This window comes from Hippopotamus amphibius, chromosome 15 (assembly GCF_030028045.1).
Source record: "Hippopotamus amphibius kiboko isolate mHipAmp2 chromosome 15, mHipAmp2.hap2, whole genome shotgun sequence".
Taxonomy (NCBI): domain Eukaryota; kingdom Metazoa; phylum Chordata; class Mammalia; order Artiodactyla; family Hippopotamidae; genus Hippopotamus; species Hippopotamus amphibius.
Window position 1 is genome coordinate 6,959,114 of NC_080200.1, and position 102,683 is coordinate 7,061,796.

Consider the following 102,683-nt stretch of genomic DNA (forward strand, 5'->3'; position numbering starts at 1 on the left):
GGTATATACCTGAGAGTAGAATTGCTGGGTCATGTGGTAACTCTTAGTTTAATTTTTCGAAGAACCACCAAACTGTTTTCCACTTTACATTCCCACCAGTAATGCAAGAGGGTTTCAGTTTCTCCACATTCTCACCAATATTTGTTATTTTCCTTTTTTTAATTTAATTGCCAGTGAAGTAGTAGATGCGAAGGATTATCTCATTGTGGTTTTGATTTGCATTTCCCTAACGACCAATGCCGTTACACGTCCTTTCATGTGCTTACTGGCCATTTGTATCCTTTCTTTGGAGAAATGTCTGTTCAAGTTCTTCAACCAGTTTTGAACTTTTGTTGTTGTTGCCAAGTTGTAAGAGTTCATTGTATACTCTGGATACGAATCCCTTATCAGGTATATGATGTGCAAATATTTTCTCACTTTCTGTAGGTTGTCTTTTTGCTTTCTTGAAAGTTTTTTTTTTTTAATTACTTATTTATTTATTGGCTGCATTGGGTCTTCGTGGTTGCACGCAGGCTTTCTCTAGTTGTGGTGAGTGGGGGGCTACTCTTTGTTGCAGTGTGCCAGCTTCTCATTGTGGTGGCTTCTCTTGTTGTGGAGCACAGGCTCTAGATACATGCAGGCTTCAGTAGTCGTGGCACATGGGCTCAGTAGTTGTGGCTCGCAGGCCCTAGAGTGCGAGGGTTTTAGTAGTTGTGGCACATGGGCTTAGTTGCTCCGAGGCATATGGGATCTTCCTGGACCAGGGATGGAACCAGTGTCCCTTGCATTGGCAGGCAGATTATTAACCACTGCACCACCAGGGAAGTCCTAATAGTGTTTTTTTTTTTTGATGCACAAAAGTTCTCAATTTTGATGAAGTTCAATTAATCTATTTTGCCTGCATTGATATTTGCGCTTTTCATGTCATATACATGAAATTGTTGCCAAATTCAACATCATGATTTCTCATACTTTTATAAAGATTTCTCCCTATGTTTTCTTCTAAGAGTTTTATAGTTTTAACTCTTAACTTTAGGTCTTTAATCTCACGAGAGGTTCTTGAGCAAGAAAAGTTCAGGGAAGACTTGCTAAGCATTATCTTGACTTGAAAGCACAGGTCATGTGTGAAATAGACTGGAGGTTTAGCCAACCACAAGGCAAAGTGTGAGTCAGATCTGGATCCCAGGTCATATTAATAGAAATATCTCGTGGAGAACTTAGGAGGTGATGTTAGTACAAATCGAAGTCAAGAGATATCTGGGTGGGTAGAGGAACTGGGTGTGGTTGACATGTTGGCAGTCTGTGAAACAACAAACAGGATGGCCCAGGTAGGGGGAGTGAGGAGTTAAGGGAGGAGATAGAGCAGGAGCCATCAGGGATGGAGGAGGTGAGCTGGAGAGGTTGCATAAGGGCCCAAGAGAGCTGTAAGTCTCAACCAGGAGTGTTCTGGGACTCAGCAACAAGAAGGGCAAGGAGAATGAACAGGACAAGAGGGGGGCCCTAGCCATTCGCCTGGTACTCAACCAGTCAAGGGAGCAGGGTCCCCTCAGGGACAGACTTCATGGCTGGATGAGAGGATAGGAGGGAGGAAGTGAATGTGCAGAGTATAGACAGCCTTTCCTTTCCTATGCAGCTATTATTTTTCTACTGCATAGTGTTTCTTTTTTACTGACTCTTTCCCTGCTTTCATGAAAAAAATAAAGTATAATTTACATATAGTAAAATCCAATTTTCGTATACAATTCTGATTTTCGGCAAATGCATACCGTCGTGCAACCACCACCTCAATCAGGATACAGAATATGACCCGATCCCCAGCCTCTGGAAACCACTGATCTGTTCTCTGTTACTACCGTTTGCCTTTCCCAGAATATTGTACACATGGAATCATATACTAATGTAGCCTTTTGTGACTGGCATCTTTCACTTAGCATAACGTTTTCGATGTTCATGTGTAGTGTGTATCCGTATTTTATTTATTTTTATAATAATAAATAATATTGAATAATATTCCATTGTATGTACACAGCACATTTTGTTTATTCATCCACGGGTGGGGACTGGGTTGTTTCCGCCTTTGGCTGTTGTGAATAAGGCTGCTGTCAACATTCCTGTACAAATATTTGCTTTAATACCTGTGTTCAATTCTTTTTGGTGTAATTGCTGGGTCATATGGAAACTCTACGTTTAATATTCTGAGGAACCACCAAACTGTTTTCCAAGCAGCTGCACCATTTAACATTTCCAGTGGCAATGTAAATGAGTGTTACCATGTCTCCACGTTCTTGTCAGCATTTGTAATTATCTGACTTTTTTTTAAAAGTAATCAATTTATGAATTAATTTTATTGGCTGTGTTGGGTCTTTTTTGCCGTGCGCGGGCTTTCTTTTTAGTTGCAGTGAGTGGGGGCTATTCTTCCTTGTGGTGCGCGGGCTCCTCATTGCTGTGGCTTCTCTTGTTGTGGAGCACGGGCTCTAGGTGCGTGGGCTTCAGTAGTTGCAGCACGTGGGCTCAGTAGTTGTGGCTCACAGGCTCTAAAGCGCAGGCTCAATAGTTGTGGCACACGGGCTTAGTGGCTCCGCGGCATGTGGGATCTTCCTGGAGCAGGGATCGAACGCATGTCCCCTGCACTGGCAGGCGGATTTTCAACCACTGTGCCACCTAGGAAGCCCCTATCCGACTTTTTGATTCTAGCCATCCCAATGGGTATGACGTGATAATATCATTGTGATTTTGATTTGTGTTTCCTTAATGACTAGGGACATTGAGCATCTTTTCTTTTCTATTCTTTTCTTTTTTAGAAATGAGAGGTGATTTATTTTTATTTTTATTTTTTTAATAATTTTTTGGGGGAGCTGTATTGGGTTTTTGTTGCTGCGTGTGGGCTTTCATGCAGCGGGGACTACTCTTCCTTGAGGTGTGCAGGCTTCTCATTGTGGTGACTTCCCTTGTTGTGGAGTACAGGTTCTAGGTGCATGGGCTTCTGTAGTTTGGTGTGTGGGCTCAGCAGCTGTGGTACACAGGCTTAGTTGCTCCCTGGCATGTGGGATCTTTCTGGACCAGAAATGGAACCTGTGTCTCCCGCACTGGCAGGCGGATTCTTAACCACTGCGCCACCAGGGAAGTCCTGTGATTGCTTTTTCATCCCCATATCCCCAACACGGGTCTAAGATACACTAAGAATTTAACAAGTGCTCCTTCAAGGAATGAAGGGCTCCAGGGGATGGGGCAAGGGGACCAGTGGAGGCACCTAGGTGCTCCTGTACAAGGTCTCTAAAAAGTCAGAAGTAGGTTTGGGGGTTCCTGAGCTGAGCCCAGCAGGCTGGGGTTCCTCTGGCTTAAACCAGGTTCTCTAGATGGATTCGAAAGCTCAGCTCTGCGCCATGCCCGCTACTTCTGCCTGGATGGACTGGCAGACAGGCTTGACTTTCTGCAAAGTCTCCTCTGACCCCGCAGGATCCAGTGAGGCTCAGGGGCGCGTATGGTGCGTGGGGAGGTGGCTGCAACTCCGGGTCCACACCTACCCTTCTTCCTGGGCAGCATTTCGCGGGCCGAGGCCCAGGAGCACCTGAGCTGGCGGGCAAGATCGGCGCGCCCTCCTGGCTGCGCCAGTCCTGCGCTCGTGGGGCGACTAGATGCTTTCAGACGGCACCATGTGTGCTCCCACCTCTTCCGGGTCGAGCACCAGAGCTACGACACCCGGCACCTGGCACCTGGCACCCGGCACGTGGACAGATGCCTGCACTCTGAGCAGGCCGTGGGCGTGATGCGTGTGCCACTGGTGGAAGCTGCAGGGCGGGACGCGGGGTGGGTGGGGGCGAGACCAGGGAGGGTCCGGGAGCGGCCGAAAGGCAGAAGAGGCCCTGGGGGCTGAAGGGATCTAGCTAGGAGTACCAGGGTGTCTTCGCCAGCGGGTGCCAGGCTTGACCAGGTGCATTGCCCTTGGACTAGAGATGATTGGGTGGGTCCGGAGGGAGGGTCCTGGGCTGGAATGGGGAGGGGCCATGGGAGGTTGGGGGCCACAGTTCACCCTGCTTGTGGCTGGGGGGCGGGGCCCTAGCTGGGGATGGGGCCTGGGAGAAGGCCTAGGAGGCGGGTCTCCAAGGTGGAAAGTCTTCTTCTGAAGACTCAGTGATACCTCGGTGCTGACACTGTATTCGCCCTGGAAGGTGACGTTGCACTTGGGGTTGGGAGGGGGCAGAGCTTGGACCTGAGGAGAAGGCCCAGGAGATGGGAAGGGGGGTTGTATGGCCTCACCCTTGGCCACACCAGCAACTCTCCCGGGTCTTCCTTCCCCAGGGCAAGGCACTGGACCTGGCCACCATCAGCCCGGATCCTAGGTGGGTGGCCCGGAGCGGCCCACGCATGGACGCCCTGGTACCACAGCTGCCTGATGCCCTAGGAGGCTGAGCACAAATTCTCCAGGGTGCACACCGAAGGCTGTTCCCCGCCTGGGGTGTTGGAGCCTGGGGCCTTGAGCAGGTGAGTGCTGTGGACCAGGAGTCTGGAGACGGAGGGTGGGCCTAGGTGAGGGGTGTGCCAGTGGGAAAGCGCACTGTGGATGCTCCTGGCTGCAAGAGGTAGCATGCATTTAAAAATGTATACGAGTTAGCCGTTGTGTACATTTGTGGGTGTGCACAAGAGCGTGTTTAGGGAAAAGGAGCGCAGTGACTAGGAAGCCTGGGAATTCAACTGCCTGGGTTCAAATCCAGATTCTAAGGACTGTGGGCCTTGGGTGTGGACAGGACAGGCCTCCATGTCCCTCTTTCACTGGGGATTATTCATTCTGCATATACTTACCGAATACCCACTGTGTGCTAGGCACTGTCCTAGGCACGTCAGGGCACAGCAGTGATAAACACAGACATAAATCCCTGCTCTGGTGGGCCAGGCTGACAATAAAGATGAAGAAATAAAACTATGCAACCTGCCAGAGGGTGTTAAGTACTGTGTCTGTGCATGTGGGGAGAGGGGTGACATTTGGGTAAAGAATGGAAGGAGGTGAGGCGTGAGCTGTGCGGTGCTTCAGTGGGGAGAGCCTCTTTGGCAGAGGGAGGGGCATGTGCAAAGGCCCTGAGGCACGAATTTACTTGGTGAGTTCGTGTGGTTGGAACGGAATGAGCGAGGGGGAGAGTGGGAGGAGGTGAGGGCAGGGAGAGGACGGGGCAGGTTGTGCTGGGCTTTATGGGCAAGGGGGGCAGGGAGGGCTTGGGCTTTCACCCTGGAAGTGTGTTGAAGCAATTCCCCTGTCTGCCATGGGGATGGTGATAGCATTGATCCCAAGGATTTGTTATAAGAATTATATGAATTAGTAAGTGTAAAGTGACAGTACAGGGTCTGATGCATACTGCACGTGCATGGAATATTAGGCTATTATTATACGTGGTGGACATGTGGGTCTTGGGGTGTGTCCACGCTGCAACTGAGCCGGGTGGCTCTTAGTGGGTTTGTTGTTGTGAAAGAATCTCTCTAAAGCTATTAAAAAAACCCTGCTGGGTGTTTGAAAGCCCTGCTGGGGTTATTGCTCTCTGGCTGGGACAGGCTCTTTTGTATAACAGCTGTTATCCAGATGTCAGCTGGGGTTACTCAGGCCTCGGAGCTTTGGCGCCTGCCTCACTCCCACGACCTGCGGGAAGCCCAGCGCCCTCCCCGAGATGTCTGCAAATTCCCAGGGCCTGTGTTCTCATGCTTGCTTCTTGGCCTGAGTTCCTGCCCACTGAACTCTTGCTCTTACCCACCTTCCTGGGGCGAACCCTTTGGGGGAACCCCTTCTGTTTTCTTGATTTCCCCCAGACCACCCACACGTGGTCTCTGCATACTTACCTGATTGCCTGTGGGTGCCTCCTCCGCCCCCAAGATGTGAGGCTCTCCCAAAGATCCTGCCATCCCAAAGGCTTTCATATTGTTTGAGTTTCCATAAGATGTTGTTTGACAAAAATTCCACTGCCCAAAGGAAAAGTTTGCACACTTCTTGCACCACATAGCAAAGTTTATGACCAGCTTAGAGTGAACTGGGGCTGTCATGCAAAGAGGGATTCTGCTCAGGACACCCAAGGCCAGTGGCTGGGAACAGCTGTAGTTGCTTTTGATGTCAGGCTGGCATGCATATTTGGAAGCAGGTAGGAGGACCAGAGCTGGCTGCAGGAAGTCAAGTCAGGGGCAGATAGGAGCTGGCACAGAATGGAGAGGACGCTGGGGGGTGAGCATAGGTAGGGCTTGGAGGTTAAAGCTGTAGCAACAGAACTTTGCGTGGGGCTGGGTGAAAGCAAACCGCACCCCCCCCCGCCCCCGGGCAGGTTGTGACACGTGGGACAAGCCCAGACGTGGTCTAGTTCCAAGACAAGGGTGCACGGTGTGTTAGAATGAGGCATTCCACTCAAGCCTGGAATTAAGACCAGGGTCATACTTAACCTTGACCGCAGTTTAGTACTGCTGTGAAATGGACCAAATTGTCTCTGAGACTGTTCTTTGTAAGGTTTGTTTGGTTTCTGCACAATTTTTATTTTTGGCTGTGCCTCACAGCATGTGGGATCTTAGTTCCCTGACCAGGGATAGAACCCGTGTCCCCTGCATTGGAATCACACAGTCTTAACCACTGGACTGCCAGGGAAGTCCCTGCACAATTGTAATTGTAGCATTTGGTATCAACTTGAAAAGGAACTTGACTCCTGGAATAAGAATTCAAGAGGATATTATACAGTGTTTCTTAACCTCTACTGGATCACAGACTCATTTGGAAATCTAACTGAATTTAAAGACCACCTGCAGCCCACTGCCCCCAACTCCCCCCTCCCCCAAATATATTTACCCCAGAGATTTTTTCAGACAGTTATATGGTAGCATGGTTATTCATTCCAGGTTAGGAATCTTTGGTTTTAGTTTGGTTCTCTCATTTTGTAGGAGATGAAACAGAGGCATAAGAGCACAGGGCCTTGCTCAGGGTTACACAATCAGTGGTAGAGCTGGGTGTCAGTCCAGCATAGTAATTAATTGTAGAGTCTGCCTGGATGCAAACCCTGGCTCCATCCCTTATAAGCAAGAGATGTAATCTCCCCATGCCTTGGTTTCCTCATCTGCAAAATCAAGATAATGTTTGCAAGGTAAAGATAATGGTGGTTTTTTGTTTGTTTGTTTTTGCTTTTGTCTTTTTTTAGTGGAGACACAAATTTACTTCTGGCTTAAGTGGAAGTTTGAGCCAGATAAAGAATTCCTACCACCTAGTGGTTATAGGGTGGATAAAGTAGAATTCCTGGCACTGAAACTTACATGGTGACCACACCAATGTCTTTGTGTGGTTATTGTTAGTTAGTGGCTGCACTTTCAGGAGCTTGTGTGTCTCCTTCCAAAGAGAGTGTATTTCAACATTGTATCAGTTAGCCTTTGCTGTGTAACAAAGTACCCTAACATATAGTGACTGAAAACAATGGTCATTTATTAACTCTGATTCTGTGGGTTGGAGATTTGGGCTGAGTTAAGCTGAATGATTCTTCTGTTGGTCTTGCTTGGAGTCACTCGTGGGACTGCAGTTAGCTGGCGGGCTGGCTGAGGCCAAACGCCAGATGATCTTGGAGGGCTCCATGCATGTGTCTGGTAGTCACAGGCTGTTGGCTAGGGTGCCTTGGTTCCCCTCCATGTGGTCTCTCCAGCAGGCTAGCTTGAATTCATTCTCACGGTAGTTGCAGATTTGCCAGGACAAGCAGAGAGTGTGCTAGCACTTCTTAAGCTTCCCCTTGTGTCATATTTGCTAAAGTTTCATCAGCCAAATAAGTCACATGGTCAAATACGGATTCAGAAGGAAGAGAAAGAGAACCCACATCTTGATGGGGGAGCTACCAAATACTGTGGCTATTTCCCCCTTCAATATCCCACACACGTTTGTTGGTGAGTGATTGGGCACTGAGTTGTGAGTTTAAAACTTAAAGGATTTGATGCTAAGAAATGTTTTCACTTCTCAAAAGAAGAGAACTTAGAGACCAGAACCTCCAGGCTAGCTCATCAGTCTAGTTATGGAAATTGACCTTCTTATGGTACATGTCTCTGCCTTACCTGTCTGCACTCACCCCAACACGCCCCATCATTCTATCTCTCTACCTCTCACCTGCCTTATGGGCTAAGCAGACTAGTGTGGGCTAGTTTGGGAACGATATAGCTTTTCCCTGTATTGTTTTCAATAGAACGTGCTGTTCAGGGATGGAGGGGTGGTCATGGCCACCCTCTTGTCCCCTGCTATGGTGGTCTAGGGACTGTTTCTTTGTTCGTTGGCTTAGGAAAGGGCCCACTGGCAAGGTGGGCTCACATTTGTCTTATCTACCACTTGCCTTGGAACACTGCCTGGCATGTGGCTGACACTCGGTAAGTGAATATCCTTGGGCAGCATGCAAGCCCCATCTAAGGGTTTTCACTTCTGAGGGTGTCCACTTGTGTGCCATCCCAGTGGCTATTTCCTGTTGCCCGCCATCCTCCAACCCTTCTCTGTAACTCTGCATGTGACCCCTGTGTAGCTGTCGGTCAGCCACGCACAATGTCCACAGGCTCCCCTAGGATGAGCTGTACACGTGCCTCCATTGGAAATCTTCACTTAATGCTAGACTTCACCCTTGCACCAAAACCAAACTATTTTTTAAAAAATTTATATTTATTTGGCTGCGCTGGGTCTTAGTTACAGCATGCGGGATTTAAAAAAAAATTTTTTTTAATTAAAAAAATTTTATTTATTGATTGATTGATTGCATGCGGGCCCTTAGTTGCAGCATGCAGGATGTAGTTCTCTGACCAGGGATTGAACCCGGGCCCCCTGCATTGGGAGAAAGGAGTCTTAACCACTGGACCACCAGGGAAGTCCCCAAACCAAACTATTTTGTGAGCTATGTCAACTAGTTTTACTGTGGGCTGTTAGTGTGTAAGTGTCTGACTCTAAGTTGGTTCGTGTGTGTTTTCTCTGCACTAGGGCACCATCTTTGAGGGGTTTCATTCACAGCAGAAACACGGTGGATTTGTCTATTTATTTTGACTACTTTGCAGCAGAGGGCAGTCAAGGGTCTCACTCTGTCAAAGTCAGTCCATTGTGATGACTTTGAAGTGGACTGTGATGACAGGGTGACTTGTTCTAATTTGCATGCAGGTACCCTGTGAGCTAGCCATGGACCTGTACTTACCTGTGTGGTGTCCATGTGGATGTGGCAGCCAGTATAATGCCTGCCTAACCCAAAGCTGTGCACGTCCTAATCCTTGGAACCTTGAGTATGTTCCCTACGTATTCATGGCAAAAGAAATTCTGCAGATGTGATGAAAGTTACTGATTTTGAGATGGGGAGGTGGTCCTGGATTATCTGGGTAGGCTCACGCTAATCACATGCAAACTTAAAAAATCAGGGAACCCTTTCTAGCTGGGTCTGAAGTGAAATGGAAGAAGAAGAGGGGAGATTTGAAGGGTGCGAAAGACTTGATCTGCTGTTTCAGGCTTTGAAGATGGGGGGAGGGGACCATGAGCCAAGGAATGCAGGTAACTCTAGATTCTGGGAGTAGCTCTCAACTGACAGTCAGCAAGGAAACGGTGAACTCAGTCCTACAACCACAAGGAAGTAAAATCTGCCAATAACCTGAATAAGCAAGGAAACAGATCCTCCCCAGGAATCTCCAGAAAGGAATACAGCCTGTGGATGCCTTGTTATTTGGTGAGCCCTATATGGGGCTTCTGACCTCTGGAACTGTAAGATAATAAATTAGTGTTGTTTAAGCTGAAAAGTTTGTAGTAATTTATTATGACTCTCAGAGGAAATGAATACAGTGTGGAAATGACTCTCTCCCTTTCCCCAAGAGAATGGTTTCAAGTCCACCTGTTGAAGGCATTATGTCCCTCTGTGAGTGGCTGAGGCTTCATCATGAATGGCCAGGTGTCCGGCTGCGGATGGAGAGTGACCACCATGGACAACTGAGGGTTTGCCTGTGAGCACTGTCATTTCACTGTTCCCCACTTCCTCCCACCTGTTACCTGGAGTTCTGGAGGTTGGGTGGGATATGCGCTGCCTCCTCCAACCCCTGCTGTTCTCCACGAAGCTTTGGTGTGTGGATTGTACAGGTGTGTTTGGGAAACTGAGGCCTAGAAAGGCGGGGGGGGGCACCACAGGAGGTGGTACATGTGGCTGCAATGGTGACACTCCTCCTTTGCCCCTCCACTCCTAGACTGAGGCCCCAGAAAGAGCAGGGCGTGCATGAGCTCTCCCCGATCTGCGGGAAAACCTCATGAGCCAAGTGGGCTCATTCTGCTTTCCTGAGGGGCTGAGTTTGATGCTCTCCCATCAGCCTTGTGCTTGGGGGGTGGTGCGGGGGGACGCTGTGCTGCAGGGCTCAGGGTCCCGGGGAGGAAAGGAGACCCTGCCTTGTATTCCTAGGCAGTACAGGCTTTCCCAGTGTTGGTGCCTTGGCCAGTTCAGGTGAGTGTGTGTGTGTGTGTGTTGGGGGAGCTATGGAGGGCAGGGGGCAGGAGAACCTGTCCCTCACAACCCTCCCTGTCCCTCTTGCCTCCCCCAGGGCTGCTCCTCTCACACCCCCAGCCCATCTGTCTACATGGGTCAGGTGGGCATCCCAGAGGTGGGGGGCTTGAGGGTGGAGCCACATGGGTGGGAGATGAATCCTGACCCCAGCGGGGACTGGGATGGAGGAGAGAGGTCTTCTGTGGAACTGAGGAGGGTCCCATCCAGCACTGTCCCTCGAAAGAATGTGGGTCTCTCTCTATATGTATAACTGAATCACTTTGCTGTATACCTGAAACTAACATAACATTGTAAGTCTGCTATATTTCAATAAAAGTTAAAAAAAAAATAAAGGATGTGGGTCTCATGGGACGCTGCTGAGACCCTGCTGACCTCATCACCTTTAGGCTCAGAGATGGATGGATGCCCTCAGCTCAGGTAGAGACCCCACCCCTGAGCCAGGTGAGCTGGTGAGGTGTGGTGGGGCTCCTGCAAGGCTGGGAGTGGGGTCCCTGGGTATCGAGGCTGAAGAGAAGAGATGGGGGCCAGGCCAGTCCCAGAGGGGTTGACGTTTTTCCCCTGCGTGCACGCCATGCCTGCAGGTGGATGCACAGGTGCGTGGACGCACAGGTGCATGCCTGCCTGTGTACACACACATCTGGATAAATGGCACCTGGCCAAGAACCCCTGGCCATCCATGGTGGACCCTCAGCCATGCACTTATTGAGCACCTACTGTGTGCCAGTCACTTTTCAAGCCCACCACATGGGTAAGCTCATCGATTGCAATGATTATCTCCACTTTCCAAATGGAGAAGTTGAGGAGGACAAGAAACCTGCTTTAGGCTCTACCTGCTGAACAAGGGTGGAGTTGGGATCTGATCCCAGGCAGCTGGGGCTGCTGTAGACACTGGGGACACAGAGGGGACCCGTCCTTGCCCACCAGGGGATGATGTTATAATGGCAGAGACAGACATTACACAAGTCAATCAGTCAGTAACGAGATGGGAGGTAGTGATAAGTACCCTGAATTTACACAAAGCAGGAAGGAGAGAAGGTGAATTGCGGAGGGGGTGTGGTCATTCAGGCTTGCGGTCAGAGGAGGCCTTTCTTTCCTTTTTTAAAAATTTATTTATTTATTGGCAACATTAGGTCTTCATTGCTGCACATGGGCTGTCTCCAGTTGCAGAGAGCAGGGGCTACTCTTTATTGCAGTGCGCGGGCTCCTCATTGCCGTGGCTTCTCTTGCTGCGGAGCACAGGCTTTAGGCATGTGGGCTTCAGTAGTTGTGGCATATGGGCTCAATAGTTGTGGCTCACGGGCTCTAAAGTGCAGACTCAATAGTTGTGGTGCACAGGTTTAGTTGCTCCAGGACATGTGGAATCTTCCTGGAGCAGGGATCGAACCCATGTCCCCTGCATTGGCAGGTGGATTCTCAACCACTGCTCCACCAGGGAAGTCCCCCCGCTTTTTTTTTTTTTAATTTTATTTATTTATTTATTATTTTTTTGGGGGTACACCAAGTTCAATCATCTGTTTTTATACACATATCCCCGTATTCCCTCCCTCCCTTGACTCCCCCCCCACCCTCCCTCCCCTTTTTTTAAGATTTTTTTTTGATGTGGACCATTTTTAAAGTCTTTATTGTTTTTCTTTAAATTTATTTATTTATTTATTTATTTGCTGCATTGGGTCTTTATTGCTGCACAGGGGCTTTCTCTAGTTTCGGGGAGCAGGGGCTACTCTTCATTGCGGTGCTCAGTCTTCTCATTGTGGTGGCTTCTCTTGTTGTGGAGCACAGGCTCTAAATGCTCGGGCTTCAGTAGTTGTGGCTTGCGGGCTCTAGAGCACAGGCTCAGTAGTTGTGGTGCACAGGCTTAGTTGCTTCGTGGCATGTGGGATCTTCCTGGACCAGGGATCCAATCCGTGTCCCCTGCATTGGCAGGAAGATTTTTTTTAAGTTAATTAGTTAATTAATTTTTGGCTGCTTTGGGTCTTCGCTGCTGCATGAGGGCTTTCTCTAGTTGTGGAGAGTGGGGGCTAGTCTTTGATGTAGTGCTTGGGCTTCTCATTGCAGTGGCTTCTGGTTGTGGAGCACAGGCTCTAGTTGCACAGGCTTCAGTAGTTGTGGCATGCGGGCTCAATAGTTGTGGCACACGGGCTTAGTTGCTCCTCGGCATGTGGACCTTCCTGGACCAGGGATTGAACGTGTGTTGCCAGGTGGATTCTTAACCACTGCGCCACCAGGGAAGCCCTAAAGTCTTTGCTGAATTTGTTACAATACTGCTCTGTTTTGTGCGTTTTGGTTTTTTGGCGGAAGGCATGTGGGATCTTAGCTCCCTGACCAGGGATTGAACCCTCACCTCCTGCATCGGAAAGCAAAGTCTTAACCTCTGGACCACCAGACAAGTCCCAGAAGAGGGCTTTCTGAGGAGGCGGCTTTGAGGAGAGACCTGAAGGAGATGACGGAGGGAGTCGTGCTTACATCTGGGGGAAGAGTGTTTCAGGCAGAGGGAACAGCCTGTGCGAAGGCCCTGAGGCAAGGTTGCCTGGTGTGTTGGAGGAACAATCAGGAGGCTCCTATGGCTGGAGCATAGTGACCAAGGCCGACAGAGGGAGGAGGTGAGGGCTGGGAGAGAACAGGAGCAGGTCGTGCATGGCCTCAGGGGCCTCGGGGAAGACTTGGGCTTTTAATTTTGAGGGAGATGGGAGCCCTGGAGAACTGTGGGCAGGGAAAGGGCGGGACCTGACTCGGGCGCTCACAGGTGCCCTCTGGTGGCTGTTTTGGGGAGGGCATACTGTGGGGGAGAGGGCAGGAGCCGACTTGGGCGCTCGCAGGCGCCCTCTGGTGACTCTTTTGGGGAGGACAGATTGGGGAATGAGGGAGGAATCCCAGGAACCAGGGTGGAGGTGACTGTGTGGGTCTAGGTGAGCGATGCTGGGGCTGGACAGGGTGGAGGCAGCACAGGTGGGGACAAGTGGGTTTATTCTGGCTAGATTTTGAAGCAGAGCTGCCAGGACTGGGTGTGGGGTTTAGGAAGAGGAGCTGAGGGACACTCTCGGGCTTCTGATGAGTAGACATAAGAACAGATTTGTCTTGGACTGAGCTGGCTAAGACAACAGCGGTCCTGTTACCTTTGAGATGTTCATGAAACCCCCACAGAGGCCAGCGAGGATGCAAAGAGGATGCAGCCAGAGTTATCGACCTGGGAATCATGGCATATGGGTGATTTTTTGTTTGTTTGTTTCAGCTTGATTTGAATATCTCCTTGGTGAAGTTTCTCTCCTTCCCTTTTTTTTTTTTTTCAATTTAAATCTTTTGGCCATGCCCCACAGCATGTGGGATCTTAGTTCTTGGACCAGGGATCAAGTCCCTCTCTCATTCCTTTAAATGTGCAAATGTTTCAAAGCTATAAAGTGTCTAGATAGCCAATGCATTTAGTTTTTTTTTTTTTTAACATCAAAAATAACATCTGCCAACAATTGTTAACAATGATATAGTCTGGGACTGCCCTGGTGGTTCAGTGGTAAAGAATCTGCCTTCCAATGCAGGGGACGTAAGTTCGATCCCTGGTTGGGGAACTAAGATCCCACATGCCAGGGGATCAACTAAGCCCACACACCACAACTACTGAGCCCTGTGCCTCAACTAGAGAGCCCACTTGCCGCAAACTACAGAGCCCAAGAGCTCTGGAGCCGGCACGCCACAACTAGAAAGAGAAAACCCGCATGCCACAACTAGAGAGACGCCCGTGAGCTGCAACTAAGACCTGACGCAGCCAAAAAATAATAAATAAATACAATAAAAAAAAATCCAATGAAATAGTCATAACAGTTGTGTTTCTTGAGAAGTTCAATTTTAGTTGCTAACAAAACAAAAGGGAAGAGTTTATACCAAATATTATTGATGTTGGAAAGACCCTCACCTTAGACACGAAATAGTTTAAATATCTGAATGTTGTCCTTCTCTTATTGTCATTGCTAATGAAAGAAGTCCCTGAAATGGCATATGATTTTGTAAAGTCTTGGGCTAAAACACAATGAATTTTTTTTTGAGGTCCATTATCTTTATTTATTTTTTTAAAGAACTTTTATTGAGATACAGTTAACATACAATAAACTGCATATGTTTAGAGTGTACAATTTGGTATTTTTTTTGTATTAACAATGCATATATGGCAATCCCAATCTCCCAATTCATTCTCCCCCAACCCTCCCCACTTTCCCCACTTGGTGTCCATATGTTTGTTCTCTACATCTGTGTTTCTATTTCTGCCTTGCAAACCGGTTGATTTGTACCATTTTTCTATATTCCGCATATATGTGTTAATATACAATATTTGCTTTTCTCTTTCTGACTCACTTCACTCTGTATGACAGTCTCTAGGTCCATCCATGTCTCTACAAATGTCCCAGTTTCATTGCTTTTTACAGCTGAGTAATATTCCATTATACATACATACCACATCTTTTTTATCCATTCATCTGTTGATGGACATTTAGGTTGCTTTTGTAAATAGCTGTTGTAAATAGTGCTGCAATGAACATTGGAGTGCATGTGTCTTTTTGAATTATGGTAAAATACAATGAATTTTTAAGTTGTACCCATAGCAATTGACCATAAGATTGCATCTTGTCCATCAGAGTAAATGCTATTCAGAAATCTCACCTTTTTCTCCAAAAGAGACCTGGCATTGTGCTGCATTTCCCAATATTTTAGTTGGGCTTCTTCACACTAGGCAAGTAGGTGATTCTGGGAGTATGAAATTATTTTTATTTAAACTTTGCTTTGTTTTTGGATGGCTGGTTCAAAGTTTATTTAACCAATCAGCTATTATTACACATTTATGTTTGCTTTTCCCTGAGGTTAATCCTTACTCATTCTCCCCCACCCCCAACTTTACTGAGACATAATTGACATATAACACTGGGTAGGTTTAAGGTGTACAAGGTGTTGATTTGATACACTTACATATTGCAAAATGATCACCACCACAGTATTAGCCAACCCCTCTGTTCTGTCACATAGTTACCTTTTTTTTTTTTTTTTTTTGTGGTGAGAACATTGAGGATTCACTCTCTGAGCAACTTTCAACTATATAATACCATATTATTAACTATAATTCCCATACTGTACATTAGGTCCCCAGAAAGTATTCATTTTCTAACTGGAAGTTTGTACCCTCTGACTGATGGCATACAAGTGATATTTAAAGCCATGAGGTGGGTGAAATCAACCATAACTTTCCTGTTTTGTTTTTCTCCTTAGCACTCATCACCAGCTCACGTATGATATATAATTTCCATATTCACCTTGTTTATTTTCCGTCCCATCTTCGAGGGCAGAGATTTTTGGCCTGTTTTGTTCCCAGATGTGTTCCCAGCTTTCAAAACAGTGTCTGCACTCTGCTGTCCTCCCTGGCTGGAGGTGATGGAGGAAGACCCCGGGGAGGATAAGTCTTTCAGACTCACACAGGCTGTGTAGCCTGGTCTTGTGCTGGTATCGTGGGGTCCCTCTGGAGCTGGAGGGGGGTGTTGTTTACTCTGAGGAAACCTCTTCCTCTGGTCACTGAAGGAAGAAGACTTCAGGAGTCCCCAGGCAACAAGTCCTAAATAGTCAAAATAAACTCAGCCTCTCTCTTGTCAGCACTGCTTCATCTATCCCTGGGGCAGGATGCTGAGGATGGAAGCTGGGAAAGTGTGGGTGAGGAGGGGGGAGGGATGTCAATGAGAAGAAATGTCTAAAAGTGACCCCTGGGAGGGTAAGGCAGGTTCCCCACTTCTTTGCTCTGGAATCAAATCGGTGTAGCACTTGGGGGCGTGGGGCAGAGTGGGGAAACTGAGGCAAAGTGGTCACTCTCCGTACATCTGGCACAGAACCCAACAGCCCAGTTGAAGCGGAGCTAGGACCCTGCATTTCTCATTTTTCAAAATAAAATTTTTAATTTGTTATCTATTTTATACGAGGGTGAGTCAAAAATTATCGGCACTCCAATTATTATTAAAACTTCCGTTGGCTGCACCGTCTTATCAGTGCTTTCCATTCAAGGCCACTGTCTCCCCAGTCACTGCTGTGCAGGTGTGAACGTGTTACATCAGTTCCTTTGCAACTGCGGTGCGAGCAAAAATGGATGCCCCACTTGTGATCTGCACAAAAGAAGAGCAGCATGCAGTGATTCGTTTTTTGTGGTCTGAGGATGTATCTGGTGCCCTTATTTATCAAAAACTTTGTGTGCGGTGTGGAGAAAGTGTTTTGTCATGAAGAGGTGTGTATGAATGGACAGAGAAGTTCAAGGAAGGTTGCACAAGTGTTAGCCATCAAGAAGGAGCCAGGGGACTACCTAGGTGGAGCAGTGGTTAAGAATCTGCCTGCCAATGCAGGGGACATGGGTTCAGTCCCTGCCCCAGGAAGATACCACATGTTGTGGAGCAACTAAGCTCATGCACCACAACTATTGAGCCTGCTCTCTAGAGCCCGTGAGCCATAACTGTTGAGCCCATGTGCTGCAACTATTGAAGCCCATGTGCCAAGAGCCTGTGCTCCGCACCACAATGAAGAGTAGCCCCTGCTTACGGCAACTAGAGAAAGCCCGTGTGCAGCAGCAAAGAAAGAACACAGCTAATAAAAAAAAAATTTTATAAAAAAAAAAAAAAAAGAAAAAAAGAGCCAGATTCACTTCTGATGAAGAAGTAAAGACAGTGGTGTATTCGTGGCTTGCAGTTCAGCCTACATTTTAAAATGAGGGAATATGAAAGCTTGTTGACAGATGGACAAAGTATATTGAAAAGCAAGGAGATTATGTCGAAAAATGATGTATTTGTCTTTTCTAAAAGTTAATTAAGTAAATTCTACAGCCAGAGTGCTGATAATTTTTTAAGAACTTTTGAGATATTGACATACAATAAACTGCATATATTTAAAGTGTACAATTTGATTTTTTTTCTTATTACTAATGTATAGATGGCAATCCCAATCTCCCAGTTCATCCCTCCCCAACCTCCCCCCTCGACCCTGCTTTCCCCACTTGATGTCCATATGTTTGTTCTCTACATCTGTGTCTCTATTTCTGCCTTGCAAACCAGTTCATCTGTACTGTTTTTCTAGATTCCACATATATGCATTAATATACAATATTTGTTTTTCTCTTTCTGAGTTACTTGACTCTGTATGACAGTCTCTCGGTCCACCCACGTCTCTACAAATGACCCAACTTTGTTCCTTTTTATGGCTGAGTAATATTCCATTGTATATATGTACCACATCTTCTTTATCTATTCAACTGTCGATGGACGTTTAGGTTGCTTCCATGACCTGGCTATTGTAAATAGTGCTGCAATGAGCATTGGGACCCTGCATTTCTTTTCTGACCATGCTCCCCCTATCATCAGCTGTGAATGGGTCCAGCGCCAGCTCCCAGCCACTACCTCATCTTTTTGGGCACAGGGATTGGCTTAGGAGTGGGCATGTAGCCATTCAGAGCCAATGAGAGGCAGGGAGACTTGATGAGGATTCTGGGAAGCATATTTTCCTTTTTTTTTTCTTTCTTTGGGGCAACTAGAAGAGATCCCAAATCTGGCCCTGTGTGGTGTGGTTTGAGGATGGGAGAAATGGCAGTAGCTGTTTTGTGGACCACCAGGGTGGGACTGGAGCTTTAGCTGCTGTGCGGAGCCAGAATATAAAGCCCAGGCAGCCTGTGATGGCAAAAGGAAGACTTGGTGATATCATCAGAGCACCTGGATCAAACCATACCTGAAGCTGTCAGGCTCTCAGTTATGTGAACCCATATTTATTGTGACAGTGAAGATAATGATATGTAACATTATGCAGCCCTTACTACCTGCCAGATCCTTATTCTAACCACTTGTCATGTGTTAACCTATTTAATTCTCCCTGTGGGATAGGTATTATTATCCCTATTGCACAGATGAGGAAACTGAGGCACAGAGAGGTAAAGCAATTTGTCATTGGCCACACAACTTGTGTGGGCTGAGCTATGATGCCTGGACCCCTCATCCTGTGTGCCTCCTGCTTCTGTTGTTTACACTCAAAGGAGCTCTAATTCCTTGCGGTACCAGAGGCTGCAGAACAGGAGGAAGGAAATTAGAGTCACTCCTCCCTTACTAGAATATTTAGTGGCTCCCTATGACCCCACATCCTGCAGCCCCTGCTGTCATCTCCCACCTTATCTCCCCACTACGGTCCCCACCTCACTCAGCTCCAGCCCCACGGACTACCTCTCTGTTCCTCTAACTCACCAAACTTATTCCTGCCTCAGGGTCGTTGCCACTGCTGTTCCCTCTAACTAAAATGCCCTTCCTCCACTCCTCCTGGTTAAACTTCCGTGTTCCCAGGGAAGTGGTCCTTGACGCCCTTCCTCTTGACCCCAGCCCACACTAATACATCAAGTACACACACCCTACAGAGAGTCAGCCTGGGTTCAAATCCAGTTCCATCACTTCCTTGCTGTGTCACCTTGGGCCATGACCTTCATCCCTGTGCCTTAGTCTTGTCATCTGTAAAATGGGGTGATAATAGTGCCTGCTCCACAGGTTTGGGTAAGGATTAAAGGAGGTTATTATGTGTAAAGTGATTAGAACAGTGCTGGACACGTAGTAGTCACTCAGACAGCTAGTAGTAGTAGTAGTAGTAATAATAATAATAATAATAACTTTCTATGACCACTTGAAGATTTTATTGTGTTTATTAAAACAGTGAAGAATTGCAAACTATGAGTTACTATATTTTTTTGTTGCTAAGTGTAAACGTTAGCTCATCCATGAACTACAGTGCTGAATTTGAATAATAGCTTTAAAATGGAAACGTTTTACTTATTTAATTTTATTTTTTCAGCTTTATGGAGGTATAATCGACAAATTAAATTGTAAGATTTAAAGCACATGAAACCTGGGAATTCCTTGGTGGTCCAGTGGTTAGGACTCCGCACTTCCATTGCAGGGGGTACGGGTTCGATCCTTGGTCGGGGAACTAAGATCCCACAAGCCGTTCAGCGTAGGCAAACAAACAAAAACCAAACCAAACCAAACCAAACAAAAAAAACCCCCGAAACCCAAATAAAGTATATAAAACCTTCTTTTTATATTGTTCCTTGTTTTAACAGTAAAGAATGAATCAAGAAAATAAAAGGGTACATCGATGTACGACTTCATGGCCTCCCAAATTGTAGTGTTTGCAGATATTTCAGTTTTATTAACATTCATGTAGCTACTGGACAATTATTTACATAAACTATTAATCAAATTTTCACTGTCTACATTTCTTTTATGGCCATTATTATTATTTGGTTCATTACATGATTATTACTTAAAGTGAATTTATTATATAGGAAGGAGGAATTTAAAAAATATTTTAAATAAAATAGATAAACAACCAGGACCCACTGTACAGCTTGGGAAACTATACTCAATATTTTGTAATTACCTACATGGGAAAATAATCTTAAAAAGAATGTACATGTCTGGGGACTTCCCTGGTGGTGCAGTGGTTAAGAATCTGCCTGCTAATGCAGGGGACATGTGTTTGATCCCTGGTCCGGGAAGATCCCACATGCTGTGGAGCAACTAAGCCCGCAAGCCACAACTACTGAGCCAGAGTACTTAGAGCCCATGCTCTTCAAGAAGAGAAGCCACCACAATGAGAAGCCCCCGCACAGCAATAAAGAGTAGCCCCCGCTCGCCACAACTAGGGAAAGCCTGCACACAGCAATGAAGACCCAACATAGCAAAAAAATATATATATATATATATATGTATATATAACAATCTGCTGTACATCGGAAACACACAACATTGTAAATTTACTATACTTCAGTAAAAATAAATAAATAAATCAACCACCAAATCATCAGATGTGTATCTGGCTTATAACATTATAAAAGTATTCATAACTGTGAAAAAAATATTTTAATACACCAGGAAGGCCGCAGGGCTTGCCATAAATGCTGAAGGAACCCACGAAGGAGAGTGCAGTTCCACACGGCGCCCACCAGGCGCCGCTGTTCCCAAATCAAGGCCTGCTCAATCCCACCGCTCAGCGATTCTTCCTCAAATCAGGCCAGGGTTTGGGCCCCAACACAGGATGCGGAAGGAGCCTCTGGCTCTTCCTCACCTCGAGGTCCCCGTCCTGCCCCTGCAGTCTGTTTATCCGCCTCTCGGGGCCATGTGTGGGATCCTTCCTACCAGCAGCTCTACCCACATCCCTCCTCCCTCCAGGGTTCCCTGAATGTAAATACACGTGCAGATCGTTACCTCTGAGCCTTTGCATTGCTGTTCCCTCGGCCTGGGATGCTTTCCATTCCGTTTACCCATGTCCACCCAGAAAACTCATCCTGTCAAGATTTAGACCCACTTTCTCTTGGTGGTCTGTGCCTCAGTTCCTCCGATGGGCAGGTTGGGTAGAGAAAATATGCCCAGAGCGAGGAATCACAAGATCTGCAAAGCAGTGGGGAGCCACAGAAGGTGTTTGAGCGGGAGAGTGTCCTCGCACGTAAGGAGAGAAAGGGCCCTCTTCCTTTTGCCCCTTGATCTATCTAGAAGCGTCTTTTTTTTTTTTTTTTTTTTTTTTTTTGGCACATGGGCTTAGTTGCTCTGCGGCATGTGGGATCTTCCTGGAGCTGGGATCGAACCTGTGACCTCTGCATTGGCAGGCGGATTCTTAACCACTGCGCCACCTAGGAAGCCCCTAGAAGCGTCTTTTTAAGGTGATTTTGTTTTTTGTTTTTAATGTGGATTCTTTTTTAAAGTCTTTATTGAATTTGTTACAAACTGCCTCTATTTTTTTTTTTAATGTTTTGATTTTTTTTGCCAGAAGGCATGTGGGATCTTAGCTTCCCCACCAGGGATGGAAACCGCACCCCCTGCATTGGAAGGCAAAGTTTTAACCACTGGACTGCCAGGGAAGTCCCTAGAAGAGTCTTAAGGGGCTGGAATGAGAGGCTGAGCTTTGGCCAGCCCAGATCCTCTCCTCCTTGGGTCCCCAGTGGCTAGATCAGCGAGTCCCCCTCCCTGTGTTCCCTCCTGGTGGAGCTGTTTGCTCCCTGGTGGACATTCCCCCCCCCCCCCCGCCCCCTCCAGCCTGAGCCAACCCACAGCACCTGTTCCCTGGTCAGACACCAGGTGGGAGGAGGAGGAGGGGCACAGGCCTGCAGGGAAAGCCACGAACTACAGATGGGGGCTGGGGTGTCACCTCTACGGAAGCGCTGGTGACTCCACCGCGGAGGAGTTTGAGGCCCCACGCGGCTGATGTGGCTCACGCACGACTCGCTGGGGACACAGCGACCCGGAGGTGAGCCTTGCAGGCAGGGAGAGGCCCAGCCAGGCTGGTCAACATCCAGGGGCGGGGGGCGCCTCGGGAACCCGCACCAGACCACCTCCCCCTGCCTATCTCAGCCCCTTTCTTAGCAATGTCCCTTCCCTCTCGAGCACTGTCTCTGAGTCTTTTCCCGCCCCTTAATAGCAATCCCACCCTGGTGCTAGCACTTTCTGTGTCTCTCTCCCTGTCTTAGCTCTCTCCCTCTGGGTCTCTGGCTCTGAGGGTCTGTGGCTCTTTGGGTTTCTCTCTGAGTGACCCCAACCTGCGTGTCTCTCTGTCTGCCACGGTCCCAGCTGCCCCATCCAATCCCCACTCTCTGGCCGGTGGGGGAGGGGAAGGACAGGCTTCTCCCGCATCCGAGGGTCCCCTTCCTCTCCCTTCTTAGTTTCTGCCTCCTCTGACAATGTTGCCCTGAGGGGCATCAATGGGTAGGGTGTTGCCCTGAAGAAGGGGCCTGGAGGGCTGCCTGGAGGAGGTAGCATCCAGAGCCAGTCCCCATGGTGCCGGGTGTGGGAGCATCAGGCTTCAGACATACTGACATTCATTTTGGGGGCCCTCCTGCAGCCACCTTCTCCCAGAAGCCCACCTTTCTCCTCACTGCTTGCCCTTTCGCCCATCACGGGGCTCCCCGCCTCCCGTCATGTGTCTCTGCTCCTTCTATAGGTGTTACTCCCACACCCAGCCCCTGTCCCCCTTGTGGTGCAGCTGCTGGTGGCTGATGTCCGGCTAGCTGTCGCCGGTCAGTACTAATGGGATGAAAAACACAGGCTCCACGCACATCCAAGAAGGACCCAAGAACGTTGGTCCTTAAGGGAGACTGTAGCCCTCCGTGGATGTGGGCGGGGGTGGGGTGGGGTGGGCTGGGACTGGGTGGGAGATTGAGGTCTCAGAAGATGCTGCTTCAGGGACCAGGGAGGGTCTGCTGTTGGGTGGTCTTCTAGGGGTCTGGCTGTAGGGGAGGGCCAGGTTTGTTTCTCGGGAGTCCAACTGCGTTCTGGGATCCGGTGGTGAAGCGGCTCCAGCTACTGTGTAGACCTGTGGGTGTTTGTGCTCAGGGTCATATGTTGTGGGGTCTGACTAGATAATAACTGTGGGGGGGCCAGTTGTAAGGATTTGGGGGTTGTTGGGGTCTGGCTTGTCGGCGGTGAGGTTCCAACGGCCGTGGAGGGTGAGCAGGACGTGCGGATCTCAGGCTATTGTTGGCTGGAGTCTGTGCGTGTGGGGTTGTAGTTCGTGGGCTGGTGGCCATGAGCTCTCTCTCTCTCGCTCTGCCTGCCTCTCTCCTTCCCTCTCTGCCCTTCCTGCTTCCTCTGTCCATCTCTTTCTCTCCCTCTCCCCCTCTTTCTCTGTCCCACCGTAGTCCACGCTCATCCACATGTTTATTGAGCAATTAGTTTGTGGCTGCCATCTGGCCTCAGCAGGTGCCTGGGGGGGGGGCCCCTGGTGGGCACTGATGGCAGAGTTACTTGTTCATTTGGAGCAAATGGGCTGGAGGATTGTGTCTCAGAGACCCTCCTCTGCCTCGGGGCAGGCCTTGGTCCCTAAACTTCATCCATCTCCAGAACTCTTTTCATCTTGTAAAAGTCCTCTTCCCCAGCCCCTGTACCCGCCATCTACTTTCTGTCACTGTGAATCCGACTCCTCTAGGGACCTCCTAAAAGTGGGATCATACAGTATTTGTCCTTTTGTGTCTGGCTTCGTTCATGTCCTCCGGTTTCATCAGTGGTGTAGCAGGTGTCAGAATCTCCTTCCTTTTTAAGGCTGAATACTGTTCCATTGGATGGAGGGACCACATTTCATTTATCCACTCACCTGTTGATGAACATTTGGGTTGCTTCCACTTTTTAGCTATTGTGAATGATGCTACTATCAGCATGGTGTACAACTATCTTTTCAAGACCTTGCTTTCGATTCTGTTGGGTATATACCCAGAAGTGGAATTGCTGGGTGATGTGGTAATTCTACGTTCAATTTTTTGAGGAACCGCCAGACTGTTCTCCACAATGGCTGCACCATTTTACATTCCCACCAACAACGTACAAGGATTCCAGTTACTCCACATCCTCACCAACACCTGTTCTTTTCTGTTTTTTGATAGTAGCTCTCTGAATGGGTATGAAGTGGTATCTCATTGTGTTTTTTTTTTTTTTAATTTTACTGGAGTATAGTTGATTTACAAAGTTGTGTTAGTTTCGAGTGTTCATTGTGGCTTTGACTTGCATTTCCCTAATGATTAGTGATGCTGAGCATCTTTTCATGCGCTTATTGGCCATTCATATATCTTCTTTGGAGAAATGTCTATTCAAGCCCTTTGCTCATTTTTTATTTTTAAATTGTTTATTTATTTATTTATTTATTTTATTGGCTGTGTTGGGTCTTTTTTGCTGTGCGTGGGCTTTCCTTTTAGTTGCCGTGAGTGGGGGCTACTCTTTGTTGTGGGGCGTGGGCTCCTCATTGCCGAGGCTTCTCTTGTTGCGGAGCACGGGCTCTAGGCACATGGACTTCAGTAGTTGCAGCACATGGGCTCAGTAGTTGTGGCTCATGGGCTCTAAAGCGCAGGCTCAGTAGTTGTGGCGCACGGGCTTAGCTGCTCTGAGGCATGTGGGATCTTCCTGGAGCAGGGATCGAATCCGTGTCCCCTGCCTTGGCAGGTGGATTCTCAACCACTGCGCCACCTAGGAAGCCCCCTTTGCTCATTTCTGAATGGAGTTTTCGTTGTTGAATTGTAGGAGTTCTCTATATATTCTAGATATGAATCCCTTATCAGATATATGATTTGCAAACATTTTCTCCCATTTGTAACTTGCCATTTTACTCTGTGCGTAGCATTTTTTGATGCAAAAAAGCTGGGTCCAGGTGAGCTCTGTCCTGGGGCTCTAGGGGTACAACCAGCACCACTTCTGATCAAGTAGCCCTTGGACCCAGACCTACCTGGTCTTTATAAATCAGGCTTGTACTTAGGTACTTGCCCCAAAGCAGAGTTTCTCTACCACACACTATTGACATTTGGGGCTGTATAGTCTTTTGTCCTGTGCATTGTACAACATTTAGCAGCATCCCTGGCCTCTATCTTTGGATGCCAGTAACCCCCGCCCCTTGTGGTGACAACTAAATATGTCTCCAGACACTGACAAACATCCCCTGGATTTAGAACCACTGTCCTAAAGCTGGGAGTGTGGGTGGGAGGCTGCTTAGGGGTTGTAGGGGGCAGGCTTTGCAGAGGCGGAGTCAGGAGCCCCAGTGCCACCTCAGGTGAGCAAGCCTCAGTTTCATCACCTGTAGAATGGGAGCCTGGGGCAGATGCCAGGATTTGGTACACTCACTCATTCATTCAACAAGTATTTATCAAGTACCTATTTTGTGCCAGGCCCTCGGGTGGGGAAACACTGGGGAGAAGAAACACAGGCCCTTGCCTCATGGAAGAAAGAGAGATATGAGTCAATTAATTACACGAGTGAATGTAAAATTACTTTGATAATAAATGTGAGGTAGAAATACCTTGTATTCAGTAGAGGTGCAGCGTAGGGGCACTTGATCTATCCTGGGAGGTCAGCAAGGGCTTCTCAGAGAAGTTGCAATCAATGGATGAGAACGAGGAGACTAAGGGAGTGGAGGAAGAGCATTCCAGGAAACAGGACTGCATGTGCAAAGGCCCTGTGGTGAGTCCGAGTGGTCAGAAGGCTGGAGTGGTTGAAGCTTCGAGGGGACCGGCTCCATCTGGACTGTGCAGGGTCCTGTGGGTGGGGTGAGGGAGCGTGGTCTCGCTCTGTTGAGGGTTTTAAGCTGGAAAGGGGCATGATCTGATTTGTGTTATGAAAAATATCCCTCCAGCAGATAGTGGCTGTAAAGTGCTTAGCACAGGCAGGGCTGGGCACCCAGATAGGTCATGGGTGACGCCAGTGGGGGTTTTGGGGACTCAGAGAAGTCACAAGGTCCAGTCCCTGCCAGTCGAGGTCCCCAGGGACAGCTCTGTCCTGTCTCCAGGAACCATGTCTCCAGGCTCGGGGTTGGGGCTGGGAAAGCGGGATGTCCCTGCTTTGATGGGGGAGGGACAGCACCCCTGGGGTGGAGGGCAGAGCTCCCAGGGCTGGAAGCTGCTACTCCCAGTACACTCCTGGGCCCGGCTCAGAAGGGAGACTGAGGCCCTGGGGCTCCATAGACACTTAACCTGGGTCAGGAGCTGTGTCTCGAGCTCAAGGTGCCTTTGGGACCTGCCATACCTCCCGCCATATCTCAGGGCTCCAGAGAGTGGCTCTGGGGGCCCAGCTGCCCAGGTTCCGAACTCACGCATTCCAAACTTTCCCAGCTGTGTGACTCTGGGCAAGTCACTGTACCTCTCTGAGCCTCTGTGGCAGAAACAGGGAGAATCTTCCAGGGAAGTTCTGAGAATTCAATAAGATTGCTCACATGGGTTCATTCACTCAACAAATAGTTTTATGAACTGCTATTAAGCACCTACTGTGTGCCAGGTGCTGTTGTAGGCACTGGGGACAGAGGGGTGCTCTTCCTGTCCTCAGGGGCTGGTGTTCTAGTGGCAGAGACAGACACTAAATAAATCAGTTAGTAGTTAAAAAGTAAGGGAGTAGTAAGTTCACCGAATAAGCACACAACAGGATAAGAAGGAGAGAAAATGAATGGGGATCTGGGTGGCAATTTAGCCTAGGGGTCAGGGCAGGTCTTGCTGAGGAAGTGAGACCTGAAGGAGGTGAGGGAGGGGCCGTATGAGTATCTGACAGGAACAGCATTTCAGGCAGAGGGAACAGCCTGTGCAAAGGCCCTGAGGCAGGACCGTGACTGGTGTGTCAGGGGAACAGTGAGGAGGCCCATTTGGCTGGAGCCGGGTGAGCCAGAGGAGTCACAGCTGCTAGGCTTGATGTGTGTAGGGCCTGGGGGGCCTGGATGGGGTCCAGCCACTTACAGGGTCTTTTGGGGACTCAGGTGCTTGGAAGAGAGACCCTCCTGGCAGGGGCCTGAGTGGGAGCAGGGGCTGGCTGGGTCCTGGCATTGGTTGGACATGGGACACCTCTGAGCTTCCTTCCCTTGGGCCTGAGTAGTAACTGAGGCCAGGTACCCTCAAGCCCTTCCTGGTGACACCACCTCCGGGCTGAGTAGGGAGCTTCGAGCTTCTGCCAGGCCACTGGACCCCAGCCTGCCAGGCATGGGGGATGTGAGAATCCTCTTGTTTTGAGGGTTGTTCTGGTTTGGGCTGGAGAGAGGGGGAGGTAGAGCCTGAGGGACTCAACTGGCCAGGGGTGGAGGGCTTCAGGTCCCTGAGATGAATATTTTCCCATGTGAGTTGCAGGAGGTGAATTTCCATTGAGAGGACACTCACGGGCAGGCGACATGGATCAGACCCCCTGAGCCCTGGGAGCCTCCCTGAAGTTCTTGGAGTTGATGAACAACACCCACTATCTCTTGGGACTAAGCATGTACCTAGGTTACTTACCAATCCAGGCACTAACCTTGTACCTATTTGACAGGTGAAAAGACTGAGGCTTGGAGAAGACCAGGCGTTTGTGTAAGGTCACATAGTGTGTCCTTGTCACAGCAGGAATCGAACCCCTGGCCTGGCCCCTGACATCCTCTCCTGCCCGCCCACCCCGCCTCCTTCCTGCCTATCAAGCCTGTTCTTGGCTCAGGGGACTCCATGGGCTTGTGGGCTGGGCACAGAGGTACCAACAGCTTCCGGCCACTCCCTGTGCCCTGGGATGGGGGAAGGGGAGGGCAGGCCGCAGACCCAGAGTGCCTTGCATTTTTCCCCTTAAAATCTGAGTTCCCACAAAGGATTCTCGGTTTTAGAGATTGGTTTCACTGGGGCTTTTATGAGGTATGGGTTCGCTCAGAGTGAGAGCACTGGGCCCCGAGGCTCTACCAGGCTCCTTGAGCCCTGTGAAACTGTAGTTTCTTGGGACTCTGACGCTATTCCGTGGAATGGGCTGTGCTGTGCCAGGGCTGTGGGAACAGCCCCTGCAGGTCCCCTGTCTTCCTTGGGTGGCCTTCTGAGTCAGAGGAGAGCTACATGCAACAACTTGGGGGAGGGGCGGGGAAGGCACCTGCTTTGGCCCTGGGCCCCTGAGTCTGGGCAGGGGATGGTGGAGAAGTCAGAGAGAGGGAATGAGAGAAGTGATTTCTGACCCTCCACTTGCATACCTCCTGAGACTGCTGGCTCATTACCTATCAAGGCAGCCTCTGCTGGGGTTGTGAGCTGGAACTTTTAAAAAATTCTTTCAGATGCAGGGCCCCAACTGCACCTCCTCCCCCCCACCCCCCCCCGACACCGTGGTCCTTGCTCCACCTTCTGGGACCACACAGAGCACACCCTTTCTCCAAGTATTTCACTCCTCCTGTATTTACTGACCACCTATTCTGGAGACCTGCGGACATGGGGAGGCAGACCCAGAGTGATCACTGTGGTGGTGATGGTGAAAACCCCTGGGCACAGAAAGTCCAGAAGAGGCTCTTGGCCTAGCGAAGAGGGGTCAGTCTAGCGGCTTCCTGTAGCAGGTAACATCCAGGGTAAATTCTGAAGGATGAATAAGATTTGGCTGGGTAACTGGTGAGGGAAGAAGAAGAATGTTTCAGGCAGAAGGAACAGCATGTGGAGGTGAGAGAACGTGGAGGTTCTAAGTGGCTCAAATGGTGCATTTGAGGAAGGATATTGGGGCTGCCGAGGTCAGATGGTGGAAGCAGTGATCCAGGTGGGAAGAATGGGACACCCTTTACTCCTCAAACAGGGTGTGAGTCCAACTTTGTTTCATATTTTGTCTGTTTTGCCAGGAAGCAATTTACACCTCCACCTTCTAGATCTAGAAATGCCCATCTCACCGCATCCTTGCTAGTATTGCGTTTTATCATTTTTTAAATCTTTGCCAATTTCAGCTGGAAAAAAACCAGTATCTCATTGTGTAGATAAAAACAAGTGAGCATTTCTCTTATAAAGGATGAGGGCAAACAATTTTTCCAGATGTGCATGACCCACACGAATGCCACCTCTTATCTTTTAGTGTTAAGAAGTCTTACACCCACGGGAAAGTTTGTGGTCATTTTTAGTTCCTCACTTAGCACAGAGCAAGGGGAAAGCTTGTGGGCTTCCACACGGGTGGGGAATTTGTGAGGCAGCTTACCCTTTCTTCTTTGATTCATCTTTTTTTCTCACCTTTTTTTTTCCCTTTCAAAGTTTTAAATTTCTCTCTCCAGTGTTGGTGGCTAAGATCCCGAGTGACTGTCGTTTGTCTTCATCTGGGGTATCTTTGGGCTCGAAGAATGGGCTTGCTAAGCCCCAGGAAAGTGTTCTGTGTGAGACCACCTGGATACGTGAGGTGACTTGTACACACAACTTACTATTTAATTCTCAAAACATCTGCCTGTGACGGGGACCCTCGAACCCATTTTACCAGTGAGGAATCTGAGGCTCAGAGACCGGCATCCCATGGACAATATTGGCTAATCCTGTTAGTTTCATTCAGTCAGTTCCTCTCTGACATTAAGATTCTGTTTAATGAAATCCTAATTTGGGAGGAGAGGGTGCGCATTTCTCCATACCCCTTGTCCCACCCTGCCCAGTCAGGGGATGGAAACCCTATTTCTCATTAGGGAGGAGTTTTAGAGTCCAGCTCAGTAGCAACCTTATAATACAGGGAAAGGAAAGAAAAACAGAAAAGAAAGAGGGGGAAGCCACAGAACACCCTTGGAGAGCCACAAATGGCCTCAAGGCTCAGGTCCTAAGCTAGACTTCAGTTCTGGGCTTTTAAAAACTGAGTTTGGAGTACTAGTTCCACCTCCACCCTAAAATTCCATGTGACCTTGGTAAGTCTGTTCCCAGACCTGGATCTCAGTTTCCACTTCTACTAGTCAACCCATCTCTTGATTTTTTTCTTAGTAAATATACTTCTCATATCTGAGCAATCAGCTCTTTTATAATATCTACCTGTTTTTGTTTCATAACCTCCTGTTCTTGTTTTGTGGCTACTATCCCCTCCTTTATCTTTTTTTTTTTTAAAGTGTTTATTTTATTTTATCTCTTTTGGCTGTGTTGGGTCTTTGTTGCTGTGCACAGGCTTTCTCTAGTTGCAGAGAGCAGGGGCTACTCTTCGTTGCAGTATGAGGGCTTCTCACTGCAGTGGTTTCTCTTGTTTCAGAGCACGGGCTCTAAGTGCATGGGCTTCAGTAGTTGTGGCACGTGGGCTCAGTAATTGTGGCTCGTGGGCTCTAGAGCGCTGGCTTAGTAGTTGTGGCACACGGGCTTAGTTGCTCCACGGCATGTGGGATCTTCCCAGACCAGGGATCGAACCCGTGTCCCCTGCATTGGCAGGCGGATTCTTAACCACTGCACCACCAGGGAAGTACCTCCTTTATCTTTTTGAATCATTTAATCTATTCATTGTAAAACTCTTTGAAGAGTGCACTGTTTATCGCTATTTCTGCAGATGTAAATTTTTCCAGTTGGGGAGTTTGTGGCAACTTCATGAAGTGATTGTGATAGGATATTTTCACCTGTCCTCTGTCTTCTGAGAATGTGTGTCCTTGAAGTTATATATTAGGAGGCCCTACATTTCCATGGGTTGGGGCATCCCTGTCAACGGGCGCCTCTGCTTTGGTCTCTGGTTCAAGTTGACACTTCCTTGTCATTTCCAAGTGTTTGGGGGTGGAATGGGGGGAGTGTACTTGGTTCACCATCTTGAATGGAAGTTCAATCTCATCATCTGTAAACTGATAATGTTGTGTTGGGTGGTCTCTGAGGGTTCTATGGGTTATTTATTTATTTATTTATTTATTTATGGCTATGTTGGGTCTTTGTTGCTGCGTGCAGGCTCTCTCGAGTTTTAGCAAGCAGGGGCTACTCTTCGTTGCGGTGTGCGGGCTTCTCATTGCCGTGGCTTCTCTTGTTGCAGAGCATGGGCTCTAGGTGCTCAGGCTTCAGTAGTTGCAGCACGTGGGCTCAGTAGTTGTGGCGCCTGGGCTTAGTTGCTCTGTGGCATGTGGGATCTTCCTAGACCAGGGCTCGAACCCATGTCCTCTGCATTGGCAGGCAGATTCCTAACTACTGCACAACCAGGGACGCTGCTAATGGGTATTTAAAACACAGATAACCACTGGGGTCTGGCAAGAGAAGCCTAGTGGGAGAGGATTCTAACACCACCACCACTGCCAAATAAAAAGTAGCCATGTGGCTCACTTTGTACTATTATTGTGTACCGGCTCTTAACACATATGACCTCATTCTTTGCAGAACCGGTGAAGTAGGTACTGCTATTACCCTCATTTTAGATGAGGCATTGGCAGCTCAGAGGGGTGATGGGACTCTCCCACACACACTCAGCTGGGAAGGGGAATCTAAGCCCAGTTAGAGCTGGCTTAAGCTCTTTTCTCTGTCTATCCTGTACATCATCCCAACAGCCCGGGTGTTCATCTCAGCCCTGCTCTACCATTAGCTGTTTGGCTTCTGGGCCCCTTTTCCTTCAGTGGACACCAACATCTATTCTTCAGAGGTGCTACATTAACTCAAAGCTATGTCCTCAGTGGAAGAAGTGGGGAAAAGCCAGGAAGCTTTAGCTGATGTGTTAACGTGTGGGCTCCAATGTCTGCTGCACGCAGAGGCAGGTGACCGACCAAGGCAGATCACTTGACCTCTCATCTGTGTTTTCATCTGGCAAATGAGGATAATGTCTGAACATATCTCTTTGAGTGGTGATGAGTACAGAGTGAGACATCGTACGTGCCTGGCACATAGTAGGTGCTCAGTAAACATTACCGCTTTCCTTAGAGACTGGAATGGGAATGGAGGGATGTGAACGTCAATCTGTCAGATCCTCAAAGCATCTTAGGGGCCAGAGAGGGGAGAAGCTTTTCTTGGACTCATGGAGAGAATGCATTCTAACAGGGAAAAGTCTAGTGAAGGTGGATTTTGCTCCATTCCAGGAAGACCATCTTGTTCTCTTCCTCCTCCCCCTCCTCCTCCTCCTTCTTCTTCTAATTAATTGATTAATTTATTTTTCTGCACTGGGTCTTAGTTGTGGCACGTGGGATCTTTAATTGCAGCACGTGGGATCTTTTAGTTGTGGCATGTGAACTCTTAGTTGTGGCATGTGGGATCTAGTTACTTGACCAGGGATCAAACCTGGGCCCCCTGCATTGGGAGTGTGGAGTCTTAGCCACTGGACCACCAGGAAGTCCCTGTTCTCCTCCTTCTTCTCCTTCCCCTTCTCCTTCTTCTCCTTCTTCTTCTTCTAAATTTTTTTTGAAGTATTGTTGATTTACAATGTTTTGTTTAATTTCTGCTGTACAACAAAATGACAATTATCTCTCTATCTAACTACCTATCATCATCATCATCATCTATCTATTTATATATTCATTTTTGTATTCTTTTCCATTATGATTTCTCACAGGATATTGAATATAGTTCCCTGTGCTATACAGTAGGTCCTTGTTGTTTATCCATCCTATATATATATATAATAGTTTGCAACTGCTAGTCCCAAACTCTGAACTCTTCCCTCCCCTCCCTCCCCTCCCTTGGCAACCACAAGTCTGTTCTCTAGGCTGTGAGTCTGTTTGTGTTCTGGAGATATGTTCATTTGTGTCATATCTTAGATTCCACTTGTGTCGTGTCTTAGATTCCACATGTAAGTGATATCATACAGTGTTTGTCAGGAAGGCCTTCTTGATCATGAGAGGTCACCCAGCCTCACAGCTGCTGACTTTAGTGAATAAGTTCCCTGTTGTTCAGGGGAACCAAGAAGAGCTTTGATTGCCACCAGTTGAGGAGGCAGCAGAGGCTGCTGGGGCTGGGGTGGAGTTGTGCTGGGCCACCTCTGAGGGAGACCCTTTTCCGGTTTCCTCATCTCCCACCGGCTGCCTCACAAGGAGTGTCCCCTGTCTTGCCTGTCCTCTACGAGCTCCTCCTCCACGACCACAGGAAGGCCCAGCCCAGCACTCGCTGCGTCTTCTCTAAATAAACCCGGGCAGCTGAGTTATCTACTGCCCCATCTCCCTCTGGGTTCCTGTGGAGATGTCGGGGTGGTGGTTAGCAGGGGCTCAGGTTAAGCCACAGAGGGGAGGGACTTGGGCAGGGAGACGTACAGTGAGGCTTGGCCTTAGAGGACCCCTAGGCTGTGTTCTCCCTTTCCAGCCCAGCTGGCCCTTGAGATGCGCCTTTGACATCCATCAACTCCAGGCTTTGTGAAGGCAGAGAGGCTGTTTGATTTTCCTCTGCTGTTCCAGTAACCACCTTAGAACCTGGCACAGTGTTCTATGAGTGAATGAATAAATATGCATCTCAAGGTGTTTTGTGAAGTTGATATTTCATGGCCAAATACATTTGAGGACCTCCAAGTCAAACACAAGTTAAACTTTTTTTTGCAGGACTTCTCAGAGCCTTTAATGATTCTCATATCTTAGTGATTTTCATATAAGGAACAAGGAATGCAATATTTCTCAAATGTGTTTGTATCTTTCTTTGGGGGTTCTTTTTTTTTTTCCTTGGCTGTGTTGGGTCTTCATCGCTGCGTGCGGGCTTTCTCTAGTTGCAGCAAGTGGGGGCTACTCTTCATTGTGGTGCGTGGGCTTCTCAGTGCAGTGGCTTCTCTTGTTGCGGAGCAGGGCTCTAGGTGAGCGGACTTCAGTAGTTGCAGCATGCAGGCTCAGCAGTTGTGGCTCGTGGGCTCAGCAGTTGTGGCTAGAGGGCTCTAGAGTGCAGGCTCAGTAGTTGTGGTGCACGAGCTTAATTGCTCCGCGGCATGTGGGATCCTCTCAGACCAGGGATGAACCTGTGTCTCCCACATTGGCAGGCAGATTTTTAACCACTTCGCCACCAGGGAAGTCCTGCCACTGGGGTTCTTGAGAATATACTTTGGGAAATGTGGACCTAGGATCATGGTCTGAATTCCTAGGAGTGTTGTTATTTGACCGTTTATGCCTCTACCCTTTATCAAACATGACCTGCATTAGCTTACGCAGACACAGACCCTAAAGCCAAGAGCTGTTAGCGTGAAATAAGACTAAATTCAAACAATAATATTGGAGAAGACCTGTACTCCCGATTCAAGAAAGCTACTAGAGTTCATCTCAAAACCAAGTGTCGGGCTTCCTAAGTGGCGCAGTGGTTGAGAATCCGCCTGCCAATGCAGGGGACACGGGTTCGATCCCTGCTCCAGGAAGATCCCACATGCCGCAGAGCAACTAAGCTCATGCACCACAACTATTGAGCCTGCACTTTAGAGCCCGTGAGCCACAACTACTGAAGCCCATGCACCTAGAGCCCGTGCTCCGCAACAAGAGAAGCCACGGCAATGAGTAGCCCGTGCACCACAACGAAGAGTAGTCCCTACTCACCACAACGAAAAAGAAAGCCCACGCACAGCAAAAAAGACCCAACACAGCCAATAAAATAAATAAATAATAATTAAAAAAAACACACACAAAAAAACCAAACAAAAAAACCCCCGAGTGTCAAGTTTCCTGGTGGCCAAAGCAAACAGGGCGATGAGGTGGGTTTCATAGGTTTAGACTGGCAGTTCAGCGGGAGGGCCAGACCTTCTTGATGTGTGAACAAGGTTCTGTTTTCATTCATCTGTGTGTCTCTTCACCCATTCAAAAAATGTTTGTTTACCAACTACAATCTATGAGCCCAATGCCAGGCACCGGGATACAATGGCAGACAAAAAAAGACACATACCTGCCCTCGTGGAGGTTAGTCAATGGTTTTTCAGAACAAAGATGCCAGCCTTCAATGTCCACTTTTCCCTGGAGCCCCTTCTGAGTTCTCAGGCAGAACCCTCACACCACGCTCTGTTTTTTTCTCTCCACCTGTTTTGCATCAGCATCACAGAAGGTGATGACGTCCTAGGTGCAGGGAACCCAGGTGGTCGGTAGAGACCAGACCTTTGCGTGAGGGTTTTCAGGGAAACCAATGTGGGAAAATGGGCTGTGGCAAAGAAGGTGGTCCCCCATCCTTGGGGTATCCCTGGGGCCCTGGGCATCTTTTCTGAGCTCCACCCTGGGAGCTGGGAATGTAATGACCTTGCTTCTACTCTTAACATTCTGGTTCTTCAATGCTTTGCATGTGGGAAGTTCTTGTCGATTGCTTTTTTGTTGGTTGGATGGATGGATGGACTCATGGGGGGACATATAGATGAATGAATGGATTTGTGGAAGGCTGATGGGCACATAAGAAAGATTTGTTGGATGAATGAGAGAAGGGAAGAATAGAAGGTGGATGAGTGAAGGGACCAAAGAATCAATATATGGATGGAAAGATGTCTGGCACTTAGCAAAGGCACAATATTATTATTCGTAAAATACTCTTAGTAAAGTACACATAATGTAAAATTTACCATCTTAAACATTTTTAAGTATAGAGTTCAGTGGTATTAAATAAATGCACTTGACATGTATTGTGCAACAATGACCACCATCCATCTTCATAACTCTTCTCGTTGTCTAAAACTGAAATTCTGTATCCATCAGACGCTAACTCCCCATTCCCCTCCTCCAGCCCTGGCAACCACCATTCCCTGGCAACCACCGTCGCACTTTCTGTCTTCTTTATGGCTTCACTACCCTAAGGACCTCTTATAAGTGGAATCATACGGTATTTGTCCTTTTGTCACTGGCTTATTTCATTGCTCAGTGAAATAATGTCCTTAAGGTTCATCCACATTGTAGCAGGTGTCAGAATTTCCTTCCTTTTTAAGGCAGAATAATAATTTACTGTATGGATGGACCACATTTTACCTATCCACTCATCTGTTGATGGACACTTGGGTTGCGTCTACCTTTTGGCTATTGTGGATAATGCTTCTGCGAACATGGGTGTACAAATATCTCTTTGAGACCCTGCTTTCAATTCTTTCGGGTATACATCCAGAAGTGGAATTGCTGGATCACGTGGTAATTCTATTTTTAATTTTTTTTGAGGAACCATCATATTGTTTTCTACCATGGCTACACCATTTTTAAAATTCCCACAAACAGTTCATAAAGGTTCCAGGTTCTTCACACCCTGGCCAACCCTTGCTATTTTCTGTTGTTTTGGAAGTAGCTATCCGACGAGGTGTGAGGTGGTATCTCATTGTGGTTTTGATTTACATTTCCCTAATAATTAGTGACACTGAACATCTTTTCATATGCTTTTAAGCCATTTATATAGCTTCTTTGGAGAAATGTCTAGTGAAGTCCTTTGCTCATTCTTTTTTTAAATTAATTACTTATTTTTATTTATTGGCTGCATTGGGTCTTTGTTGCTGTGCACAGGCATTCTCTAGATGCGGTGAGTGGGGGCTACTCTTCATTGTGGTGCATGGGCTTCTCATTGCGGTGGCTTCTCTAGTTGCAGGGCATGGGCTTGAGGTGCTCGGGCTTCAGTAGTTGCAGCATGTGGGCTCAGTAGTTGTGACGCATGGACTTAGCTGCTCCGCAGCATGTGGGATTTTCCTGGACCAGGGCTCAAACCTGTGTCCCCTGCATTGGCAGACGGATTCTTAACCACTGCACCTCCAGGGAAGTCCCCCTTTGCTCATTCTTGAATTGGGTTGTTTATTTTTCATTGCTGTTGAGTTTTAAGAGTTTTCTATATATTCTGGGTGTTAATCCCTATATAATCTGGATATTATATCAGATATATAATTTGCAAATATCTTCTCCCATTCTGTGGGTTGCCTTTTTACTCTGTAAATAGTGTCTTTTGATGCACGAATTTAAAAACTGTTATGACATTCAATTTGTCTATTTTTTTCCTTTCTTTTCTTTTTTTGGCCATGCTGTGCAGCTTGTGGGATCTTAGTTCCTTGACCAGGGAGCGAACCCAGGTCCACAGAGGTGAAAGCGCTGAGTCCTAACCACTGGACTGTCAGGGAATTCCCAGTCTATTTTTTCTTTTACCTGTAGGCACAATACTATTTTTAAAATGAAGCTATCAGTGAGTGAATTGGCAGTTAGATGGATGAGTGAGTGGGTGGGAGATGGACAGAGGATTGTACAATTGGATGGGGGATGGATGGGTGTTTGAAGGAGTGGATGGATGGATAAATACTTGGTGGATGGGTGGATTAATGGCTGAATGGATGGAATGTGAGTTGATTAGGTAGGTGGGTAGAGGAGTAGACAGATGAGTGAGTGGGTAGGTGAATAGAAGACCTTATGAATACATAGGTAGGGTGGATGCGCAGGTGCAAATTCTGGCCACAGGTGGAGGAGATCTTGGTGTACAACCTTGGCTTTTTTCAGATGAGTAGTGGCTTATCTTCTGACCCTACCTTGGCTCAGTTTAACTCCATGGACACACATTCTCTTTTTCTAGGTTCAGCTTTCCTCCTATGTCTCTCTGGGTCTCCAAGAATCTTACCCTGGAGCTCAGATTGAACTGAGCCCTTGGCTTGTCTGCTGACCTTCTCAGTGGTAAGAACTCCTGGGAAGGAGCTTGCATCCTCCTAAGGATATGGTACCCAAGCAGCTCTCCATGACAACGGTGGTCTGCTTTTAAGCCTTATCCCAGCCAGTCAGCTTCTCTCTGGCAGCCTCGCCCACTTCTCCATCAGACATTAAACCATCCCACCAGCTTCCCAGTCTCCCTGCTATACCCCTTTTTGCCTCCACCCTGGTCTCCAGCCCAATTCCCACTCCACCTGCACCCTTCCCCCTGGGGATGGTGGAGACACAGGATAAAATTGAGGGAGGAGTCATCCAGGTCAGCCTCCTACCTCCAGTCCAAGAACTTTTTTCTCCTCCCCAGGCCCCACAGGCAGCCATGGATGTAGGTCTCTTGGTGCCGCCACATGTACCCCAGGGTCACGGCAAAACCCTGCGGGGAGTGCGCGGCCAGGGTCCGGCTGTGCGTCGGCAGAGGGAGTTCATGCCAGAAGAGAAGAAGGACACGGTTTACTGGGAGAAGCGGAGAAAGAACAACGAAGCGGCCAAGAGATCCCGCGAGAAGCGACGCCTCAATGACGCGGCCCTCGAGGGCAGGCTGGCCGCGTTGCTGGAGGAGAACGCTCTGCTCAGGGCTGAGCTGCGGGCGCTCAAGCATCGCTTCGGACTGCTGCCCCCTATGGGTGGTACCCGGACCCTACCCTCTCTGCTATGGGAGTCCCCCTGGACTGGAGACTCCCGCCCTAGGGCTGAACAGCTCCCATCTCTACCTGGCTCCCATGGCTGCCTCTTGAGACCGTGTTCCCTGGACGCTGGGGTTTCAGGATGCTGGGGCTGCCTGATGGCTCACATGTGGACTGGCCTGGCCACTTCCCCCAGGTCCCTCCAGGACCCTGCACCCCCTACCCCCAAGAGAATGGACATGGCTTTGCCAGCTGTTCTTCCAGCCGCCTTCTTCAGCTGTCACCTCCTGGATAGGCATGGGGGCCCCAGACCAGAGCTCAGGCCCTGCTGGGGCCTGTGGTCACCTATACCCACTGGTTGCCGGGCCTCGGGGTCCTCAGACGTGTTGCTGACACCCAGTGTTGATCCCGTGGGGTTGCCTCCCGGGGTGGCCTGCCCGGTCCCTGGGAACGACCCGGAGGATCTGGCTCAGCCCTCCCTGCCCCACAAATTGCGTATCAAGTCCCGAGCCTCAGGCAGGGTGCCTCGGGGCTGGGATGGTGGCCAAGGCCCCATCTGAAAGCTTCCCCTGGGCAAGGCCAGGCCTGCAAGGGTGTCGTGGGGACTGATCGTTGGTTTGTCTGGGGGTATGAATGGCTTGGCCTTGACCCAGCTCCCAAGACGGGGCAAGGCCCGTGACAGGCAGGGGATGCCTGGGCTGGGGGTAGGGTCCACTTCGTAGTGTCCAGGCCAGATCTTTAACAGGAGAGGCTGGGGTACCTTAGATCATACCATGGCTCCTATCCTGCCTAAAATATTTGTTTTGGGCAGTCACTTTTTCTTCCTTCTTCCATTCACCCATTCATCCTCCCACCCACCCATCCATCTACTCATTTGTCCCTTCCTTCCCTCCTTCCTTCCTTCCTTCCTTCCTTCCTTCCTTCCTTCCTTCCTTCCTTCCTTCTGTCTATTCATTCATCTAACCACTCAGCCATCTAACCAAATCAACTCACCCACCCATTCTCCCTTCCTCCCTCCCACCCATCCATCCATCCATCCATCCATCCTTTTATCTCTCTATTCATCCATCCAACTACTCAGCCATCTAATCACAGCAACTCACCCACCCATTCCTCCTCCCTCCCTCCCTCCCTTCCTTCCTTCTTCTTTCAATCTATTGATCCATCCACGCAACCACTTCGCTGTGAATCTACACACCTCTCCATTCACGCATTCATCTATCTACCCATATGTCTATCCATTTGTTGATTCTTTTATTCATTTACTTACTCATCGATGTGCTCATTTGGTCATTCATCAATTCTATCACTCATTTATTTACAACTCAGCTTAGCAACAAGCATGAGGACACCTTCCTGGCTTTGGGGTTCCTGTTCTAGAGGAGATGGTGGGGGCCTGGAAATAGACATCCTGAGGGCCATACTGAAGGAATAGGTGATATCTCAGGATGTCTGACACCTCATTTCTTAGGGTCCCCTTGGGGGGCTTGCTAACCCCCCAGTTTGGGGATCAGACTTATCCAGTTCAGATGGCTTCCTCTGTGTGTTGGGTCAGGGCCTTGAGCCACGGAAACAGGCTAGCAATATCTGGAGGGGGAGGGGTATCAGTTTTCTCTCTCTCCCCAGATGCTTGTGCCCCTGAAGACCTCTCAGCCCCAGCATGCACACTCCCAGCTGGATAGGAGAAAAGGTACCCTGAAACCCCCAGAGCTCACCAAAGCCTCCTCCCTCCTCAGTTCCTCACTCAGGACCCTCTTTTTTTTTTTTTTAATTTAAAAAAATCATTTCGGGGCATTTTTAAAAATTCTGATAAAAATATCCCAGCTCCAATTGTGGGGAGAGCTGGGGGTGGGGTGTGCCTCTGGGTTGGTGCAATGGCCGAGAACTGGATGCCCCTGGTCAGCCGGGTCTTGGGTCTTGGGTGCACCCTCCTTACCAGGTTCAGAGGCTGGTCTAGTTCTCAGGCAGTCCACGTTTATCATGGCTGCCACATAGGACACATTGCACATCAGGGCCTGGCCCTCCTCTGCCTGCTCACACCTTGTTTCTGGTCCCTCACCCTGTTCTTGGCCCTCCAGAGGGAGCAGAGAACAAGGACCCATCCAGACCTTCCATCCTGCTGGTCACAGTTGCAGCAATCAGCCATGGGGCGCTTTGTGGGCACCTGCCCTTCGGAAGACCTGCACTGCAAGCTCAGCTGCAGCCCCTGGGTGTGGGGGAGGGGGGGAGCAACCAGTGCCCTGCCTTCTCCCCCACCTTTGGGCTGGGCTTGGAGACTTACATCTCCCAAGAATGTCCAGGGGAGGCAGGAAAGAAGCTGCCTGGAGGAGGCAGCTCTGGCCTGTCCCTCTTTAGCCTGAGCCCACAGCTGGGATGGGATAGACAGCAGGTGCAGAGGAGCCAACTCTCAACACAAAGATGCTGCATTGTTGTGGGTGATCCTGCACAGAGGCCTTTAATGCAGCCCTGGCCCTGGAAATATTAAACAATGCTGTCAAGGAGAGGGAAGGAGGAAGTGGGGGTACAGCATCCTGCTGCTGGTAGATGTGGGTAGCTTGGTGCTTCCGCTTGGTGATTCCACTCACCTGGTGTGTCTGAAGTGTCTGGGCCCAGCTCACTCACACCCCGTGGACTCAGGGGGGAAGGGGTTGGCTGCCCTTGGATGACTCAGGCCCCTTTAAACCTTCCACCTCCAGCTGGAAAAGCCCGGAGAAGGATCTGCCTAAACCAGATTCTAGAATTTCAACATCAGGAGGGGCTCCAAGAATCTAGTGATGAGTGGTCATCCAGTCTCTACTTGAATTCCTCTAGGGATGGAGAGCTCATTTCCTCCAAAACCCCATCCCCACTCCTTCTCTAGAGCCAGAGCCCACTTGCAAACTTCTACCTCTGACCCTATTCCTACCACAAGGGGCCACTCAGACCCCCTCCCCCATCCCTCCCTCTACTTGGAGGTGGTTGGTGGAGCCTCTTGTTCCTCTTCTCCAAGGTAGAAACCACCATACCTACCTCAGATAGTTTGAGAAGATTAAATCTCATTTACGGTGTGCATAGAACTCCATACACAAGTGTTCAACAAATAACTCCTCTCTCTTCTTTTCCTTTTTAGAAAGCACTCATGCTCCCAGCCCCAGAGTAGTGCTGTCTTCAGAAGACGTGTCCTCTCATTCTTCAAAATTATTTCCCTTCACCATGACCTGGCTCTTGTTATTCTTTTTGTCAATGCTGTTTGTATATGATGGCTCTTGGAACTGAATATGAATCATTTCTTCATTCATCAATACATGTATATATATTTTAAATATAATCTTGTATAGAATAGATAAATACATCATTAAAAATTTATTTGTTTATTTAATTTTATTGTCTACATTGGGTCTTTGATGCTGCCCATGGGCTTTCTCTAGTTGTGGCGAGCAGGAGCTAGTCTTTGTTGTGGTGCATGAGCTCCTCATTGCGGTGGCTTCTCTTGTTGCGGAGCACGGGCTCTAGGCATGTGGGCTTCAGTAGTTGTGGCACACAGGCTCAGTAGTTGTGGTGCACAGGCTTAGTTGCTCTGCGGCATGTGGGGTCTTCCGGGAGCTGGGATAGGACCTGCGTCCCCTGGATTGGCAGGCAGGTTCTTAATCATTGTGCCACCAGGCAAGTCCCCATCAATACATATATTTTTTTCAGCAAATATTTTTTGAGCTCCTACTGTGTGTCAAACAGGTACTGGATGAGGGAAAAGTACTCCACACCGAGGAATTTGCAAGTGGAAACTTGCATAAATGTCAAGAATGTTCATCCAAGACATGTCAATTACTCTCCTCCTGTGCTGGGCTCTGGGACCACAGGTGTGTCCTCTGCCCTCTGAGAGCCAATGAGCAGCTGGCAACCTTCTGTGTGGCTGCCTGAGAGCTGCGGCTATAAGAACTATCCAGTGTCATGTTCCACCCTGGGGCATCCATGGGCCCCTTGGGTCATGTCTGTCACACCACCTTGAAGGCTGGGGAGATTTCTTTGGCTATCAGTGAATGAAATTTCCTTCTTGCTTCTGGTGCATCTGGCTCACGTTGAGGTTGCCACAGAGGTTGAATGAATGAAAGTTTCTGCCTGCCAAGCTGGTGATTGCTGGGGACAGAGATAAAATGAGTTGAAGATGCTGATGAGGCCATGTTTCTCTGTCTTGGCTGCAAGGATTCACAGACACATCCTGGCTGAACCCTGTGCTGCCTGGGTCCTTGACACTCAAGTCATGAGCCATGGACCAGTGGCATCAGCATCACCTGGGAGCTTGTTAAAATGCAGACTCTTAGGTCCCTCCTAGAACTGCTGAATGAGAGCCTGTGTTTTAATAAGATGCCTAGAAGGTCCACGTGCACATTGAAGTTTGAGAAGCATTGATCCAGAGTAGGGGTTGGCAAACTCTTCCTGTATGGAGGGGCCACAGATTTAATATTTTTGACTTTGTGGGATGGCCACTGTTGCATCTACTCTGTCTTTAAATTGTAGCATGAAAGCAGCCATAGACAATATATAAATAAGTGGGCATAGCTGTGTTCCAATAAAACTTTATTTCCCAAAACAGGTGTAGACAGATTTGGCCTGTGGGCCATAGTTAGCTGTTGGTGTACACCCAGGAGAGAAATTGCAAATCTGCGGGGGTGTTTGTCTTCAACCTTGATATTGCCAAGGTATTATCAGTCTACACTCCCTTGCATGTAAGGGAGGTTTGTGATTCTGCCAACACATGGTTTTTATGGACTGTTTGATTTTTGCCAATCTGATGAGTGCAAAATGAATTTAACCTGCATCCATCTGTTGAACATCTTTGCCGAAGTCTGTTGGCCACTTGGGTTTCCTCTTCTATGAATCGGCTGTTCTGCTCGGATATTTACTTTTTTTCTTGTTGATTTCTCAGAGCTCTTTATATATTCCAGATATACATCCTTTGTCACGATGACCATCACAGCATTCTCACCTGACTTGTCTTTTCATTTTACTTCTGGTGTGTTTTGTTGAGTTACAGTTTTTAAATCAGATGTTGCCAAATGTATCCATCTTTTCTTTTATGGTTTGTACATTTTTGTCTTGTTTAAGAATCCTTCCATACCTCAAGGTCATAAAGATAGTCTCCTAAATGTTCCCATAAATGTTTTCGCGTTTTGCTTAGTCCATCTCTTTGTGTGTGTGTCTCTCTCAACTTGTAGCATGAAGTGCCATTATTTGAACTTCTTTGATCAAAAGAATCACCCAGAGGTGTTTGTTTAATTACAGACCTCCTGAATTCAAACTTTCTAGGAGACAGGCCTTGGAATGTGTTTTACTAGCACCTAGGTGATACTTACAATCAGACCAGTTTGGGAAAAGCTGGCTTAACGGTTAGCAGATGGGTTTGGAAGCTTGGCAGGACCAGCTGTAATATGTAAATGGGGATTCTAAATGTGCTCATCTTGTAGGGACTTCTTGTGAAGACTAATTGAGAAGTTCATAAATGGCTTGGCATGTGCCTTTCCTTGGGAATTGGATTGTTTAATCCTCATAGAGAATATAACGAATCTTGTTTCCCTGTTTGCTTTGGCCACCAGGGGGATTGGGGCTAAACTCATGGCTCAGTCATAACAACTGTTGATTCATTCATTCGTTAAAAAATTCCTTTACTCATTTGGAAAATATTTACTGATTGTATACCATGTTCCAGGCACTGGGGAAAGAGCAATGAACAAAAAAGATATGGTTCCTGCCTCTGTGATGCTGACAGCCTAGTGAAGGAGGAAGATAAGAAAAAACAAACAAGAAAAATGTATAGTAGGATCACTGGTGATAAGTATCATGGAGAACAAAGAGATAGGGGGCCTTGGGAGAGGTAGTGTCAGGTGAGTTATAAAAATTGAAATCGAGAGGTCAGGAAGGGCCTTTTTGAGAAGGTGACATTTGAGCAGATACTTGAGTGAGCTATGCATATATTGGGAGAAGAGCCCTCCTTAGGCAAAAAGAACTGTCTGTGCCAAGGTCCTGAGAGAGGACCATGCCTGGTGAGTTGGATAGAGGAAGCTCATGTGGCTGAGGCTGTGGTGAAGGGGGAGAGTGGGAGGAGGTGGGGACAGGGAGGTGATGGGGGGGCAGGTCACGCAGGGCCTGTGGGTCGAGGTGAGGACTCTGGCTTCCTCTCTGAGTGAGATGGGGGTGCCGGGGAGTTTCTGAGCATATTTGAGCATATTTCTGCTGTAACTGTCCTTCCTCCCACCCCACTCCATCCTGTGGTGTGTGAGGCTGAGTGAAAATAAATAAAGCCACCACACAAGCACAGGAGAGCTGGCTCATTGTCTTGAGAGAGGGGGTGACTGACCACAGTGTTGCTGTGACTCATCTTCCCATAGGCGGCCACATGTCCCCTGCCCTCAGAGCCAAGGTGCTCATCCTATCCCTGTTTTTGACCCTTTCTGAGATATGAGGGGTGAAGCAGGTAAAGCTGCTCCATGAGGCAGATTCATGGAAGGGAAATGCACATGTTTTTCTTTTCTTCTTCAAAACTGGCCTCCACAAAAAACCCATTTTGGACAAGTGTGAGAAAGTGCTCTCTTAGGTATGTCTGTGTGGGATGCCAGAGAGATGCAGGGCGTGCCAAGGCCAGGGGGAGGTCAGCAATTTAGTGAGCAGGAATAGCTGAGGTTGAGTTGGTTCAGGTAAACCAGAAGAGTTGGAAATAAGCTGGAGATAATTGGCTCCAGCTTGCAACAGTAGGACTATGCAAGACCAGGGAATGAGAAGGAGGTAGTGGTTTACACTTGCCCTACAATTGCGTGAAGGTCTGTCATGCAGGACAAGTGGGTTCATTTCCCAGCTGCCTGGTCTAAGCCAGTCCCTGTGCCTTGGATTTTGTTTCAAAATATCCTTCTGCAAAAGGTTGTCATTATTATTACCATCCTCATTAACAGACTAACAGACAGGGAAACTAAGGCTTGGAGCAGTTATACACGTTGCCTAACAGCAAACAGCCAGCAGCGAATGGGTCATGGCACCCCTTCATCACTGTGCTGGTGTTATGGCTGACTTTATCTTCCTTGAAATCCTTTTCTGCCTCAGATCTCTGTCCTTGCTGTTCCCTCTGCCTACAATGCTTTCCTTTTCTTTCTTTCTCTTCCTTCCTTCCTTCCTTCGTTCTTTCTTTCTTCTCTTTCTTTCTTTCTTTCTTTCTTTCTTTCTTTTTCTTTCTTCCTTCTCCTTCTTCTTCTCCTTCTCCTCCTCCTCCTCCTCCTCCTCCTCCTCCTCCTCCTCCTCCTCCTCCTCCTCCTCCTCCTCCTCCTCCTCCTTCTTCTTCTTCTTCTTCTTCTTCTTCTTCTTCTTCTTCTTCTTCTTCTTCTTCTTCTTCTTTCCTTCCCTCCTTCCTTCCTTCCCTCCTTCCTTCCTTCCTCCCTTCTTTCTCTCTCTCTCTCTCTCTTTCTTTCTTTCTTTCTTTCTTTTTCTTTCTTCTTCCTCCTCCTCCTCCTCCTCTTCTTCTTCTTTTTCTTTCCTTCCTTCCTTCCTTCCTCCCTTCTTTCTCTTTCTTTCTTTCTTTCTTTCTTTCTTTCTTTCTTTCTTTCTTTCTTTCTTTCTTTCTTTCTTTCTTTCTTTTTCTTTCTTTCCTCCTCCTCCTCCTCCTCTTCTTCTTCTTTCTTTCCTTCCTTCCTTCCTTCTTTCTTTCTTCTTGGCTGCGTTGGGTCTTTGTTGCTGCGCATGGGCTTTCTCTACTTGTGGTGAGCAGGTCTACTCACTGTGGTGGCTTCTCTTGTTGCAGAGCATAGGCTCTAGGTGCATGGGCTTCAGCACGCAGGCTCAGTAGTTGTGGCACATGGGCTTAGTTGCTCTGTGGCATGTGGGATCTTCCTGGACCAGGGATCAAAACTGTGTCCCCTGCATGAGCAGGCAGATTCTTAACCACTGCGCCACCTGGGAAGTCCCTATAATGCTTTCCCTTTAGTCTTTAAATGACTCTCCTGGGGACTTCTCTGGTGGTCCAGTGGTTAAGACTTGGTGCTTCCACTGCAGGGGACACAGGTTTGATCCCTGTTTGGGGAACTAAGACCCCGCATGCTGTGCAGTGTGGCCAAAACAAACAAACAAAACGACTCTCCTTTTCCACTTTTAGGGTTTTTTTTTTTTTTTTGCTTTGTCATATATTTTATTTATTTATTTTCCCCCATTTTAATTAATTAATTAATTTTTTATTTTATACATCTTTATTGGAGTATAATTTCTTTACCATCTTGTATTAGTTTCTGCTGTACAACATAGTGAATCAGCTATATTTATACATATATCCCCATATCCCCTTCCTCCCACCCTTCATTTTTAGGTCTTGGTTCAAACACTACACTTTCAGGAAAGACAATCCCTGAACACCCACTCTAAAATACCTCCACTTATTTATGTCAACACTACATATGGTAGGTATTCCATAAATATCTGTTGAATGAATAAATGAATTGAAAAGAACAGCTGTTCCTCCTAGTAACAGCTTTTGACTGCAGTTAAATCCTATGTCAGCAGATTTGTCCGTCTCCACCTCGAGGATGAAGGGACTCGTCTGTTGTGTTCCCTGTAGGAGCCCCAGTACCTGCAACAGGACCTGTCATGAAGAAGGTGCGTGATAAATACTGTCAAATTGAGTCTGAGGATTGACAAGGAAGCCAAGGCCATGTTATGGGGTGGAGAGAGACAGGAAAGGACACTGTGATGGGGGTCATTCATTCAGTCACCGGCCACTTTCCAGAGAGGATGAGACCAATCCTTGCCTTTTGGAGCCTGTCCCTTTGAGGGGAGGGACAGCCTTTGAGTGAACAGAGAGATGGTCAGGTTTACGTCAGATGCTGCTGAGGGCTGTGGGCTGAGGCAGGGGGAGGTCAGGGAAGGTCCCTCGGAGGAAGTGACATTTGAACTGTGATCTGGAAAACATGAGTGAAAGAAGCCAGTCACCAAAGGCCACACGTTGTATGATTCCAGTTATACGAAATAGTCAAACTAGTAAATCCACAGAGATAGAAAGCAGTTGGTAGTTGGTTGCCAGGAGCTGGTGGGGAGGGGGGAGTCAGGAGAGACTACTTAATGGGCATGGGGTTTTCTTTTGGGATGATGAAAATCTTTTGGAACTAGAGAGAGGTGGTGATTACCTAACCTTGTGAATGTACTAAATACCCCCAAATTGTTCACTTTAAAATGTTAATTTTTTTGTTTCGTGAATTTCACCTCAATTTAAAAAAAAGTGCCATTGAGTCTGCTGTGCACTGAGGACAGACGGGCCCCTGAGAGATGGAAAGGAAGAGACTGACCAGGGAACTGGGCACAGAGTGCAGAGGGGATGTGGAAGGACAAGGTCCCTTGCTGGGTCCCAGCCCCGGACACACTGCCCTCAGGGAGGTGCGGGTGGGGGTGATCTCATGTGGCCTCCTGCAGTGGCTTGAAGCAGGAATTTGGTTCCCGGACAGAGACTGAATTCAGGCTGCGGCAGTGACAGCGCTGAGTCCTAACCACTTAGACCACCAGGGACCAGCGGCCAGTAACAAGGCCCTGGTCCATCAGCTGTGTAGAAATACCTTTCCACAAAGAGACAGAAAGTAGTGAAACAAGTAAAGTGTTTATTAGGTAGAAAAAGGACTACATGTGGATAGATACACAGGAGGGCTCAGAAAGAGAATCGCTCCCTGGTGGTATTTTGAATCACTTAAATGGGGCATTATCTCTTCCGGGTTTCCTTTGGCCAATCATCTTGCTTTGCCTGGTTCTGAGTCCGTATTTGGTTTGTCTCAGGGTCCTCCCAAGTGTGTGTGCATCGCTTAGCCAAGATGGATTCTAGCAAAGAGACCTGTGGGTGGGTTGACATCATTCCCTGTTTGACCTCCAACGAGCCTTTCCGTGCATGTGTAGTTGGAGGTCTCCTTGACCTTGAGAATGAGAAAGACGTGGCCTCTATCTTTTACCTGGGCAGGGCTCAGCTCTTCTCTCGCTTCTGCTATTTTGGAGTTTCTGTCCATATGGGACAAACTGCAGCTGCTCAGCCTGAGGCCCATCTATCTCCTCCCTCAGGGGAACCCCACCAGTCCCGGCTTTGGGTGGCTGGGAGTGAAATGCCTGGGTCTGCCTGAGTTGACTCACGTGCTCGCACTTGCGCACACACACACACACTCTGGCTTGGGTGTGCACGTGTGATGTGACACATGCATGTACATGTGTGTGCTAGGGCTCCTGTGGGGACGTGAAGCACACACACACACATGTATGCTAGAGCCTGGTGTGCAGGGGGCCCCTCACATCTCCCCACAGGTGGCCCTCTAAGCCCTATTGTCAGGGCTGAGGCTCAAAGAGGTGGGGGGATGGAGGAGAGCAGAGCCCCCTCCCATAAGGCCTGAGCTGGGCCCCCTCATCGCCCCCTCTCTCCCGCCCCCTCTCTCCCACCCCCTCTCCCCCTGTGGTTGCGCAGGCTCTGGGGGCAGCCCCAGCCTGCCCTCCCCCCATCATACTGTAAATTCTGAGAAATCCTGTCCGCGGTTTGGCCCGGCCCCTCCCCCGCCCTCTAGCAGGGCTGTCCTGGCCACTGTCTTCCTGTCTTGGGGCCTGGGTCAGGGCGCTAAGCGGGAGGGGAGGGAGACAAGGAACCACCCCCTGCTGGCCCCAGTCCCCAGATGGAGGGGAGAGGGCTCTGCACTGCTTTCTGGGGGCTTCACATCCCCTCCCTGGGCCTCAGTTTCGCCTTCCATAGATGGAGATAATAATAGTTCCGACCTCAGAGGGAGAAGAGCAGGAGGTAAAACTTGCTGGGTGGTTGGCGCAGCAGCGTCTGGCAGGTAGGAAGCGCTGATACCTGCTAGCGGTTATTATTATCCACTTCCTGCCGCTTGCTTCCCCCCGCCCCGCTGCGGCCTCCACACCGCTACCCTTGCTGTTCCCTACCCAGCATGTCCTCACTCTTGTCACCTAGGAGTCATCCAAATTTCAGACCCTCGGGAAATAGGGGAGGGTAGCAGGACCACCTGGATCTGGGAAACAGGGAACCTGGGTTCGAATCCTGGCTCTGCCAGGGGCATGCTGGACAGCCTCAGTTTCCCTTGTTGGGCTCTGATGCTCTGCGGGTCTAAGCCTTCCTGATAAACAACCTTCGTGGGTACCCTCAACCTGTACCCCCTGCCCCAAGCTTACTCTCTTCTTGTGATGCTGAACCACCTTCCTGGGCTGTTCTTGCCACAAATGGTGAAAATCTTGGAATTTATCATGTTTGGGGACCTCCAGAGACTTGCCTCTGATTCTCATGCTTCTGTCCACTCACCCTCCAAAATGCAGCTTAAATCTACCCACTTCGCAGCTTGACCTACAGCTTGAGCATCCTCACGGTTTCCCCGGATCCACTTGGTGGCCCCGATGACGTGATGGCCCCTGCTCTATTGCTCCTAGGAAAAAGAAAAATCCAAAGTCCTCCCTGCAGCTGTCAATAAAAAACAAATCTGGACTTAGTAAGGAGAGCCTTTAATCAAAAGGATTATTGCAAGGGGAGAGGAAACGGACTATGCCCCAGGGAGAACGCTCTGATTGTGAGGTCTGCAAGCCTCCCAAACGTGAGGCCAGAGAGTTTTCTTTTCATAAAGTGGAATGAACAAGCCAGAGAGGACCAGGTGTTGGGGAGTGGATGAAAGGATGGCAGGATATCAGATTGGAGGATGCTTTACCCTGGGGCCAGCCTGTTCTCCAGAGGGGCTGTCTGCTGGTTCAGGTGCGGGGCGGGGCTAAGTTCCGGGGCCTGAAGGAAGGAGAGGAGTTTAACCAAAGTTTGGTTAGTAAGCATTTTGTTTCAATTGATCAGTGGGGACACGCAGTTCGGCTAACAACTTATGAGGCAAAGAATGGAATTTTGGAGGTTTGCACCTGCCTTGTCATAGGTAAGCAAGGAAATCTGTATTGGGATTATTCAGAGACAGAAGCAATAGGATAGATCTATCTATCATCTATCTGTCTGTCTATCTGTATCTATCTATCTATCATCTATCTATCTATCTATCTATCTAATCTATCATCTATCTATCATCTATCTGTCTATCTATCCATCTATCTATCATCATCTCTACATAGCTATAGATACATAGATACTAACTATATAATATAGATATCTATAGATCTTAGAGCTATATAAAGATCTATCTGTATCTTAATATAGATATCTATATGTGTGTATACATTTATATATCTATACACTCTATATATCCATAATATCTATATATCATATATGTTTACTATATATGGATATCTATCTATATTCATCTATTTAGATATTTATCTAGATATCTATATCTATCTAGATATCTGGATATTTATCTATCATCTATCTATCTATCTTGATATAATATCTGTCTGTAGATCTATCTGTCTGTAGATCTATCTACAGATCTAGATATCTGTCTATAGCCTTGCATATATATTATAAGGAGTTGGCTTATGTGATTATGGAAGCTGGCCAGCCCCAAGAGCTCCAGGCTTGAGATGCAGGAAGAACTGATGTTTCAGTTCAAGTCCCAAAGGCCAGAAAAACAGGTGAGCCAGTCCTGAGGGCTGTCAGGCAGGTGGAATTCTCTCTTAGTAGGAGGACCGTCAGTTTTCCTGGTCTGGTCAGCCTTCAACTGATTGGGTGAGGCCCACCCACACCAGGGGAGGAGCAATCTGCTTTACTCAGTCTACTGATTTAAATGTTAAACTCATCTACAAATAAACCCAAAATAATGTTTGACCAAATATCTGGGCTCCCCGTGACCCAGTCAAGTTGAGACATAAAATTAACCATCAGAGCAGGCACCTGTGGGACTCATCTAAGTCATATGGGAGGCTGCTTCCTTACAGTAAGCAGTCTCCTGGAACATGAAGGGTGGGGGTGGGTGGGGATTCTTAATCTTCACTGTTTTCCAAGGTCACAGATCTTGGGTAAAGTTTAATGTTGTTGTGGCCCACAGGGCCTGTACGACCTTCCCTCACCCACTCCCCATCTCCCCCTGACTCTCTCCACTGTGTTCTCAAAACACACCAAGTGGGTCCTGCCTGCAGGCCTTTCCCTGTGGTTCCCTTGGCCTGGAATGCTCTTCCCTCATTTTCTCGGGTCCTGTCTGATCACCCATCACATCACCCTGTTTAATTTTCTTCAGGGCATTTTTTTTATTTTTTGGATTTACAATGTTGTGTTAGTTGCAGGTGTACAGAAAAGTGTATCAGTTATACATATACATATATCCACTTTTAAAAAATTCTTTTCCCATATAGGTCATTACAGAGTATTGAGTAGAGTTCCCTGTGCTATACAGTAGGTCCTTATTTGTTATCTATTTTATAGACAGTAGTGTGTATTTTTGCCATCTGAAATTCCTATTTCTTTTCATGTTTATTAGCTGTCCCTTCCACTGGGCAGAAACCTCTCAAATTATCAAGTAAGTGTTGCTTGAGGACCTACTATGTGCCAGTTTCCAGACCTCCCGGAAGTCACATTTCATGGTGGAAGGCTGACCTGGGTTGAGTCACATACACAGACATAATGTACAATCCTGATAAATGTTAGGCTGGGCTGAAGCCTGGTGCTGATGGACCTGACCCACCTGGGTGGTGATAAAGGGCTTCCCAGAGCTGAGAGTTGAAGCAGGGATACAGGCATTAACTAGGGAAAGACAGGAGAAAAAGAAAGTGTTCCAGGTGGAGGGGACAGCTTGTGCAAAGGCCCTGAGATAGGAGGGAAAGTGCTGAGTTCCAGGGAATGAAGGAGGCATTTGGGAATGGAATGCAGAATGCAATGGGGGAGCCAGGGGGGTTGTCAGGACTTTACTCAAGGCTTCAGTAGGGTTCTAGGAAAATTATTTAGCCCCAGGGCCATGGGGAGCCATGGAAGGATATTGAGCAGGAGAGGAGTGTGATAGGATTTGCTTCTTGCAAAAGAGATTCATGGGTCTCTAAGGTTGGGGGTGAGCAGACTGGAGGGGAAGGAGGGGATGCTGGGTGCTTGTGGTGGGGAAGAGGATAGCAACCTGGGTTGGGAGAGGTTTGGAGTGGGGAGAAGGGGATGGAAGATAGTGAGTCCCAGGAGCTGACCTGTCCCCTGAATGGTAATCGCCAACCAGCTGGGCTGGGCTTTTCCACTCACTGCCTGGTGGCTTGGTCAGCTGTGAGTGGGGTTCCAGGAAAATCCACCAGCCCCTGATCTTGAACCTTGTCACCCGGCCCAGTACCCCCTCCTCCCACCTTTCTTCCCCACATCTGGCAGCCGCATCTGTCCCTGCAAAGCTTCAAGAGGCCCCAGGTAATAGCTGGGGGTGAGGGTGTGTGTGTGTGTGTGTGTGTGTGTGTGAGATGGCGTGAGCAAAGCTGCTAAAACCAGAAATCCTTGTCCGTGGGGAGTTAAACTCCCCACCCCCTGTTGGGTTTAATTGCACTGAGCTGGGATGGGGTGAGGTGTTGGCTGTGTCTGGGGCAGTGACCTGGTCGGGGGGGATGAGCAGCAGCTGCAGGTGCCCCAGTGTGGGTGGGGGTGGGGGGTGGGGGTGAATTTCCTGGTTTCCGTGGGAAGCAGGCCCTGCGGCCAAGGGCTCAAGAAGCCTGATCTTCCGGTCTCTCCTTCCTGGGCCAGCCTCACGCAAACCATCTCAGCTCCTCACGCCCTCCCAGTGTCTTTGTCCACGTGGCTGGGATTAAGGTGAGGGGAGTGATGCATTCTCCGGAGCAAATTTAAGGGGGTGCCCAACAGCTCAGTAAACAAAGTGCATAAACATTGAAATAGATTTCACACATAACATTGTGTCAATTTGAGGTGTTCAGCCTGCTAATTTGATACGTGTGTCTGTTGTAACCTGATTGTATCTGTTGTAACCTTGTAGAGATACTTACACCTCTCTCACTTTGCATTGCTATCCTTTCTCTTTAACGGTTGGAATAATTAAGTTCCAGTCTCAGCAAGTCTGATGATCAGAAGGTTGTTGTCTATATTCACTGCACTGTGCATTAGATTTCTAGGGCTTATAAAGTAAATAACATTTCAGTGCAATGCTTTTAATTGAGATTTTCTCCCATAGCATGCAATTCACCTCTGAAAGTATACGATTCAGAGGCAGTTAGTATATACCTTCACAAGGTTGTGCAGCCAACAGCCCTGTCTACTCCAGAACGGTTTCATCCCCCAGAAAGAAATCCATACTCACAGGCATCACTCCGTGGTCCTCCCTACCCCCAGCTCCTGGCATCAGCGCAATATGTAAAAAAATCAAAATTAATGCAAAAAATTCAACGATAAACAAGCAGTCAAAATTTTGAATGAAGCTGAGCTCTGACCCTGTACTTTTTGGTCTTGTAATACTCACCTCACCTTAATCTCCGCCCAGTCTGTGATTTGCCTGGTGGGACCACCTCCTCCAAAGACTTCCTCTCCTGAGTCCCCCAAAGAACAGGGGGTCTGGACTGAAGTGCTTAGTGGATTCTCTCTTTGGTCAAACCCTTGGAGGAGGGTCTCCAGGCTCTCAGTGGCCAGTGGACTGGCTGGAGGACTTGGAGTCCGTCTTTGGCACAGTAGTTGAAATAGCATCCTCATCACCATCTATTAAGCACTTGCTGTGCCCTAAGTATGTCAGGTCCATTTTATGCATTACTCAAAATTGTTCGAAGACGTTATTTCGATGGAGGCATTTGCATTGTAAAACATTCAAACAATGCATTAATATACAGAGTAAATGCAAAAGCCCCCCGTCCCTCCTCATAGCCCCAAAGACAACGGCGGTTTGACATGTATCCTTCTATATTTCCCAGAGCACCTGCGTGATCTGACTTAATCCTTATGAAGCCTCCCTGCAGTGAGCACAGATATCACTCTCACGTTACAGGTGTGTTGAGTGAAGCTCAGAGAGGTCAGGTCAGTCATCTAAGGTCACACAGCATGTGAAGAGATGATGCTAGAACCCCAGTCTGTGTGGCTCCAGTGCCAGGAGGAAGAGAGGGAGAGGGGCCCCTATGTAGGAGGATTCCTCTCAGCTCAGCCAAAGTCATAGCTTATTCATTCAGTCGTTCAACAAATATTTATTGGACGTGACTGTGTGCTGGGCACATGATACACACGAGGCCTCTGCCCTCCCAAAACTCAGGGCCGAGGCGGGGGACACTGTCCATTGACAAGGAATCAAACAAATCAGATGATCACAGCTAGGTGGAGAGAGAAAGAAAACAAAGCTACCTGGCTGGACACAAGAGGAACCTAAAATAAATCTCCACATTTAAAAAAATATATTCATGGGGACACACAGTTTTGAGGGCATTAACCCCCTGTGGTCCCCTTTGCCTGGCAAAGTAATAAAGCTATTCTTTTCTACTTCACCCCCCCCAAAAAATATATTTACATGTTTCAAAATTCTAATACAGTAAGTCCCCTACATACGAACCTTCAAGTTCTGAACTTTCAAAGATGCAAACGTGTGTTCCCATGTCCAATCACGTAAGTTAGTTCACATGTCTGGAGTACATTGTCACGTGCGTGCATCCTCTACAAGTGGTTGTGCTTTTATGTACTTGACAGTACTGTATAGAGTACAGTAACACAGTATCTTTATTTCAAGCCCAGGATGTCTGGAAGCAAGTGTAAAAGCAGTGGTGATGTAGCTGGTACTACTATACTTTTCAAGGTACTGTATTGTAAGATTAAAAATGTTTTCTTTATTTTCTTTGTTTTTATGTATTATTTGTGTGAAAAGTATTATCAACCTAATTACGGTGCAGTACTATAAAGCCGATTGCGTTAGTTGAGTACCTAACTTTGCCGGACTTACAAACAAATTGGACTTATGAACATACCCTTGGAATGGAACTTGTTTGTATGTAGGGGACTTACTGTACTTCACAAGGGCAGGTCAGTGAGCAGTCTCCTTCCCACTTTGCCCAGGCTCCTTTGTCCACGTCCCCAAGAGCATTAGTCCTCAGTGGAGGTGATATTGTCCCCAAAAGAGTGAGGATTGGTTTGGAGGTATGTGCAAAAAAATCTGTTTTTGTGTATAAAGCACAGATATACATAGACCACATATGTATAGATATAATCGATACATAGTAGCTGTGTAGTATTAAGCTTTTGTACTGGGCAATTAAGGAAAAAAGGTCTGAAAATGATTGCTCTTTAAGGCATAGTAATGAAATTACACTTGAGAAACTCTGGTCTAGCAGCAGCCACCACTCAGATTTCTTGTGAGATCTTCCAGAGATATTCTAGACATTTTTAAGCAAATATCTACATATCCATTTACTCCATATCCATTTTTTGCATAAATGGTAACATAGCATTCTGGGCCTTCTTTATTTTCACTTAAAATATGTCTTGGCACCCACTCCATGCCAGTGAACAGAGCTTGCTGGTTCCTTTTTTAGAGCTGCATAGTATTCCTCTATGTTTTAATGAAATTTATTACCCTGTTCTTGTGGGTGGTCACATAATGTTGGCAACACATAACATTGTTTCCAATGTTTTGCCACAAAAAAAGTGCTGCAGTGTACAAGGGATAAGTGCATTGACGTCATTTCACATACAAGTGATTGTATCTGAAGGAGAAATTCCTGGAAAGTGTGACAGCTGGCTCAGAAGATGTGTGTGTTTGTCATTTAGGTAGATATTACCACTTGTTCTGCATATGGATTTGTACCAGTTTCCTTCTTCATCATCAGAATAAGAGAGTGTCAGTTTCCCCAGAAACTCACCAACCTGCGGTGTTATCAAACCTTTTGATCTTTGCCAATCTGATGGGTTAGGCATGGTATTGCAGTGTAGTTTTAATGTTCATCTCCCTTATGAGGTTAAGAATCTTTTGTTGTGACTAAGAACCATTTGTTTTTCTTTCTCAGAGAGTTCAAAATTCTTATCCTTTGTTAACTTTTCCATGGACTGTTGTAATATTTTTCTTATTGATTGTTTCCAAGAGCTCTTTATATATTATGGGCACTGGCCCTTTGTGTCATGAGCTATAGTTTACTCCATTTGTCATTTGTCTTTTAAAAATTATTTATAATTTATTTAATTTATATTTTGAATTGTCATTTGTCTTAACATTGTTCAGGGTGATTTTTACCTTGCAGATTTTTTTTTTGATGTTTACATGAAGTCAACTGTTTTAATTATTCCTTTTATGGCATCAGAGCTTTGTGTCAGACTCATAAAGGGGGAGGGGTCCTGCCTTTTGTAATATAGGAGGTAGGAAGGAGCATTCTGAGTAGAGGCAAGAGCAGGTGCAAAGGTCCTGAGGTATACTAGTTAGGATTCTCCAGAGAAGCAGAACTGTTAGGATGTATGGGTAGAGAGGGAGCTTTATTTTAAGAAATTGGCTCCCATGATTGTGGAGGCTGACAAATCTAAAATTCAGCAGGCTAAAAGACTCAGAAGGGGTTGCAGTTTGAGTCTGAAGGTAGTCTGCTGAAGAACTTCTCCTTCCTTGGGGGCAGTCAGTCTTTGTTTTCGTAGACCTTCAACTGATTAGATGAGACCCACCCACACCATTGGGGGGTAATCTGTTTTGCTCAAAGTGTACTGATTTAAATATTCATCTTATCTAAAAAAATACTTTCCCAGCAACATCTAGACTGGTCTTTAAGAACCTCTGGGCACCATGGCCTAGCCAAGTTGACACATGACATAAACCATCACAAATCTACACATTGTCAACCTAGCACACGCACAACTCCTTAAACCATACTTCATCTGCAAATGACGACAATAACAAGATGATACTTCTACCTGACATGATACAACTCTCCTGTGAACAACTGAAAACACACTAACCCTTTCCCAGAAGAGGAGATAAAGTCTTTCAGTGATGTTTACCTTCTCTTTGGTATCCTAATTTAAATACTACGATGTAAAGTTAACAATATTTAAATACTATGCTATAAAGTCAATACATCTTATGTTACATGGTACGGAGATAAAAGATGGAAGGAAACAAAGTTATTTGCTTAATATATATATACATATACAGATACATACATATTCATACATATATGTGTATATATGTACTATACACACATATTCATAAGAAAACAAGGGAGAAATACGCATGACAATTACAGTCCTCATTTCTGTAATTGGCCACGTGGTTGTAGCTGGTATTATAACTACCTTCCGAACCACACTTGGTACCAAAGTCTCTCTTTGTCTGCTGGGGTTGCCATAACAAAATAGATAACAGACTAGGTGGCTTAAACAAAGACATTTATTTTCTCACAATTCTGGAGGCTAGAAATTCAGGATCAAGGTGTTGTCAGGGCTGGTTTCTCCTGAGGCTTTGCTCCTTGGCTTGTAGATGGCCCTCTTCTTGTTGTGTCCTCACATGGGCGTCCCTCCATGTGTGCTGTCATAATTTCCCCCTTTCTATAAGGACACTAGGGCTTCCTAGGTGGCACAGTGGTTAAGAATCCGCCTGCCAATGCGGAGGTCACAGGTTCGGTCCCAGCTCCAGGAAGATCCCACATGCTGCAGAGCAACTAAGCCCGTGTGCCAAAAAAAAAATATATATATATATATATATATATATATATATATATATATAAGGACACTAGTCATATTGGATTAGGGTCCACCCTAATGGTTTCATCTTAACTGAATTACCTTTTCAAAGGCCCTGTCTCCAAATATAGTCACATTCTGGAGTGCTGGGGTTAGGGCTCCAGCATATGAGTTTTGAGGGGACAGAATGCAGGCTGTAACAGTGTGTTTGAGGAACAGAAAGGTGACTGATGTGCAAGTGGTGAAGGTGGTGGGAGGGAAAGCCAGGGAGAAGCTTGGAGAGGTTGGTAGAGGACTCAGAGCTGTTGTAAAAACTTGGGTTTTGTTTTCCACCAGAGTGTTCTAAGTTACGTTTCACAGAAATCCTCTGCAAGGGTCTTCCAGAGGGTGAAAGAGGCACCAGAGGCACCAGGGGGGAGGCTCCATGATCCTCCAGGTGAGCAATGAAGGGGCCTGGGCTGGGGTGGGAAGGAAGGAGGTAAGTGGGTGGTTTTGAGGCCATAAGAAGGAAAGGACTTGTGGGTCGGTGTGTGGAACAGATATCAGCCGGTTGGAAGTTGATGGAAGAAGTGACCTGGTCAGACTTCCAAGGAGGGTCTGGTAGGCTAAGACCCCATTTCTTGTTCACTGTGGTTTCCTTAGGTTTGAGCACAGTGCTGGGAAGGTAGTGGGTGGCCAATGAATGTTTATGGAATAGATGCATGAATGACTTACAGCCAGAAATGGAAAAAAGTTGAGGATGTTGGGTTTGGGAGAGAGTAGACTCCAGGGGTGCATGTCGGCCTGAGTAGGGGGCGCAGGGTCTCTGATGCTCTCAGTGCTCTGGATGGCGGGGAGGTGGCAAGCTGAGTGCAGAGACTCCTGGGAGGAGTTGAGATTTCAAACAACAGACTTGAGGTAGTGAGCTCCCCATCCTTGGGAGTGTGCAAATGGGAGGGGCACATTTCCAGAGGGTTGCAGAAGAAATCTCTGTCCCAGGGAAGGTTTGGAGCAAGGGGAAACAGTCTGGTCTAAATGAGAGTCCTGTGTGTTTCCCAGCAGCCCCAGGGTGGTTGGCAGTGATTTCTGCAGCCTCATCACTCCCTGTGGCTTCTGAGACTCAGCCTATCCCACATCCCTTCTGTGTGTGTGTGTGTGTGTGTGTGTGTGTGTGCGTCTGGCAGTGCCCTGACCTCATGGTATAGGGTGCGTCTGGGATGTCAGATTTGCTGCAGCCATTGTGGTTCTAAATTGGTCTCTGCCTCGTGCTTGGAGGTGCTGCCCCCTGGTTGGAAGAATGAGCAGTTCCCCTCACCACTTTGTAACCTCTTGGGAGTGCCTGCTGATTCTACAGGTTGAGGCTACCTGCATGGGGAGGAGGGGGTGGCAAGAGGGGAAGCCAGGGGAGGGGTCCAATCTTGCACGTTCGTGATCCAAGGAACTGAGCCTGTCTGTGAGGCTGTCCCTGCAGCTGAGGACCACCCACTGGCCTGGGAAGGGGCTGGAGCCACTGCCCAGGACAGAGTGGTACAGGGTGGGTGGGGATGGCCAGGGCTTTCACCCACTCCCATTGCCTGATGGCAGATGTGGGAGATAAGTGGGGTGGGCTTAATGCTTCACGAATATATGTTTCCACTCTGGAAAATTCCTGCATAAGAACTAGTGCTGGCAGGTGAGCCAGAGAGAAAAATACATCAGGTGGGCAAATAAAAACTAAAAACAAAGAGAGACACAGAAAGACTCAGGAAGGGACAAAGATGGCCTGTGAGTGAAGCTCAGTGAGTATTGACTGGTTGAAGGAATGAATGAATGATCCCTTGGACCCAGCGTGAACGTGGATAAGCTCTGGCAGCTCAGGCTTATTCTGTTGCTACACTGGGAGGACGTGTCCAGGCTGCTGGTCAGCGTTCTTGACATTCATTGGGCTGGGCTGGACAGCATAAAGGCAAAGGGTCCTGCCTCTGACAGGGGTCCAAGTGGCTGAGGGGAGAGAGGGGACTGAGGGCAACCTGTGGGGAGAATGTCCAGCCTCCTCGCAGCCCCCCCCCCCCATCCTGCAGGTGGCCTCAGGGCAAGTTCCTGGGAAAGCCCCTGGGCTGGCATTGTAGGAACAGGCCAAGAGAGATCTGGGGAGATGGAGTGGACTTGGAATGAACTACTAGTGGAGTGGAAGGAGGTGGGGATGGAGAGCCCGGGATGATTGGCCCCTGGAGACTTGTGTGGGGGTGGCAGGAGGGAGCCAGTGTCCGGGGGAGCCCTCACCTGGGGTATCTGCCTCAGGGTCACGTTGCACTGGGCAGCTGTTGTGAATGTCACTGGCTGTTTGTGTCTCAATTAATGGGATGGGACCTTGGGGCTGGTCCTGGGGGTAAGTTCTGGGGAGTCTGAGAACCCCAGGATGGGGTTCCTGGGGTTCACCATGGGGCAACCCTGGGAAAGTGTCTTTGGGGAGGGAGATGGGGGCTCAGAACACAGGGGTCAGCCTAGGGCATTAGTGGGCTTGTCACACGATGGTCCTGGGGCCGTAGCCTTCCTGGGAGGATTCTAGGAGCTGAGAAATGGGGCCAGGAGATGCACTGAGAAACCATGTGGGAGTATTTCTGGGGGAGATAGAGAGCAAAGGAGTGGGCTGAGAGCAGAGGGGGCCATCTTGGGGGCTTTGGGGGGGTCTTAGAACACGGAGGGGGTCAAAGAACATGTTCTTTGGGGATACAGATGGGGGATGGGTTGTGGGAGCATCTGGATGGAAGGAATTTGGGAAAACAAACCATGCGGGGAGGGCAGAGCTTTGGAGGAGGGTGGAACTTGGGGATTGGGCTTTGGACACTGGGGGGATCCTTTAGTGTGCTATTGCAGGGTCAGAATTTGGACCTTTGTGGTGGTGTGGGAATGCAGCACTTGTGGGGGGATGTTTAGAACATCAGGATGTCAGAGAACTTTGGATAATCAGATCTGAGAAACCAATGAGAGGGTGGATTTGGGGTACTCAGAACCAAGAATGTCTTCGGGGAGGGCTTGGGGAGGGGATCCCAACCTGAGAACCATGGGAGACTAGGATCATGGGAGATAGGTTTGACAGGGTTAGGACAGTGTGTGTCTGGGGGTGGGGTGGGGGGGTTGATCGTGGGGGAGGGGAGCTCAGAGAGTCAGAACTGTGATGTCTCAGGGGATGGCGCGTGGGAGGTGAGTCAAGGCAGGGTAGAACTAGGATGTCTTGGGAGGCAGACCACCAGGCGGGTGGGTCTGTGGAGTCAGAACCAGGGGCAGCTGGGTCGGTCCAGCAGTGGATCAGGGCCGGGCCCTGGGAGAAAGCAGGACACAGCTGGCTGGGTAGCAGAAGCTTTACTGCCCATAACTCCACTCCGCCCACACCCACCCCCGCCCCGGGTCAGTAGCATTTGCGGTACACGATGTGGGGCCCCTGCTCCTCGTATTGCTCTCGCAGGACCCAGCAGGACTGGAAGGCACGCAGCGAGGCCAGGATGGAGCCCCCGGTCCACACGGAGAAATTCCGGGAGGGATGGGCCGTCACCACCACGTGGGCTTCTGGGGGCAGACTGCACAGCAGCTCGGCGCGGAAGCGACCCTCGAACCCGGTGAAGAGAGAAGAGCCCCCGCAGAGGAGCACGTTCTGGGCCACGTCGGTCCGCAACTGCACGGGCACCTTATGAAGACTCTGTTTGGCCATGGTGGGGACGCCCACAGGCGACAGCCCTGGGATCTCCGGGGGGCTGAAGAGCAGCTCTGGACACTGGAACAGCTCTTTGCCCAGCGTGACCGTCCGCCCGTCGGGCAGCTTCAGGGTCTGGCGGCATTCCCCCTCGGGCCGGGCCTGTTCCTTTAGAAAGTCGGGGGTCACGTAGCAGTAGCGGTGTTTGATGGTCTCCACGGCGTCCAGGTCCTGCTGCCCCAGGGGCAAACCAGAACCGAGCAGCATCTCCGCCAGGAAGGCGGTCAGGTGGGTGCCCGCCAGGTCCAGGCGCTCTGTGGCGTGGGGCAGGTTGTAGCCCTGGAAGACGGGCACCGTGTAGGTGACCCCATGGCCCGTGTCCACCACCAGCCCGCTGACCCGCCCGTGCGCGTAGACGGACAGCACCGACTGGGAGGCCACATACATGGCGGGGGAGCTCAGTGACTCGAAGACCACCTCCACCAGCTTCTCGCGGTTCGTGGTGGGGCTGAAGGGCGGGTCGGAGAACAGCAGCGGGTGGTCCCGGGTGGCCACGCGGAGGTCGTGCTCCAGCATGTGGCGCCAGATGAGCTCGGCCGCGTCCCAGTCCACCACGATGCCGTTGCGCACAGGCTGCACCAGCGTCAGCTCAGGGCGCTTGCGGGCTGCTTCGCCAATGAATGTCTCCAGCACCGGCTGCCCAGTGGCGGCCGGCTTCTGGGGCTGGCAGCCGACCATGGTGGCCACGGTGTAGGTGGGCCGGGCCTGCCCCGCGAAGCCCGCCTTACAGGTGCCTGTGCCCGCGTCGATGACCACCGCCCCGGTCTTTGGGGGCAACCTGTCGCCCACCATGCTGGGGGCGCCCTGCGGCAGGGTACTGTTTGCCAGGCTAGGTCTGGGGGCCTCTGGGGAGGTCTGGGGCTCCGGGGGGTTGCCCTGATTTGGATCCATGGCTGTAAGTGGTCTCCTGGGCTGCTTGGCAAGGCAGACCCCTTCTGCGGTGGGGGGTTGTGGAGAGAAAAGGATGAGGCCGGGTCTGAGGCAAGCACAGGCAGAGAGAGGGAGAGGGGGCTGGGCCAGTGGTCTATGACATCATTCTGCCGCTCACAATGTGGAAGTGGGGGGTGGGCCTTTCCTTTCTCTAGAAAGATCCCAGAGTATTTATTCTGGATTCCCCCCCCCCCCCCCCCCCCCCCCGTCCAGTGCCAAATCTGGAGAAGAAACAGGATAGAAGGCTCCCAAGGAGGGACCTCTGATCCAGAACCAGAAGTCCTTCTCTTGGTGCCTCATCTTGGAGTTATTTATAGTGTGGTATCTGAGAGCTGGTCACAGGCTTCCTTAGAATATTAAGATATTAATCCTTAGAATATTAATTAGAAAGTAGTTGGCTTTAGGGTGGCTTTCTGGTTTCCAAGAGGAAACAGAAGCCAGCCAGGAATGGGGGGAGCAGGGAGAGGCACAGACACCCCTATACTAGATTCTTAGACACTTCTACTGTTCCCACTGACTGGAACAGCCTCTCCATTCTATTCCTGCAGAGGAGGAATTTGCTCTTCAAACCTCAGCAGGACACCACCACCTCCTGCAAGTCTTCCTTGATTTCTCCTCCTTCTCTCTAGTACATGGTGGTGGTAGGAGGTGTCTGCCTTCACTCCAGGGACTTTATCTGCTTCCTCTTGGTAGAAGGGGGTGTCTGTGGGATGCAAAAGGGGGCTTTCAGGATAGATAAAAAGGGGTGTTTTTGAGAGGAAGACATTGTTTCAACAAAAGACAGCAGGCTCCACAATGGATCAGGAGTTGCTTCAAAAACTGTTTTTGATGGTGATAAAAAAATAAACAAATAAATACATGTGTGTGTGCACGCATGTGTGTGTGTGTGTGAGGAGTGCTAGAAATTACTGACACTAGTGCTGAATGAGTCATAGGGATACCAAAGTGAGAGGGGCTTCATTTCCTAGTTGTGTCAAGATTTACTATCTTGACCAAAGAGTGAGGTTGAGTTTTTATTAAATTAATTATTTTGAGTGTAGTCTGAAACTTGTTTTTGGAAATGTTCATTTACTTGGCTGTTTATGGAGGGTCCAGGCAGTCCACTCACTTCCATGTTTATTGAGATGTAATTGACATATAACACTGTGTAAGTTTAAGGTGTAGTGTGATGATTTGATACACGTATATATTGCAAAATGAATACCACTGTAGCATTAATTAACATCTCCATCACCTCACATAATTACCATTTCTTTTTTGTGGTGAGAACATTGAAGATCTACTCTCTTAGCAACTTTTAAGTATATAATATTGTTAACTGTAATCATATTGTACATTAGATCTGCAGAAATTGTCTTTAACTGGAAGTTTCTACCTTCTGACCAACGTCTTTCCGTTCCCCTCACTCGCCAACCCCTGGTTGCCACCATTATGCTCTGTTTCTATGGCTTTGGCATTATTTAGACTCCGCATATAAGTGAGATCTTAAGGAATATGTCTGTCTCAGACTTATTTCACTGAGTGTAATGTCCTCAGGGTCCATCCATGTTGTCACAAATGGCAGTATTTCCTTCTTTTTCACTGCTGAATAATATCTATCATCTATCATCTATCTATCTATATCTATCTATATCTATCATCTATCTATATCTATCATCTATCTATCTATCTATCTATCTATCATCTATCATCTATCTATCTATCATTTATCTATCTATCATCTATCTATCTATCTATCTATCTATCTATCTATCTATCTCCCTATCTATCTATCATCTATCTATCTAATCATCTATCTCTCTATCTATATCTACCTATCATCTGTCTATCTATCTCCCTATCTATCTATCATCTATCATCTATCTATCATCTATCTATCTCTCTATATATCTATATATCACATCTTCTTTATCCATTCATCTATTGATGGACACTTATGTTGTTTCCATACCTTGGCCATTGTGAATAATGCCGCAATGAATATGGGAGTGCAGATATCTCTTCTAGATCCTGTGTTGTTTAATTGAGGTATATAATTTATAATATTTATAATATATTAGTTTCAGGTGTGCAACATAGTGATTCAAAATTTTTATAGATTATACTCCTTTTATAGTTATTATATAACATTGGCTCTATTCCCTGTGCTGCACAATATATCCTTGTAGCTTATCTATTTTATACATAGTAGTTGGTATCTCTTAATTCTCTGCCCCTATCTTGTGCCTTTCCACTTTCATGTCCCCAGTGGTAACCACTAGTTTGTTCTGTATATCTGTGAGTCTGTTTCTTTTTTGTTATATTCACTAGTTTGTTTTATTTTTAAGATTCAACATATAAGTGATATCATACAGTATTTGTCTTTGTCTGACTTGTTTCAGTAAGCGTAATACCCTCCAGGTCCATCTACGTTGTTGTAAATGGCAAAATTTCATTCTTTTCTATGGCTGAGTGGTATCCCAATATATATAGATTTAAAATCTCATATCTTCTTTATCCATTCGTCGGCTGGTGGACACTTAGATTGCTTCCATACCTTGGCAATTATAAATCATGATGCTATGAACATTGGGGTGCATGTATCTTTTTCAATTAGTGTTTTTGTTTTCTTTGGATATATGCTTAGAAGTGGGATTACGGGATCATGTGGTAGTTCTATTTTTAATTTTTTGAGGAATCTCTGTAATGTCTTCCATAGAGGCTACATAACAGAACAAGGATTCTTTTTCCTCCACATCCTCACCAACTCTTGTTATCCCTTTTTGATGTTAGCCATTCTAACAGGTGTGAGGTGATGTCTCATTGTGGCTTTAATTTGCGTTTTTCTGATAATTAGTGATGTTGAGCACATTTTCATGTACCTGTTGACCATTTGTATATCATTTTTGGAAAAAAATGTCTATTCAGTTCCTCTGCCTACATTAAAAAATATTTATGTATTTATTTCGGCTGCACTGGGTCTTCATGGGATCTTCGTTGCAGCATGTGGGATCTTTTAGTTGTGGCATATGGGCTTCTTACTTGTGGCATGAGGACTTCTTGGTTGCAGCATGAGGTCTCTTAGTTGTGGCATGCATGTGGGATCTAGTGTCCCGCAGAGATCGCACCCGGGCCCCCCGCATTGGCAGTGTGGAGTCTTACTAGACCACCAGAGAAGTCCCCTTCTGCCCACATTTTTTTTTTTTTTTTTTTTTTGGCACACGGGCTTAGTTGCTCCGTGGCATGTGGGATCTTCCTGGAGCAGGGATTGAACTCATGTCCTCTGCATTGGCAGGCGGATTCCCAACCACTGCGCCACCTAGGAAGCCCTGCCCACATTTTAAAATTGGATGGTTTGTTTTTTTGTTATTAAGTTGTATGAGTTCTTTATTTTGGATCCAGCCATTTTTTTTTGACTGTTTACAACAACCAGAAATATACTAAATGCCAGCACCTTATTTACCATTTTCACACTTGGTTTTCAGTTTCACATTTCAAATCTAAAAAGGCAGAAAAACACAACTGAGGAGGTGAAGTCACCCCTAATCTCATCATTTAAAACTTATATAAAGAAAAAAAATTAAGGATTCTGCCTCTGACCTTTCGATGCCTCTGCTCAGAGGTGCCCCAATGAACATTTTGGTGCACAGCCTTTGTTTTGAAGTGTTTTTAAACGAAAAAGGGAAAATAGGCATTTGGGCTGAAGGGGCTTTCCCCCCTCATGTTTATAAAAAGAGCCATAATGACTATGAAATCGAGTTTCTTTTTCTTTATCCTTTGGAGGGTTTATTGAAATCACACTTTAAAAAATATTTTAAAGAAAAGTTTAATAGTGGTGAAATAAACATAACATAAAATTTACCACCTTAGCCATTTTTTAGTGTACAGTTCAGTAGTGCTAACTACATTCACATCCTTGTGCATCCAATCTCCTAAACTCCTTTCTGTCTTGCAAAACTGAAACTCTAAGCCCATTAAAGTACCACTTTCCCTTCTCCCTCCCTTCAGCCGCTGGCACCCACCATTCTACTTTTTTGTCTGTATGAATTTGACTCTTCTAGGGACCTTATATAAGTGGAATAATACAGTATTTGTCTTTTTAAAAAATCTTCTTTCTTTAAAAAATATTATTTATTTGGTCATGCTGGGTCTTAGTTGCGGCAGACAGGCTTCTTAGTTGTGACTCGTGGGCTCCTTAGTTGTGGCTCCAGGACTCCTTAGTTGCTGTTCTCAGGCTCCTTATTTGCAGCTTGCTGGCTCCTTAGTTGTTGCATGTGAACTCTTAGTTGCAGCATGCACGTGGAATCTAGTTCCCTGACCAGGGATTGAACCCAGGTCCCCTGCATTGGGAGCACAGAGTCTTATCCACTGTGCCACCAGGGAAGTCCCAGTATTTATCTTTTGGTGTCTGACTTATTTCACTTAGCATGCTTTCATTGTTCATCCACATTGTCGTGTGTGTCAGAATTGCCTTCCTTTTAAAGGCTGATTAATATTTTGTTATATGTATATACTTCATTTTGTTTATCCACTCATCCATTGATGGGCACTTGGGCTGCTTCCACCTCTTGGCTATTGTGAGTAATGCTGCTATGAACAGGGGTGTATGAGTCTTTTTGGGACCCTGCTTTCAATTCTCTTGGGTGTGTATCCAGAAGTGGGATTGCTGGATCATTTGGTAATTCTATTTTAAGTTTTTTGAGGGACCATCATATCGTTTTGCATAGTGGCTGTTACCGAACTAAAACTTGGGTCCACTTGCCCTCAAGCAGTAAAGCCAATCTAAGGACACTGGTTTTGGTGAAGGAAAGTGCAGCATTTATTGTAAAAGTGCCAATACAAGGAGAGTGCCTGGCTCATGCTCTAAATCCCCAATTCCCCAAAGGGTTTCAGCAAAGGATTTTTAAAGGCCAAGCCAGTGTGGGGAGCGGGAGGCAGCTGCAGGGTATGTGATCAGCTTGCGTGCAGTTCTCTGATTGGCTGATGTGCGATGACAGGGTGATGTCTCAGGGGTTAACATTGTCCATCCTTAGGCGCCTGTAGGTCTGGGAACTCATGATCATCAAGTAGTTAATTTCCTCCATTTGGTGGTGGTTTTAGCACCCGTAAAGCAACTCAGGAAGTGTGTACTGGATACTATTTTCTAGGTACTTCAGAGAGGAGCTACAGCAGAGGATATGGGGGTGGGGGTCTGTCCTGGGAAGGCCCCATAGGGTCCTGCTCCCTTACATGGTGACACCATTTTACCTTCAACTTGTTATTTTCTGTTTCTGGTTTTTGTTTTTTTCAAATTATAGCCATCGCAATGCATGTGAGGTTGTGTGGGAAGACATTCAGAAGTCTTTCTGAAACCTTGTAAATGTTACTAAAAGTAATTAAAGTATGTGGGCCGAGCAACTGGATGCAGAATGTCCTGCTTGAGCAGTGGAGGAGCTAAGGGTGCTGGGCGTGGAGACCATGGGGGCATAGGCTACCGTGGAAACAGAATATTGACCCTCTCTGGGGACGCAGCCCCTTTCTCACTTGCACACCTCATATCACCCTGTTTGGCCCTGGAGGATGGCTGGTTAGCCAGAGATGGGTAAGATTCCTCAGGGGAGGAACAACCTAAGACAGGCACAGTGGCAGAGGGGCCAACAGGGGTGGGGCACAGACCCTTAATCCTTCTGGGAGAGGTCTCCTGCCCCCAGGGCTGATTTGCTCTCCATGCCCAGCTCAAATCCATGCCCAGCTCAGATCCACACCCTGCTCAAATCCGACCCAGGAGGCAAACAAAGATCATTGCCCCAGTCATGTGAGGCCTTTGTTTGTTTATTTCAAAGATAACCTTGTTTGTGGGACTAAACTGGGAGTGTTAGACCCTTAGGCTATGCCAAGAACTCAGTAAAAGCAACGTGGGATCAATCAGCAAGGCTCTTGATCCTAGAGGTCTTGAGTCCCCCGGTCCCATCTTTCTCTTAAATCTGTGTCTGTGTTTTCTTTAAGCTTGCGGCACCCGTCACTCACCTCGAGTCGCCCAGCTGGTCTCGGCAAGGTTGCAATAGAGCCCTAACGTTGGATACGTTTAGTTCAGATGGACTGTTCCATGAAGAACTGAATAGATTGTGTTCAGGGCCCAGCTTTTGGTGCCAGTAGTGATACAGCTGTGCAGAAGGAAAGAAAGGGACCTCCCGTTACTCCATCTTATTCAGCCCCTATGCAGGATGGACCCTTGACCTCATGAAAGAGTATCTTGCTGACTTTAGATTACAGTCACTTAAGACATTAAGAAACATTTTTTCCTCTTTAAAGCATTCTCAAGGCAAGTGAACAGTCCTTTTGGATGTTAGATGACAGCTTGGAATGGGATTTGGGTAAATACTCCCTGCAACTTCATGACTCAGAAATGAGTACTGGGGACTTCCCTGGTGGTCCAGTGGCTAAGACTCCGCACTCCCAATGCAGGGAGCCTGGGTTCGATCCCTGAACAGGGAAGCAGATCCCACATGCTGCAACTAAGAGTTCACATGCCGCAACTAAAGATCCTGCATGCTGCAATGAAAATCTTGCGTGCCACAACTAAGACCCAGCATAGCCAAATTAAAAAAAAGAAAAAAAAAGTGAGTACTACATATCCTTTTTTTTTTTTCCTGATGGGGAAATAGAGGCTCAGAGAGGTGAAGAGACTAGCCCAAAGTCACACAGCTGGAGTGGGGCCGGAACAGGAATTGAACCCAGATGTCTGAGACACTGCAGTGTCTGACTGTGGGTCCAAAAACTGTGAGGTCTAGAGCCATCTGAAACAGTGGAAACAGAGGCTGGGGCTCTTTGAGCCTCAACTTCCTCTTGGGTAACAAGGGGATATTGTGTCTGGCACATAACAGATGCTAGATTCTGGGATACGGCAACGAACAGGGCAGAGATCGTTATGATTCCAGGCAGCAAGGCAACGATGCGGAGCCAGCCGCTGGATTTTAAACTTCGGCTCCTCCACTTAATAGATGAGGCAAACTACTAACCTCTCCGCGCCTCAGTTTCCCCATTTGCAAATCGGAAGCGCTAATAGTACTGACTTCAAAGGGCAGTTATGAGGATGGATGAGTTATGTGTCAAGTGTTTAGGTCAGTGGCTGTCACGTAGTAAGTGCTATGTGAGGGTTTGTTACATACATTACCCCGCGCGCAAATAAAACTGGAAATATCCCAGCAACAGCTTTGAGACAGAATTAAGGATTGAAATGGGCATTTCTCTTGAAAGGGTATTTCTTGCGCACAAACACCCAGACCTCAGGTAAATGCAGAGAACTCATCCGAAGCGCACGTGGGCAGGCACCTCTTTCTTTCTGAGGTCAAGGGAAACGAGATATACAGCCTCCCGCCAGCAGGGCGCGCTCAAGGCCATCAGCTTCATTTTCCTTCTTTTGGCTAAATCTTTTGTTCTCTTGCTCAGGAATTCTCAAATTAGAATCACCAGGGGAAGTTAAAAAAATATCTCCATCTCCTGGCTGCATCCCAGACCAATTAAATTAGAATCTCTGCTGATAGGCACCAAGTATCAGTGATTTTTTTTTTAAAGCTCTCAGATCTTAATGTGCAGCAAGTGGAGATTTACTGATCTGCGTCTTTAAAATTTTTAAATTCTTAATTTCCCCAAGCATCAGAAAGGATGGACCATGAGATGGGTTGCCAGGCAGTTATCTCAGAGCAGTGGGGTTTCATGCTTCAATGTGTATGAGAATTTCCAAGAGGGCTTTTAAAAACACACAGTGCTGGTCCCGCCAGAGAATCTGTGTTTCTAACAAGCTTCCAGGTGGTCTGCTCCTGCCGATAAGTGGAGTCCGCTTTGAGCAGCGTTGTCTATAGCCTTGCAGACATCTGGGAGATGAAGGGAAAACACAGCCAAGCTGCAACTACAGGATTGAATTATTTTATTTCTAAATCAAATTCTTTTTAATTTCAAAATTTTAAATAACACAATATTTCAGGCACAAAAATCACACACACATACATCTCACACACACACACACACACACACACACACACACAGACAAAGCATCAAAAATGCAGAATACACCACAATAGCCAAGATATGGAAACAAGTGTTCATTGACAGGTGAAAAGGTAAAGAAGATGTGATTTATATATACACACGCACACAGAAAATGGAATATCATTCATCCACGAGAAAGTAGGAAATCTTGCCATTTGCAATAACATGGGTGAATCTTGAGGGCATTATGCTAAGTGAAATAAGTCAGACAAGGAAAGACAAATACTGTATGATCTCACTTCTTTGTGGAGCCTAAGTAGAATGGTGGGGACCAGGGGCTGGGGGTTGGGGGAAATGTGGAGATGTTGATCAAAGGGTACAAACTTCCAGTTATAAGGTAAATAAGTTCTGGGGATCGAATATATAGCATGGTGACTACAGTTAACAGTAGTATATTATGTACTTGAAAGTTGCCAAGAGCGTAGATTTTTTTAAAAAAATCAATATTTATTTATTTATTGGCTGCATTGGATCTTCGTTGCTGCGTGCGGGCTTTCTCTAGTTGTGGCAAGTGGAGGCTACTTTTTGCTGCGGTGGGTGGGCTTCTTCTTGTGGTGGCTTCTCTTGTCGTGGAGCACCGGTTGTAGGTGTGCTTCAGTAGTTGTGGCATGTGGGCTCAGTAGTTGTGGCACACGGGCTTATTTGCTCTGTGGCATGTGGGATCTTCCCGGTCCAGGGCTCGAACCCGTGTCCCCTGCATTGGCAGGTGGATTCTTAACCACTGTGCCACCAGGGAAGTCCCAAGAGACTCACCACACACACAAAAAGGTAATTATGTGAGTTAGTGGAAGTGTTAGCTAACTCCATGACGGTAATCATTTTGTAGTATGTAAATGTATCAGGTCAATATAAACACTTAAACTTACACAGTGTTATATATCAATTACATCTCAGTAAAACTGGGAAAAAAATGACCCCTGATGTGGATCTCAAACCCATTGCTTCTTTGGGGGAAACTCTGCAGTTGTAATTATTCTCCCATTTGTGGGCCATCCACCCAAGTGTATAGTCTTGACTATACCACACCTTTGCCCTTCCTACCCAACTCATTGTATCAGATCGGCCAAAGAGTTCGTTGGCCAACCCAATAGTTCCTTCTTCATGTCTTTATTTGTAGAAGATCTTTTCTGCTAGTCTTCAGGTCTTTCTCATCAATAGTTGCTCTGCACATAGTTGTAATTTTGGTGTCCCTGTGGAAAGAGGTGAGCTCAGGGTCTTCCTACTCTGCCATCTTGGCCACTCCCACATTCATCCGTTTTTGATGCAAGTCAATATGATAGGTGTTGAGAATCCAAAACCCACTGCCCACTTCTCCACATCTTGTTGTCTGTTTCCAAACTCCTCTCTGCAAGAGCCTTTCCTTTTCAATAAATAGCGATATGTCCATGTGCCTTGGGTACCAGTTATACAGAAATGAATAATAGCAGGTACCTTGTCATCCAGGAGCTATGACCTGTGTCTATGTTCTATGGCAATACTACTCAAAGTGTGGTCCATGAGCTGTTATTGTTTCCCGAGGAGAAAAGGGCTTTGGGACAAATTGTAAATCACAACATCACTAAACTTAATTCAACTGGGGGGATTTCTTCCACAGCAAGAATTTCTCAATGAAGGAAGCAGCGTATTGAATAACTTTCTGGTGTAAGCTCTTTATCTCCAAGCAGACTGTCACAACTGCTTTGAGTACTGGTCTAGAATTTGTTTGGAAGGATGATTTCATGATGACTGTCAAATCCAGTTTGTAAGATCTGGTTGTACACAGTGTGCTGAATTGAGAAGCTTTATCCAGACTTAGGTAGAAAGCAATGACATTCATCACTAATGTCCGCCATGAAGTAGAGTGGTACGTGGTACCAAAATTTGCTGATAGTTACCCTACTATATATCAACTCCTTAACATATATCATTAATTCCTGCTTCCAATCTGGTTCCATCTTGTTGCCACTTGTCTGACTCAGGGTATTTACTTATTTACTTATTTATTTACATTGAGGTATAATTAACATATATCATTATATTAATTTCAGGTGTTCAATATGGTTCACTATTTGTATATATTGCAAAATGCTCACCACAGTAAGCCTAGTTCACATCTGTCACTGTACACAGTTTTTTCTTGCGATAAGAACTTTTTTTTAATTATTGATTTTTATTGGAGTATAGTTGCTTTACAATGTTATGTTCGTTTCTGCTGTACAGCAGAGTGAATCAGCTATACATATATATATATCTGCTCTTTTTTGGATTTCTTTCCCATTTAGGTCACCACAGAGGATTGAGTAGAGTTCCCTGTGCTATACAGTAGGTTATTAATTATCTATTTTATACATAATAGTGTATATATGTCATTCCCAGTCTCCCAATTCATCCCACACCCTTCCCCCTTGATATCCATAGGTTTGTTTTCTACGTTTGTAGAGAACTTATTCCTGCTTTGCAAATAAGTTCATCTGTATCATTTTTCTAGATTCCACATACAAGCAATATTATACGATATTTGTTTTTCTCTTCTGACTTACTTCACTCTGTATGACAGTCTCTAGGTCCACTCATGTCTCTGCAAATGACACGATTTTTTTTTCCTTGTGATAAGAACTTTTAAGATCTATCGCTTAACACCTTTCAAATATGCAATACAATATTATTAACCACAGTCACCATGCTGTACACTACATCCTCCTGGATGATTTATTTTATTACTGGAAGAATGTACCTTTTGACCCCTTTCAGCTTTGTTTCAAGCAGCAATATTGGTAACTCACTCTGTCTTGGCCTTGCCTGTGACTTCTTGCAGTGGGCGTCCCTGTTCAGGGTAGCCTGGCTCTCTGATCTCTGCCCTTATCGCTAGCTCTGGCCATGGACACACAATAAACTTGTCGCACTAGAGCCATCTGTCTCTAGACCATTGTATCTCCTGAGTTTTGAAGGCCCTTCAAGAATGGAGTTTAGAGGAAGAAATAGCCTGACCCAGGAAAGCTGCCTCCTGGCTGTTTCACTACCATCATTGCCTCATTATTTAATGCAGAGAAAATATCCTGGACACCATAATTTTTTTTGGAGGGGGGCGTGGGATCCATTTGCAATAATGGGTTCCCACATCTCCTCCTCTTAATTATATCCAAAAAGAAGGACTTGGATATTTGTCGCATACAAAGAGATGCCCATCCTTCCTTTGGTTGAGAGATGAGTAAATGTTTTTCCATAATCCTCCAGGGACAATCCAAATATCAAGGGCTCTCAGCTTCCACTGCAACTAATTTTCCCTCCAGCAGAAAGGGAGACCCAGAGGGGTTTCTGATGCAACAGCTCTCCCTGGAGACTCTGCTCCCAGATGATGACATCTATCTTTGCATAGACAGCAGAAGCCCTGCTTAGGTCCATGATGCCGGAATCCAGGGAGGTTCTAGCAGGGACTATCCTGGAATGAGAGGTGTTGACATGCTGATGGGGTATTGAGACAGATCTCTCAGTCTACACCCAGACCCAGGTTAGTGGAGGTGAGGACTTGGAACCCAGCCTTGTGAGGATCTTGTGGATGCAGGTGTGATTTAGAAATTAGGCATTAGTTGTGGGATGGATCCAAACAACTGCTGAAGTTTTCCACAGACTGGGTTGAGTCAATACAGTTTATTTGGATGGAAAGATGGATTCTTGTCTATTTCCTTGATGTTTGCCAACTGGAAGGCAAGTATCTTATTGTTATACTGAATGATTATTAATATCCCATCTGTCTTCATTGCTATGAATCCAAGAAAGTCAGGCCTCCAGACAGCAAGAAGGTCATCTGTGTTGATGTTCAATCCATGTTGAATGTCAACCCATGTTGAGCTTCCGTAGAAGCTGTTGGAAGTTGCCAGGTATGGGTATCTGACTTTGGTCATGGGGCTGATACCAGAACAACCTGCCTGGCATGGGTTGGGAATACCTTCAGCTGACCTTCTGAGGACTGGCCATCCACAAGAGTCATTCTCCAGGGGAATTCTCAGTTCTGAACTCCTGGGCAGAAGAGCTGAGCATTAACTCTAAGAAAGAGGCAGCATCCAGAGTTGAGAGTGCTCAGGATTTGGAATACGTTTGATCAGACAGATTCCAAATCCTAGCCTGCTCTCTTAGTAGCTGTGTGACTTTAGGTAAGTCACTTACCCTCTCTCAACCCATTTGTCAATAACATTAGTTCCAATACAAATATTGTTTCCCTTGCAGAATGTATTCATTTAACAACTACTTATTGAACAAACTCTGCTGTGGACCCTTGAGCTGGGGTAATCGAATGCGAGGATTTTAAATAAACAGTGTAAATGACAGTGTCCTGAAAACTGTCATTTGATTATTAAGATGACGAAGGGTCCAGATCATATCTGGTCTTGGTGGAGAGAAGTGAGATTTTATTGGTAACAGGAAAGTGAATAATGCCAGCACCTTTCCCCAGGTCACTCGGCATCAGCAGAGGGACTCCCCAGGTCCAAATTTTGGCCTCGCTCAAGAAAATGGGGGAAAGAAAGAGGTAAAATACAACTCGGAAATTTGTCAAGGGGGATCCTCTTCTACCCAAATGAGAAGCATTGATTCACAGTGAGATAATTCAGCTCAGATTCGAGTGAGTCATGGCTAGCTCCGTCCAGCTCTTGGGAGGCTGGATGGATGGAAATTTTTTTCCAAAAGAGGTCTTGGAGGGAAAGAGTTTGTCAAAAGCTTAGGTCACAAGGGAATCACAACCAGAGTCTCCAGCCACCAAAGAACTGCAGGCTAGAGATTCCCAAAACCCAAGGGTTTGCATCTCTAAAAAGATGCATCAACAACTGTGGGACCACCTGGGAACCCTGGAAAGAAAGGTGAGTTTGGGGGCACACAGGGCTGAGTGTGTGAGTATGTATAACGAATCCGAGATATATATTACAGCGTTTGGGAGGAGTGTCCAGGATGCAGAGGGAAAAACAGGGACTTTGGAATCAGATCCCTTTTTTGTACAAATCTTGAGTCTGTTCCTTCCTTCCTGGAGAAGTCACTACACTTCTCTGGACATTTGCTTCTCATCCAAAAAGTACAGAAAAATACCTACAGGCAGTGTTTCTTTTTTTTATTGTGATAAAACACACAGAAAAATTACCATTTAGACCACTTTTAAGTGTGCTGTTCATGGCATTAAGTATGTTCACTTTGTTGTGCAAACATCTCCATCACCCCTCTCCAGGACTTGAGGACTGAAGTGTTACGTATGTGAAACAATTAGCCAGATGCCTGCTGTACAGCCAGTGCTCAGCTGGTGTCAGCTCCTCTCAGGATGAGGATATGTGAGTGGACAGAGCAAGACCAAGTTCATTTGGACACTTAAATAGCCCTTGACAGGAGTGTGCAGAAAAGCTATTTTACCAGCTGGGAAACTTGGTGACTGGGGGAACTGATTGGCTCTACATTGGCAGAAAATTAAGGATTAGTTTTTTTCTTTCTTTATGGAGACATGGAAATAGTGAGATATCCCCAGGATTTATGCTTGTCTGAGCTTAATACAATTTTAGAATAAACATCTGGGAGGGGAATTGCTGAGTAAAGTCCTTGCAGGTTAAAATTATCCTGTCTTTAAGCCAGAGGTTCTCAACTCTAGTGATTCTGCCTTGCTGGGAGCATTTGACCATGTACGGAGCCAGTTTTGATTTTCATGACTAGGGGTGGTGGGGAGTGCTATGGGCATTGGGCTGAGGCTAGGGATGATGTTAAACTTCATACGATGCACAGGACGTTCCTCCATAACCAAGAATTATCTGTACCCCAATAATGCCAAGGTGGAAAAACCCTGTTGTAAGTCAATGGCATTGGGTATGAGTGGACAGCTAACAGACCTCAGAGACCAGAGTGGGGGCAGGTGGGTTTCTACCCAGTAGGGACAAGGGCATCACAGAGCATCACTAAAGGGGATGAGCTGGACGGGGTCAGGGTTGACCATGGAAAGGAGACAAAACAATGAATAATAATAACAGCAGGAGCCAACATTAAATTGAATGTCCTATGTGCCTGGCATTGTACTAATCACAGATCATCTAGCCAGGGATCTTTAATGCTTTCCCTCCTAGAGAATTACTAATACTTCTATAATCATTGTACAATTTACAGATATTCTATATAATTCTTAATTAACTAATTGTAGTATATACTAATTACATTTAATTATTTATATATACAATAATTTATACATACAATAATGTACAATTATAAGCTCTTTTAAAAAATTTTATTTATTTCTATTTCTCAAAAAATTTTTATTGGGATATAGTTGATTTACAATGTTGTGTTAGTTTCTGCTCTACAACAAATTGAATCATTTCTACATATACATATATCCACTCTTTTTTAGAATCTTTTCCCATATAGGTCATAACAGAGTATTGAGAAAAGTTCTCTGTGCTATATAGTAGGTCCTTATTAGTTATCTATTTTATATATGGTAGTGTGTATACACAAATCCCAATCTCCCAATTTACCACCTCCCCTCCCCCCCCCCCCACTTTCCCCTCCCCGCCCCCTGCCCTGGTAACCGTAAATTGGTTTTCTACATCTGTTACTCTATTTCTGTTTTGTAAATAAGTTCATTTGTACTATTTTTTTTAGATTCCACACATAAGCAATATCATATATTTGTCTGACTTACTTCCATCAGTATGACGATCTCTAGGTCCATCTATATTGTTGCAAATGGCAAGATTTCATTCTTTATTTGTGGCTGAATAATATTCCATTGTATATACATACAACATCTTCTTTATCCATTCCTGTCTTGATGGACGTTTAGGTTGCTTCCGTGTCCTGGCTATTGTAAATAGTGCTGCAATGAACACTGGGGTGCATGTATCATTTTGAATTATTTATAGATACAATAATTTACAATTTATTGATTACTTGCTGTGATAGGCTCAAAGCTCTTAACATTCATCCTTTCATTTAATCTTCACAACAATGCCTGTAACACAGGTTACTGCCACCTACTTTATGGATGAAGTAGCTGAGGTTGAGTAGCTACCAAACATCATGCTGCGACAAAGTAGTTGAGCTGGGATACCAGCTCATTTTAATCTGACTCCTGGGTCCTCTCCTAACCACCAACCCATACAGCCCATGAGCTCTATTCCTTCTGCCTGGAACAACTCTCCCTTGTCCAGCTGCCTGGAAAACCTCTACCTGATCTTCAAAATTCAGCTCCAATGCCCCCTCCTCTGTGAAGCCTTCCCTGACCCCACCCCCAGGCAGAATTTCATCCCTTGGGTACCCAAAGCATCATGCATGCATCTCTATTATGTTGATGAGCAGATTACTCTGAAATGATTGGAACAGTGCTTGCTTTCCCTCTCAAACTACATTGTATAACTGCAGGACTAAGTTACCTTACTTCCTTACATCATTGACTGACTTTGGAAAATGCTGCCAGTGTGGCAGCCCATTCTATGTTTGGTTGGATTTCACTGTTAGAAAGTTCTTTGTTAGGGTGAACCACACAGCTGGCCTCATTAACATCTACCTCCTGGTAGCAGGAAGCAATTGGTTCTATTGCATGCCTCTCATAGAAGCCCTTCAGATACACATCACCTGTTCCAAGCAGCTTCCCTAATCACGCTCTGTGGTATCTTCAGCCATTTCCTACAGAATGTCCTACTTACTTCCCTCACTGTACTTCCCTTTATCACATAGATCTTGTCTACACGGGGTCCAGGGAAGCAGGGACCTTGCCTGGGTGATTCACCTTGGAATACCCGGCCCAGTGTGTGACTAATTTTGTTGAATGTATAGGTGAATGGTAGGTTGGGGGGTTGAACGTGGTAGGAAAATCAAGATGGGGGATAAAGACAACCTTTTGAAGGTGATCTGAATGAGGATGGCAGCCTTAGGACAAAGACCTCCAGTGAGACCCTCAATAGAATCCACTTGCCCTTAAATGGCCAGTCTTGCTGCTTTAACTACCTACAGTTGGGAATGGACATTCTTTTTGTCCTGCATTTTCTATTGTTGGAGTCGTGGGTGTTGTATGGAATTCCAGGGCAACCTGAGTTTGCTTGGGGGCTTAGAGGTTGCCAAGGAATTAAGTATTCCTAATTTAAGTGAGCAGCTCCTTCTAGCTCATGGTCATCTCCCTTGTCTACCTCATTCACTCATGCAATATTTATAAGAGACTCACAGTCTTCTAGGCCTGATGATTTACTCTAGTTCTTAAAGTTGAGTCAGTCTACCCAAACGTCACTACTCTTCCATACAGTGCAGTGGAGCCACCAATAATAGTTGAGCTCATTGGTAACTGTCCTCCCAACCTAACCCCAAGCCTTTTGACCCTCAACCTGCTGTCACCAAGTATGGCTCACAATCCCTAGACTCAGACCATCAGTTTGACCCTAGTGCTGGCTCATCATAATTTCTCTTTGATCCAGATCCTCATCCAGGCATTTGGACCCAGGTCCTTCTCTGTTTTCTTGCTTGGTTTCTTGATTCAGTTCCATCCTTCCCTATTTCATCTCCCAGTCTTTCTGGAATCTCACTCCTGCTTTGGTGTCAGCATCACTGGGATGAGGGGTATTGAAATGTTCTACTGGGGATAAGTTCCTGTCTTTGACTTGAACCTCAAAATCGGGACTACAAAAGTCAGTGGGTAGCTCTTGACTGGGGTGTGGCCAAGTATCTCATTCAGAGATACAAGTTCCTACTCTCCCTTCCCATGCCTGTGACAGACATCACTAATCAATTATGGCTTTTCCACATATTAATTCTAGCTGAGACCTCATAACTCTTCTCCAGATGGCACTCCAGGCAGCCTCTACCAATCAATGGCCATTGGCAGGTGGGATGAAATTTATTTGCCAACCCGCACTCAGACTTCTTGCCATAGGTCTCCTGTTCTTCTTGGAGCAAAGGTATGTTGTGGAAAACATGGGGGATGTGAATCAATCCGTGGCCTCTGACTTCATTCTGGTGGGCCTCTTCAGTCGCTCAGGGTCATGTCAGCTACTCTTCTCCCTGGTGGCTGCCATGTTTATCGTGGAGCTTCTGGGCAACACCGTCCTGGTCTTCCTGATCTGCATGGACTCCCGGCTCCACACACCCAAGTATTTTCTGCTCAATCAGCTCTCCCTGTTTGATGTTGGCTTGCCCCAGTCACCATCCCCAAGATGGTGTCAGACTTCCTGCAGGAAGAAGGTTCCATCTCCTTTGGGGGTTGGGCAGCTCAAATATTCTTCCTCACGCTGATGGGTGTGGCCGAGGGCATCCTGTTGGCCCTCACATCCTATGACCGTTATGTTGCCTCGTGCCACCCCCTGCAGTATCCTGTGCTCATGAGGAGCCAGGTGTGCCTGCTCATGGTGAGCTCCTCCTGGCTGGCAGGTGTGCTCAACGCCTCCATCCAGACCTCCATCACTCTGCACTTCCCCTTCTGTGCCTCCCGCACCGTGGACCACTTCTGTGAGATGCCAGCGCTGCTGAAGCTCTCCGGTGCGGACCCTTCTGCCTACGAGCTGGCGCTGTCCGCCACGGAAGTGCTGATCCTGTTGCTTCCTCTTTCCCTGCTCGCCACCTCCTATGGCCGCGTGTTGGGGGCTGTTCTACGCACGCGCTCAGAGGAGGCCCGAAACAAGCCTTTCACCACCTACACCTCGCACATCACAGTAGTGGGACTCTTTCATAGCGCAGCCGTGTTGATGTACATGGTACCGGGCACCTACCACTGCCCACACCACGACAACGCGGTCTCCTTGTTCTACAGCCTCGTCACCCCCACACTCAACCCCCTCATATACAGTCTGAGGAACTGGGAAGTGCGAATGGCTTTGATCAAAGTGCTGAGCAGAGTTGGGCTCAGGTCAAAGTGATGACCACACAGGGAGCTGCTGGTGTGATCCCAGTGGTCCTCCATGCCACCCATCTCTCCAAAGTACTAGTTTGTGGTGCAGCTGCTGAGGCCTTATATCCAAGGCTAAGTGTCTGCTCAGCTTCTTCTCATCCCCTGGGGAGTTGGGTTCATGTTTTCTCCCAGAGACTTGTGGAAAGCAGCAGTGGCAGTCTCGCATTAAAAGGAAATATTCTGGGGCTTCTCTGGTGGCACAGTGGTTGAGAATCTGCCTGCCAATGCAGGGTACACAGGTTCGATCCCTGGTCCAGGAAAATCCCGCATACTGCGGAGCCCCTGGGCCTGTGTGCCACAACTGCTGAGCCTCTGCTCTAGAGCCCACAAGCCACAACTAATGAGCCCATGTGCTGCAACTGCTGAGACCTGTGCGCCTGGAGCCCATGCTCCGCAATGGGAGAGGCCACCGCAATGAGAAACCCGCTAACCACAATGAAGAGAAGCCCCCGCTGGCGGCAACTAGAGAGAGCCTGCTCACAGCAACGAAGACCGAACACAGCCAATAAATAAAATAAATAAATAAATATTGAAAAAATAATAGTAAAAAAATAAAATAAAGTGGAATATTCGTACCCTATTCTTTAGTACTGTTTACACAAACGGAAGGCCCTACCTTTGTAAACTTGAGATCTCCTTGTTATATAATTGATAATTACATTGATACTAGTAATAATTAACATTTTTGACCAACCGATGTGCTAAGTGAATGTTATTTTGTCCTCATGACAGCTTTTGAGATGTTGGGACTGTCATGTTTTATGTGTAAGAAACAAAGACGACTCAAAAAGGAAAAATAACTCACCAATGGTCACACTTCCAGAAAGTGGCAGAGCTGGGACTTGAACCCATGATGTTCTTTTTTTTTTTTTTAATTAACTTATTTACTGGCTGCATTGGGTCTTCATTGCTCTGCACAGGCTTTCTCTAGTTGCAGCAAGCGGGGGATACTCTTCATTGTGGTGCACGGGCTTCTCATTGTGGTGGCTTCTCTTGTGGAGGAGCGCAGGCTCTTGAGTGCACAGGTTTCAGTAGTTGTAGCATGCAGGCTCAGTACTTGTGGCTCATGGGCTCTAGAGCACAGGCTCAGTAGTTGTGGTGCGTGGGCTTAGTTGCTCTGAGGCATGTGGGATCTTCCCAGACCAGGGCTCGAACCCGTGTCCCCTACCTTGGCAGATGGGTTCTTAACTACTGCGCCACCAGTGAAATCCTGAACCCATGATGTTCTGATGCCAAACTACTGTGCTGTTTGACTGCTAAGCAATGATCTGTTACCTGCCATAGGTATGTGAGTGTGTGTGTGATTGTATAAAGATGGAAAGCCATGCACATCTTTCTTAAAAAAATGAAATATGTTTTTCATTTAGAAGATTAAAAAGAAAATCTCTCTGTTTGCTCTTAAGCCCAACCTTGGAAACAATTTAAAACAAGAGCAACTGAAACCAAAAAAGCCAAAGTGTAAACACTGAACATAAATCATTCATTAGTCTGCTCCATGTTCATTACATATTTGAACCTTCTTTACTTTGTTCTTGGTTATGTAACTAAAATAGGCTTGGCTTTTAAAAATAGATTTAAAACTATGTATTTCCTAAAGAAATAAGATTTGCTTTTCTCTTTATTCTCTCCTGATTTCCTTGAGATTCTTTTGTTCTTTTTAAAAATTTCTTCAATTTCAAGATTCAGTTAAGTACTTTTCATTAATTAAAAAATGTCTTAGGTGAAATATTTCTAGTCAGTTAGTGTATTATCTATTTTTCAGTGTTTCCAATGTGGGCAATTCTCTGTATCTTGGGGGCCATTTTTTCAAAGTATTTAAGAGGCATGAAAAAACTTGTAAGTGAAAACTGGTGTTTTAATGTACTTTTAAAAATTGAAGTATAGCTGATGTACAATATTATGTTAGTTTTAGGCGTACAGCGTAGTGAGCCAACAATCAAATACACTGCAAAATGATCACCATAAAAACTTCAGTAAGTTCTGTCACCATACAAAATTAAAAAAATTTTTTTTGTCTGTGTTGGGTCTTTGTTGCTGTGCTCGAGCTTTCTCTAGTTGTGGTGAGCAGGGGCTACTCCATTGTGGTGCATGGGCTTCTGACTGAGGTGGCTTCTCTTGTTGTAAAGCATGGGATCTATGCGTGTGAACTTCAGTACTTGCAGTACGTGGGCTCAGTAGTTACAGTACACAGGCCCTAGAGTGTGCAGGCTTCAGTAGTTGTGGATCTCCGGTTCTAGAGCGGAGGCTCAGTAGTTGTGGCCCACAGGCTTATTTGCTCCACAGCATGTGGGATCTTCCTGGACCAGGGATCGAACCTGTGTCCCCTGAATTGGCAGAAGGATTCTTAACCACAACGTTACAGGGAAGTCCCATATATAATAAGAGATATTATGCATCTTATGCTGTATATTATATCCCCATGACCTATTTACTTTATATGTGGAATTTTGTATTTCTTAATCCCCTTCACCTATTTTGCCCAACCCCGTCCCTCTGGCAACCACAAATTTGCTCTCTGTGTCTATAAGTCTGTTTCCGTTTTGTTCAGTTTGTTTTGTTTTCAGATTCCACACATAGGTGAGACCATACAGTATTTGTCTTTCTCTGCCTGACTTATTTCACTTAGCATAATACACTCCAGGTCCATCCATATTGTTGCAAATGGCAAGATTTCACTCTTTTTTTGGCTAATATTCCATTATATGTACATACCACATCTTCTTTATCCATTCATCTATGGACAGACATTTATATTGCTTCCATATCTTGGGTATTGTAAATAATGATGCAATAAACATAGGGGTGTGTATATATTTTTGAATGAGTGTTTTTGTTTTCTTTGGGTAAATACCCAGAGGTGGACTTCCTGGATCATACGGCGGTTCTATTTTTAATTTTTTGAGGAATCTCCATACTCTTTTCCACAGGGGCTGCACCAATCTACATTCTCACCAACAGTGCATGAGGGTTCCCTTTCTCCATATCTTTGCCAACACTTGTTATTTGTTGTCTTTTTAGTGATAGCTATTCTGACAGGTGTAAGGTGGTATCTCATTGTGGTTTTGATTTTCATTTTCCTGATGATTAGTGATGTTGAGCACCTTTTCATCTGTTGGCTGTCCATATGTCTTTGGTGGAATGTCTACTCAGATCCTAAGAGGTATTTTTTTAATTATTTATTTATTGGCTGCTTTGGTTCTTTGTTGTTGTGCGAGGGTGTTGCTGCATGAGGGCTTTCTCTAGTTGTGGTGAGCAGGGTCTACTCTTCTTCAGAGTCCTCGGGCTTCTCAGTGCAGTGGCTTCCCTTGTTGTGGAGCATGGACTCTAGGCACGCGGGCTTCAGTAGTTGCAGCACACAGGCTCAGTAATTGTGGCAGACAGGCTTAGTTGCTCCGCATCATGTGGGATCTTCCTAGACCCAGGGATCAAAGCTGTGTCCCCTGCATTGGTAGGCGGATTCTTAACCACTGCACCACCAGGGAAGTCCCCTAAAAAATATTTTTAAAGTTTCCCACATGAGGTAATTTATCCTTAATGAAAATTTACATTATTTTATTCTGCACAGATATTTTTGTTTGAATCATTTCTATTCATAGGAGTAAAGTTTTCCTTCCATTGTCTAAATTTATGGTCAAATTTTGCTATAGACCATAAACTCTAAAATATGGATACAGAATACAGTGATAGAGTTGATATATGTCAAATAGATCCACTACACAAATAATGCCACTTAGAGCATCCTTATGAGTAATTTACCTACTTGAACTGATATAGTCTGGGAAAGGTGAATTAAAGCTTTATTTACTCTTAAAATTTGCCTATTTCTTATTAGTTTTCTTTTATGAAGAGGAATTTTTATTTGCCATTGAGATTTGCAACACTTAGTCCTGTTGGGTGATAATTACCTGATCCAGCAGAGGTTTAGTAGAAAACCTAAAGAGATCATAAACATCAACGAAGTTAGATTTCTCCACATACCACTCAAAGCTCGAGAAATAGGTTCCTTTTCAAGTGGTCTTTAATAAAACTATATAATATGTGCAAAAGTAATCTACAAAATTTGTACCAAAAAAAGAAAATGGAGGACTCCCTAACCAATTTCCTCAAGGCTAGAATAACCTTGATGACAATTTGGATAGTAACAATGGGGAAATGATTTTCGTCCTATTTCTCTTACATACCTAGATGCAATCGTTCTTTGTATCATGGTAGCTAATGGAACCCAATTGGGTATTAAAAAGAACTTTTTAAGGTAATGTTAGAGTTTATTCTTAGGTCCAGAGGCTAGAAGAAAAGTGGAAATTCAGCGATGGCTTCCTGGGTGAGTTCTCCCAAACATTTAAGTTGGAGATTATACTAGTTCTACAAAAACTCTTACTTTCCAATTCGTTCTGTGGAACTAGCATGATTACTTGACACTGAAGCCAATAAAGATGTTATTGTACAGGAAAAGAAAACTACAAACCAGAATCCCCAGTAAACATAGACACAATAATTCTTTTTTTAAAAGAAAATTTATTTACTTATTTTGGCTGTGCCTGGTTTTAGTTGTTGCACGCGAGATCCTGTCACGGCATGTGGGATCTTTAGTTGCGGCACGTGGAAGGACTTTATAATTGTGGCATGCATGTGGGATCTAGTTCCCTGACTAGGGATCAAACCTGGGCTCCCTGCATTGGGAGTGCAAAGTCTTACCCACTGGACCACTAGGGAAGATCCAGACACAATAATCCTTAATGGCATTTTAGCAAGTTACATCCCATGATATCTAAAAAGGATCATACATTATGACCCAGCGGGAGTTTATCCCAGGAATTGAAGTTTCATATAATATTCAAATAGCAATAAAAGTAATTCACCATATTAGAAAACTAAGAAAAATCTTTTGTTCATCTCAATAGTTGTATAAAAAGCTTTTTAGAGAACCCAAAGTACCTTATTGATCAAAACTCTTAGCACAGTAAGATGGAAGGGAACTTCCTCAACTTTATAAAGGGCACTTACAAAAAAACCTACTGTTTACATCATACCAATACTTCAGGGGAGAGGAGTGAACTCTTTCCCCCTAAGATCAGACAAAACAAGGATGTCTGTTCTCAGCACTTTTCTTTCCCCATTTGCTGTAAGTTTCATGAAGTGAAATGAAAGGAAACATAAGTGAGTGTAATCTAGGATGGAATAGAAGTGAACTGTTTATTTACAGATGACAAGATCACTTATGTGGAAAACCTGATAGAAAATACAAAAAAATGCTAAACTAATATGTGAGTTTAGCAAAGTTGTACGATCCAAGAGCAACATAGAAAGACCACTTGTATTTCTATATACTGGCAAATAATCATTGTGGTATAAAATAAATGTTAAAGTATTAAATTATTACTATAAAATTTAATGTATATTTAATTATTCAATTACACATTATTTAACCTACTAAATTATTAAATGAAAATTAAATTATTCTCTTTAAAATTGAATAAAACTGTTATATACTTAAAGATCAATGGATAAAAGATGGGTAAAGCTTGTACGCTGAAAAGTACAAAATAATTCTTAGAGTAATTAAAGAAGACAAAAATGCAGACGTACATTGTGCTCATGTTTTTGCAGATTCAACATTGTTAAGATGTCAATTCTTTTTTTTAATCTTATTGAAATATGGTTAATTTACAATGTCCTGTTAATTTCTGCTCTACAGCAAAGTGCTTCAGTTATACATATACATATACATTCTTGTTCATATTCTTTTCCATATGGTTTATCTAGGATACTGAATACAGTTCCCTGTGATATACAGAAGGACCTTGTTTAGCCATCCTATAGATGTTAGTTTGCATCAGCTAATCCCAAGCTTCTAATTCTTCCCTCCCCCACCAGCACCCACCTCCTTGGCAACCACAAGCCTGTTCCCAATGTCTGTGAATCTGTTTCTGTTTCGTAGATATGTTCATCTGTGTTGTATTTTAGATTTCACATATACGTATATCATATGGTATTTCTCTTTCTCTTTCTGAAGATGTCAGTTCTTCCCAAAGATATTTATTAATCCAATGTAATTTCAGTCACATATCAAAGGGTGCATTTGCTTGTTTTTTGGTGTAAATTGAACAGCCCATTCTGAAATTCATGCAGGAATGCAAAGGACTTAGAATAGAAAACTGTTGAAAAAGAACAACAAATTAGGAGGAATACTCCTAAATGATTTCAAGCCACTTTATAAAACTAGAGCAATAAAGATAGTATGCTGTTTTCATAAAGATAAATGATAGATTGATGAAAGAGAATAAAATCCAGAAATAGATGCACGGAACTGGAATTTGGCAATGGTGCAACTAAAAATCTGTTAAGAAAGAAGAGTTTTTTCAACAAGTGCTGGACATTTGATATTGACAATATTAGCTTAAAATTTAAATTACATGCACAAGGAATCTAAAATATGAAATTACCAGGAGAAAGCATAGCAGAAAGTCTTTCTGACTGTGGATTAATACAAGTATTTCTTTGATATCACGCCAAAAGCACAATTCAAAAATTAAAAAAGAATGATAATTTGGACTTCATGAAAATTAAGAATTTCTGCTCTTTTTTTTTCTTTTTTCTTTCTTACTTTATCCAAACCTCATGGCTTGCAAGATCTTAGTTCCCCGACCAGGGATTGAACCCAGGCCCTGACAGTGAAAGCTCCGGGTCCCAACCACTGGACTGCCAGGAAATTCCCAAGAATTTCTGCTTTTTGAAAGACACTCTCAAGAGGATGAAAAACAAACCAAACACTGACTAAATATTTGTAAATCTTATATCTGAGAAAGGACTTTTTGTACTCAGAATACATAAAGGCCTCTCAAAACTTAATAATAAGAAAATCGATGACTAATTTTTAAAATGGGCAAAATATTTGAACTGAAACTTCACCAAAGGAGATAAATGGATTTCCATAATCATCTGAAAAGAGCTGAAAAGATCTTCAAGATCTTTTCACAATGACAGGCAAATTAAAAGTAGAGTAATACTATTACACACCTATTAGAATGAATAACATTTAAAAAGACTATGTCACGTGTTTCTGAAGACATGGGGAAGGTAAAATTCCTATACATGGCTGAGGTACACCCACTTGGAAAAACATTTTGGCAATTTCCTAAAGGTTAAATACATACCTACCATATGATCCAACATTACCCTCTTGGGTACTTCTCCAAAAGGAATGAAAGTATGTGAACAGACTTAGTAAAGCTGAGATATCTCTGTTAGTGAATGTCTTAGTTTTCATGGGGGCTTCTTAGGCACCAGAAGCTGTATATGGTAAAGTCTCTCTTGCCTTCTCTGTGTAGGTAAAGCCTAGTCATAGTCCTATCACCTGTAAATCTGAAGTCATCCCCTTGACTCTTCCCTTGAGGGCAAAGTGTCAGTCCCAAAGCTTGGAACTCACGCTTTCTTCAAAGTTTGAGTTTTGGAGAAAATGTTCTGGTGGCCTGAGTGCAGGGGCAGAGTTGAGGTCTTGGGGAAATCCTCCAGGTGTTGTCAGAAGGGGCAGAGCCTGGAGATTGGTCATTGAGTTCTGATTAGTTGGCCTCAGTCCCAAATAAAAGTTGGGGCCAGCAGGGTGTGGCAGGTGTGAAAATAATTTACAGGATGATCTATAATTAAATCAGCCTAATCTCATCAAAATTCCTCCCATCTAACCCTCCCTGACTCTAGATATTGTACAACATATTCACTGTCTGCCCTAACCTATTCATTCGCTTGATGAAACAACTCTTTTTACTTGTTTCTCGAGTATTTTTACATTGTAAATATAAATGGTATACTTACATAGGAAAGATGAATGGATGGATAAAGAGACTATCACAGGGAATGTTAGCCATATGTATGGAACTTGCAAGAGAAGCAGAAAAGAATGTATAAGATACTTGATGGACTTTCTGATTTTGATTCCTACCAATTGTCCAAATCCTACCCTGGTTTCTGGCTTCCTTGTCTTTTTTTCTTTTTTTAAAAGATTTTTTTGCTGTGGGCCATTTTTAAAGTCTTTATTGAATTTGTTACCATGTTTTTTATGTTTTGTTTTAGTTTTTTGGCTGTAAGGCACATGGGATCCCAGCTCCCCGACCAGGGATCGAACCCTCCCTGGGCTTTGGAAGGGGACGTCTCAGCCACTGGACTGCCAGGGAAGTCCCTTGCTTCCTTCTCTGAGAGCAACCAGGGAGGACTTTTAAGATTAGCAGCCTCTTGGCATTTGAGAAATCGTGAGGGAAATGTGGGGTTGGTCGCAGGCCAATGTTGATTCGATTTGTGAATGTGCTTTTCTAACTGTGTGTGTGAATAGGAGTGTGTGTGTTGTTAGGGTGGGGTGAATTGCCACCTTCTGAGGGGGAGATGACTCATTTGTCACGGGAAAGGGCATCCCTGTCCATTCACCGGGGACTTGTTTTTCATTGTTTTGTCCATCTCTGTCTAGTAGTTTGCCAGGTAACAAATAGGAGGTACTTAATTTATACATAAAAATTACTTCTGTCAGAATTACTATGTGACAAAGAAGGTTTATGTACCTTATGTTAAAAATAGATGCCAAAAATGCTGGAGAGGGTGTGGAGAAAAGGGAACGCTCTTGCACTGCTGGTGGGAATGTACATGGATACAGCCACTGTGGAGAACAGTATGGAGGTTCCTTGCAAAACTAAAAACAGAGTTACCATATGAGCCGGCAATCCCACTGCTGGGCATATACTCAGAGAACACCATCCTTCAAAACAACACATGCACTCCAATGTTTATTGCAGCACTATTTACAATAGCCAGGACATGGAAGCAACCTAAATGTCCATCAACAGATGAATGGATAAAAAATATGTGGTATGTATATATAGTGGAATATTACTTAGCTGTAAAAACAATGAAACTGGGACATTGTAGAGATATGGATGGATCTAGAAAATGTCATACAGAATGAAGTGAGTCAGAAAGAGAAAAACAAATACCATATATTAACACATATATGCAGAATATAGAAAAATGGTACAAATCAATCGGTTTGCAAGGTGGAAACAGAGACACAGATGTAGAGAACAAACATATGGACACCAAGTGGGGAAAGCGGGGAAGGTTGAGGGGGAATGAATTGGGAGATTGGGATACTAAATTGTATACTCTAAATATATGCAGTTTATTGTATGTTAACTGTATCCCAAGAAAAGTTCTTAAAACAAAAAATAAAAAAAAAAGATGCCAAGCCAATCTTAATAAAATAGTAATGTATGAAATCAGATTTAATATAATATTAATGAAAAAAATCTCATTCGAGTAGGTATCATTTCTTCCTTCAGTGTAAGTACTCGGAAGAAGCAAATCTAAGTTCAAAACATTAAGTAATTCCTGAGCCCAATTATCCTATAGACTTTAATATAAAAGAAAAATCATGGCAAATACATGTTGAGATTTACCATGGAAAGTGGAGATCATGATAGATGTTGCAAAGAGATGTGGGTGAAAGTAAAGTCTCTCCTGGTGAATTTCTCAAGGAGCACACCACTCGCTTTTCCCTTCAGCACTAATGTTGCCTTTCTCACTGTGTTTTCAGGGCTCTTTCCTTGTTCCTCTTTCTGTCTGCCTCCCTGGCAATCCCATCTGCCCTCAAAGCCAGAGTCAGTGTCTCCTCTGTTTTCTTCACTTTCCCTGTCTATCTCCTGATAACCCCAGAAGTTACCTGTTTCCTGCAGAGGGGCTGTGAGAGACACAGACTCCTTCCTGGACTCAGCTCTGCCCAACACGGACTCTGCCTAGAGTGCCAGGGCTGGTGTGCAGACCCTCACCCACCCCCAGTATGGTCCAGACATTTGCCTGGACCACCCAGTGCAAATGCTTTTAAGGCATTTGTAAAATCCAAATGACTTTCAATTTCTTGCTGGCTGCAAGCCTGGAGTGCCTGCAGTCTCTTGTTCCCACAGACTTGCTGGGGCTCCTCCAAGGTCTCCTCCCCTTGACTGCACCTGAACTCACTGTCAGCCTGGGAAACTATTCTAGTAACGGATCTCTGGAATGTGCAGCTGGTCAGCCTTCCTGGGTGTCTAGAGCTTAAGCCAGTTTTCTGCTTGGCCTTTTTCATGGTCTCATTGCTTCCTCTGTGAAGTTGGGGCATAACTTTTTGAGCTTTCTCTTTAAAACAAAATAAAATGTGACAATTGATAAAAAATGGGGACAAAGACCGCCATCCACAGAGAATGTTCTCAGCTCTTTTGGACATTCCATTTTCCTTCTCTCCCTGAAAAAATGTGTCTCATATTGTAGAGTGCATCACAATCATCTAAAGAGTTTAAAAAACTCACTTGCTGGTCTTCAACCGAAAAAGGTCCGGGGTGGGAATGGAGAATTTTCATTTCTAAGAGGTTCCCAGGTGATGTTGAGGCCTTTGGTACAGGCACCACACGTAGAGAAGAGGCTTCTAGTACATCATCAAGCCCATGTGAGACAAGGATAGAAAACCGAAGGTCATTATCCAGTGCCAAATCCAGACCAAAGTATATAATAAAGGTACTGAAACACTAAAACTTTACTTCCTGAAATATTTAAAATTTATGCCTTTCAGTACGTCTATGCAAGGATAGCACCTTTTGAATGATATACTGCAATAAATTAGGAAATGCAGCTTAGATTCCAAATCCTTTCTCCACATACTCCAATCATGAGATTCTAATCACAATCATGTTTAAAATGCATATCTGAACATTTGCTTTAACTTTATTTTTTGTCTTTAGCATGTATTTATCCTGTTGTCCTGTCCTAATAAATCTATCTTCTTTATTCCCCCGTGTATCCCAATTTTGAGACAAGATTATTTGGTCACCCTACTTGCAGAACACCTACTGTGTACAAAGCTCTGGTAAAAAGCTTGTGATCCAGAAATAAACTAAACAGACTCATTGCCCCTGTTTCCTTAGTGAGAGGAAAGAGATAATAGAGCAAAGACTTCATAACCTGTTGTACAGAAATAATACACAGCCAGCTAACTGGGCATCCCTTAGCAGTCATGTTGTCACATATAATTAAATGTCAGATGTTGTATTATCCACCCAATACCAATAGAAATAGAACAAAGTAACCTACACAATTTTAAATTTTGTAAAACACACATTAAAGAAAGTATTGGAATGGCTGTGTGGCATAGATGTTATAGACTTGTTAATAAAAATTTGGACATTCTTTTACCGATAAACATTTAAACAGCCTCTATATTATTGTGCTAAAACTTAAGCTTATGGACAGTTTTGTGTATAGAAATAAATTTCTATTTTTGTAGAATGTATCCACACTGAGTAAAAGAAAACATTAAAATGTTGGTAGAGACTGCAGATACCACCCCCAGACACAAACATATTAAATGTTTTCAACTACAGTATCTGACTGGTGTCGGTAGCCTCAGATTCATGTATTTGTGGATAAAGATTGAGGAATCTCTCCAGTCCCTTTGATCTGAGATTGGGTTATCCCCTGATTGGGTTTTCCACTCTTCCTCTACAAAAGGGGAATCAGAGGCAGAAGTCACTGCACTTTCCAGCAAGCCACAGGCTGTCTGCATTTCAGGAGTGGGTCCAAGGACAGCTCTTAGAAGCTAGGGGTTCCTGCTTCCACCCGTTTTCCAAGCCGGACTCTTCTGGTGAGTGTGCAGTCCATGTTGATGGCAAGAGAGTGTTCATCTATATACTTTTGTCTTTTGTAAAATCTCTTTGTGTTAGCAGACAGTAGCTCTTAAAATAAGAAGTTACCTTATTGAAAGTTATTTCCTTAGTGTTAGTATTAAGAAATATTGAAGATTTTGTATATTTTTTTGTATGATGCTTTCTTGGTATAATATGCCAGATTTTTTTTTTTTTGGCTGCACTGTGTGGCATGTGGGATCTTATTTTCCCGATCGAACCCATGCTCCCTGCAGTGGAAGCACGGAGTCTTAACCACTGGACCTGGACTGCCAGGGAAGTCCCAGGCTCGAATTTTTTAAAAAACAAAATCACTACGAAGTAGAAGTAGGATTTGGCTGTCCTCTGTTTAAATAGTTTGCTCTGAACAATGTTTTACACACAATGTGCTTGGCCTTTTTTTCTTTCTTTGTAAAAATTCTCTGCTTCAAGTATGTCATCAGTTTGGCCTTCCCCAATCTCTTCATCACTGATAATTGTCATTGATTTTTTTCTGCCTTCTTCTCTTCCTCCATATCTCCCTCTTTCTCTGTCTCTGTGTTGTCCTTATTGATTATCACAGACCTTAATTATACCTAACACTAGAATAGTAGATATTCTTTAGTACATATTCTTTAGTAGATACTAAAGAATAGTAGATGTTCTTTAGTCTATAACCCTTTTTTCTCATTAAAATTAAAATGAACTGGGGCAATGACTTTGTTAAACTCTGAGTCATGGGTTTTAGTCCACAACCTGGCATATGATAGGTGCTCTGTAAATGCAGAGAATCAAGAGATTTTCCCCTCCAAACTGGGACATCTTGAATAATAATGTGAGGGGTAGTATTAATAATTATGGCAGGACACCAGGAATAAAAACAAATTTAGTTTCTCCCTTTAAAAATATCTTCTGAAGACAGAAAAGATAGGTTTAAAAGAAAGGGTGCACTGATTAGGTTTACGTTTTAACCAGATTATTGTGAATAGAGTTTAAATGGATTACATAGAGAAAAGATTTGAAATCATAGTGCCAATTGATTGCAGTCTACTACAAGAGATTATATCATTGTATAACTGTAGTTGAGTTAATTTCTTAGAAAAATTTAGAAAGCATTTTTTTGAATTTGAATAGTTTCTTTCAAAAAATATTTCTGAGCCCCTTCTATGGGCAAAGTGACTCAGTGAGTATGTCAGTGTAAACCATTAAAGTTCTCATGAGTCTTCCCTTCATTGGGTATCCAACTTTGTGAGAAAATCAATATAAAATAAAGAGATGATAATACACATACAATTAAAATTAGAAAAATTAATAGAGAAAATACAGTATGAATTTTCATTGCTGAATCAGGAAAGGTCACTCTTGGAAATGGTGTTTTGCAGGAAAATTGAAAAGTGCTCAAGATTGATTCAAGGGCGGCAGCGTCTCCGGAGGCCATAGCAGCATCGCCAGGTCCCAGTGGAGGTGCTCCTAGAGGTGTTTTCCTGGAGCAGCGGAAGTTCTCACTGCAGGGCCAGGACACGTCGGGTCTGTGTTCATCCCCCGAGATCTCTCTCACTAACCTGGGCTGCCGGAAATCTGGCTGAAGCAAGTGAATCCACAATGGAGAAAACTTGGAAATCTGTTCCTCTGAAAAGGGAAAAGAGAGAAAAAGAACAAATCCGTAAACTCTTCATTGGTGGCTTGAGCTCTGAAACCACAGAAGAACGTCTGAAGAACTACTACCAGCAGTGGGGAACACTTACAGACTGTGTGGTCATAAGAGATCCTGCAAGCAAAAGATCAAGAGGCTTCGGTTTTGTAACTTTCTCATCCGTAGATGAGGTGGATGCTGCCCTGGCTGCCAGACCTCATTCCATTGATGGTAGAGTGGTTGAGCCCAAGCGTGCTATTTCAAGAAAGGAATCTGAAAAGTCGGGGGCTCGTGTAACTGTGAAGAAGCTGTTTGTTGGTGGAATTAAGGAAGATACTGAGGAACATCATCTTAGAGATTACTTCGAGAAATATGGAAAAATAGATGCCATTGAGATAGTTACTAATAGGGAGTCTGGAAAGAAAAGAGGCTTTGGATTTGTTACTTTTGATGACCATGATTCTGTGGACAAGATTGTGTTGCAGAAATACCATACCATCAATGGTCATCATGTAGAAGTTGGAAAGGCTTTGTCCAGACAGGAAATGCAGGAAATCCAACATTCTCGAAGTAGAAGTGGAGGCCACTTTGATTTTGGAGATTATCCTGGTGGTGGTGACAATTTTGAACTAGGACCAGGAAGTAAAGTTAGAGGAAGATTTGATGGATATGGAAGTGGTCCTGGATTTAGGGATGGCTATCCTGGGTATGGAGGACCAGGAGGTGGCAATTTTGGAGGTGGTCTTGGTTATGGAGGAGGATATGGTGGTGGAGGTCCTGGATATGACAACCAGTATGGGGGCTCTGGAGGTGGTTATGGCAATAATTTTGGAAATTATAACCAGCAAACTTCTAATTATGGTCCAATGAGGAATGGACACTTTGGTAGCAGGAACACAGGGGCCCCATATGGTGGAGGAAATTATAGTTCAGCAGGCAGTGGAGGAAATGGGGGTTTTGGAGGGAGAAGCCTATCTTGAGCTCTTTCCTAGTTGTCATGACCTTCACTGTATAAATAGTAGCGAGTGAGAGCCCAGAGGTATAGAACAGCTTCAGGTTGTTAAGAAAACTCTTATCTCAGTCATGCATAAATATGCAGGGGTGTGACAGAAGACCCCAGAACAGATGCAGAAAGCCATTTTGTGAATGGATTGGATTATTGAAGAATATTACCTTCCTGTGGAGGAAACATTGTATAAAAATGCCTTTGAGACAGTTTCTTAGCTTCTTTTTTTTTTTTTTTTTAAGCTTCTTAATTGTTTCTTTCTAGTGGCCTTTGTAAGCATGTAGAAGTGATGCCAAAATCTTCTCTCTGTGCACCCCATGCCTGAATAGAAATACGGAGACAGAGTTTGGAGCAGAAAGAAAAGTAGCTTTATTCTTTGCCAGGCAGAGGGAACACAGCAGGGCAGTGCCTCAAGAACTGTGTCCCCCTTTCCTGGGGAATCAGGAGAGGTCTTATAGATGGAGCTCGCAGTCTGGGGTAGGTGAAAAGGATCAAAATAGTGACAGTCTTGGAATTTTTTTTCTTCCTGCGTTATTTCAAAACAGGCACCGCTGGTGGCAGGCAGCTCAGTAATTGGGTCCCTTCATCTCTGGGTTATCAGTCCCTGACCTTTTTTCTGAAATGCAGAATGCTGCAAGGAGTTATTTTGCTACAAGAGAGTGCAGGGTGTGTAAACACCAGGTGCAGGATGTAATTCACATGGGATCAAAGAGTATTCGGTGGAAGATGTAATTCACAGAGTCAGGGACTGTTAGGTGCAGAATGTAATTCACACAGAGTCAGAGTGTTAGAGGTCAGTTTTGTGAAGGACAAATCTAGTTACAGACACTAAGTAACAGTTAAACTAAAACTAGAATGGATTAACTCTTTCAGGCTAGTTTGTGCTGCTTCCCTACCCTGTTCACTGTTCCCTTTATTTTCCTTGTTATCAGGAGAGGAAAAACCTCATTTTTGTTTTTGTTTAGCAGAAGCATTCCTTCTTTGATACTGTTAAATGTGTAAGTTGTGACATGTGAAGCCTTTTTAACAGTTTTTCTCAAAGTTTTGGGACACTATTAGCCAGGATCACAGTACAATAAGAAAGAATGATATTCCTTTAAAAACTTTTTGTATGTGTAGAGTTAAGAAGCAGTTGTACTTTTATGATTTAATAAAATAATTCTAAAGGAAAAACTGTTGTCATTTGTCCGCTTTCATTTATAGTTTTTGCACTTTTAATTATCTTTTAGATAAAATTTTCTGGTTTTATGAGATATCATTGATATATACTATTTAATTTTAAAGTGTATACTGTAATTATATGACATATAGATCATGAAATGATTACCACAATAACTTTATATAACATTCATCATTTCATACAGTTAAAAAAAAAAAAAGAAAATGTTTTGTTCTTGAGATGAGAATTCTTAGGATGTACCTTCTTAACAACCTTAACCTATAGTGTTAACTATAGTCACCATGTCATACATTACATCCCTAGTACTTGTTTATCTTATAACCAGAAGTCTGTACCTTTTGCCAGCCTTCATCCTATTTCTCCTCCCACCAATTCTCCACCTTTGGTAACCACAAATGGGATATCTTTTCCTGTGAGGTTAAAAAAAATTAAAAAAATAATTTTAGGTTGATGGTATAAATGAGATCCTACAGTATTTATCTTTCTCTGACTTATTTCACTTAGCATAGTGCCCTCAAAAGGCCATCCTTGTTGTTGCAGATGGTACAATTTCCTTATTTTTTGTGGCTGAATAGTCTACCATTGTGTGTGTATATATGTGTGGGTGTGTATGTATGTATGTATATGAGCATGTGTATATATATGTATAAAATATAAAATTACATTTATCCATTCATCTTTTGATAGATAGTTAGGTCATTTCCATGTCCTGGATATTGTAAGTGATGCTTCAGTGAACATGGAGGTGTAGATCACTATTCGGGCTAGTGACTTTTTTTTTTAAGCTCTTTATTGGAATGTAATTGCTTTACACTCTTATACCAGCTTTTGAGGTACACCAAAGTGAATCAGCTGTATTTTTACACATATTCCCCATATCCCCTCCCTCCCGAGATCCCCTCCTACCCTCCCTGTCCTGGCCCTCTAAGGCATCACCCATCATCGAGTTGATCTCCTTTTGTTATACAGCATCTTCCCATTAGCTATCTGTTTTACTGTTGGTAGTGTAAATATGTCTATGCTACTCTCTCACTTCGTCCCAGCTTCCCCTTTGGCTCCCCCAACCCCATGTCCTCCAGTCCATTCTCTGCATCTGCATCCTTATCCTTGCCCTACCACTGTGTTCATCAGGACCATTTTTTTTTTTAGATTCCGTATATATGAGTTAGCATACAGTATTTGTTTTTCTCTTTCTGGCTTACTTCACTCTGTATGACAGACTCTAGGTCTATCCACCTCATTACATATAGCTCCGTTTCATTCCTTTTTATGGCTGAGCAATATTCCATTGTATATATGTGCCACATCTTCTTTACGGGTTAGTGACTTTTGTTTTGTTTAGATATATATCCAGAAGTGGAATTAAAATGGTGCAGGACCCCATCTATGGTCCTTGCCCCCATGTCTTCAGCCTGCCTTTTGTCTGTGGAAAAAACTTTAGCCAAAGAATAAGTTTAATCAGAGAACTGAGAAAATGCCGAAGTAAAGAAAAGCAGTCAAATAGGACAAAACAATAGTTTAGTCAGTAAGCAAAATCAAGGACATTTAGTTCCTTCTCAAGGGCTGTAGATAATATTCTGAGCCATGTCCTGTGAGCTGTCTTATAGATACGGAAACCCCACCAGTGGAAGAAGTTAACTACATAATGACCAGACTGTAGCCATGACAGAAGCTGCCACAGTTCTGAGAAATGGCCTCAAAGAAGTGGGAACAAATCGACCCTGGAACTGAAGATTAACTGTACTACAACAGTCAAGATGACTCTGATCAGATCACCTCACGACCAATTTCAAGATGACTGTCAGAGCTGACTGTGCTGTTTCTGCATGTAACCCCCTCCCTCAACCTATAAAAGCTCTGGTCCCCTGATTGTCGGGTTGGGGAAGGGGGAGTCAGCCTTTAGACAGGAGTCCACCTTCCCCTCCCCCAGCTGCCAGCATCCAAAATAACGCAAACTTTCCTTTCCACCAAACTTGCCTCTTTATTGGCTTTTGAGTGGCGAGCAGCTGTACCCCACTTTGGGTTACAAAATTGCTGGTTCATATGGTAGTTCTATTTTTAATTTTTTGAGAACCTCCACTATTTGATGTAATGGCTGCACAAATTTATATTTCCACCAACAGTGCCCAAAGTTTCCCTTTTCCCTACATCCTTACTAGCATTTGCTATTTATTGTCTTTTTGATAACAGCCATTCTAACAGGTGCGTGGTGATATCTCCTTGTGGTTTTGATTTTTTAAAAAGTAAATTTATTTCTTTATTTATTTTATTTATTGGTTGCATCTTCATTGCTGCGTGGGGGCTTTCTCAGTTGTGGTGAGTGGGGGCTACTCTTTATTGCTATGTGTGGGCTTCTCACTGCAGTGGCTTCTCTTGTTGCGGAGCATGGGCTCTAGGCACGTGGGCTTCAGTAGCTGTGGGACTCGGGCTCAGTAGTTGTGACTTGTGGGCTCTAGAGCACAGACTCAGTAGTTGTGGCACATGTGCTTAGTTGCTCTGTGGCACGTGGGATCTTCCCTGACCGGGGCTCAGACTCATGTCCCCTGCATTGGCAGGTGGATTCTTAACCACTATGCCACCACGGAAGTCCCTGTGGTTTTGATTTGTAATTTCCTGATGATTTGTGATGTTGAGTACCTTGCCACTTGCCTGTTGGCCATTCATATATCTTCTTTAGATAAATGTCTATTCAGGTTCTTTGCCCATTTTATAATTTGATTATGTGTATTTTTGCTACTGAGGTGGAAGAGTTTTTAAAAAATATTATTTAGATATTAACCCCTTATCTGATATGTGGTTGGCAAATATTTTCTCCCATTCCATAGGTTGCCATTTCATTTTGTTGATCATTTCCTTGCTGTGCAGAAGCTTTTTTTTTTTTAATTTTTATTGGAGTATAGTTGATTTGTAATGTTGTGTTAGTTTCAGGCATACAGCAAAGTGATTCAGTTACATATTCACATATATTCATTCTTTTTCACATTCTTTTCTCATATAGGATATTACAGAATATTCGGTAGAGTTCCCTGTGCTATACAGTAGGTCCTTGTTGGTTATATATCTTATATATAGTAGTGTGTGTATGTTAATCCCAAGCTCCTGATTTATTCTTCCCCGCCCTTCATGTTTCCCCTTTGGTAACCATAAGTCTGTTTTCACTATCTGTAAGTCTGTTTCTGTTTGTAGATAAGTTCATTTGTATAATTTAAAAATTAGATTCCACGTATGAGTGACACCATATGATATTTGTCTTTTCCTGTCTGACTTACTTCACTTAGTGTGATAATCTCTAGGTCCATTCATGTTGCTGCAAATGGCATTATTTCATTATTTTTTGAGGCTAAGTAATATTCCATTGTATATATGTATCACATCTTTATCCATTCCTCTGTCGATGGACATTTAGGTTGCTTCCATGTCTTGGCTAATGTAAATAGTGCTGCAATGAACATTGGGGTGCATGTATCTTTTCGAATTATGGTTTTCTCTGGATATATGCCCAGGAGTGGGATTGCCGGATCATAGGGTAACTATTTTTAGTTTTTAAAGAAACCTCCATTCTGTTCTCCATAGTGGTTGTACCAATGTACATTCCTACCAACAGTGTAGGAGAGTTCCCTTTTCTCCACACCCTCTGCAGCATTTATTGTTTGTAGACTTTTTGATGATGGCCATCCTGACCAGTGTGAGGTGGTACCTCATTGTAGTTTTAATTTGCATTTCTCTGATAATTAGTGTTGTTGAGCATCTTTCAATGTGGTTTATGGCCATTTGTATGTCTTCTTTGGAGAAATGTTATTTAGGAGTTCTGCCCATTTTTTGATTGAGTTGTTTGTTTTTTGACATAGAGCTGCATGAGCTGTTTGTATATCTTGGAGATTAATCTCTTGTCAGTCACTTCATTTGCAAATATTTTCTCCCATTCTGTGGGTTGTCTTTTCATTTTGTTTATGGTTACATTTGCTATGCATAGCAAACCTTTTAAGTTTAATTAGGTCCCATTAGCTTATTTTTGTTTTTATTTATTAATTTAATTAATTTTTTGACATACCACTTGGCTTGTGGAAATTTATTTATTTATTTATTTATTTATTTATTTTTTGGCTGCACCATGTGGCATGCGGAATCTTAGTTCCCCGACCAGGACTGAACCTGTGACGCTTGCAGTGGAAGCATGGAGTCTTAACCACTGGACTGCCAGGGAAGTCCTGACTTACGGGATTTTAGTTCCCTGAGCAGGGATTGAACCTCGCCCCTTGGCAGTGACAGCACGAAGCCCTAACCATTGGACCGCCAGGGAATTCCCTTATTTTTGTTTTTATTTTCATTACTCTAGGAGATGGATCAAAAAAGATATTGCTGCGACTTATGTCAAAGTGTGTTCTGCCTATGTTTTCCACTAAGAGTGGTTCCATATCTATTTTAGGGTGTTTTTTCCTATGAAAACAATACAATTCTTTTTTAAGTGAAGAATACCACTGGCACATTTTTATGGGGGTTGCATTGAATCTGAAGATCACTTTAGGTGGTATGGAATTTTTTCAATACTAAATCTTCCAATATATTAACACAGGATGCATTTCCACTTATTTGTGTCTGCTTTACTCTCTTTCCTCAGTATTTTGTATTTTTCAGTGTGCAAATCTTTCACCTTTTTGGTTAAGTTTAGTTCTAAGTATTTCCTTAAAAATTTATGTGATATTGTCAATGGGATTATTTTCTTAATTTCTTATTCAGATAGGGGTTCATATCCAAAATAAATAAGGAACACATACAACTCAACAGAAAAACTAAAAGAAAAAGAAAAGAGGAAAAAGAAAAAAAGAAAGAACCTATTGAAAAGATAGGCAAAAGAGTTGAATAGACACTTCTCAAAGGAACACGAATGGCCACCAGTTATCAGAGAGGTGTTAACATCACTAATCACAAGGAAATTGTAGATCAAATCCACAAGAGATACTACCTCACTACTATTAGGATGGTTATTATGAAAAAAAAAAAAAACCCAACCAAAAACCATAAGATAAAGTGTTTTGGTAAAATATGGAGAAATTGGAACTCTAATATACTGTTAGTAGAGATACATGGTGCAGAACCTATGGAAGACGGTATGGATGTTCCACCAAAAATTAAAAATAGAACATATGATACAGCAATTCCTATTCTGGGTATACATCCAAAAGCATTGAAATCAGAATCTTGAAGAGATATTTGCACCCTAACTTCATTGTGGCCATGTTCATAATAACCAAGATACGGAAGCAACCCAAATGTCCATCAACAGATGAATGGATAAATGTGGAGAAAATGTGGTGTCTCCCTGCAATAGAACACTATTCAGCTTTAAAGAAAGGAAGGAAATACAGTCTTTTGTGATGACGTGGATGAACTCAGAGGGCATTTTGTTAAGTGAAATCTGCCAGTCACAGAAGGACAAATACTGCACGGTTCCACTTATATGAGGTATATGAGATAGTTAATCTCATAGATGCAGAGAAAAGAATGGTTGTTTCTAGGGGTTGGAAGAAGGGAAAATGGGGGAATTACTATTCAATAGGTATACAGTTTCTGTTATGCAAGATGAATAAGTTTTAGGGGTCTGCTACATGTACAGTTAACAATACTGTACTGAGCACTTCAAATATGTTAAGAAGATAAATCTCTCATGTCAAGTGTCCTTACAAAAAAACACACATACACATAAAAGAACACATGGAAAATTTTCATGATGATGAATATATGTCTTATCTTGGTTGTGTTGGCCATATCACAGGTGTATGCATATGTTCAAACTCATCAAAACACAAATAGTAAAAGTTTGCAGCTAAAAAAATCTCAAAATTATACCTCAATAAAGCTGAAAAGTTAAAATTATATGAATAAATGATACCAATGAAAAGACAGAATTTGGCAAAGTAGATAAAAGATCGGACCTAACTACAGGCTATATACAAGAAGTTCACTTAAAATACATTGACATAGTTAGGTTAAGGTAAAAAGATGGAAAAAGTTATACCATGGAAACAGTAATTTTGTTTATTTACTTATTTATTTTTGATCTTTACTGGGGTATAATAGCTTTACATTCTTTGCCAGTTTCCACTGTAAAACAAAGCGAATCAGCTATATTTATACGTATATCCCCTCCCTCTTTAGCCTCCCTCCCACCCTCCCTATCTCACCCCTGTAGGTCATCACCAATCATTGAATTGATCTCCCTGTGTTATGCAGTTGCTTCCCACTAGCTATCTATTTTACATTTGGTAGTGTATAAATGTCAATATTACTCCTTCACTTTGTCCCAGGTTCTCCTCCCCCCACCCCCCATGTCCTCAAGTCTGTTCTCTACATCTGTGTCTTTATTCTTTCTCTGCCACTGAGTTCATCAGTACCATTTTTTTAGCTTCCATAATATATGTTAGCATACAGTGTTTCAAATATTAATTTAAAAAAAGTGTCTATGTTAACATCAATTAAGTAGATTTCAGATCAAAGACATTTACTAGTCAGAAAGAGGGACACTGCATAATGAAAAAAGGGGTCAACTCACCAAAATGTAATAGTAATTACAACAGAGTAGAATCAATATACATTAATCAAAAACTGATATTACTGAATGGAGAAATAGACAAATCCAAAATTATAATTGGGGACTTCAACCACCCCCCACCCTCCCCCAGCAATTGACAGCACTAGTAGACCAAAAGTCAGCAAGGATATAGAAGAATTTGAACAATACCATCAACCAACAGTATCCAGTTGACATTCACAGAGCACTCAATTAGAATTTACAGGACAATCAAACAGTAACAGCAGAATATAAAATCTTATCAAGCACCAATGGAACCTTCACTGAGATAGACCATATTCTGGGTCATAAAACAAACTTCAATGCATTTAAAGGAATTGAAATCATACAGAGTAATTTCTCTGATTGTAATGGAATCAATCTGTAGTTGATAAAGGAAAAATAAAAGCAAAATCTCCAAACAATTGTAAATTAAAAACACATTTATAATTAACCCATGATTCAAGCAGGAACTCTCAAGAAAAGTAAAAAATACATATCTAAATAAATAAAAATGAAAATATATCAAAATCTGTGAGATGCAGCTAAGCAGTGCCAAGAGGGAAATGTATGTATTTAAAAAATATATATATTTGTTTATTTGGCTGCATCGGGTCTTAGTTGTGGAACGTGGGGTCTTCATTGCAGCATGAGGGCTTCTCTCTAGCAGTGGTGCACACAGGCTTTAGAGCGTGCAGGCTCTGTAATTGCAGGGCATGAGCTTAGTTGCCCTGTGGCATGTGGGATAGCATATGTGATCTTAGTTCCCCAACCAGGGATCGAA

General features: G+C 45.2%; 4 protein-coding genes across 4 annotated transcripts; 3 read left to right on the forward strand and 1 right to left on the reverse strand.

The window, feature by feature from the left end:
* The first annotated feature begins 9,894 nt into the window (after nucleotides 1-9,894).
* On the forward strand, nucleotides 9,895-38,388 carry NFILZ (NFIL3 like basic leucine zipper). Its single transcript, XM_057708517.1, has 3 exons — nucleotides 9,895-9,924; nucleotides 37,078-37,175; nucleotides 37,510-38,388. The coding sequence occupies exon 3, from the start codon at nucleotides 37,525-37,527 to the stop codon at nucleotides 38,386-38,388; it is 864 nt and encodes a 287-aa protein (XP_057564500.1). The 5' UTR covers nucleotides 9,895-9,924; nucleotides 37,078-37,175; nucleotides 37,510-37,524.
* A 22,244-nt stretch (nucleotides 38,389-60,632) lies between these two features.
* ACTL9 (actin like 9) lies at nucleotides 60,633-62,028 on the reverse strand. The gene has a single exon (XM_057710305.1). It carries the CDS (start codon nucleotides 61,924-61,926, stop codon nucleotides 60,694-60,696), a length of 1,233 nt encoding a protein of 410 aa, XP_057566288.1. The 5' UTR covers nucleotides 61,927-62,028; the 3' UTR covers nucleotides 60,633-60,693.
* A 16,848-nt stretch (nucleotides 62,029-78,876) lies between these two features.
* On the forward strand, nucleotides 78,877-79,814 carry LOC130837497 (olfactory receptor 2Z1). The gene is given in 2 exon segments (XM_057710499.1): nucleotides 78,877-79,096; nucleotides 79,099-79,814. Coding segments are annotated over 2 exon segments (936 nt in total).
* Nucleotides 79,815-93,114: 13,300 nt separating this feature from the next.
* Nucleotides 93,115-94,015, forward strand: LOC130837245 (heterogeneous nuclear ribonucleoproteins A2/B1-like). Its single transcript, XM_057710059.1, has 2 exons — nucleotides 93,115-93,695; nucleotides 93,856-94,015. Exons 1-2 carry the CDS (start codon nucleotides 93,115-93,117, stop codon nucleotides 94,013-94,015), a joined length of 741 nt encoding a protein of 246 aa, XP_057566042.1.
* The last annotated feature ends 8,668 nt before the right edge of the window (nucleotides 94,016-102,683 follow it).

Excerpts from the sequence above, each read along its gene's own strand:
- NFILZ (XM_057708517.1), top strand. The coding sequence starts at position 37,525 with ATGGATGTAGGTCTCTTGGTGCCGCCACATGTACCCCAGGGTCACGGC.
- LOC130837245 (XM_057710059.1), top strand. The coding sequence starts at position 93,115 with ATGGAGAAAACTTGGAAATCTGTTCCTCTGAAAAGGGAAAAGAGAGAA. Across the intron at positions 93,696-93,855 it reads TTGTCCAGACAGGAAATGCA|GGAGGACCAGGAGGTGGCAA; the intron begins GGAAATCCAACA and ends TATCCTGGGTAT.
- ACTL9 (XM_057710305.1), bottom strand. The coding sequence starts at position 61,926 with ATGGATCCAAATCAGGGCAACCCCCCGGAGCCCCAGACCTCCCCAGAG.